General features: G+C 50.5%; 2 protein-coding genes across 7 annotated transcripts in view; one reads left to right on the forward strand and one right to left on the reverse strand.

Annotated features, from left to right (window-relative positions):
• Positions 1-29,107: 29,107 nt before the first annotated feature.
• Positions 29,108-99,655, reverse strand: PTPDC1 (protein tyrosine phosphatase domain containing 1). 6 transcript variants are annotated; one of them, XM_047829693.1, is made up of 10 exons: positions 99,551-99,655; positions 63,084-63,171; positions 49,228-49,399; positions 47,354-47,434; positions 47,013-47,131; positions 45,908-46,045; positions 42,145-43,379; positions 38,929-39,114; positions 37,280-37,390; positions 29,108-29,343 (listed from the first exon to the last, which is right to left on the reverse strand). In XM_047829693.1, exons 2-10 carry the CDS (start codon positions 63,163-63,165, stop codon positions 29,338-29,340), a joined length of 2,130 nt encoding a protein of 709 aa, XP_047685649.1. In that variant the 5' UTR covers positions 63,166-63,171; positions 99,551-99,655; the 3' UTR covers positions 29,108-29,337. The 6 variants fall into 6 exon arrangements, with proteins under 6 accessions (XP_047685649.1, XP_047685646.1, XP_047685648.1 ...); XM_047829690.1 differs by lacking the exon at positions 29,108-29,343 and adding an exon at positions 34,051-34,695 and having other exon boundaries at positions 99,551-99,648; XM_047829692.1 differs by lacking the exons at positions 29,108-29,343; positions 99,551-99,655 and adding exons at positions 34,051-34,695; positions 64,475-64,495.
• Positions 99,656-139,878: 40,223 nt separating this feature from the next.
• Positions 139,879-142,928, forward strand: part of BARX1 (BARX homeobox 1) — a 3,184-nt gene continuing 134 nt past the window's right edge. The window contains exons 1-4 of the mRNA XM_047829711.1: positions 139,879-140,104; positions 141,709-142,000; positions 142,082-142,166; positions 142,585-142,928. The exon at positions 142,585-142,928 is cut by the window's right edge and continues 134 nt beyond it. Coding sequence (XP_047685667.1) covers positions 139,879-140,104; positions 141,709-142,000; positions 142,082-142,166; positions 142,585-142,749 — 768 coding nt within the window. The 3' untranslated portion in view covers positions 142,750-142,928. The remainder of the gene's footprint in view (positions 140,105-141,708; positions 142,001-142,081; positions 142,167-142,584) is intronic.

Consider the following 142,928-nt stretch of genomic DNA (forward strand, 5'->3'; position numbering starts at 1 on the left):
GTTGGATGCTTAACGGACTGAGCCACCCAGTCGATACTGCCCCGCCCTGTAAGTCTTAAACTTAGCTCTGGAATTCCTAGTGGTTTTATGGTCTTTACCTATTTCTGGATTCTTAGCACTGAGTATGTACTGTTTTCATGATCAGACAAGAAAAATGAAGGTAAAAGTGATCCAGACACGGTTAGTTTTATTTTTGTGCAGTAAACAGGAACTTGGTTTGTAGGCAACAGAAGTAAAGTGTCCTGGGATGGAGCCGTGTGACTGTCCTCTGACTGAGGTGTGAGGAGAAGGACAGGTGAGATTTCTGGGTTCTGCCCTCCAGGGAAAGGGCTTGCCTCCTCTCTCCCTCTTCTGGTTCCCAGCGGCCCTGGGGGGAATGGGGTATAGTGGAGAGCCACCTGGTGTGAACCCCAGCCCCTGGGGTCATCAGAGGGCATCCTCCACAAAAACTTAGATGGTGACAGACATGACTTCCATCCAATCTGAGCCCCTGATGTGTGGACACTTGCACAGGAAGATGCCCACACTGTGCTCTCATTCTGCAGGTGGGGCCTTAGAAGGTGCAGAGGGCGTTTTGTGGAAACACCTTATAGCTTTTGGAATAGCGCAAACATGGGCCAAAGTCCCAGCTTCTGTTTCCCAGGACATACCCTTGGGGCACAGACGCCATGTTCAATTAGATGGCAACAGGGAAGTGCTTTGGAACGGCTGGGTGGCAAACAGAGGGGGAAGCAGCAGGAAGGACATGTATCCCTGGGCATGAGCGGAAGGACCTGCTGGCCACGCAGGCCAGCCTGCAGTGATGCTTGGGTTCAAGGTGGAGTTTGTGCCACAGCCTGGCCCCGGCCTCCCCGCCTGTCCCCCATGCTCATGGGGGCACGGCTGCCTGGAATGCCTGTCCCCTCTTTGTCTGGCAGGTCCTCATCGGTCAGATGGCACTTAGACCTGGCCTTCTCAGAGAGCCCTTTTCTCACCGTGCAGTCTGAGCCCCACGCTTTGATCACACCTAGGTGTCTCTGAGACTGGCCTGTGTGTCTGCATTTTCACCACAGTGTCCCCATCTCCTAGAACAGGGTCCCAGGCACACAGCAGGTGCCCAGTCTCTCAGTGTGGAATTAAAAGGGAAGAGACAGGGCTGTTCATGGTGCTGGAGCTGAAGGACACCGATGGTGGAGAGGTCACAGTGGAGTCCAGGTCGTGAGGACCATGACCAGTAGACAACGTGGAAAAGAAGAGTGAGCAGGGGACATTGAGTCCTCAGAAGACCTGCAAACTCCCACCAGACCCCAGAGGCCCAGTGTCCATGAGGCCCTGCTGTCCCAGATCCCACTGCTGGTCCACACCTCTCTGCAGGCAGCCTCAGGACAGAACCCACTCTCCACCCTCATTTCCTGGTGGCCTAGAGTCCAGATAAAAAGAACACACTCCTGGGCGCATCGCGTGACGCCGTCAGAGCCCAGCTTGCCCGTGGGCCTCCCTGCTTCTCAAAGCTCAGACTCCTCAACCTTCCTCCTGGGTCCCCGCCTTGGTGGGCCCAGGTCTTAGCCGAGTTCCAGGGTGTGGTGATCAGGATGAGCGAGAGGAAGATGTCTGCGCAGTGCCTCCAGGGGGCCCCCCACTCCCCACTCTGCCTGAGGCTCCAGGGGCCTCCCGCTTTCCTTGCATGCCTGCTGGAAAAGTGCCTGCCTGGGGAGTCACAGCGGGTGGGGGAGAGCCTGGGCTTGGTGGACGCCCCTCAGCGTCCCTGGGCTGGAGGGCCAGTCATATCGGTTATTATATGGTCCACCTCCACCAGAGGCTGCAAACTGGTGATAGCTGGGAGGTCCCATCTGGTTCACAGAAGGGCTTTGTTCCGCCCACGCGATGTTTTAAATCTATTTTTAATTAGCTGACAGCTTTCAAAAGAATCAAGACATTTAACATAAAAAATCTGGATTTCTTGCTTTTCTCAAAAAAACTGGGATCTCTGGCTACACTCAGCCTACATTCCAACAGGACAATCTTTTCTTTATGTGCAGCGTGGGCTCTGCTATTTGTCACAGTCCCCTCACCCCCACCCCCATCCCGCCTGCTTCACTTTCATTATGAGCCTGGCTCCATGGTCATCTATGTGCTCACCACCTCCTCTTTGGGGCACTGCGTCGGCCCCACTTGGGTCTAGGCCGAGCAGAATCCTTTCCTGGGAATGTATTAAAACAGGAAGAGAGTGAAGAGACCCCCCCCCCCGCCGCCCCAGCTTCATACCCCCAGCTATGATGAGGGGAGAAAACAAGCGAAACAGGCATTGAGAACAGAGAAGAGAGATAGGGCCGAGTCCCGGGTCCGTCATCCCCAAGGCCATGCCATCCTGCCCCTGTGTGTTTCCCTTCTGGTTCCCAACACCAGCCTGGGGGTGGTTTCTGTCCTTTGCAGCCAGTCCGGAGTAAAGAGGTAGCAGAAGGAGGGGGCTTGAGAAAGACACTCGGACCCCGCGTTGCTGTGATTTTGGACAAATGTCAGATCTCCCTCCCAGTTTCTTCATCTGCCCCATGGGGGCTCCACTGGTAACCCCCTGAGGTGGATGGGGCTCTGATAATGTCATGTGCAGGAAGCTTAAATGCGATGGATGCTTGTGCATAAAAGGATTCCACAAAGACTGAATTTTAGCTAAATGTTTTAGCTGAATGTTTAGCTAAAAACTGGTGGGCTAGAATGAAGAAGAGCCCCCTCCCTCCTGAAGAAGGTAGCAGTGTTCTTTAAAGAGACATTTCAACGTCAGTGCCGCCTTGGAAGACTCCACCCCAGGCCTCCGCCCAAAGGACTGGGATTTGCACCATGTCCTGTCTCTCTAAGGACTGTGTCATCTTGGGCTGCTTATCTAAATTCATGGGGCACCTGGGGGGCTCAGTGGGTTAAGCATTTGACTTCGGCTCAGGTCATGATCTCAGGGTTCATGGCTTCGAGTCCTGCGTCGGGCTGTATACTGAGAGCTCAGAGCCTGGAGCCTGCTTTGGATCCTGTGTCTCCCTCTCTCTGCCCCTCCCTTGCTTACACTCTGTGTCTCTCTCTCAAAAATAAATAAACAAAAAAATTTTTTTAAGTAAAATGAAATAAATTTTTGGACCCTGAGTTTGCTCCTATAAGGTGGAGATAACAATTCTCATCTCTTTCAGTTATTTTGAGAATGGGATTAACTCATTAGCAGAAAGTGTGCCTCATAGTTATGCAGAGCCTTCGACAAGCCGTAGTTATGTTGGTGGACGTGTAAAAGCCCCGGGCAAGCCCGCCAAAGGCTTCACTCGTGGGGAATCACTGCCACCGAGATTTCTAGTCTCCGAGCCCCAAGTGAGCAAGGAACGTCATCAGAGCACAAAGCCGTTCTGCTCAGCTGTGCCTAGAACCCCCTCGTGCAGCACTCACCCCACGGCCACGCCAGCGGCCCCCACAAGTCGAACCCTCCCGAGTCAGCTCCAGACGACAAGCTGTGAGGGCAGATTTCTATTTAAAAAAACAAGAAAAGGAAAAGTTTTGGATGGTCAGTTAGCAACATGAGGCCCCGAATCGAGAGAGAAACCACAATGTGGAAACAATCTTTTCTTTTTCTTCTTAAGAAATAAAGCCTAGCAACCTTCAAGTTGCAGCCAAAATGATAAAAGCCGACATTTTGCGGCCGAAGGACCACGTTATACAGTTGGCTCCTAGATGTGGCCTTGCTTCCCCGTGCCGAGGACATGCCGGTGGGGCGGTCTCTTTATCTGGTTCTGGCATCGTGCCTGACATGGCCTCGCACGGTGTCCTCACACCCTCGCTGAGATGAGTGGCGGGTCAGGAGCTGGCCAGCACTGGGTCAGTGTCAGGGGCGACAGAGGCAGCGAGGTCTGTTCCTTGGATGAGCTCTTGAGAATAACGCCCGATAGAAATAGCGTCCATGGGGGTGTGGGGGGTGGGGAGGAACCTGGGGGGACACAGAGCCCTCCACGAGCCTCTGCATCTCCACCTTGACCTTTTATGCTCATGGAGAAACCGCACCGGGTTCGAGTGCTGCCAGGGGAGCGTCTTCATCCGCCGGCCTAGCTGCCGGGGTGCGTCAAGTTCCCGGGCAACCGGCTGCCTTTCCGAGGTGGCTCTCCAGCACGTAAGCAGGCTGTCTCCAGCCGCATCGATCGTGGCCCGCGTGTGGGTGGCACTGGCCCGGAGCTCCCGGATGAGCCTCTCCATGGCCTGGGCACCTGCTTCGTGGCATCGCCTCAGCCTCTTGACCTCCCCGGAGCCAGGGACTCCCTCCCGGGTATGGCTGGCACGGATGGTCACCGGCCCAGCACCAACCTTTCACCCGTTTCCTACCTGAAGAACCCTGAGCCCTGCCTGCAATGTGTAGACAACTAAAAATACTATCTTGGCTTCCTGCTTCCCTGGCAGTTAGGGGTGACCAGGCGTGCAGCAGAAGCAGAAGTAGGAGTCATTGGGTGGGGCCTCTGGGAAAGGGCTTAAAGAGGGGCCGGTGCCTGCAGGGCCAGTCTTCACCCTTGTTTCCCATTCCTCATCCGTCCCGCTGGGCCGCGTCGGTGCCCACATGGGTGCCCACGTGGGTGCCCACGTGGGGCAGCACCTTGTGACCGTGTGTGACAGGGCACACCCAGCACTGAACAAGAGGGCAGAGCACCCAGGACCCTCTGGATGTCTCCGTAAGAAAACAGAACCCTTACTTTTCAAAAGCCACGGCTCATGGGTTTTTATTATAATCAAATGCAGATCCTTGTTGAAAGAGTGGCAAAAAATAGGAGAATGCGCCCAAATAATTTTGAGGGGAATGAACCTCAGCCCCACCCGTTGTGATAGTTCTGGAAACAGTCACAATCTCCTGCTCTGGGATGTCCGCGGCCACAGCGCCTCCCTGTCTGGTCCCCCTGTCAGTCACCCGCTGGTCCTGTGAACCTCAGCCCCGGGTCAGCTCTGGGACTAGTCTTCCCTTGCGGGAGGCGTGGTGACATCCTACAGACCCTGGCGTCATCTGGGATCTAATGTCTGCATAGTCCTGTGGCTGAGACTCCTGCTCGTGGAAAAGGGATCATGGGTTCTGGAGGCAACGGTGTCAGAGGACGGTTCCCTGGGCTGCGACCACACCGCACACAATGGGCGCCACACACGCTGAGCTCGCCCTACCCGCACCTCCCCCTGACTCCGGCAGTGGCGGGTTCTTGCACCTGACACGTTGCTACAGGTCTTGTGTGTCACCGTAGGTCACCCTGGTCACACATCCTAACATCATATGCCAACCTGGAAATGACGTGACTCTTCCCTGCTGAGAGCACACCAGGAGTCGCCGGTCCGAAGCCGTTTGCAGGTTGCCCGTCGAGCGGACAAACAGATATGCCTGCCATCCTTCATCGCCATTCGTCACCTGCCCCGCGGTGCCAAGGGGTCTTATTTGCCCCACTGGGCTGATCCTCCTGAGGGCAACCAACGTGGACAGACAGGACACGTACACACGTATACACGGGTCCCGGGTGCTGACGGACCTGGAGAAAGACGGAAGGATGCGCAGCCAGTGGGGGCAACAGCAGAAGGTCCGGGAGGAGGCGGCCCTGAGCTTGTGGTGCTCTGGAGGGCGTCTCGGAGATGCTGTCCACCAAGGACAGGACAGAACGGTGGTCGAGCAGTGGTCTCGTCTGAGGGAAGGCTGTCCAGGCAGAAAGGCCATGGGGACAAAGGGAGCCGTCAGGCCATGAGGCTGAGACGCGGCCCGGCTCAGAGGGCGGGTGTGGAGGGTGGAGGGCCAGGGGGGCCAGACTGTGGATTCATTCGCAGTATGTGGACCCCCCCACCCCACCAGAAGGTGGGGATTTTGAACGTGGGAATGGCAGAAGCCGGCTGTTAGTGGGAGCCACTGCAGTGTCCGGGCCAGAGAGGGCGGGCTGCCGGGGAGGGGACATGTCTGGTGAGGGAACGGGGCGCAGCGAGGCCGGGGCACTGCTGGGGCAGCGGCAGAGGTGAGCCACAGAAGCGGGGACAGCCGGGAGAGGCCAAGCGGCCGTGCCCACTCTCACCAGTCTGGAAAGTGCTAGGGCCATGGACAGGAGGGTTTCCTGGGTGGGGAGGGGGCTCTCTCAGGCCAGAGAGAAAGCAGTGGGCAAAGAGCAGGCCAATGATCTCATCTGTTTCCGTCACGCACTTGGGTCTTGTAAGATTTTAAATCCCTCTTTCTGTTTCTCTTGACTTTTTAGTATTAGTTTGGTAGTTCCTTCGCTTCCAGAAAACTTACAGTTCCATCCTACACAAGAAATATTAAATGCCACAAGTGGTGGGCTTTCTTACACTTGTCAAATGATCTATTTTGTGATAAATATAAAATGATGTATTTTCTAAGTAATTTAGGCTCCGTGTAGAGAACAGAGCCACAACTACAACAATAAAAAATGTAACACGGATTCCAACACTGAATGAGTCATCTGAATTTCTGTGTTTATGATAAGGAATAGGCGACACAGAAAGATTGTTTTGGAACCGGACCAAAACTCCCAAGGAGAAGCCCACGAAAGAACAGCCTTGCTTACTTATGTCCCCAACCCCTATCTCATTTAAAATACAACTGGATTTGGGGCACCTGGGCGGCTCAGTCAGTTGAGCGTCCGACTTCGGCTCAGGTCATGATCTCACAGTTCGTGAGTTCAAGCCCCATGTCGGACTCTGTGCTGACAGTTCGGAGCCTGGAGCCTGCTTCGGATTCTGTCTCTCTCTCTCTCTCTCTCTCTCTCTCTCTCTCTCTCTCTGTCCCTCCTCCACTCAGGCTCTGCTCTCTCTTTCAGAAATAAATAAACATTAAAAAAAAAAAAACAACTGGATTCTCCTGCCGGGAGTGAGCTGGGAGTGGGACCACTTGGCATGTGTACTGTGTGGCCAGCACCCAGACCTATTGGTGTTTGTCCATCACCAACGAACTTCAGCTTAAAACATCGCTATTCCTCCAACAGAAACGAGATGCTACTGGTTGACAAACACCCGGTGGTCAGCGCATGTGTCTGTGGCATGGCATCAGGGGCGTGAATTCACTGGGCGGGGCCTCCGTCTCACTCACTGTTGGATGCCCAGTGTCGAGCACCCAACGGGCACCCAACAGATACAAACACCCAGATGAACGAATGAGGGAGGTGATGCTTTCTTTACTGATAATGCCATAGGCTCAGAGGACTGCAGGAAACCCAGTTCTTTACTGAGTGTAACTGACATGCAGAAAGTATCCAGTTTGATAGGTTTCAAAACATATTTGATGAGTGGAAGCCATCACCACAACCACCGTCATGAACACATCTATGCTTGTGCCTTTGTAATTTCCTCCCGTCTGCCCGTCCGCCCGTCCTCCACCCGCCCTCCCCCAGCAGTCCCCGCCCTTCGGTCTCTAACTGCATGCTACTTTTCAGTTTCTAGGATTTTATATAAATGGGATCGTATTCTTTTTTGTCTGGCTTCTTTCACAGAGCAATTTTCAGGTGCATTTACAGGTGGCTGTGTCTTTCCATTTGTTTATGCATTTGTCTGGATGTTTGGGTGGCTTCCAGTTTTTGTCTCTTGTAAGAAAGCTGCTATGAACATTCGTGTGCAAGTCTTTGTATGCACGTAGGTTTCCTTGCCTCTTGGGTTTTGAAACCTGGGATCGGAATGACTGGATCACATGTTCAACTTTTTAAAAAAACTGCCAAACTCTTTTCCCAAAGTGTTCATACCGTTTCACGTTCCCAGCGACCAGGTATGAGAGCCCCCCTTCCTCCACATCCTCGCCAACACTTGGTGTCTTCCTAATGGTGCAAGTGGGATCTCACTGTGGCTTCTGTTTGCATTTCCCCCTATGACCAGTGACGCTGAGAAGCTTTTCATGTGCTATTTGCCGGTGAAGAGTCTGTGAAAACACTTAGATTGTTTTTATTGACTTGTTTCTTTTCTTATTGTTCAGTTTGAGAGTTCTATGTATATTATTTATCTTTTGCCAGACATGTGCTTTACAATTTTTTTCTCCTGTTTTCTTCTACAAGTGGTATAGTTTCCGGTGTTTTCTATATACAGGTCTACGACCTATGTAGGGTTGACTTTTGCATGTAGTATGCATGGGTACTGGTTCATTTCTTTTTCTCTTTCTTTCTTTCTTTCTTTCTTTTCTTTCTTGTGCTCTCTCCTTCTTTCTTTCCCTCCTCCCTCCCTCCCTCTTTCCCTTCCTTCCTTCCCTTCTTCCTTCCCTCTTTCTTTCCACCTCTGTGCATACGGATTGCCAATGGTGCCAGCACTATTTGTTAAAAAAGCCATCCTTTCTCCACTGCATAACCTTTGCGGCTGTGTCAAAATTCAGTTGTCCATATATGTGTGGGTCTCTTTCTGGAGGCCCACTTGTCTATCTTTATGCAATACAATGCTGTTTTGATTACCCTCACTTCATAATAATTCTTGAACCAGGCAATGTTAGCCCTTCAACTTGCTTTTCCAAAACATTTTTGGTTTTATTCTAGAATCCTTGCTTTTCCATTTGATCACTAGAATAACTCTGTCTTAGAAACACCCTGGGGTGTTAAATGGGACTGCATTAACTTTATAGAGCAGTCCGGGGAGAACTGAACTCAACAATACGGAGTCTCCCTGTGCACAAACCACATATGCTTCCATTCATTTTGGTCCTCTGTATTCCTATCAGCAATATTTAATAATGGCTAGGGTAAAGATGTCACCTATCTTTTATACGATTTTTCCACAAAGCATTTTATATTCATTTCTTTGATGCTATTATAAATATTTAAATTAAAAAAAATTTTAATGGTTTGTTGCTAATTTTTGTATATTGATCTCGTAACCTATTTGGTCTTTATCCTTGCTTCCTGGCATGAAGCTCCTAAAACTCTTTTTTTTTTTAAGTTTGTTTGTTTAGAGAGTGTGTGTGTTCGAGCGAGTGAAGGAGGAGCAGAGAGATAGAAAGAGAGGGAGAATCCCAAGCAGACTCTAGGCTGTCAGCACAGAGCCTGTCACAGGGCTTGAACTCATGAACCGTGAGACCATGACTGGAGCCAAAATCAAGAGTTGGACGCTCAATGTATGAGCCACCTGAGTGCTCCATGGAGCTCCTAAAACTCTTGAAATTCCCTGGGTGATAGGTGTGATAAGGTCATCTTCATTATTCACAAGCTCCCTTCTACCAGATCTGACTTTACGCTAATGAGGTGACTCTTGGTGGACCCCTAGATGGCTTTAGGATGGGACTGGCTGCCAGAAAGGCCAAGCCTTGCCTAGTGGGTTGGAACTTCCAGCCCCACCCCTCCACCTCTGGGGAAGGGAGTGGGACCAGAGACTGAGGTCCATCATCAGTGGCCAATGATTTGATCATTCATCCCCCATGTGATAGGAGATCCATAAAAACCTCTAAATGACAGGATTCAGGGAGTTTCCAGATTGGTGAACACATCAGTGGTGCACCCGGAGAAGGTGTGGAAGCTTTGCGCTGTCCCACCCCTCAGCCCCAGCCCTTACCTTGCCCCGTACCATTGTATGGAATGTTCCTGAATTGTATCCTTATAATAAACTCATGAATGCAAATCAAGTGTTTTCTTGAGGTCTGTGAGTTGTTCTAGTGAATTATTAAAACTGAGGGGGGTGCACCTGGGTGGCTCAGTCAGTCAAGCATCCAATTTGGCTCAGGTCATGATCTCACAGTTCATGAGTTCCAGCCCCGCATCCAGCTCTGTGCCGACAGCTTGGAGCCTGAAGCCTGCTTCAGATTCTGTGTCTCCCTCTCTCTCTGCCCCTCCCCTGCTCGTGCTCTGTCTCTCTCTTTCTCAAAAATAAATAAACATTAAAAAAAATTTTTTTAAAGACACCAGTTTCCTCATTAAAAAAAAAAAAAAATGAGGAGGGGGGGGTTATGGCAACTTCAGACTTTCAACTGGTGTCCAAAGTAGGGGTAGTCGTGGAGGACTGAGTGCTTAGCCTATGAGGCCTGAACTAACTCCGGGTAATTAGTGTCAGCATTTAGTTAGCGTTGGACACCTAGTTGGTGTCAGAGAGTCAGAGAATATGAGATTATTCCTAAACTGCTGAGTTTTTATCAAAATGGATGTTAAATTTTTCCAATTTTTTTGTTATGACCATATGATTTTTTTTCTTACCTTATTCTTATAGGGAACTATATATTTTTTTGTTATTGTTGTCGGTTTTACTTTCGGACATCGGATTCATTTGGGGTTTATTCTAATGTAACGTATAAGGCATAGATCTGATTTTCTCTTTTTCTAAATGTCCACCCAGTTGTTCTGCTGCCATTTATTGGAAAGTTTACCTTGGGCCCAGTGATGTGGGTGCCACCCTCACCATACACTGCACTGTCACATATTCTCAGGTCTGGTTTGGGACTTTCTGTTCTGTAAATTGGCCTGTCTGTTCCGGTACCAGTACCGCAATTATAGAGGCTTCATAGTCTGTTCCAATATCTGGTAGGTCTAATCCTCCCTCAGAGCCTTTCCATTTTAGTGTTTTCCTGGCTATTCTTGCATTTAAAAATTTTTTCCATATGAACTTTCCGTATCCGTGTGTTCACTTTTGAAAAAAATCCCACTCGGCCCTGGTATATTATTATATTAATGTGGTGTTACGGTTTCTCTGCTAGTATATTTACTGTAATTGCACTGGTTATAAGTACTAATTGTAAATTTTCCTTTTTCGATACTGTCTTTTCAGGATTATGTCTCATCATCTGACTTGCTTCATAAAAGGCACTTGAAAGTCCTCCCTGTTCTGCGCTCTGAAGCAAGTGGAAGATTTGGTAGAATTCTTTGGAAACAATAGGGCCAGGTGGTTTTGGGTGGGATGGTTTCTTGATAACTTTATTTTGTTGTACAGAAACTATTCTGCTTAAGCTTTCTCTCTCCAGTGGCATCAGTTATGTTAAGCTATTGTGTCTTAGGAAATTTTCCATGTCATCTAGATGTTACATTTCATTAAAAGTAGTCTTATATTAAAAAACATTCATTTGAGGGGCGCCTGGGTGGCTCAGTCAGTTAAGCGTCCGACTTTGGCTCGGGTCATGATCTTGCAGTTCGTGGGTTCGAGTCCTGCATCGGGCTCTGCGCTGACAGCTCAGAGCCTGGAGCCTACTTTGGATTCTGTGTCTCCCTCTCTGTCTGCCCCTCCCCCACTCATGCTCTATCTTTCTCTGTCTCTCACAAATAAATGTAAAAAAAAATTTTTTTTTAAATATTCATTTTATTCAATGGTTCTTTTTCCCTTCTCATTTCTTATTTCGTATGTTTTTATCTTTTCTCTCTTTCTTGATTAGTTTATTTAGTGGTTTATTTTGGTATCACTTTAATAAATCAAGATTTTATTTTGTTAATTATATCTATTATTTCTCTATTCTAGCCATTTCTGCTATTATATCTATTAATTCACTTGTTTTTCCTTTTAGTTTATTTAGTTTTTGAGGTGAGAATTTAATTCCTTTATTTTCTTTCCATGTTACTGGCATGTGTTTAAGACTGTGTAGCTTCCTTTGATTATTTTTTAAAATGTATTATATAGATTCTGATATGCAGTGTTTTTATTATCATTATGTTTTAGAGATTCTGTTAAGTTTGTTTTGTATGTGCCATTTCATTCAGTTGTTTAACTAAATTCTTAAAATTTCCAGGTAGAAGGCCTTCTTGCACTTTTGTTGTTAATTTCTTTTTTTTTTTATTTTTTTTAATGTTTATTTATTTTTGAGAGAGACAGAGACAGAATGCGAGTGGGTTGGGGCAGATAGAGAAGGAAGCACAAGATCCGAAGCAGGCTCCAGGCTCTGATCTGTCAGCCCAGAGCCTGATGCGGGGCTCGAACTCACGAGCTGTGAGATCATGACCTGAACCAAAGTTGGAAGCTCAACCGACTGAGCCACCCAGGTGCCCCTTTTGTTGTTAATTTCTATGTGAATTGCATTTTGATCAGAAAGTTTTATAACATTTTTTTCTCTTTTTTATGAAACTCAGTGATATAATTTTTGTGTCCTAAAATAAGACCAATTTGTGTGACTATTCAATGTGTACTTGAAAAGAATGTTTTCCATTACCGAGGTGTCATATAAATATTTCGATAAGCTCTACCGCGTTTATTACATTGTGTCGGTCTTCTGGAGCCTTAGTTTTTTGTACCGCAAATGGTATGTTAAGGTGTCCTATTAGTGTGATTCAAAAATTTGTCTTCGCATGTATATATATATATAAAAGCTATATATATAATATGATGTATTAGCTCCCTCATATAGTTTTTGATTTGACGTGTAAAATTTTGGGAAGAATTCTTTCATCAGAGATCCTAAGGGATACTGGTTGTGGCTTTCTTTGCCTGGTTTTGGTTTCAGGGCAATGCTGGTCTTACAGAATGAATGGACGCATATCCCCATTTCTTCGATTTTTGGGAAGTTTGTGTATATTTGCTATTGCTTCTTCCTTGAGTGTTGGGTAGAATTCCCCAGTGGACCTGTGTGGGCCTGGGACGGTGTTTACAAATTTAACTTTAATAACCAAATAGCTATTCTTGCAGCTGATTTCTTCTCGGGAGATCTTTTTTTTTTTTTTTTTTTTTTTATTTTGAGAGAGAGAGAGAGAGAGAGAGAGAAGGGGCGGGGCAGAGAGAGAGGGAGAGAAAGAATCCCAAGCAGGCTCCATGCTGTCAGTGCCCAGCCCTACTTGGGGTTTCATCCCACGACCTTGGGATCATGGCCTGAGCCGAAATCAAGAGATGGATGCTTAACTGACTGAGACACCCAGGCACCCCAGGAGATCTTTTTTTTTTTCTTTTTAAAAAAAAAATTTTTTTTTTCAACGTTTATTTATTTTTGGGACAGAGAAAGACAGAGCATGAACGGGGGAGGGGCAGAGAGAGAGGGAGACACAGAATCGGAAACAGGCTCCAGGCTCTGAGCCATCAGCCCGGAGCCCGACGCGGGGCTCGAACTCACGGACCGCGAGATCGTGACCTGGCTGAAGTCGGACGCTTAACCGACTGCGCCACCCAGGTGCCCCAAGGAGATCTTTGATAGTTGGTACCCTTCACAGAATTTAACCTGAGTTGTGGGCTTATCGACATACAGTTGTCTGCAACAGTCCCTCATTATCTGTTGCCTCCTCATTCAGGGCGGCCTTCTGGAGGAAGCAGGGAAATGGACTGGTCTGAAGGCTCCCACGCACAGGCCGGGCTGACTTGGGCTTGTCTACCAGCTGCCCAGATGTGAAGTGGGAGGGAGGGGGACCTGTAGCTTAGAGGTTCTCAGAAGTCAGACATCAAGCATGGAGTCTGCCCTTCCGTTATATTGTCTTTTCAGTGCCTGCAGAATGTGTAGTGATGCTGAGTTTCATTCCCGATGTGGGTAAAACTGTGTTCCTCCTGCCCTCTGTGCCCTTTCCCTCGGCAGCCTGCCCAAAGGTTTGATTCCATCCATCTTCTTGAAGACCTAGTTCTTGGTTCATTGATTTTCTCTGCTGTTTTGGTTTTCTGTCTCCTTGTTTTGTGCTTTGGTCTTTATTAAATTATTTTCTTCTGCTTACTTGGGTTTACTCTGCTCTTCTTTTTTTTTTTTTTTACATGTTTTTAAATGTTTATTTATTTTTGAGAGAAAGAGAGAGAGACAGACAGACAGAACATGAGCAGGGGAGGGGCAGAACCCGAACAGGCTCCAGGATCTGAGATGTCAGCACAGAGCCTGATGCGGGCCTTGAACCCACAAACTGTGAGATCATGACCTGAGCCCAAGTCAGACACCTGACCGACCGAGCCACCCAGGAGCCCCTTACTCTGCTCTTCTTTTTGTACTTTTTGACCGCGGAAGCTGAAGTGGTAGTTTCAAATCTTTACTCTTTTCTAATGTAAGTTTCGCACTAACGCTGCTTTAGTGGCATCCCTAACCCTGATCCGCTGTGTTTTCAGCCCATTCAGGATTCCTGGTAGTTTTTATTGTCTTCACGAATGCCAACGTCTGTCTCCATTCTGGTTTGATTTGGATCTCGTTTTCTTTTTTTTTTTTTTTTTTTAATTTTTTTTCAACGTTTATTTATTTTTGGGACAGAGAGAGACAGAGCATGAACGGGGGAGGGGCAGAGAGAGAGGGAGACACAGAATCGGAAGCAGGCTCCAGGCTCTGAGCCATCAGCCCAGAGCCCGACGCGGGGCTCGAACTCACGGACCGCGAGATCGTGACCTGGCTGAAGTCGGACGCTTAACCGACTGCGCCACCCAGGCGCCCCTGGATCTCGTTTTCAACGTGGGCCATATTTTCCTGCTTACTGCCTGCCTGATAATCTTTGATCGGAGGCCAGACAGGGTGAATGTTACCTTGTAGGATGTTGGATACTTTTGTACTTCTACAAGCCTTAAATTGTGTTCTGAATACAGTTGAGTGTGATCCTGTCAGTTCTTGCTCTCATCATCTGTTGGATGGGTCTGGAGCAGAGCTGGGCCTGGGGTTGAGACCTCCAGAGTGCTTGTCCTAAGGTCTCACGATGTGGGACCTTCTCCAGTCTCCTTTGTCGGAACAGGTGTCATTGTTGGGCCTGTTTGAGCTCTGGCACTGTCCCTCAATCCTTCCCTGTGGCTCCTTCCCCCACCTGAGGTGAGTTTCCCACAAACGAGTGTTTCCTGGGTGTCTGTCGGACCCTCACGGAACCCTCTGCAGGCCACTAGGTCTCCATCCCTTAGGAATTATCATCCTTCGTTGCCTGAGGTCCGGTGTCTTGAAAACCATCGTTTCACGTTTTTCTGTTTACTTTGTTGTTACCGTTTCAGGGAGAAGGATAAATTCGCCCCGTAGCTCCATCTTGGCCAGATGAGGAAGTAATAAAACCAATTTTAACAAACATTCGTTGGTATTGAGAAGATCTATGAAAATGTGGCAGACACAGAGATGTTCTCCCCAGATCCCCCTTCCCAGGGAGGACGTGTTGCCTGCTCTGGTGACGCCGGCTGGCAGCGGCCAGGTTCACACGCTTGCTCTCTGCTGTGCCTCTCATACAGCAGCCCCGACTCGGCCCTACATGGGGTACCGTGATGGGCAGCGCCGGCTCGAGTCCCCACCTGCGTCAGGGGCGTGTCAGGCCTGCCGCTCAGTCCGCCTTCCCCCTTCCATCTACTTTCCATTCCACGTCTCCTACCCCAAACCCCGTCTCAGCTTCTGCTTCCGCAGAACCCAGCCTGCCGCCAGCCCTCAGGCGGCCGGTGGGGCCCAGATATTGGTCCCCAGGGGCCTCCGTAGCGTCTCTCGTCTACATGAACTGAAAGCTCACCCCTGGAATTTGTCTCTGAAAGACCATCTGGTCTTCAGCGTGTGTCTGTGTATCTGTGTGACTTAGAGGATTTTGTTCTCTTGACAAAAACGTATACAGAGATTAGTTCCCAAGACCTATATTGCAGGGGGGGAAAGTCATGAAATAAGAGAAATAGGCTGTAGAAGCTAGGATGCGCTCTATTTGTGCATCTCGTAAGAGGGTAACCGATGTCACCATTAAGTGACTATTTTTGGAAGCCCTTCACGCAATAGGAATTCAGCCATGTCTCAAGACACGCCTTTCAGATCTTGACTAGTTTTGGACCCAGTCAAGCTCTGGGGAACGCATCGTGTAATTTCTGCATCATTGCTGTCAGCCTCGTGCCCCGAAGAGAAAACCATTTGAATTAAACCCAAACATGGCCCTGCCATTCACGCGGGGAAAGCACCCGACCCATGTGAGCCATACCTGTGCTGTGCACCACACTCTGGGATTTCGGCAGCACCGGGCGGGTGTCCTCAGCAAAGCTCCCTTCCTCTCTGCACAGACATCAGAAGTCCTGGCCACCTGGTCCCGGCGAGACGTGTGGTCCCCAGAGGGCTGGCGCATCCCACGAATCAGTTCTTCATCACTGAGGCACCTCTGATTGACAAAAGAAAAGTCAATGATGCTCGCCTCCCTTCATGTCCCTGCTCTACGCTCTCAGGACCCGCCAAGCCGCAGGCCAGTGGCACGTTCGGAATATGTCCTTGAGCAGGTATCAAGGACACCCTGGCGGGCGGAGGACAGAGGTCATGGCAGTGGCGGGTGACTGGCCGCTTAGCAAAAGCACAGCACACACGCTGGGTCCTTGTGGGACCCTCACCACGACCACTTCAGATGTTACTGTGCAAGGTGGCCGGGCAGCTGCCGAGACGCTGGGTGACGCCCGCAGGGACACGCTGCTGGAAAGGGGCGGCTCTGGGATTAGAAGAGGGCTTTATGACACCAACAGCAAGGTCCCTTCCACTCAGCCACGCCACGGCCGCCAGGGGCTCGTGAGCAGGACCGACTGTGGTGAGCGTGGCCTGGTGTGGTGCCCGCCACTCGGCAGACGTTACACACGGGGAGGCGACCAAGGATCTCACGGGGCCCCCACAGTGTCCAGCCCACTGCAGGCCCGCGACAAGCTGGGCACCGCATGAGTGGAAGCGATGGGGGGCACCCTTCTCCCTCCCTCCACTACTGGGGGGCCTTGGGATCAGCACTCACGCCTCGGGGCGAGATAACCACCAGCCACGACGCAGAACCACTGCGGATTTGTGGCAAATGAAACTGATTCTGGAAGGCAGGGTCCGACCACGGCGAACCGCACGGTCTCCTCTCGCGCCCTGTCGCCGGCCCGGCCGGCCTGCCCGGGAGCACCGTGAGTCCAGGAGGGGGGCAGCCGAAGGAACAGAGCGGAGGCCGCCGTGGCCTGGCGGCCCGGGAGGCCGGCTGAAGGCAGGGAGGCCCGGAGACACGCTGGCCCGCGAGGACGGGCCCCTGGCGCTCACACCAAGGGGCCGGAAGGCTCTCGGCCACGGCTGCGCGCCCGGAGTGACCGCAGAGCCTGGAGCCGGAGCCGGGTCCCGCCGACCGGGGAGCAGTCACCGGCTTAGCTCGAGCCCTCGGTTTGCAAAGCAGCCTGCGGCTGGCGGGCAGGGCCGCGTGACCTGTGAACCCGAGGGCCCGCCCCCCAGGCCAGGGGCGTCACATCCGACTCGCACCTGAGTTACACCCGACACGGGATCATCCTAAAGTCAGGGCCAAGGGGAGGCCTACCTGTCTCAGTTGGCCGTCGCGGGCCCGTTAGCTGGGGCGCGGGATGCAGAGGACGTGGTTTTGCGTGAAGCCCGCTGCAGACGTGCGTGTACGCAACAACGTACGCGTACGCAACAACGTACGCAGCGGGGGCTCCTGCGACGCGCCGTGTGGACGACTCCCCGACCTCAGCCGCAGAAGCAGGCTCGGCTGTCCAGACAGAGGAGCGGGAACCGGGGGAGGGACGGCCTCGGCTGGTCCCACCTCACCCACCCACCCTCTCTCTCTCTCTCCGGGGTCCGAATGCGCTGCCGTTTCACTGTGACCCGTCGGGCCCCTCTGTGCGGGGCCGCCGCGCACCCACTGTGGCCGCGTGGCCGACACCACACACCTCCCGTGGCCGGGCTCCGGCGTGAGGCGTGAAGGACGCGGTGGGCGTCGGCGCGGGGACGTCTTCCGAAAGCGCTCCTCTGCTCGCCTCCCGAGCGAACACCTGATCGCAACCAGGAGGTTCCCGAGTGATCTGGCAGCTTGGCTAGCTCGGCGAGACTCCGCCGAAACTCCTAATTGGATGCCGGATTCGCGGCCTCTCGGCGCTCCTCGCGCATCCGGGCGAGCTGACTGTGCGCTGCGGGGTGAAGGGCCTTGGGGGCCTCCTCAAACTTGTCCAGCACCTTTTCAGCCGGGATGTCTCTCCGCAACCCATTCCTTCCCCTCCCGCCCCCCCCCCCCCCCCCCCAGAGAGACGAACTCGAACACACAGAGGCGCGAGCCTGTGGCAGGTCCCTATCGCCAACCGTGACGTCGCCACGGGGAGGGGACAGGGCCCGCCAGCCTGCTTCCCGGGTGGCCTGCGTGCCTGCCTGTCCCCAGGGATGCCCACAGGTGACAATGACGCACAGGGGAGCGCAGGCAAGGAGGAACCAGGTCTCCGGGGTGACAGCGCAGACCAGGGCCGCAGCACCGAGAAGAGGGTGCCCGAACCAGGCACTGAGGACTCGAGTGTATTAACCACATCTTTCGTTTACTGTGTTTGGTGCTCTGGCATCTGGGGCCCTGCAGCCCCGTAGGGATGGGATAACGCGTGGAGACAGGGAAGGACTCACCTGGGGGCTGCCTTCACCTGCGAACCTCCCCGTCACCCAGCACCAGGTGCCAGACTCCCCGTGGGGGCCCTGTTCCCAGAGCCCGCTGAGCTCGTGCATACTGCTGATCCCAAACCTTTCTTACGGTGGGAATCAGGACAGCAATCCTGCCCGCAGCCCTCCCACACCGGCCGACCCCGTGCTTCCCCGTGTGGCCCCCCATGGCAGGTCCCCGCTTGGGGACTGTGGGTAACAAGCTGTGTTCCGATCTGCTGGCCGCCACCACACCTGGATAATAATAAAACCTGCATTTTCAACACTAGTAAATGGACACGACCAGGGGCCACTGTACGGTCCATCCCCAAATCCACATTTGACAAATTTTTATTTGTGTTTGTTTATTTATTAACTATTATTTTTTAACATTCACTTTTGTGAGAGAGAGAGAGAGAGAGAGCAAGCAAGCATGAGTGGGGGGTGGAGGGTCAAAGAGACAGAGAGAGAGAGAGAGAGAGAGAGAGAGAGACAGAATCTGAAACAGGCTCCAGGCTCTGAGCTGTCAGCACAGAGCCCAACGTGGGGCTTGAACTCACGAACCTTGAGATCATGACCTGAGCTGAAGTTGGATGCTTAACCAACTGAACCACCCAGGTGCCCCAATATTTATTTATTTTTGAGAGAGGGAGAGAGAGAATGAATGAGCAGCTTGGGGCAGAGAGAGAGAGGGAGAAAGAGAGAACCTCAAGCAGGCTCAGAGCTGTCAGCACAGAGCCCGATGAGGGGCCTAAACTCACGAACCATGAGATCATGACCTGAGCAGAAGTCAGATGCTTAACCGAGAGCCACCCAGGAGCCCCCATGTGTTTGACAGTTTTATTCAGCTCCTGCTATGCTGGGGATGTGAGGGTGAACGGGACAGACACGCTTGGTCCCTCTCGGGGATCTGAACGCTAGAGGGGGACACAGATGTCCCGTGGCCACCACTCTGGCTCCATCCTTGGATGTCCGGCCAGACCGTTAACCTAAACCTGTGTTTTCCGTGCCGCTCTGGGGTCAGCGAGAAAAGATAGCTGCATGTTACTCTGTGGGGGAAACACATGGTAATCGAGCCCAGGGTCTGAAGGGAAAGCTCCAAGTTTAAGTCCTACCTTCGTGACACTGGGAACTCCCCCAGGTAAGCGGAAGGACAATGGTAGATAGGTGGGTATGTGAGCACATACAGTGGAACAGCAAAGAAAACGTGAATGACGGGTACATACAGCATGAGTGAACCTCGAGAAATTATGTAGAGTGGAAGAAACTAGGTGGGAATAATATATACCGTATTGTTCCATCTCTATAATTTAGGCACAACCCTCTCCCGCCCCACGAAAGAAGTGGAGGGTCTCATGGGCGTTGGGGACCGCTGGCTGCATGGTCTTGGTCTGGGAGGGTCCTACGGAGACACACTGTGTGCGCTTCCTGTGCCTTGAGGGGAAGTCAGCTGTGTGAACTCAAACATCGTGACTTGAATTTTAAGCCTGTTTCCGTGTCTGGAACCCCTCGGTCTGCTGTTGGGGTTGCTCGTTAGCAGTAACATGCTTGCAGATTTAAAGGGGCTACTATTGCTGATATTCTGAAAGTGAATTTTCTGTCCCTTTCTTTGAAGAAAGTGCCTATTTAGGCTTTCGAGGAGGCCCTATGATGTGAGCCGGACTGGATTTAGAAATGTCTTGCTGGGAATCCCGATGTGGCAATTGTCCTCGCGTCTTCTTCTGGATTGTCCCTCTCTCTGAACGGAGGACGGGGCTGCTCAGTCTGTCCCAGCTGCTGATCCCGGCCTGCCGGGTGGTCTCGCTGGGGGGACCTGGGCTTGTACCCCCCAGCACTCACTGTGGGAGTCTCCTCCAAAATTCAGGGGTGTGACTGCTCCATGGGGAATAAACCAGCCAGGCCCCTCAATGCCAGCACCTGGGATGTGGGCCCTATCTCTATTCAAACAGAAGTGAGGGAGAGTTGGTGTGTCCCAGGTGGCCGGTCCTGCCTCTCCTGTGGCCCCTGCCATCGCTGGCCTCTCCGCTGGGCACTGCTGGGAGGGCCTGACCCACTGCGTCCTGTCTCGGCTGCACCTGCTGCACGCGCCCTTTCCTCTGGGAACACCCGTGAAGCCCAAGGCCGCCAGCACACTTCCCTGAGTGTGGGAGGAGGGATGTCACATGAGCCTCGTTTCACAGTGTAGTCAGAGAGTCTCTCATCCCTACGTTTAAGTGTGTGACTTACAACCACACTGGGGAGACCAGGGGTGGCGTGACGTGAACTCCAGCCATGTCCGTGGCTGGCAGTAAAGAAACAGGCAGCATGAGCCTCTTACTTAGCGCTGTGAGGCCACCACAGGAAGAACTCTCTAGAACAAGTTCTGAGGGCCTGTCCCTGGGGCCTGGGGCAGGGGAGATGGAGCAGAGGCCGCGGCTTTTCCTCTTGATCTTTCCTTTATTTATTTATTTTTAATTTAATTTAATTTTAATTTACATCCAAATTAGTTAGCATATGTGCAACAATGATTTCAGGAGTAGATTCCTTAGTGCCCCTGACCCATTTAGCCCATCCCCCTCCCACAACCCCTCCAGTAACCCTGTTTGTTCTCCATATTTAAGAATTTCTTCTGTTTTGTCCCCCTCCCTGTTTTTATATTATTTTTGTTTCCCTTCCCTTCTGTTCATCTGTTTTGTCTCTTAAAGTCCTCATATGAGTGAAGTCATATGATTTTTGTCTTTCTCTGAATGACTTTCACTTAGCTTAATACCCTCCAGTGCCATCCACGTAGTCGCAAATGGCAAGATTTCATTCTTTTTGACTGCCGAGTAATACTCCATTGTATAGATATACCACATCTTCTTTATCCATTCATCCATCCAAGAGCATTTGGGCTCTTTCCATATTTTGGCTATTGTCAGTAGTGCTGCCATAATCATGGGGGCCCACGTGTCCCTCTGAAACAGCACACCTGTATCCCGTGGATAAATGCCTAGTAGTGCAATTGCTGGGTCGTAGGGTAGTTCTATTTTTAGTTGTTTGAGGAACCTCCATCCTGTTTTCCAGAGTGGCTGCACCAGCGTGCATTCCCATCGACCTTTCCTAAGGTTGATCCTTTCAACCTGGTGTGTTCCTTTGACATGACTTTAAAACAAATAGACAAATACGTGAAAATTGCAAGTGGCAAAATGAAAAGCATAATAAATTCAAGCATCTGGTGCTTCTGAACTGCGGCCCCATCACTGGCCCCCCGTGTTGAACTGAGGACCATGGTGGGGGTGGGCCTGGCCCTTCTGCCGTCCACCACCCTGCTTCCCACTGGGCCCGAGTATTTCCCTCGTCCCGTGATCCGTCCAGTCTGCGTTCCTTCCTTCCTTCCCTCCACAGATAGCCAAGAGGCCTGGGTGAGCTCCAGTCGTGGCTCCTGCCCTCCAGCTCGGGGAGACACCACACAAGATTAGGTCCCACAGGATGTGTGGTGTGGAAACGGTTTCCAGGTCCACACTGCTGGCCCCCACTGCCCCTGGGACAAAAGGCAGAGCCCTCCCGGGGCCACATCCCCTCTGCTCCACTGGAGTCTCTCACCTGCATACACACCAGCCCCAACACCCCTCCCTCATCCCGGAATGCCCTCTCCACCCGTGTCGGCCCTGCTCTGAGGACCCTCCCAGCTCACCGCCTCTGCTGGGGGGCGCCCCGCGTGTGCGTCTCTGGGCCGGGGTGCAGGTGCCCACAGAGTGAAGCCCCAGGGCACGACCCCCGTGGCTCCTGGCCTGGGTCCCCCCTCCTCTGAGCCTGCCTCTGGCCGGCCCGTGTCCCCAGTCCCGACGTGGGGCAGGTTCCAACCCACGTGTGCTGAGGAGAGAAACCTGCCACCTCAGCAGAGGGCCCCGAACCTCTTCCACCGTCCGACACACGGCACAGAACCGCCCGCCGGCGGGGCTGCAGCGAGAGACACGGGGACGGGCCAGGACGCTGCTTGTGGGAGCGGGACAGCATGTTCCCAGGAGCCTCCACGGCCGCAGCAGCGCCTGCCCGCCCGCCCTGCTTCTAGAACAGGCGCGGACACAGCCCCGTGAGACCCATCACGATGCACACGCCAGGCTTTCCTCACGCCAGGAACAGGGGCATTTCCACAGACGCCCGGGGTGCCAGCCGCAGCTTCTCCGTGTACCGCTCACCAGACGCCAGTGGGTTTTACGTGAAGAGGCGGGAAGGAAGAAAACTGACAAACACAAACACACAGTAGTCACGGAGACCATGTGTTCTGTCCAGCTCTGTCCCGAAAGTCTGCTGGCCTCTCGAATGCAGCAGATGGACAGCTGGAGCCCAGCCCACCTCGTGGGCACGGTCAGCTCCTTCCGGCTGGAGGGGCTGTGGGTGCGGGGCGTGTCTGGGGTCCCGTGCAGCCCTGTCCTCCTGCATATGACAGCCTCGGCATGGCACCGTGTCTGCAGAGAGCAGGCAGGTGTATGCGTCCAGCTTTCTGCGGGTGGCTCGGGAGATCAGGCAGCCTCAAGCTGGGGCGCGGGCAGCACGAGGCCGGGCCAGGCAGCTGCCACATCCCCTCTCGGGTGTCTCCACACCCGGGGAGCGGCTCTCCCTACACTCCCGCTCCCGATGGGCTCACTAACGAGGTCCTGCAGACGTGAGCACTCCTGGCGAGACGCACGGCTTCCTCGCACTCCTAGACGTGCTTAGGAGACCACGGGCAGCAGGGAGAACGGAACCAGACCCACCGTGTGCCCTCAGCCTCCATCCGACAAGCACAGGCTGAGAACCGGACATGCTAGGGCCACGTGACGGCCGCGTGGGGCCTGCGGTGCTGCCTGTCCAAACGACGGTCACAGCCACCTTGCGGGCTCACGGCCTCTGCCTTCTCTACACGGGCCCCTTTCCTCTGTGTCCTCCTAGGACACCACTGCAGGGCCAGGTGCCCCTGGGTCTGGGAGTCTGGTTTCAATTGAAAGCCGCCCTGCCTTCCAAGCACCTGCAGTCTGGTGGGGGCACCAACACGCAGCCCCCAGACTCGGCTGTGGAGGTGAGTGCTGTCCCAGCAGAACTGGCCCAGGGAGGGCACCTGGCCTGGGGCCCAGGAGGCTGTGCAGAGAGGGGGTCCCTGGGATGGGTGGAGACAGAGCAGGAGGGGGCTCAGAGGTGGGGGGTCCTGGGCCCCCAAGAGCCCGTGGGACTTGGAGCGCAAAGACCACCACCCGGGAGCCGGAGCAGAACAGATGGTGGGTGTGGGCAGGGGCGAGGGGCGGGGGGCAGGGGGCGAGGCACAGTCTCTGGAGGGCAGCCTAGGCCTGTCCCTGGCTTCTCACCAACAGAAATCAGGGCTGAGCCCACGGGAGAGCCCACCGGCGCATCACGTCCTTATTCACAGCCTGAGCGTCCGTGGGAGAAGGGACCCACGTGCCGTGGCCAGGCCACATGGCGGGACCTCCGGAGCCACAGCCTGACACACAGGACAGTGAGGGCGCATCTGGGCCAACCAACAGAGGCCCGCTGAGGCGGCAAACCCAGAGGACAGAGCGGTGGCTGCGTGGGACAGCAGGGAACTTGCACTGTGGGGGCAGAATGTGGAAAGTGGAGCATCTGACTCCACTCTGTCAATAAACCCGGCTTTGAAATAAGCAGCCCCTATGGGGAGGCCTTCCCAAGGGGAGCGGGGTGGCGGCTGAGGAGAGGCTGGACCCTGGGGTGCTCTGGGGGACGGTGGGGAGGGGCCTTCCAGACAAGCGTGGTCCTGGGAGCCGGGGAGGGACCCGGCCCGGTGCTCCGTCTCTTCCGGGTCACCCTGTCCGCGCTCCGGGCCCGAACCGCCTCAGCAAGCCTCCTCCCTCTCCCGGGAGTGACCAGGGGCCCCGGCCCGGCCTCCTCCTCCTCCTCCTGGGGCGGCCTTGGGCTCAGGGTCAGATCCCTGATGGCAGACAGCCCCCGCCTGCTGGGAGACACTTCTGTATCTTCAGGAGAGACATGCGCACATTCCGGGCCTGCCGGGCCCACTGTGGCAGCCGGGAGGGGGCACCGAGGACCCGGGCTGGTCTGACATCTCAGACACAGCCTGGGGCAAACGGGGACCTGGAGTCTGCACCGAAGAAAGACAGTAAAGGTTGTGCCGTTTCTCGCCCACCTGTGTCTGTGGATTTAACACTGGGGGCTGGGGGGAGGCTCTTTGCAAAGTGGCACCAGAGCGACCCCGGGACAAAGAAGGGTTTGGTCTCAGAACAACGGGCCGGAAGCAGCCCGGCACACTGCTCCTTTGTCCGGAATTTTCGGACTTTCCGTAGGCTGAGCCCACGTCCTCCCTCCTCCCAGAGGAATTTGGTTGTGAGGGCCCTGAGGGGTGACAGCCTGTCCTGCCTCCTCGGAGGGACTTGCTGTGCGTCCTTGCCCCTAGGGCCAGGGCCACAAGGTGCCGCAGCGAGGCCAGAATGAGTGCCTCCAGGGGTGAAGAATGTACTGAGTCCCGTGTTTCATTCAGCTTCCTCTTTGTTGGTGCGGACACACACTCTCCAAAGAGCCATTTCTTGTTTGCCAAGGGTTTATTTTGCACACGGGGTTTCTTCATGACTCACAGGCCCGGGGTGGCGGCCAGGATCTGTCGGAATTGCCGGGGGATGACTTCCGGGCACAGCAGCGGCGCCCTCCCCAACCCTTTCTGAAACTCTGTGATTAACTCGAGGGTTCTGTGTCGTCGGGTTAGTTTGCGAATGCCAGTTGTCAAAGCTCTCAACTGCTGAAAAGACAGCCGTGTGCCTAGCGCGGCTACATCTCCTGAAGCAGGAAGACAGGCGTGTGGTGGGGGAGGCCCTGCTCCGAATGGGCGGTGGCCACAAAATCCCCGCGTGAGTCAGAGTCCAGCAAAACAGTGTTTCACTCTTCCCAAGTAATGTTTAGAGACAGAACTGAGCAGGGAATGTGGGACATCTGCTCACAAGCAGATTTTCCCAAATCATCCCTCAGAAATCCCCGGGGCGGGGAACATTTAAAATCAGAAATGCGTTTCAATTCATGTAAAGAGTTCAGATTGTGGAAACAAAGCTCTGGCTGCACAAACATTGCCACCCACGGAGGCTCCCGGAGCATTCGAGCTGCCTGTTTCCTTGTAACTCTGAAGAGCAGCACAGCCACGACGTGGGCACACGCGTGTTGTCCACGTTCAAATGCAGCTGCAGCCCCAGCGTGCCTGGAACAGAATGTCTCGGTCCCTCCCAGAGAACACTCACGTGGCCGCTCCAACGCTCCTCCCTCCTCTGACAAATACGGTCTATTTTCTGTATTTTCTGTAGGAGCCTCACTGAGGGGAGATCAGTGTAAACAGCGCACCTGGGGAACATGTGACACGAACGCACCCGTGAAACCACCACCACAGTCCCTGTTGTGAGTGCATCTCTTCCCCGGGGCAGCCGCATCCGTGCCCGGTCACCACAGGTTACTCTGTATCTCCTACTTTGATGTACACGGGATCGCACACGGTGCGAACTCCTGTTGTCAGGCTTCTTCCACTCGGCACCGTGAGTCATTCCCGCTGTGAGTCGCTGATAGTTCACGCCCTTTTCCTGCCGCGTGGCACTCCTCGTGTGGCTCCACCACCGTGGCGTTTTCCATTTACCTGCTCATGGACAAGTGTGCTGTTTCCAGGGTGTGGTGTCCCCAGCAGAGCTGCTGCACATCGTCTGCAGGGACACCTGTGCAGGTGTCTGCAGGGACGTGTACATTTTGTTCCCGGGGACAAATGCCTAGGAATGGCATGGCTGGATCACACGGTGGGTACCCGTTTCATTTCTGAAGCCACTCCCAAACTGCTTTCCAAAGTGTATGCCGTTTTGTGCCCCTGCTACAGTGTATGTGGGTTCCCCTTTCTCCCCATCTACCCACACTTGGTGTGGTCTTGCTCATTTCAGCATGTTACGGGGTGTGCTGGGACCCCTCACTGTGGCTGTCATTCACATTGCTATTATTTCACTCCAGTTACATAACATACGGTGTAAATTTACATTCAGGTGTACAGTGTGGTGAGATTCAGCACTTCCATAACAACACCCGGAGTTCATCACACACGCCCTCCTTAATCCCCATCACCCATCTAGCCCATTCCCTACCCATCTCCCCTCTGGTAACCACGTTTGTTCTCTATAGTTAAGAGCCTGTTTCTTGGTTTGCCTTTTCCCCACTTTCCCCATTTGTTTCTTAAATTTCACATGAAGGAAATCATAGGTCTTTCTCTATTTCACTAGGTGAATATAATAGAAATAATCCATTCTAGCCCCATCCATGTTATTGCAAATGAAAAGATTTCATTCTTTTTGACGGCTGAGTAATACTCCATTGTATATATAAACCACATCTTCTTTATCCATTCATCAGTCAATGGACATTTGGCTCTTTCCATAGTTCAGCTATTGTTGATAGTGCTGCTATAAACACTGGGGTGCATGTGTGCCTTCGAATCTGTACTTTTGTATCCTTTGGATAAATACCTAGAAGTGTTATGGCTAGGTCATAGGGTACTTCTATTTTTAGCTTCTTGAGGAACCTCCATACTGTTCTCCAGAGCGGCTGCACCAGTTTGCATTCCCACCAACAGTGCAAGAGGGTTCCCCCTTCTCCACGTCCTCACCAACACCTGTTATTTCTTGTGTTGTTAACTTTAGCCGTTCTGACGGTGTGAGGTGGTTATCTCACTGTGGTTTTGATTTGTATTTCCCTAATGATGAGTGATGTTGAGCGTCTTTTCACGTGTCTGTTGGCCATCTGGATGTCTTCTTTGGAAAATGTCTATTTATATCTTCTGTCCATTTCTTAAGTGGGTTATTTGGCTTTTGGGTGTTGAGTTTGACATGTTCTTTATAGATTTTGGATACTAACCTTTTATCCGATAGGTCGTTTGCAAATATTTCTCCCATTCCATTGGCTGCCTTTTAGTTTTTGTTGGTTGTTTCCTTTGCTGTACAGATTCATTTGCCTTTCTATGACTAATAATACTTAGCACCTTTTCATTGACTTATTTGCCAATTATGTATTTTTGGTGGCGTATTCAAATCTTTAGCACTTTTATAACTTTGGACTATTTTTTCTTTTACCTTGTTGCATTTTGAGAGGTTTCAGATAGTCCTTCATCAGATATATGCTTTGCAGAGTCTCTCCTAGTCTATAGGCTTGGTCTTTTCATTTTCTTAACAGTGCCTTTTGAAGAGAAGTTTTTAATTTGGTATAGTCTAATCTATCGACTTATTCTTTAATGGTTTGTACTTTAGCTGTTGTATTCACCAGATCTCTGATTAACCTAAGATCACAGATCTTCTCTTAGGAAGTTTATAGTTTTATTTATTTATTTTTAACGTTTATTTATTTTTGGGACAGAGAGAGACAGAGCATGAACGGGGTTGGGGCAGAGAGAGAGGGAGACACAGAATCAGAAACAGGCTCCAGGCTCCGAGCCATCAGCCCAGAGCCCGACGCGGGGCTCGAACTCACGGACTGCGAGATCGTGACCTGGCTGAAGTCAGACGCTTAACCGACTGCGCCACCCAGGCGCCCCAATATAGTTTTAGATTTTACACTTAAAAGTTGATTTTTCTAAGGGGTGCCTGGGTAGCTCAGTCAGTTAAGCATCTGACTCTTGATTTCAGCTCAGGTCATGATCTCATGGTTCATGGGATTGAGCCCCGCATTAGGCTCTGCGCTGACAGGGTGCAGCCTGCTTGAGATTTTCTCTCTCTCTCTGCCCCTCCCCTGTTCGTGCACATGCTCTCTAATAAACTTAAAAAAAAAAATGACAAAAGTTGATTTTTGTAGATAATGCAAAGTATGGATCCAATGTTAATTTTTTCTTTAATGTTTATGTTTGAGAGTTTATTTTATTTCGAGCATGAGTTGGGGAGGGGCAGAGAGAGGGAGACACAGAATCCGAAGCAGGTTCCAGGCTCTGAGCTGTCAGCACAGAGCAACGCAGGGCTTTAACCCATGAACAGTGAGATCATGACCTGAGCCGAAGTCCCGTGCTTAACTGACTCATCCACCCAGGTGCCCCCAAGGTTTTTTTTTTTTCCAAATTGTTGTTTTGCATATAAATACCCAATTGTTCTAGCACCCTTTGTTAAGAGCCTGTCCTTTCTCTGCACTGCCTTTTCACCTTTGTCAAAACTCAGGTGTCCATGTGCCTGTGGGTCTCAATCCAGACTACGTTATTCCATTGATGTAACTACCCATCTTTATATGAGCACCACACAGTTCTGGTTAGTGCAGCTTTATGATAATTCTTGAATCAGTTAGTGTTAGCCTGCTAACTTTGTTATTTTCCAAAGTTCTTTTGGCTGTTTAGGTCCTTTGCCTTCCCATGTGAATTTCAGAATCAGTTTGTCAATTTCTACAAGAAAACCTAGCTTGGGCTTTGATTAGGATTGTATGGAATCTAGAGATCAACCTGGATGGAATGGACATATTAACAACCTTGAGTCCTCCAACTCACAAACAGGTGTATCTCCATTGTTTTTGGTCTGTTGAAGTTTCTCTTGGAAATATTCTGTTGTTTTCAGTGTGCAGGTGTAGTGAGTTGAATCATGCCACTCACCCTGACCCCCCATTATGTCCATGTCCTAGTCCCCGGAGCCTGAGAACATGAGTTTATTTGGAAACAGTTGTACTCGAAGGTCTTGGAATGAGGAGATCATCCTAGGCTATCCTGATGGGCCTAAATCCATTGACGACAGTCCTTGTAAGAGCTCCACAGAGGACAGAGAAAAAGGAGAAGGCAGTGTGAAGATGGGGGCACAGATGGGCATGATGTGGCCACAAGCCACGAAACGCCATGGGACACCTGTGGCTGGCAGATACTGAAAGAGGCAGGAAGGACACTCCCCTGGAGCCTCTGGAAGGAGCATGCCCCATCAACACCTCGATTTCAGACGCCTGGCCTCCGGAGCTGTCGGAGCCGGAACAAGTTTCTGTTGCCGCGAGCTCCCGGCTTGTGATGATGTGCTGTTGTGGCGCTGGGAGACGGACACAACAGGTGGCTCACTTTTCTGTCCGATTCATCTGTCGGCATTTGACGCTCAGGTACCTGTCACCGTTCTAGATCAGGTGCTTCGCTGCCAGTGCACAGAGATGCAGTGGCTTTCGTGAACCAGTCTGGCACCCGTCTGCCTCACTGGACTCGCGGAACGTTCCCACAGCTGTTTCCACAGATTCCACCGTGTTGTTTACATGGATCACGTCTGAGAATAAAAACAGTTTTACTTTTCCCTCTGAATGCCTCGTATTTCTTTTCCCTGCCTGATCACAACAGCCAGATCTGCCAGCACAGCGTGGGCAAGGCTGGGGGCAGCCCTCCCTGGGTTGTTCCTGGTCTGAGGGGCACTGTGCTCCCCTCCTGTCCGCTACCCTATTCTGCCTTTTACCCACATATGCTGATCCCTTCTGTGTGCCAGGCACACAGGGTGTGGCAGGATCATGGAGGAGAAGAAAGAACACTGACAGGCAGAGCACCATGTGTTTAAATGCTGTAGGAGACACTCATATATGTGCACTAGCACTTGAGAGGAACTACAAACAGCCCAGAACACGTGATAATATAACTCACACCTGCCGAGTCTGGCAAAAACCAGGAACGCAGCCAGTACTAAGTGTCGACAAGGCCGCCGAGCAATGGGAACGTTCATAAGTGGACGCTATCGTTTTTAGAAACACTTTGTCACTGCGTAGGAAACCATGTGTGCCTTACAGCCCATAAATTCCACTCAAAACTCCACAGCCCAGAAAGACTTCCAACTGGGCCCCAAGTGCTTGTATTTGTGCACAAATATAAACCATCCAAGTGTCCACTCCAGGCCAGAGGAATGAAGCGTGGGGTGTCCACACAGCGGGTTGCCACGCAGCTGTAGCATCACACAATCAACACAGATAAACTTGAGGAGCATGTTGAACAAAATCAGCAAGTCACGGGACAATACACTGCATTCTTCAATCTATATAAAGTGGAGACACCAGCAAAACCAAGCCATGTGCTGCCTGAGGTAACGGGATGAAGAAACACACACGAGGTGCAGTGGGAGCATCGAGTATACTGGTCAGCTTGGGCTGTGTAACAAAGACCACAGAGACGGCAGCTTAAACAACAGAGACTATCCTGTCACAGTCCTGGAGGCTGGAATTCGGGATGCAGGCGTGGGCAATCTCCCTCACTCACTCAGTGGTCTCCCCTGAGGCCTCCCTCCTGCCGTGTAGACACCATCTTCCCTGTGTCCTCACATGGGTCATCTGTCTGTGTGCGTCTGGGTCCTCATTTCCTCTTCTTATAAGGACACCAGTCACACTGTCTTCGGGCCCACAAATATGACCTCATGTTACTTTAATCACTTCAGTAAAGGCTCCATCTCCAAATAAAGTCACATTCGGGAGTTTGGGGGGTCGGCACTTCAGCACATGAATCCAGCCTGTGATACCCCTCCATCTTCTTGGGCTGTGTAGTCAGGTAGCTGAATTTAACTACAGTTAACATATTCTGTTCCAAGGAATCAGAGCTGAGTTTTGAAGGACATTTAGAATTCAGTGAGTCACAGTGCTGAGAATTAGGCTTCCAGCATTAGTTAAGAACATGCGCTAATCGTGGCTCCTGATGGAGGGCGAGAGACTGAATGGCTCCTGTGTGTCCCTGGCAACAGCGGAGGCCAAGCACTGAGTGGGCACAGGCTCGCCGAGTTGCACACTGGTCTCTCCCACTTGTTTTGGAAGTCCACTGGGGGGAATATAGAATATTCCTAGAAAATAACTGATCATCTAATCTAAACTTTGTTAAAATAATTCAGGAAATATCACCTACTTGTCTCAGGAACATCACATTTAATATTAGGTTGAACTATATAAAATGGCCGTATTTGATCATTTTTGACCTGCAGGCTTTTCTACCTGGTTCAATCTAATTCAATGTCTAAGTTTTTTATTTTTATTTTTTATGAAAAGAATTTTTTAATATTTATTTTTGAAAGACAGAGAGAGAGAGAGAAAGACAGAGAGAGAGAGAGAAAGAGAGAGAGACACAGAGCATGAGTGGGGGAGGGACAGAGAGAGGAGGGAGATACAGAATCAGAAGCAGGCTCCAGGCTCTGAGCTGTTAGCACAGGGCCCGACACGGGGTTCGAGACCATCTGAGACCATGATCTGGGCTGAAATCAAGAGTTGGACACTTGACTGAGCCATCTAGGTGCCTCAGTGACTGGATTTTTTTTTTTTAAGTTTTATTTATTTATTTTGAGAGAAAGAGAGAGAGCCAACAGGGGAGGGGCAGAGAGAGAGGGGGACAGAGGATTTGAAATGGGCTCCGTGATGACAGCAGAGACCCCGATGTGGGGCTCAAACTCCCAAACCGTGAGATCATGACCGGAGCCGAAGTCGGACGCTCAACTGACGGAGCCACCCAGGCGCGTCTGGATGTTTTAAACGATGGCTGAGAATGAAGGATTCCCAAAGCTACGCTACTCAATGGTTCCACTGTGATTATTTACAAATCAGTCTTAGTGTCAGTGTTGGGCTAATCAGAGACCCGCTCATGCCTGAAAGCATACGTAAAACATAATGCACACCTGCATAACAGGATTTGTTGCATTTTTCTCTTGCCATGTTATCTGTAAACAATTTTCAGCCATCTGGTATCGAGTAGACTCTTTTAAATAAGGTGATACTCTTGAGCCACATTCATAAAAATAAAAAATCCAAAGGGAATATCATCTTTGATTTACTTGCCCTGAAAATATATCAATATTGTTCATTTGGAACAACAACAAGAACAAAGAGGTCTTGAGGAAACGATCACTTTTCATCAATTCCCAAAATTACTTGCGGGCCTTCAGACATCAAGAACATGGGGCAAGCACCTTGTCTGCTGCGTACTGGCTCTGGAGATTTCTTTGGACGTCTAGAGAACTGGTTGCAACAGGACACAAACACGTGCACGAGCAGGTGTCCCCCATTCAAGAGCAAACAGAAACTTCGCTGACGTATGACACGTGGTTTCTTGTGGACCCCGGTCTTCTTGAGGCTAAGACCGGGAAGCTGGCTGAAGACACGACTCGGCACATCACAGGGTGTCTCTGAGTTCTGCAAACAGATAGAGCGGTCTGGAAACCAGCAGCACCAGCGAGCTCTGGACAGGAAGTCCCGCGCTTCCTAAGTGTGATATGCTGAGATCACATGACAGCACCACGGCACCCCAGCCTGCTCCAGAGGATGGAGACCATCGCTAAGTCACAAACAACACGATGCTCTATGGTGCCATCACAGAGCCCAATGCCGAAAGGGCCCTGCGGTCCCTGCCGGGCACGCCACACACAGGCGGCTTTGGGGGGAAGAGCACGGGGTCTGGAGTCCGTCAGACCAGGACTCCTTCGTCAGGCAAGTGTGAACAATACTTCTCTCTGGCCTGAGGCAGTGCGCGTGCGTGGCCATGGCGGTCAGTTCTGGATGTGTGGGCTCTTGGCCCTGGAGCCGAATCCCCCACCCCGGAGGTCCTTCCTTTGGGCTCCAGAGAACTCCTCACCCACTCCAATACAGGAAAGGCAGGAGCCCCGCTGACCTCAAGACTCCCCTCACTCCTTCCTCCTGGAGCCCTGCTCCCCTCCCACCCCCACCTGCTCGTCTGGAACCAGCAAAGTCTGGGCTGACCACAGCCCACAGGGTCATCTCCTCCCAGGGCACCTCCGTATCGTCAGGGTCTCAAGAGCTCCAAGCTAAAGACGTACGAGCCTTATGGTTTGTTGTTTGCACTTTTATTCGAATAAATACAAAACCTGGAGACAGCCTGGTTTACCTGTCCCACCGGCCTCCTCAGGCTGGCGTGCGGCCGTGGTCACATTGTGGCTGCGCGGGATCCGTCCTCTAACCTGACCATCGCAGACACAGGCCAAGAGCCACTTGTCGAATGAACCCTGCTGGCCCTTGTCCATGTGACACTGACAGACATGTGGGTAAACATCTTTTTGGGTAAAAAACATATTTTTATAATGTACCTTTGGATAAAATGTAATCTTTTCTCCCCTTCTTTCCCAGATCAGGCACTTAAAAATGAGAAATCTCAGCAACAGGCAACCCGGTTCATTAAAATTCACTGGATCTGGTTTCCCAAGAAAATTCAAACAGTGTAGGAGGAAACGGCATTCAGCATCTGCCGCCAGAGTCGGTAAGACCCATAATGACTAAAACGTTTCTGATGTGCCAGTGCCGGAGTCAGAGGTGCAGGAGTTGGAGAATCTCATCCAAGGTTAGTCTCGTGTCCCCCAAGTTTCTGTCTCTAAAATAGCGTGACAGCTTTAGTGTGAAACTGGTTTGATTAGTATCACATCTGTTGGGAAAAACGATCACCCTGTGCGGCCTGGCCTCTGATAACTGCACACACTTGTTACAGCCTCAACTGCTGAATGACAGCTCGGTCCACAAAGAACCCGTTAGGCAGTTACTAGTCAGGCAACAAATAGTTTACTTACTTCTTAACTAAAGCCCATATGGTGAATGCAGGCTACGTGCTCACATTTCAGTTTAAGAATCTTAATTTTCCTAGTGAAAAGTGGCAGATGACAGGGCCCTAGGGCAGCGGGGTCTGCAGAAGGACGGAGGTGGGAGGTACGGGCTGCGTGGCCCTCACACCGTCAGCACAGTGCCTGCCTGGGCCTGACGCCTGATCCGTGCGGCCCTCACACCTCACACCGTCAGCACAGGGTCTGCCTGACCAGTTCCTGTGAAGACGCTGTTTGGAGAGAGTAAGGCTGGATGTGCGGAGAGATCAGCAAGGCCATCTGGAGGCCCGAGTCTACTTCCTACAGTAAAAAAATCCCAACCACCTCACGACCACCCTTAACACAAAACTAAATCACTCCAAAAAATAATATACTTTGAAACCCTTTGACACGTTTATAAAAAGAAAAAACGAAAAATTTCCAAATTAAAAAAATCCTTTAAAAATGTTATCAATCGCCTTCTTACTAACAAATACAAAATAGTTGAAGACACTTTGTGACTTCCTCAGGTCATGGATCAGGCTCACGGACCCACAGTGAAGTTTTACTGCTAAAATTACCTACTTGGTAAAAACTCCAGCAAGAGCTCCGTCAACAAAATAACTGTTTTGGAAAGAAGAATTACAACTTTTTCCAAAATGTCAAAAAGAATAAAGATGTAAACACCATGTACTTAACACATTAACACAATATGAATTCAGTTAAATAAATACAAGAAAGTGGCACCAACATTATGGCAATTTTTCAACACAAAAATGTAGCTCAAGGGTATTTTAAAACAAATAATCGCTCGCAACAGAAATGAGTGTTCTTTGCACAAACCAAGAGCGTCTGAGATAAAGTGCTGGGACCCGAAACGGCTCCACACCCCCCTTCCTGTTCATCTGTACGCAAGAATGCCGCCTGGGTCTCCGGGTCTGGAGTGTCCGCCGTGGGGAAGCGTCACTAAACGTCAGGCTGAGGGCCATCTTTTGTCATTTTCCCTTTCTCCTCCAGTGTGTGCTTAAATATTTTCTTTAGGGTGTCGTAAACTATCGGTCCATTTTCAGAGTCAAAATTAACCTGGTGACAAAGAATATATGGATTCAGGACACCGTAACAGAATTTTAATCAGCCTGTTTTGGGAGAAAAGAAAGGGGGTGGAGAAAACCTGACTTACAAACACAGTTATATTCAACTAAACACACACAACTCGCGTCCCACGTTAATTATAACCGAGAGACTGTATTAGAACTGTCGACTGTGCCAAAGGCAAACTTATGAACGAAAACAAAATATTCAATCCAGTGCCTGGACAGGTCCACTCACAGGCTGTCCTGAGGCAGGGCAGCCACGAGGGTGGAGTGGTGAATCTGACACTAATCGCTGGTGGCACAGGGAAGAGCACACCAGCCGCACGGCCGCACCACAGCCACCCGACTGGGAGCCCGGCTTTCCACCTGCCAGCCATGCTGCGTCAGCTCACAGCCGACCTCCGTGACATGGGACTGACCCCCTCCCCCCCACCGCCGCCTTAGCACTTCCGGGAGGAGTCAGCAGAGGCTCGCGGCTTCATCTGCCACACAGAAAATTGTCCCAGAAGCCAGCCAGCTCACCCCTTGGTGGGGAGGTACCACGTCCGTGCTCGTGGACTGTTTGCCCACGTTCACCGGGACACAGGGTCGAGTGATGGCAGGACACAGAACGGGACACCTCTACCCAAACCCACACCTACAGAAACGAGCCACCCAGTCAGTAACCCCTCCTCCGGAGGGGGTGCAGGAAGGCTGTGCCCGGCTAGCACATCTGTGGACACAAGACCACCGGCTCAGAGACAAACAAGTCTACGACTCCGGACAGCGTGTGAGTCCCAATCACGGGGTCCCCTTGCCCTCCACATCCCCATCCTCGACGAGGTGGGGGTGATGCGCAGCGGCACAGGCGGAGGCCGCGCACACAAGGGCTTTGCATCACAGCCGATGACTCCGGGCTTAGGTGACCCCAGTGTTTGATGAGGGGCCGCAGCGGGCCTGGAAAGCTCTGGCCAAAGGGTACCAGGACCTTCCTCATATGGCCGCAGCTGTTGCACAGCTCTCCTCAAAGAGCCAGCCCTGGACAAGAGCGGTCGGGGCCTCTGCTCACAAGACCATGCACCCGGGGAGACACCCAACATCTCCCAACCTCTTTACACTTGGGTTTGGAACAGCTGCTATGTTTAACTTTTCATTAGGATCCTCTAAAAGGCCAACAGAAATTGTACAGAATTCCCACCACTTTTAGAGAAACAAACACTAATAATTTTTTTCAGTTAAACTCAGAAATGAAATCATATTGTCTATCCTACCTGCAAAAACTTCTCATTAACCTTAGTAGTGGTTTGAATTGTTCACTTTGCTAAGCATCCAGCTAAGCCCTCCCCAAGGGCAGGTGGCCTCACGGTCCATGAAGACATAAATGCAGATGTGAAGGGCCATGCACCCTGGGTCTGAGCCACTGGCTCTGGAAACTGTCAACAAGAGACCAGGAGACCAGGGTGGTCAGTGCCACAAAGACCCCGCCGGTAACGAGGAAGCTGCAGGAAGGACAGCACCTTGGAGAGCAGAGGGGAAGACGCTGTGAACGCAGACAAACATAACTAGTGTCATCACTAACATTTACCACAGATGCTGTCACTGAAAAGCGGGGCTCTTTGTTTAAGGACGTTTCCACATGGCCTATGAGAGGCTGCAGGGTAAGGGGTGCCTTTTCCCCTGGCATGGACCTGGTTTTGCTTCAGCCAGGAAGCACTGCTGTAAGCCAAAAGGGCGTATATATGAAGGAACCTTTTCTTTCACTTTCTTTTTTTTTAAAGTTTTTTTTTTTTACATTTATTTTTGAGAAACAGAGTGAGACAAAGTGTGAACGGGGGAGGGGCAGAGAGAATAGGAGACACAGAATCTGAAGCAGGCTCCAGGCTCTGAGCAAGCGGTCAGCACAAAGCCCGACGCAGGGCTCGAACCCACGAACTGTGAGATCATGACCTGAGCCGAAGTTGGACGCTCAACCGACTGAGCCACCCAGGCGCCCCTAAAGTTTTTTTTTTAATGTTTATTCTTGAGAGAGAGAGCACGAGCAAGGGAGGGGCAGACCGAGAGGGACACAGAATCTGAAGTAGGCTCCAGGCTCTGAGCTGTCAGCACAGAGCCTGACGCGGGGCTCGAACTCACGAGCCGTGAGATCATAGCCTGAGCTGAAGTCGGTCGCTTAACCGACCGAGCCATCCAGGTGCCCGTACCCCTCTTTCACTTTCTGCTTAGATTTGCTAACAGGACAGGGGACCGGGCCATCAATGGCGGATGCTGGATTCTCAGGGGCCGGTTACTTGTTTATGCCCAAGGTAGAACTCCTCCACCAGAAAAGACTCTCTGACTCCTACCAGGCATGTGATTTAGAAGTATTTTCTCAATATCCAAGTGTTTCTCTATCAAAGCTCTCTGTTCCAACGTTCTTCAAAAAGTTCAGCTCTTTCTGATAGCACTGTTGGGAAATTAATATATTTTGGCTAAAGTCTACAACTACATTTGAGAAATGTCAAACACACTTCCATTAAGGAAAAACAGAGCTGAAAGTTTTATTTCAGAGCAGGTGAGTGACCTCTGGATTATGCCCCCTGCAGCGTGCGACCCACCTTGGTGAAGGCTTTAATGGCGCGGGCAAGGATGGCCTCCTCCACATCTGCAGGGATGGGCTGCAGGTTCACAATGCAGTGCAACACGCAGAGAATGGTCTGGTGCTGGCCCTGTGTTTGCAGAAATCAAAATCAAAATCAAAATCAAAATCAAACAAGCGGTTTGAAAAATGCCTCAAGAAATAAACTCAAAGCAACTGCAGAGCCAGGAACTGGTTGTGACCAAGTACTCATAACCTCTGATACTGAACGACCTACCAAGGGCTCTATTCACTGTTGGGTGTTAGTGTAATCTGAAAAGCTTTCAGGAGATAAAATCCAAGCTGCGGAGTTATTATGCAGAGTAAAACTGAATACGCACGCAAGTGTCATTGCAGATCAAATGTCTTCCTTGCCGTGGACAGAGACGATCCGCTTATTTCTGGACAAAACTGGTTCTGTGCAGCTAGCGAATGCTGACTTAGCACTGGGATAGACAGGAGGACCAGCATGGGGGACAGACAGACAGTGCTGTGGCCTCCAGCAGTGCGCCAGCTGGAACCTCAGGGGAAGGACAGGGGTGTCCGGCTTGACCCCCCCGGGGGCTGTTCACTTCAGAGAAGCAAAGGAGACACCTCAGCACTGGAAGAACTTGCGCCCAGTACAGGCGCCCCTGCTGTGGCCTCTGAAATCTACTGTAAGGACCTGATCTGAAACGCAGAGGACCCGCAAGCAGAACTCAACATTACAGGGCTGTGTGGAGGGGTAACAACTTGAAATAACATAAGTGCCCTGCATGCGGGGATGGCAGTGAAGGCCGTGGAACCCGGGGCGGGTGCCGTGTGACAGATGGGCGCGAGCTTTGTGCCAGATCAGAGTTCGAGTCCTGCTCTACACACGCTGCCCCTCTTCCCTGTAAGGTGGGGCTGCACTCTGTCTGGGCCGTGGAGGCGAGCAAAGCTGAAAACAGAAGTTATGACCCAGCGAGGGCCTGGCCGACGCCCCAGGGGTGACCTCCCCCCGTCTCCCCTCCAAGTTCATCTCTGTCAGGCAGCTGCTCAGAGGGCAGCCTGGCAAATGGACTCCAGACACGGGGCGTTCTCATCTATAAGGTCGCGTGCGAGTGTGTGTGTCTGAAACATGAAATATGAAGTTGTTTCTGAAAGGATTTGCAGCTTCTTAACAAATGTTTGAAAGAAAGGACTTGAAAATGTTCAAAGTGGTGTTCCCAGAATCATGGGTATTTTCCCGTTTTGGTTTTGCATCTTTTTTTTAATTTTTTTTTTTTTTTAACATTTATTTATTTTTGAGACAGAGAGAGACAGAGCATGAACAGGGAAGGGTCAGAGAGAGAGGGAGACACAGAATCCGAAACAGGCTCCAGGCTCTGAGCAGTCAGCACAGAGCCCGATGCGGGGCTCAAACTCACGGACTGCGAGATCATGACCTGAGCCGAAGTCGGACGCCTAACCGACTGAGCCACCCAGGCGCCCCTGGTTTTGCATCTTCTAAGTGTTAGGCTGGGTGTGCATCTCTTCCCGCCTTGGAAAAACCTAAATGAGCCCCAGATATGGGATTCGGCACGAGTTCCCTTTTCCGCGAGAGTTCTGAGCACGAAGCACTTTGTGGGCCTTGGTTAACTTATCAACTGGCCAACAACAGCCTCTTACCTTCTCTAACAAAAACAACGCTTCTGCGGCCTCGGTGTGGCTGCCAGCCAACATGTCCACGTCCTCCTTGGTTATCACAGGCTCCTTCAGCTGCTCCACCCAAGACCACATTAAACTGCACAGGATGGAAGGGTCCCTTTCGCCACATATTCTTTCCCAAGCTCCGTCTCGGGAATTCAGTTCTTTCTAAAAGGAAGAGAAGAAAGAGGAAGAGAAAGAGGGAGAGGAAGGAGAGAAAGAGAGGGAGAAGGAGAGGAAGAATGAGAGGGAGAGGGAGAGGGAGAGGGAGAGGGAGAGGGAGAGGGAGAAAGGGGAGGGGAGAGGGAGAAGGGGGAGGGGAGAGGGAGAAGGGGAGGGGAGAGGGAGAAGGGGAGGGGAAGGGGAGGGGAAGAGGAGGGGGAGGAGTAGAGAGGGGAAGAGAAGGAAGAGGGACAGAGGGGAGGGGAAAGGGGTAGGTAGGAGAGTGAGAGGAGGGGAGGGACAGGGGGAAGAGGAGAGGAGGGAGAAAAGGGGGAGTTGGAGCGGAGGGGTGAGGAAGAGGAGGAGGGAGGGGGTAAAGGGAGAGGGAGAGGTGAGGAGGGAGAGGTGAGGAGGAAAGGGAGGGGAGGGGATGGCGAGGGAGAAAAGGAATAGGGAGGGGTGAGAAGGGAGAGGGGGAGAGGGAGGGGAGGGGAGGGGAAGGAGAGGGAAATGAGGAGGAGCAGGGGTGAGAAGGGAAAGGGGAGGGGGAGAGGGAGGGACAGAGAGGCAGCACCACTGAGGTTTGAAGGCCCTCAGGCTGTCCACGAGTGACAGTCCCGGGCTCCAGGCTGTGGACCAGGACCTTCCCAGGGCCCCCACCAGCAGGTGGCACACTGGGCTGAGACACTGAGCCTCTCTGAGCCTCAGTTTCGGTCTGTGAAGCTGGGGGCCCTGCATGTTGGGCCGATTTAGCTTAAGGTCTGCTCAAGAACCACCCCCCCTCCCCAACCACAGAGGGAGGGTTGGCCTCAGCGCTAAGCTCTGCACCCCACCCTGAAACCACAGAAGCTGTTCAGGAAGAGGGAGAGGGAGCCTCCCTTTTCAGGGTGCTTGGAACAAAGCAGAAATACTCACCGCAATGAAGCGGAACGGCAGAGGAAAAAGCGTGACTGAGAGCACATCTGCGTTACCCTGGGTGAGAAGAGCTCCGACTAAACCCCCCAGGACGGCCCCCGCAAAGAGCTTAGAAGGCCACACGCGGGGCAAATGCACTTCTTTCCAATTCCCTTCCGGAGTCCCATGTGAGCACGGGACAAGCCCGCGTCCTGAGATCCGATGGGGGGAGTGACCCGAAGTCTTGCCCACACCCCAAACGCCTGCAGGCGGCTTTAAATGCTGACCCCACAGAGAGCAGGGAAAAGAAGAGTTTTAACTTCTGATGGGGTTCAGACCTAGGTTTCAGTCAATACGGTGCGGTGCGTGCGTGCTACAGTAATATGCATAATAATTGCCACATGCATTCATTCACCGTCCTTGGAGGCCCAAAGGGCACACGTGCAGCCCAGGGGAGGGGGCCCTCGCTCAGAGGCCCGAAGTGAGAAGGGGGCACACAGCATTCCCCGCGTTTGGCTGGACCCCAGACGTGAGGCTCCTGCCGCGCTGCTGCCGGGTCCCCCGGCTCCAGGTCCCTCTTCGTTATCTCATAAAGAGGCCATGAAGTTCGGCTGTGGGGGCCCCGTTCCCCACCGATCCCGCGCATGGCAGATCTGGTGTGCAGTGTGACCAGAGGCTGGGCGGGACGGCACGAACCAAAGGCTCGCCCAGTAAAATGCCGTCACGTTGTCACGTTCTCTGACACGACAGAATGCAGTTCTCTGAGCTGCACCCGCGCAGCTGTGTTCGGCCACATGACCCGACCCCTGTGACCCTTGATTTCCCGGTCTGTGATGCTTAACTCACGAGGACTGTTAAGTTAACAAAGAATCTGTGGGGTATCCCCTGCCTTACGGGTTCCTGCGAGAGCAGGTGACGTAACAGCAGATGAGAGGGAACAGGCAGCACTGTGGGGTCCAAATCACAGAATTCAACTAACTGGTCTTATTGCTCAAAGGCCCATGATGAAATCCAGAAAAGGAAACAGAGGGCAAGCCTATCTAAACCAAGGGGCTGTGTTCACCTCTAGGAAATGCTTTCACATGACAGTCCAGCCGCACAGGGCTGGCCCACGAGGGGTCCCGCCACGAGCTCTGTGGCCCACGGCCACGTAAAGGAGGGGCCCACAGACTGAGCGAAAGGCTTGTTCAGTTTGGAGCGGAAAGAAAAGACTTCATGTTGTGGGAAATCCGTGTGTGTTAGGTATTCACTCGGCAAACACCCGTGGCTCTGATGACAACGAGCACTTGCTCTGCGGTGACACGGCCGTAAGCGGGTGCGAGGTTCCTTGCCTCAGTTCCCACCTCTGCACCTGGAAGGTTCCGACCCTCCTGGAAAGTGCATGTGCCTTGCTTATTAACTTAGAATACACAGAAGCAGCTACGCGAATGATTTGTGGGACATTATGGGCTAAGGAGTCTAGATCCCACGGAGCCGGGCCTGTCAGCTCCACACGTGGGCGGTCTACTAGCTTCCGGTAACTACGTGGGAAGGCCTGCCTTTTGTCTACACTAGCTGCTCATGCCGGGTGAAGAGTACAGCTGATTTAAGACTGTGTTTCTAATGAAAGCGCACCACAGAAAGGGGTTAAAATTTCACACTCCAACTTAAAAGCCAGGAAATGGACCCCAAAGACCCAAGGTCAAGGAAAAGGGACAGCACAAAGGCACTCCACGGCTGCTCCCGTCTGCTCTGTGGAACTACCCCCCCCCCCCCCCCCCCCCCCCCCCCCCCACCTCACTCAGCACTTGGGCCCACGACTCGGGGAAAGAACCTCTCTCCGTGGTTTCCCAGGTGCAGCTCCCTGACCTGAGTTCAGGTTAGAGATGCTCAGAGCGGCCCCCAGGCCAGGTCTCACGGGCCCAGCCAGAAGGAAGCCCCCCGCCCGACCCGTCAACGAGCACCCACGCCCTGCTCACTCAAGCACCCTAAGTACTAGGCGCTGAGCCCGTTCTTTCACACAGACACCGAGAAACCTCGAGTTCCAAAGTTAAGCGTGACGCAAACAGGTCTTCAGATTCCTGTCGCACTTAAATTTGGTAAGACGCTGTTTCGGCCCCGACCGAAGTGCTTCCACACGTTAGTGAAGTGAAGTAGAAGTACCTGCCACATCTCTACCTTCCTCTTCACTCCCTCCTCTTCTGCAGGCTCACTGAGATCTGCCAGGGCTTTGGCCGCCAGCACTCTCCTGGCTTCGGCACTCGGTTCGGCCTGCGAAGCAGCGTGCGCAGCGACCTCAGGCAGGTCTTCGCCTTCCTGGGCTGTGGGTCCAACCGAGGAGGGTACTTTGCAGAGCGAGTCACGGTCCCCGGGGCTGCGGGGAGTCTCAGAGCAGTGAGCGGCGGGAGCTCCACACAGACGGGGCGCTTGCTGGGGACAACGGTCCGGTTCCCGAGGGACATCCGCAAAGCTGGGTCTCACTGGATCCCCAGGGTCGTAGGGACCTGAAACCCCCGAGGAGAAGGTTCTACTCCGCTGTACTTCCTTCGCAGCGGTCTCCCTATGGAAACCCGGTGACCCCTCATCCCCGAGTCCTTCCAGGCCTCCAAATTTAGCTTGACTCCAGAAAGAGAATGTATTTCGGACCAGCGTCTCCGTACTCAGATCAAGCTGTGGAGACTGGGGGGCGTGACAGTGGCTTATGGGCTTCTGCTGTCTGGGGTTATGGCCAAGCAAGGCTGCGGCAGGCCCCGCCCACGGAGCTGCCCCCTGCCCCAGAAGTGACTCAGCCCTCTTTAAGTCAGAGTCGCTGTAGCTGAATCGCCTCTTCAGAGGCGTCAGGGGCTGAAGGCACTCAACATTCCGCCTCTTCCAAAGAGGGTCAATCTGCTGTTCGCTGGAAAGAATCACATCCTGATTCTCAAAATCCACGGCCACGGCAGCGGGCGGCAAGGAGTCTGAGGCGTCACTGCCCTGCCTCAGTAACTCTTTGTCCAGCTGCATGCTGATCACCTCAGAAACAGTCTTTTCGATTTCCGCACACAGGCGGGGCCCCTCTGCCACCTCTTCTGTCGCCACTGGCCTGTTCTCAGCTAAATCCAGCAACAGTTTGCAAACGAGGTGGATGATTTTGGGCACGTGTTTCAGAAGGCGGGCCTCATAACCGTGAAGCAGATGCCGCTGGCGAATCAGATACTGTGCTAAAGTAACGGCGTGTGCCTTGGGGTCACAGCAAGAGAATATATTGCGGAGAGGGATGAGGAACTGGGTAAATTCCCTTACACAGAGGAGCTGTCCTCGAGTTTGTATGGAATTGGGTCGCTTCGCCCGAACAAATATAATCGCTTGGTCAGCAGTCATTCTCGTGGCGAAAACCAAGTAACATGCTATCAAGACGCCTAGAGGTAAAGAGAAGATCAGTATGAAGAAGGTGATCGTTCAGTTACCACTCTTGGAGACTTAAAATCTGAGTACGTGTTAGGAAAGCATACTAAGAATCCTTTTAAGGGCCACTCTAACTTACTGACTTCTTGTACGAGTGTTTATTCCCTGTCTGTGTGTCACGTCTTCCCCTGAGAATCCAGTCATCTCTCTGCCCAGAGAAGGACAGTGTGGGTGATGGGGGTGGACGCAGGAGTGAGAGGGGGTGAGGGGGACCAAGAGAGCGTGGCAAGGGATGGGGGGGGCGAGGGGGAGGTGGCGAGGGGATGGGGGACGAGGGGGAGAGTGGTGGGGGGATGGGGGAAGAGGGGGAGTGTGGTGGGGGGACGAGGGGGAGTGTGGTGGGGGGATGGGGGGACGAGGGGGAGTGTGGTGAGGGGATGGGGGGACGAGGGGGAGTGTGGTGGGGGGATGGGGGGGAGTGTGGCGAGGGGATGGGGGACGAGGGGGAGGTGGCGAGGGGATGGGGGACGAGGGGGAGAGTGGTGGGGGGATGGGGGGACGAGGGGGAGTGTGGTGGGGGGATGGGGGGGAGTGTGGCGAGGGGATGGGGGACGAGGGGGAGGTGGCGAGGGGATGGGGGACGAGGGGGAGTGTGGCGAGGGGATGGGGGACGAGGGGGAGTGTGGTGGGGGGACGAGGGGGAGGTGGCGAGGGGATGGGGGACGAGGGGGAGTGTGGCGAGGGGATGGGGGACGAGGGGGAGTGTGGTGGGGGGACGAGGGGGAGGTGGCGAGGGGATGGGGGACGAGGGGGAGTGTGGCGGGGGGATGGGGGAAGAGGGGGAGTGTGGTGGGGGGACGAGGGGGAGTGTGGTGGGGGGACGGGGGGGAGTGTGGCGAGGGGATGGGGGACGAGGGGGAGTGTGGTGGGGGGACGAGGGGGAGGTGGCGAGGGGATGGGGGACGAGGGGGAGTGTGGTGGGGGGACGGGGGGGAGTGTGGCGAGGGGATGGGGGACGAGGGGGAGTGTGGTGGGGGGATGGGGGAAGAGGGGGAGTGTGGTGGGGGGACGAGGGGGAGTGTGGTGGGGGGGATGGGGGGGAGTGTGGTGAGGGGATGGGGGTCGAGGGGGAGTGTGGTGAGGGGATGGGGGACGAGGGGGAGGTGGCGAGGGGATGGGGGGACGAGGGGGAGTGTGGTGGGGGGGCGGGGGGGAGTGTGGCGAGGGGATGGGGGACGAGGGGGAGTGTGGTGAGGGGATGAGGGAGATGTGAGGGGAAGGTCCACCAAGGTGTGTGCACTGACTGGATGGGATATTTTAAGGGTGTTCAGGGCAGAAAGCAGACCGTGGATTTGAGGTGGTCCCGGTGGGGCTGGGGAACAGGAGGATCAGGGGCTGGACCACAATCCCTCCGTTACCACCCCTCCCTGCACACTTCCTTCCCACCCCTGCCAGCTTTGCCATCAGTTGTTGCCACATCCCCAGCCTGGCATTTTTCCTTTCTGGGTATTTTTTGCCTGGGGATTATTATTCATATTCAGTCTATTTCTGGACTTTTCGTCTATACTAATAGTACTTTTCTCCAAACCAAGATATAACTTTATTCTGTAAGTACTTGTTATTAAAGAAAACAAACTTAACATTACAAAACATTATACATTTGCATTAATTAATATCAAATTAAAATGAATAACATACTGGTGATAATTGATCAATTAATCCAACAATAACAGTTGACTGATATCAAGATAAAAGGCAAATCAGAAGACATGCGTGTGGTTCGCCAAGTCTGTTAAGCAAGCAGGACAGAGCCCCTGCCCTCCCAACGCTCCCAGGCACGTGGAGACCCGGGGGCTGGCGCACAGCTCAGGTGTCTGCTTGGACCAGGCTACAATTAAAATTCTAACCTTACGGTATTTGCTTTTGTAATAGTATCAGCACTACACTGAGATTTGCTGCATTTTTAAGTAAAATCATTGATTTTTACATAGAATTTGAAGCACAGATAGACTCCCGTCACCACCCAAATCCTTCCAGCCCTGAATTTAAATCCTGGCTCTGCCACTTACTCAGCGTAGCAAACTACTTAACCTCCTTCAACGTGCCCAAGACTTAAAAAAACAAAAGTGTAAAATGCCTAGAGCACACCAAATAAAACAATGCTTTCTATTCTCATTACTTTGGTTAAGGAAAATGCCATTTTTAAAATACATTAACTATTAAAGTGTTGGGTTTTTTTTTTTTTTCCTTTGAAGAAGAAAAACCAGACGGATCATTTAGTGAGCCGTGGAAACCCATCTGTTTCCTAAATATGATGAGTTTTCAGTCCTAGGTCTTTCAAAAATACTCTCACAAATAAATGGTCACTGAAACTGTCTTTTCCAAAGATAGTTCAAATTTCTTTCAGTGGGTTCTTTCATTTGAATCCAAAACTCCGACAGGATTCTGAAAACTACTTCTCTTCTCTCCTCGTATTAGGAAGCATCGCTCTGTCCAGGTTTAGATATGCTCTAAGACAGTAAGTCCACTTCCTAGAATTTACCTGTTCGACCAAGCCCTGCGTGACAATGGATGGCTACTTTCCCTTCCTGTAAGGCAAATGTCGTCACCTTCACCATGTCTAAGACAGTGGTAAGCGATGCCACACCGTAATCCTTCCATCCGAAATTGTAGAAATAGACTGGACAATGAAACAGAGAACAGAGAAGAAAAATCAACATAAAGGACAGTACGTGAGCAGCCGTGTGAAGGAAGCGCGTGGATTCGTGAAAAGCGCACAGCTGTGAGGCAGGCTGGCTGCACCGCATGCGGAGGCTAAAATAATAGGTTCTTTATATTTCCGGTAAATTCACTGTTTGCATTTCTTACAAAGCACATTCTCTATTACTCGAGACATTTCCTGCTAAAACTCAGCCAGAAACAATTAAGGAGAAACAGGACTGCAGATTAATAAAGGCCACGACCTTCACCCAAATTACTCAGCCACAGAAGGACAGCACGCCATCTTGCTCAAGCGTGGAAATGCGTTTAAAGGACTGGCAAGTGGCACAAGCTGGGTGCATACAGATTTTCCACCTAGTGGAGACAAAAAAGCGAGGCACACGCTTCTTAGAAACAAGTCCCCAAAGTGGCCTGGGCTGGTCCTTTCCAGCCTGGGTGAGAATGGCACGTGTTGAGTGACCCCATCCCTAGGCTCCCGGACTTGGGCTCCTGGGACTGCCCAGTAAAGAACCCCTGAGTACCACCCAGGGGCAGAGTTGGGCTTCAGTAACAGCATGAGTGAGTGCTGTGTTCCAGTCCCGCTGCCATGAGTAAGCCGTGTGGTCTGAGTCCGAACTGAGAGCAGTACCACGGGATGGGACGGATGGGTAGGACAGGTCTGGCGCACTATGATGGCAATTCATGCACGCTTTGTTTCTACAGGGCTCCTCCCAAGATCGCTCGCATGGGACAAAAGAAATCCTGTACTTTCAATAGCAACGCCAGAGAAGAATGGTCGCATTATCTAGAATCAATCAGCTCATCTCCCCCCTTGGGAGCCTACAGTAAGCGTTCGTTCATTCCATCACCCTCTGACCCAAGAGCGGAGTGGGCGAAAGCCTGGGTGCTGTCCTTGGTAACTCACGGAGGGGAAGTGGGGGACTTACTGCCGGCCTCCATGAAAGCTTCAGGAAGATACGTGAAGCCACTTTCTTGTTCCAGGGGGTTCCCGCAGCTGGCATGCTCCCCAGGGCGCTGCAGGTTGATGATTGTTTTTATGCCATGGCTTACCGGAGAGAAGAAAGAAGTTACCATATTGAGAGCTAGAGTTTTAAAAAAAAATCAACCATCTTTTGGCATTAATAAACATTACTAATAACTCTCAAAACCTTAACTTCCTACTTGAAAGAAGCCCTTCACTGCCTACTCTTTGACTATTTGAAGTCAAAAGTGACAGACAAGAAGACGCGAGCTGGCTTATCGAAGTGTGTCAGCGTGCAGCATTTACCTTCGGAACTGCTCGATGATGCAGTACTTCTCGAGGAGCTCAGTGGACGGGCGAGCCATGGCCAAGATGTTGTCAGTGACCCTGAGGTGGGAGGACGGGGCTGGTGAGATGCACAAAACCTGGAACGTTCTAGCTCTAAGTACTGAGAGAACGAGTTATCAAGTCCCTGTTTTTTCTACGATTCCAACAGTTGTAGCACAATTTTCTCATACAGCTCTGGCTTCAATTTTGCATCACAATTAGGGCTCTAAGAGACCCTGAAAGCCTGGAAAAAATTCCAGGACGTAAAGTATTTGTGGACTGCAGCACAGTGTTTTCAAGGACTCTCATGAGATTCTAGCAGACGTGACAGAGCCACCTCATCGGGCATCAAAGGCAATTCTGCCCCCCAGTCACCCGTTGTGTGAGGCAGGGATAACGCCTGCCTCGTGGGGTTGGCACGGCAATTCGACAAGGTGTGGGTGTAAAGTCTTTAGCACAAATCCTGGCGAGTGGTTATGAATAAATGCCGACTTATTGTGATTTAGCGAAACATCTGGGCTTTGGGGTCAGCCGGGTCTGGTTTCAAACGCTGGCTTTTCTGCTTTCTAGCTAAGTAGTAGATTACTTAGTTGCTCCGGACTCAATCCTCTCATCACTAAAAGGACATTAACAATGTCTACTTTTCCAGCGCTTCATGAAGATGACATTATAATGTGACAGTGTCAAGCAGAGCGCCTGGCCTGTAGGCGAATGGATTTTTATGGAATGTACGAATGGACAGAGGCCCGACAGACAGCGGATCCTGCTTAGAGCTCTAGTGAGAAACACCGGGCAGTCCATCGGGGGCTGTGGGCCACGTGAACCTGAGCAGTAACAGAGACGTCGGCTGAGCTGATCAGGGTCCAGAAGGATACCGCCACTCTCCCCCAGGGCAAGTCCTGACATTTAACGGGGACCCCCCAAATTCAGCAGTAGTTAGACCAAGGCGAGGACAGAAGGACCATGAAAGCATCAGAGGTGAAAGACTCAGACGGCTTAGTCAACAGTGAAACAAAAATATTAATGTGGCCTCGAGCTGCATTATTAGAAATTTAGGGTCCGACCACATCTCAGGAACATTGTTTGCTTTCTCACAACACTCCTCAGGCTGGAATGCGATCTGTGGGGAACAGTGGGGACAGCCGACCCGACTCCACCACCACACGCATACCAGCAAGCCCAGGACGCAAGAGCGCGGGGTGCGGTCGGGTAAGCGGGTCGACAAACGTCTGACCTGGAAGCGGGATTCCCGCTGCAAGAAATGACTCACTGCTAGAGTTCTTTAAACGGTGAACTCTTAGTGGGTTTCAGACATGATGTGGCTCGATTACCGGACGTTTTCAGAGGTATCACTCCATCGAAACAGGCATCCCTGACAGTTTACTGCTAAGAACAGAAAGCGGTATGACCGAATGCTGAGCGAGCCGCATCCGTACTACGCACGAGGCGTGTGCCTTACGCCATCCTGGGCCTACGTGGCGCACGGCTCCCCACTGAGGCAGATGGGCAGCGTGTGCACCCACGCGCGCCCTTTCACGCGGCAGACAGGAGCAAACAGGAGGCCAACGGTACCTGCGTCAGACCAGGAAACCACACACGCACCTCGTAACTTCTCAAACTTCGAGCCGCATCCATTGTTTCCAGTAACTTCTGACATGTAAGACCTCCCCGGTCACCGCTTCTTTAAGATGCTTTACACACGTCATTTCACTTGCTTAAAAAAACCGCTGTGGGGCGGTTTTATTATTTCCATCTCACCGACGAGGAAACGAGGTTTCACACCGCTCCTGGAGCTGCCAGGCCCGCAGGCTGCTCAGCCCCACCGCCCAGCGCGGGTGCCCAGGACCACTCACCAGGACGAGTAGACCCCCTTAATGGCTTGCTCCTGCTCGCTCCAGCGCGCCGGGTTTTCGTACTTGCAAGCTCTGCCGCCACACGCCACGGAGCAGGCCACGTGTCCAGGAATCACATGTCGCAGCCGCTCTCCGACCTTTGTGTACTTTGGCGTTGGACGCCCTGGGTTTCCTAGAACGTACACGGAAGGGGAGATTCAAAACCCAGTCTCCAGATGGAAGGGTACCGTGAGAACGCCCTCCAGGATCGGAGACGACGGCCCTGCCGCACCCCCCCATTCTGCCACAGTGAAACCGCTGCCTTGTGCTCTAAGAGCAGGACCCCCCGACACAGAAGAGGCGCTCGCACATGATCACCTCCACGTGTCACACTGGTGGCGAAGAAGAAGAAACCGTAAAAGCAGATCTTTTACAAGGGCATGGGTTTTTTCAACAATTATGTTTTCGTGAAAAAGCACAAAACATCCGATCACTTTATCTCCTATTCCGTGTCCACTGAAGCCCTGAGTGCAACAGACGGTAAAAAGCGGAACGCAGAATTAACTGTCAAAACCTAGACGGTCTCAACACAGCATGCCACCTGCAGTCTCAGTTCATACTCAAAGCTGTGGCAATCTGAAAGAAGGAAAAGAGCTTTACTTTTTCTCTGGAGGCACGCGGAGTCCCTGTCGGCGCGGCGGACGGAGGCCACGGCCACCATCACCTGCAGAGAGGACGAGGACAGCGTCTGGGCGGCGGAGCCCCGGCGGCCCTGCTGCAGCTGCAGGACAGGGTCCGAGGCCGAGTGCCGGCGGCCCTGCAGGAAGGCGCTGAGGAAGGGCAGGGCAGAGCCCCGCCGGGGCAGGTCCTGCATGGCCGGGGATGGCAGCGCCAGCCTGCTCCGCCACCAACTCACTCACTGAGCCCAGAGCACCAGCCTGCGATCAGCCTGCGAGATCCACCAGCCGCTCAGGATAGGCGGGCTTGTTGCCATGGTGACGAACAAAGAAACTACTGATTCCCACTCAGAGCTGCATCCTCGAAATCCCACATGAATGGACTGCAGTTTGGAGGGATTGTTGGAGCAGGGGGAAGAGGAACGTGTATTTTCAGTAGATTATATACCCAAGTTGTAACGAGTCTCTTTTTTCTCCGACTCAGCTGGAAGTCCTGACAGATCAAAGAATTACATCTAACAACACATTGTGATGAATTCAGAAAAATGTGTTTATGACACAAACCCTGCCTTTTATATACACTTTAAAAGGTTTAAATTCTGCTGTTCTTCTCATATCTATTCTCTGAACGTTCTGAAAACCCTTCCGTTTCCACCCCTCTGTGCACAGGGCAGAGAAGTGAACCATAATGAAGGATTCGCAGTACAGCTCGTGACGTTATAAAAACACCATTCAGTTCTTCAAAACCAAAGCCCCCTGTAATTTTCTCGATCGAACTTTTTAAAAAATACTGGGACAGAACACATAAAGACGTGTGTAGCGCTGATGTCTTAATCAGAAGACCTTTACTTTCGTATTTTTATTTTCAGGACGTGACAATGCAATCCCTGGTCATGCCTTTATTGGGCTGAGACAACAGCCAGGCCTCTCAGAAACTCACAGATGCAATTCTGTGCCTTTTGTCACTGACTGCGGGGGGGCGGGGGGGGGGGGAGGACAATGCTTCAGGAATGTCCTGGTGGAGGCGTGCAGCAAAAATTCACTAAGTACCACATGCTTGTCAGGAGCTGGGTGAGGAGGAGGCTTCAAGCTGAGAACAGACAATCCAGCACTGATGTCCGCCTCCTCCCTCGGGGATGTGGGCTGCGCCTGCCCCGTCTCTCTGCGTCTCTCTGTCTCTCCAGGTGGTGTTTCAGCCGCGTGCACAGAGAAACGAGCTCTTGTGTGTTTGTTCTATTTCTATGATCAGCCATGCTGTCAGCAAGCTCCTTCTACAGTGCACGCCTAACTCCCCAACCCAACAGACTTTGTCCAGTAAGAGAGACAGAAAAGCTTAAGCTGGCACCCAAATTCCTACTCTGCGTATAGTGCCAGGACCTTGTCATTTCATATACAGTGATGGAAAAGAAATTTTTTTTTTTTTTTTTAAGTAGGCTTCACAACCAGCGCAGAGCCTGACGCAGGGTCTGAACTCACGAACCCAAGATCAAGACCCGAGCTGAGATCAAGAGTCAGGTGCTCAACCAACCGAGCCACCGAGGCCCCCAGAACGTCTTACTGTGAGTGACCAGAAAGCACAGTTCCACAGAGCTCTACAGGAGGGCTCAGAGTCCAAGGGGCTGCACCAGGGGTGAGCTGGAGTCTGAGGGCTTCTAACTCGGCTGGGCGGACAGCCTCTGCTCTTCGGGGCTGGGGGTCTGAGCCAGCCTCCAGGCGGTGGTTCACGGGGTGGGGAGCTGAGAACCAGGGGCCTACTGGGACAGCAGCGGTGCGAGTGGACAGGAGCGGACAGGCGGGAGCCAGGGTTCAGGTTCCCGCAGCTGGGGGTGGGGAGACCCAGCAGGCCAGTTCCACTGGACTGGAAAGGCACATGAGCAGCAGCTGGGAAGTCTCTAGCCTCAAGTAGGGGAGTAGGGGACGCCTCACGTCTACGGCGCTAAGGACATCCCCAGACGAGGGTGCAAGTGACGTTGCTCTCAACACTTCCAAAAATGAAAATGGCTTTGCTGAGGGCAGTACCTGTCTGGACGAAGCTGAGGAAGGAAGGGACGGCTCACGTGTTCTCTCAAGAACCATCTCTGCTGTGAAATCCACAGAAGTGGGCCGACCTCACCTGAACGAGTCAGCACCGAGCGGACGCCCGGGGAACCCTGAGTGCAGGCCCTCCTCCGAGCGCGTCCTCAGGCTCACCCAGGACACCTGAGGTGCTGGGGTCCACCCAGGGGCCTGCCTGGACACCCCCACTCCCCTAGCACAGCACCACTGCCTGGCAGGCTCAGCCTCCAAAACCACCCGCTGGCAAAATGCCCAAATCGCGACCAGATCCACGTTTGAAAACTTGGTTTTACCTGTGCCAAACGGCTTTCTGGTAGGGAGCGTGCCTCAGTCCTGCCTGAGACCACACAGCCCCCTCCCGCCCATCCACTGAGACTGCACGACCCCTCTCCTGCCTGTCCCCCGAGGCCCCAGGGCACCCCTCCCGCCTGCCCCCAAGACCACACTCTCACCTGCCCCCCAAGACCACATTGCCCCCCTCCCGCCCACCGAGACTACACGACCCCTCAGCCGCCTGTCCCCTGAGACCTCACAGCCCCCCTCCCGCTGTCTGCATGGGGCCTTGGGTGAGTCTGGAAGCACACCACGAGCCCTTTCCTGCCCTCCTACACACCCGCCCAGGCGCCCACTCAGGGATGCACACACAGGTGCATCGCCACTGACCCACTCGTGTCTTCACTGCCGGACATTCAGGCCACCACCCCCGACTTTATTTACAAACAAGACAGAAACACTTCAGGCCCAGGACCTTTTGATTTCCACGTTTCTCCTTCAGCAAACCCCCAGGGGTAAGGTGGCCGGTGAGCAGATTTCACCACCGAAGCTCAGACTTCCATTTGGTTGAGTCTTCACCCGTTTCAACAACCACGTGTGAAGACACTGGAAGGGGAGATATTTTTAAAAACTCAACACAGGTTTTTTTCTCAGGTCAGAGAGAAACACGACATTAAAATAGGATCGAGGAAAGCCATCTCAGAGATGCTTTGTTTCCGCCTCCCTGACCTCAGAAATCTCACATCTCCTTAATTTGTGGCCTGCGAAAACCACGTTTTTGTTCACAGAAAGTCACTGGAAATCAATCATGCAACAATTCAAAAGAAACTGTTTTCAAAGTCTTGGAAGAGAAGATACTATACTTGTACCAAACCGATCTCTTCTTTTGTGTTCATTAAGAAAGCATATTTGTACAACCTAAAAATCCACTAAAAAATTTAATTTATAATTTATATTTATGAATTTATTTCTATTAAATTATTATAACTTATAATTGGGATGAATTATAGATGGCTAGAAATAACATTTTAATATTTAAATCCCCAATAGGAAAAAAAAATAGAAGACTTCTCTTTAGATAAACAGAAGCAAAAAGACTTTTAATTCCTATTTTACGTTATATATAAAACAGAATTTTTTACAGTCAGAGTAATTTGTGAAGGGCCATGCTGTCAGCAGACACTTAAGAGGTAAAGAGCGTTTTTTCCTGGTGGCCACAGAGAAAACACCACTATCATAAGCTCCTTGTTGGCCCACAGTTCTAATTTATTTGCCACAAGGGCCTTCCCACTCACCTGCTAATAACTCATTTGTTTTCACTGCTCTGCCAACATATTTGTCTAAATACATAATAAAAAAATGTCAGTTTTCTACATTCCCTCAATATAAACTCATGGGGACCCTACCTTGCTACTATTCTTACCTTCTCCTCACTTCCAAATATGCTGTGTCTAAAAAGAAACCAGGCTCCAAGAAGTAGGAAAACAATAAAGGATAATCCCCACGACCAACCCTCTGTGCCCCAAGCTGCTGTCATCACCAACGCACAAACGGCCCCTCAAGGCACGAAGAATGGGGGTGCCGGGTGCCCATCTCCACACTGTAACAGGCCATCTCCCGGCCAATGGCCTGTGTGCAGGTGGGCAATCAGACCTTCCCCAGTTCAGAATAATGTTTATGGAACCGGGATATCCTGGTCACTGCAAATGTGAAACTGTCTAGCCCTGTGATGAGGGCAGGAAGCAACAGAGAATGCCACTGTCCTCTCCTCGATTCCCACACGTGGCGGTTAAAGCAGACGTGGAGCCCCAAGAACCGGTCACTTCTCTCACATCCAAGGTTTCAGAAAGGGCTGGGAACTTCCTACTTGAACAACATCACGTGACCGTGGGCCCAAGAGCGTGGTGAGAGCCGCAGATCCACGGGGCCCCAGCCCCCAGCCCCCAACCCCCAATCACCGGGGAAGTCACATCCAGGAGTCGGGCAGGACGCCGACCGCGCCGTATCTGCTTGCCAAGTTTCACCCCAGGGGGCTCGCTTCTCGCAGGAGTCACAAGCGTCCAGCTGCTGGATAGCTCAGCGTGTCTTCCAACGTCCGGTCAGAGCCGCCTGCTCTGTGAACTCTGGCTCTGCCTCTTTCCTCTAAAAGTTAACACGAAGCATCTCTTTGACTCTGCAAGATGTTCAAATATCTGAAGACAGAACTTCTCCAAAACTTGCCCTACCTGGGCTGCGGCTTCCCGATTTTCCAAGCACATGTCACTGTGTCCAGACCCTTCCCTGCAGCCCCCCCGCTTCCAAGGCCCTTTCGTCCCCCTTCACAGCCAACACTCTGAAAAGTGGACTGCGGTGGCCGCTGCGTGTCTCAGTTTCCACCCGTATCCCTCTGGCCTCCACTATCCATGGAAAGTTGTTCCAGCAAAGGTCTCCGATGGCCTCTTCGTGAGTTTTGTCTCGGACTGCTCAGCAGCATGCCACACAGTCGGGCAATTTAGTTTCAATTTAAAAATTTTTTTGGAAAAGACTTTATCTTTTATTTTGAAGCAATCTCAAACTTAAATAAAAATACAAAGAATATTTTTTTTTGAACCGTCTGAGAATATGCTGCATACACACCGCCCGATACGCCAAATAATTTAGCATATGTTTCGACAAGGACAACCTCTAGATTCCCCCAGATCAGATGACGACTGATACGTGACCAGTCGCCGCTATCCCTCAGACCTCACTGGAGCTTCCCTGGTGACCTCAGTGCTGCTCACGGCAAACCACGCCACAGCATCAGAACCACACGCTGTACCCACTGTCCTGTCTCTCACTCACTCTAGAGCAAGCTCCAAAGTCTTTGCTGGACTCTGACGCCCTTCATTTCTGCGGAGTACAGGCGCTTAGCTTGCAGAATGTGTCTGTTTCCTCACGATTAGACCCATGGAGCCTGGGGTTTTCATGGGTGAAGAACAGCATTTAGGAACCAAGTCTGGGTGCTGGGTGTGCTCGTGGCTATGGGCATGCTGCCGCCTGCGGGCCTGCTCAGCACACAGAGCTAAACAATATGAACATGTGGGACGCCTGGGGGGCTCTGTCAGTTAAGTGTCTGACTCTTGATTTTGGCTCAGGTCATGATCTCACAGTTTGTGAGTTTGAGCCCCAGGTTGGGCTCTGTGCTGATAGTGTGGAGCCTGCTTGGGATTCTCTCTCCCTCTCTCCCTGCCCCTCCCCTGATCATTCTCTCTCTCTGAAATCAACTTAAAAAAAAAAAATATGTACACGCATGCACACATTCCACGTTTCAGCCACACTATTTCTAAAATTTTAGTGTTTATTCATTTTTGACAGAGAGACCGAGCGCGAGTGGGGAAGGAGCAGAGAGAGAGGGAGACACAGAACCCGAAGCAGGCTCCAGGCTCCGAGTTGTCAGCACAGAGCCTGACGTGGGGCTCGAACCCACAAACCACAAGATCATGACCTGAGCCCAAGTCGGACGCTTCACCGACAGAGCCCCCCAGGCGCCCCAGCCACGTCTATTTCTACGTGCATGCATCATCAACTGGAAACTGAGTTCACCCTAGTACTATCAATTACAATCCAACACACAGGGCCCCTCTACTTTTCTGTCATCCTTAACCAGGACCCTCTGTGTGACCCTTCTCCCCTCACGGCTGTTGCCACCACCTTCAGGGAAGCCCGGGCCCTGTGTGTGTTCTGATGCTCCACACGGGGCCACCCGGCCACACACAGGAGCCCTGCTAACCCCAGGCAGGCTCTGACTCCCTGAGTCAGGTTAGCTTCTCACACACTCGCCATCCTGCCGTTGCCCTCACCCACATCTCGTGGCCCTGCCAGTGGCTTTTACACGGATTTGTTCCAGAAGGGAAGACAAAAGAAGAGGAAGAGAGAGTGCCTTCCTTTTTCCCTTTGTTAACTGTGGTAAAATATACAGAACATAAAATTGACCATCTTAGTCAATTTTCAGTATACAATGGCATTAAGTACATTCACATTGTGCAACCGTCCCCACCAACCATCTCCAGAACTTCATCTTCCTAAACCAAAACTCTGTCCCCATTACACTAACTCCGCGCCCCCCCTCCCCCCGGCCGACCCAGCGCCCTCCCTATGGAATTGACTCTTGCAGTTCCTGTGTAAGAGAAACCACACAGTATTTGTCCTTCTGTGTCTGGCTTATTCACTCAGCATAATGTCCTCAAGGTTCATCCATGCTGTAGCAGGTGTCAGAATCTGCTTCCTTTCTAAGGCTGCATTGTATTCCACTGTGTGTATGTGCCACACCATGTTTTCCCCGTGCACCTGCCGACGGATACACGGCTCGTCTCCAACTTCTGGCTACGGTGAACGCTGTATGAACGTGGGTGTACGAATATCTGCTCGAGTCCCTGCTTTCTATTCTTTTGGTATATACCCACACATGGAATTGCTGGATCATATATTTATTTATTTTTATTTGTTGAGACACTGCCATACTGTTTTCCATAGTAAAACCATTTACCACACCAGCAACATGCAAGGACTCCAGTCTCTCACTCACCCACACCTCTTACTTCTGGTTAGTTCATTTGTTTTGGTAACAGCCATCCAGGTGGATACGCAGTCTATCTCACTGTGGTTCTGATCTGCATTTCTGTAACAGTTAAAATAGGCTTTTCATATGCTTATCAGACATCTGTGTATCTTTTCCAGAGAAACATCTACTCAAGTCCCCTGTCCATTTCTGAGTCAGGTTGTTTGTTTCTGGTTGTTGAGCTTCAGGAGTTCTTTATGCATTCTGTATGTTAGTCCCTGATTAGACAGCTCTGTGATTTCCAGTCTCTCCCGTCTGTAGGCTGACTTTTCATTCTGCTGACAGCATCTTCTGAAGCACAGAAGTTTTAAATTCTGATGAAGTCTGACTGATTTACCTATTTTTTTCTCTTGTTGCTTGTGCTCTTGTGTCACGGCCAAGAAATCATTGCCAACTCCAGCATCATGAGGCGTTTCCTCTAAGTTTTCTTCTAAGAGTTTTATACTTTCACCTCGTACGTTTAGGATTTTTATCCATTTTGAGCTAATTTTTGCACAAGGCATAAGGTAAGGGCCCAATATCACTCTTTTGCACATGTACACCCGGTCTTTCCACCACCAACTGATGGAAACACTGTCTTTACACCAATGAACAGACTCGTTATCCTTGGCAAAAGTCATTTAACCACACATGCAAGGGGTTTTTTTCTGGGATCCCTACTCTATTCGCTGGTTTATGTCTGTCTTTATGCCAGTACCACACCATTCTGATGACTGATTGCCTGTCCCTGCCCCACGCCCCCCACCCCCCCAGCTTGGCAGCTGTCCAGATGGCGGCAGCCTGCGTCCCAGTATGGGACCCTGGTCTCTAATTCCAGGATGAGCAGAGAAAACCTTATTTGAAAATTATTGTATGTGCTTGTTCTAACCTGTCTGGGCACCTGAGCACCTTGAAGGCAGAAAAGTAATTTCAAGTATTACTCGAAAATACTGTGTGATAAAAAATCTGCAGGCTCCTGGGGCACAAGACTACTGCTGAGACACTGGAAAATGCCACCAAACATCTAAAGAATGAGCACCAGTTTTCAGTGTCTTCCAGAAAACAGGGGAGGAGGGAACATTTGCACCCCCTCTAGGAAGCTAGGATTACTCTTTCACCAAAGCAGACAACGATAGTACAAAAGAAGAGAACAATAGTCCGACGTCTCTCCAGAGCTTAAGCACAAAATCCTGAACAAAACAGCAGCAAACCAAATCCAGCGATGCACAGAAAGAATTATATGCCATTGCCAACGGGATTTACTGTAGGTATGGTAAGGATGGTTAAATATTGAAAAACAATAAAATCTACCATAGCAATAAGCTAAAGAAAAAATAATTCTATCAAATGACACAGAAAAAGCATTCTACAAATTCCAACAGCCATTCATGACCAAAAAAATCTCAGTGAGTTAACAACAGAGGGCAACTGGTTCAACTTGTTGTAGAGAACCTGCCAGAATCTGTAAGCATCACGTTGAAAGGTGAAACACGGTCTTCTCCCTGAGGGAGGAGGAAGGCAAGGCCAGTGGCCCTCCTAACTCTCTCTGCTCAGCACACGTGCTAGGCCACTACCGTAAGGCAAGAAGAGAAATACTGGCATACAGATTGCAAAGGAAAGAAATAAAACTGCTCTTATTTGCTGATGTGATTGTTTGCACACAAAATCACAAAGAATCTCCAAAAGCCTCCTAGACCTAGTGAGTGAGCTGAGCAACCACAGTAAGACACTAGCACGCACCTGCTGGGACAGTGAAACAGCAGAGAAATCTGATCACTCGTCCACTGCTGGGGGACACAAAATGGCACAGCTATTTTGGTTAACACTTTGGCAGTTTCCTGTAAAACTGAACATGCGACTACTGTGTGAACTAGGAAGTTCCTTCCTGACCCCTGACCCCAGAGCAAGGAAAACTCCCGCTCACACATAAAGCTGCTCATGTGTGTTCACAAGAGCCCCAAACGGAAACCACCTGGCCATCCTTTGGGGGAGTGAAAGGATAAACACCCCGTGGTGCACCCCTACCAGGCAAGGCCACTTGGCATTAAGAACAAGTACACCGTGGATACACAACACCAACAGAATGACACCAAGTGGAAAAAGCTGACTCAAATGGCTACATGCTGTGTGATTTCACTTATATACAATTCCTGAAATGACAAAATCATAGAAGTGGGAACAGATGAGTACTTGTCAGGGGCCAGGCTCATGGGAGGAAGTGGGTCTGGCTACAAAAGGCAATAGGGGGGATCCTTGCAGTGACAGTGCCATCCTGTATCTCGACCGCAACAATGTTGACATCCTGGCCAGGACACTGAACTACGGATGCGCAAGATGTTACTACGGATGGAAACGGAGTAAAGGGTATATGACTTACAACTGCATGTGACTGTATAATTATCTCAATATTTTAATTAAAAGTGTACACGTAATCAAGATAAAAACAGCCACAAAGCAGGCCTACTTAGCAAAGGTCAGGCCCCACACAAGGAAGGCAACCACAGGTGACCCTTGAACAACATGGGTTTCAACTCCATGTGTCTACACATAAGCAGATGTCTTTGGATAAATACCATATAGTACTGTAAATGTAGTTTCTCTTCCCCCAGGATTTTCTTAATAACGTCTTCTTTTCTCTAGCTACTTTATTGTAAAAATACAATATATAACACACAAGATCTGTGTTAATCTAAATGGTTGTTGGTGAGGCTCCCAGTCAACAGGAGGCTATTAGTGGTTAAGTTTTCAAGGAGTCTAAAGTTATATGTGGATTTTCATCTGTGCTGGTGGTCAGGGTCCAAACCCGCCTGCTCAAGGGTCAGCTGTAGCAGAGTCTGTGGCACTCGAGCCAGCAGGGCACAGGCCCTGTGTGGAAGAGCGAGCGGAGGCAAGTGATGGCAGGGCGGGGCTGGGAGACGGGTCATGAAAAGGAGGACTCACTAAATAAGAGCAAGGTTCCTCATTCTTGGAGAAGGGAATTATAAACTCAGTAAGGGGAAAAGCTAGAACGATGGTACAGTGATGGATGAGACAACAGCAAGTACCAATATGAACTCATAGTTTTCAATATATAAAAACAAATATGTGTATAAAAGCGGGTGGATATCTATGCACACTTATAACATACACTTCCTGGCTTTGTCTCGCAGGGAGCTTGGGGACACATTTTGGGTTTCCCAACACCACTCCGCACTGGAAGGAACCAGAGCTCCTGGCAGAAACGGGTGACTTCAGGGCTGGACCAGGAAAGGTACAAGAGGACACCAAAGACCTTGCTGGGCTAGGAGGCAGGAAGTAGGGAGCAGGGAGCAGGGACGTGCCCAGATGACACAGCTACAGGCTGGAGAGGCTCTTCTGGCCCAATGAGGGACAGCAGAGTGCGAAAACAAAGGACAGTGAAAGAGTACACTCCCTGCACAGATGAGGATCTACGCTGGAACGGAGAATAACTGAATGAACCAAGGGGAAGGGGAACTGCTCCTGGAGAATGCCAGCTAAGAAATGCAGAAGCAGTGATGGGGTCAGGAAGCCTCCCCTCCGTCATCTGTCATCACAATACTTAATTCAGGCAAGAGACGCCAGCGGATGCTGCGGGGCTGGGAGAGAGCTGGGTGAAGACCAGGTGCCCACAGCCTCCCAGCGCCTCTCCACCAAGTACGAAGTCGAAGGGAGAAGGAACGACTTACAGTGGATACAGCCCGCAGACACCACTGCACTGATGGGACCAAACTGAGCACCCCAGGGATGTGGCAAGATGGCGTTCTGGGTCACTTAATGGGATGCCGTGGGAAGAGAATGGAGTCATTTCTGTGATGTTCCTGCCAGAAACGCAAAACCTTAACGGTGTTATGATGAAACAGCAGACAAACCCCCAGTGAGGAATATGCTGCAAAGTACCTGGCCTGTAAGTTTCACAGACATCAAGGCAGGACTGTGGTCACAGAAAGAAACTGGAAAAACATGACAAGTATCCTTTTGCTGTTAAAGGATGTTACTGGCACAGCTGACCAAACTTGAGAGGGGGTCTCTGGGTGAACAGTATTTAGGGATTTTTTAATGCTTTTCTATGAGTCTGAAATTCTTGCAAAATGAAAGAACTAACATCACGAGAGACAACTAGACATCACAGGCATTCTGATGGAAGAATATAGTGCCATCCATGAAATATGGTTGTAAATTAAAAAAAAAAAACTTGATTAGGCTCTACATCCCTCCACTAATCCAGTTTACAGGAAATAATGTGGGAATAAAATCAGAAAAATACAGATTGTGGCAAACTCCATAGGGCAAAAAACCTGGTTTCTTCAAAAATAAATTGTAAGGAAAGAGAGAAATCCACATGTAAAACAGATGTAAGATACACATCAACCAATTATGCAATATGGATTCTGTTGGATCCCGATGCAAACAAACATACATATGTCTATGAGACAGCTAGAAATCTGAACAATGTTCAGGTATTGAGGATATTAGGTGACCGGTGTTAAATTTTTCTAGTTATGGTGATGGTGATATGGTTAAGGAATGAAATGAAGTAATATGGAAGCAGGGAAAGGAGTAGAGGAAGTGAGTGAGCCGAAATTGTTAAAGATGGGGGACGGTACCTCTCGGGGAAGGGGACCTCCCTGGGGGTGGGGTCTCCACTGGCACCCATACAGGCAGTGGTACCTCCACAGAGATCTTTGTAGTATTCTATATACTTTTGTGAATGTTTGAAATTTCCCCACAAATTTTTTTCCCAAAAAGTAGAATACTTAAATCTAGGTTTGTCTCATTCTAAAGCTAGTTCTTGTTGAGTTTTCTATTTTCCTTTAAAAATAATTTAAATACTTACTGACCCCCTAATTAAATTTCCTTATGGTTCATTAGCCAACATTAAAAAAAAAAAATGCTTCCTAGCCCAATGTTAACCCAATAGGTAGAACTACCTTTAGAGATGAGACTCACTCTAAAAAAGTTAGATATAAAGTAAGTTTCTTATTTCTCCAGACTTTTTCCTAATTAAAAATTAGCTACATTTTATACACAAGGAGATTTTCAATTAAAGAGATGGCTTCAGGAGAGGTAAAACCAGCTTCTCTAGAGGATCACAACATGGGTATGACGACCTCCTCCAGGGCATCTGAAAACACATCAGGTTTTCTGGTTGTCACCGCAGTCTGGGGACATCACGGGACTCGGTCAGGGATGCCGTCACCTGGCTCTCCTGTACGACGAAGACTTGCCCATCTCAGAAGCCAAGAAAATCCCTGATGGGAAACACCAGCTAAGAGGGGACATTTCGACAGAAGAAGGGAGAGGGAAAAAGGTCTGACTCAGGGTTGTTAGCTGGGGCGTCCTTTAGGCAAAAAACATGCCGTACAAAGGAAGCAGCAAGTAGGCACCGCTGCCGCCCTTGTATTAGATAGCGCTTCTTTCTCAAGCAGGGAAACTGACAGTGAGTTAGCTCTCAGACGCTGTCCACAAACGGTGGTTACCAATAGGCCGGTCCCTACTGAGTCAGACAGGAGCAGACAGATGCAGGAGGGACTACAAAGAGGGGAATTCTGACAAGTAAGAGGAGGGAGACACTGGTTTCCTGATGACAGAGGGCTCCCCCTGGTGGGGTGGTCAGAGTCCTACGAGAGAACAGTCAACAGAGCCCCATTATTCCCGGCAAGTGCGGGACTCCAATACCTTCAGACCCCTGCCTCTTTACTTTCTGTACGTTACCTCATCTGACGCAGGGGGAAGCCCTTCAAGGTTCCCGATACAGGAGCCCTAACGTGAACAGGGCAGGACCAAAACCATGCAAAGGTTTTGCCAAAAAAAAACGACCTGACATCTGGCTGATGGCTCATGGCAGGAAATCAGTCGCCAGCCTAGTAGCTGCGACAGCAGCAAGGGTCCCCGTCACAGCACCCTTCTTCCCAGGGCTACCATGGGAAAAATCAAATGTGTGGGATGGAATGGAGAAGAAACAAACTGGGAGGAGCAGGGGCACCTGCTTCGAAGTGACACTTGCGAGGGATGGAAGAGAAAGCTTGCCTCACAAGGAGGCTAGAAATGAGAGGAAGAGGTCATTTCAGTCTAAGGATAATGCAGGAGGCAAACTTTGTTTTCACCATTCCTTCTCAAAAGACCGCTTATTCAAGATTTTGAAAAGGAGTTTTAACAGGTCAAAACAGGGAGGCAGAGGTAAACAAGAGCCATAAGCAGTGACTGCACTTGGGATTCTAGTGTGAGGCCTCGAGCCTTTTCCATCATGTCTACTCATACTGTTTCATTAGACGCTACTCTGCACAAAGCGTCAAAAAGTGTATCAAAGAACTTACCCTTCATGTTGGCAGCATATGGACTGTCATTCACCAAAGCGGAGTATGGCTCTTCATTTTGAGGCAAGATTCCCGCAGGCATGGTAGTCTGTTGAGAAAAACACAGATTACTTTTTGAGAGTTTGCTTATGGGATGTGCATTTATGAATCACCTACAAAGTGCTGGACTTCTGCTGCTAACAGTCATTAGCTCTGTGTTTCCCCAGCATTGGAAATGTGGACAGCGTAGACGTGAGATGTGCTGTCAGTGTCAAATACGATTTTGAAGACCTAATACAAAAAAGACTAAAATAGTTCACTAATAATTTTTTTTAATTTTTTTTGATATTTATTTATTTTTGAGAGAGACAGAGACAGAATGCGAGTGGGTTGGGGCAGAGGGAGAGGGAGGCACAGAATCCGAAGCAGGCTGCAGGCTCCGAGCTGTCAGCACAGAACCTGATGCGGGGCTCGAACTCACGAGCTGTGAGATCATGACCTGAGCTGAAGTCGGACGTTCAACCGACTGAGCCACCCAGGCACCCCGATAATTTTTTACACTGATTTTACATTGAAATATTTTTGATATGCTGAGTTAAATAAAATACATTATTAAAATTAATGTTCTGATTCTTATTATTAATGTTGCTCTTAGAAAATCTAAAACTGAACCCAAGGCTCACATGATAGTCCAGTGAACAGTGCTATCTACAAGGCAAGGATATTACAGAGACAAACTGACAGCTAACAACACACACAATGGTGAAAGCCTAAAAGCCTTAATAATATTGTAATAACTTTGTATGATGACAGATGGTATCTAGACTTACTGTGATCATTTCATAACATATATAAATGTTGAATCATTATGTTATATACCTAAAACTAATATAACTATACTCAATTTGAAAAATAAATTTATCAGGGCACCTGGATGGCTCAGTCAGTTAAGTGTCCGATTTCGGCTCAGGTCATGATCTTGCAGTCTGTGAGTTTGAGCCCCACGTCGGGCTCTGTGCTGACAGCTCAGAGCCTGGAGCTTGCTTCAGATTCTGTGTCTCTTTCTCTCTCTGCCCCTCCCCCACTCATGTTCTGTCTCTCTCTCTCTCTCTCTCAAAAATGAATAAACGTTAAAAAAAATTTTTTTTTAATAAATGTATTAATACACTTCCTGCTTCAGGGCTTAGCTCTTCTCCTTATGGGGACATCTGCCCCTTTGTTATTGACTTACAAGATGTCTTTTTATATTAAGAATATCAAGGCTTCATTAAAAAAAAAATCACACACCAATGTGTCAACCAAGAAATCAAAGAAGAAAAAAAAATTATGAAAATGAAAACACAGTGGTCCAAAATCTTTGGGATGCAGCAAAAGTGGTTCTAAGAGGGAAGTTTATAGCAATACAGGCCTACCTCAAGAAGCAAGAAAAGTCTCAGGGTGCCTGGGTGGCTAAGTCAGTTGAGTGCCCAACTCTTGATTTAGGTTCAGGACATCATCCCAGGATCATGGGACTGAGTCCCACATCAGGCTCTGCGCTAAGCATGAAGCATGGAGCCTGCTTAAGATTCTCTCCCTTTTTCTCCTTCTGTCCCTCTCCCCTGTACTCTCTAAAAAAAAAAAAAAATGAATAAGAGAGGTGCCTGGGTAGTTCAGTTGGTTGAGCGTTCGACTTCAGCTCAGGTCATGATCTCCCGGTTTGTGGGTTCAAGCCCCGTGTCAGGCTCTGTGCTGACAGCTCAGAGCCTGGAGCCTGCTTTGGATCCTGTCTCCCTCTCTCTCTGCTCCTCCCCTGCTCACACTCTGTCTCTGTCTCAAAAATAAATAACATTTAAAAAATTTAAAAAATAAATGAAAAATAAAAATAAACAAAAATTTTTAAAAAAGAAGAAGAAAAATCTCAAATAAACAACCTAACCTTACACCTAAATGAGCTGGAAAAATAACAAACAAAACCCAAAAATAGTAGAAGGAAGAAAATCATAAACATTACAGCAGAAATAAATGATATAGAAACTAAAAAAAAAAAAAAAAAAAAAGACATATCTGATAAAGGATTAGTATCCAATACATGAGTAACTGATACAACTCAACACCCAAAAAGCAGATAATCCAATTTAAAAACGGGCAGCAGACATGAACAGACATTTTTCCAAAGAAGACATCCAGATGGCCCTCACATGAAAAGATGCTCAACATCACTCATCATCAGAGAAATAAAAATCAAAATGATGAAGATATATCACCTCATACCTGTCAGAATGGCTAAAATTTACAACACAAGACACAACAGGTGATGGTGAGGATGTAGAGAAAGGGGAACCATCCTGTGCTGCTGGTGGGAATGCAAACTGGTGCAGCCATTCTGGAGAACAGTATGGAAGTTCCTCAAAAATAGAAATACCCCACAATCCAGTAACTGCACTACTAGGTATTTACCCAAAGGATACAATAGAATACTGATTTGAAGTGGCACATGCACTCCAATGTTTATAGCAGCACTACTGACAAATAGCCAAACTCTGGAAGGAATGCAGTGTCCACTGATAGATGAAGGGGTAAAGAGGATGTGGTACAGGCACCACGGAATATTACTCAGCCATACAAAGGACTGAAATCTTATCATTTGCAATGACGTGGATGGAGCTAGAGAGTATCATGCTAAGTGAAATCAGTCAGAGAAAGACAAATACCATATGATTTCATTCACATGTGGAATTCAGGAAACAAAACAAAGAATAAACATAAGAAAGGAGAGACACAAGCCAAGAGACAGACTCTTAACTAAAGAGAACACACTGCTCGTTACTGGCGGGGAGGTGGGCGAAGGGATGGAGGAAATCGGAGATGCAGGTGAAGGAGTGCACTTGCAGCAATGAGCACAGGGCCATGCGTGTTAGTGCTGAGTCACTATTTTTGAATACCTGAAACTAATATAACGCTGAATGTCAACTACTTGGAATTAAAATTAAAAACTTAATTAAAATACCACTTTTTTTTTTTTTTTACAGTTTATCATGTCTTGCATATGTTTATGGTGTGTTTTGCCTAGCAGTCCTGTTTTATATAGTCCAACCTGTAAGATTTTTCCTACGACTTCAACTTTTCTGCCCCAATAAGAAAACCTTCTCCAATACAACATGTAAATCCTAATTTAATATCTTCCATTTTGGAGTGATAAATGCTGTCCCTATTGCAGCATGACAGTATTGCTAAAGCATAATAGTTAAACGACAAAATTAAAGATGGCCCATCTTCAAAGAATATCATATGTATCCTAACGTGACTTTATAAAAGTCACCTTGTTAAAATGTCAATAAAACCCAAAGCAAGTGACACATTCAGTGCAATCCCTACCAAAATACTACCAGCATTTTTCACAGAGCTAGAATAAACAATCCTAAAATCTGTATGGAATGACAAAAGACCCCGAATAGCCAAAGCAATCCTGAAAAAGAAAAACAAAACTGGAGACATCACAATGCCAGATTTGAAGTTATATTACAAAGCTGTACTCATCAAGACAGTATGGTACTGGCACAAAAACAGACACATAGATCAATGGAACAGAATAGAAAACCCAGAAATGGACTCAGAACTATATGGTCAACTCATCTTTAACAAAGCAGGAAAGAATGTCTAATGGGAAAAAGGGAGTCCCTTTAGCAAATGGTGATGGGAAAACTGAGCAGCGACATGCAGAAGAATGAACCTGGACCACTTGCTTACACCATACACAAAAATAAATTCAAAATGGATGAAAGACCTAATGTGAGACAGGAAACTACCAAAACCCTAGAGAATAAAGGCAGCAACCTCTTTGACTTAGGCCATAGCAACTTCTTACTAGGCACATCGCCGGAGGCAAGGGAAACAAAAGCAGACATGAATTATTGGGACCTCATCAAGATAAAAAGCTTCTGCACAGTGAAGGAAATAATCAACAAAACTAAAAGGCAGGCTGTGGAATGGGAGAAGATATTTGCAAATGACATATCAGATAAAGCGTTAGTATCCAAAATCTATAAAGAACTTACCAAACTTAACACCCCAAAACCAAATAATCCAATTCAAAAATGGGCAGAAGACATAAGCTTTTCCAAAGAAGATATCCAGATGTCTAACAGACACATGAAAAGATGCTCAACATCACTCACCATCAGGTAAATGCAAATCAAAACCACAATGAGATACCACCTCACAGCAGTCAGAATGGCTAAAATTAGCAACACAAGAAACAACAGGTGTTGGGGAGGATGCAAAGGAAGGGGGCCACTCTTGCACTGCTGGTGGGAATGCAAACTGGTGCAGCCGCTCTGGAGAACAGTATAGAGGTTCCTCAAGAAACTAAAAATAGAACTACCCTATGACCCAGCAATTGCACTATTAGGTATTTACCCAAGGGATACAAAAATACAGATTCAAAGGGGCATGTGAACTCCAATGCTTATAGCATTGCTATCAACAACAGCCAAACTACGGAAACAGCCCAAATGTCCACAGACTGAAGAATGGATAAAGAAGATGTGGTATACATATATGCAATGAAGTATTACTTGGTAATCAAAAAGAATGAAACCTTGCCATTTGCAACAGCGTGGATGGAGCTAGAGTGTATTATGCTAAGTGAAGTAAGTCAATCAGAGAAAGAAATATCATGACTTCACTCATATGTGGAACTTGAGGAATAAAAGAGATGAACATATGGGAGGGGGAGAAAAAGAGAAGAGAGGGAAACAAACCACAAGACACTCTTAACAATAGAGAACAAGCTGAGGGTTGATGGAGGGAGGTGGGTGGGTGGGGGATGGGCGATGGGTACTAAGGAGGGCACTTGTTGGGATGAGCACTGGGTATTATATGTAAGTGTTGAATCACTGAATTCTACTCCTGAAACAAATTATCACGCTGTATGCTAACTAACTAGAATATAAATTAAAAAGAACAGAACAGTAAAATAAAACTCTTTGTAAGTCACCTACATTTATATAGCTTAAACACTGTTATTTATTTATTTATTTATTTATTTATTTATTTATTTATTTAGAGACAAAGAGACAGCATGAGCAGGATAAGGGCAGACAGTGGGGGAGACAGAAAAAATCCTAAGCAGTCTCCATGCTGTCAGCATAGAGCCCGATGCGGGGCTTGATCCCACCAACTGTGAGATCATGACCTGAGCTGAAATCCAGAGTCAGGCCCTTAACCAACTGAGCCACCCAGGCAGTCCTTAAATACTGTGCTTTTGCCAACAACACGAATACGTGCCTTTTATTAAAAGTAATCCTTCTAACCAAGGAAAAATGGTGCAACAAATGGAGTGTTTTCTTTATTGGTCTAATTACCTGAGAGTTACTATACATACTTAGTGCTAAATTATAAATTTTCAGAGATCTGAGGTATATAATCAACATCCCTTTGGGAAAGAGTCTATTTCCAGCCCTTTCTGAGACTGAGAGTTAAGGAGAAAATGAAGGGCATCCACGCAGGCCCCTTTCCATGCATGCAGCTGCCCATCACTACCTTCATCCACAAAGTCCGGTGGCCCCCGGCTCCACGAACTCAGCGACCTTCCTCTCTGCCTGAACACCAGTCCTTCTTCTGTCCCGCCTCACCTTCCAGCCTCCTCCGGGGAATCCCACTGCTTATCCAGCAGGTCTCAGTTCCTAACCTCTTGTCCTCATCTCATTAGACGAATTCTATGGAATCAGGACGGCAGCTCTACAGCAGCCTTCGCTTTAGGCTGATTTAGTCCCATCGCTAAGCTGACACCTTCCCAGGCCTCCACCTGCTGCTCTGAGTATCGTGAGGCCCTTCTCGTCTGGCTGGTGGGAACGTGAACTCCTTCCAGCTGTCTGAGAGCCCCAGAAGATATTCTGCCCACTCCTTCTGTGTCCACCCCTGGCCTTGGGTAGCTCGCATGGTCAGTATTCAGTCAAACACAGGTCAGCGGAGCCCAGCAGGCCCTCTGCACACGTCCATGGCCCTCTCTGTGCCACTTCCTTCCCGCCAGGGCCCTTCACCGCAAATTCCAGCCACCTCAGCTCTCGGTGAATATCCAAGGTAGCTTTGTGTCTGTCCCCGTCCCACAAGGCAGCCTGGGAACTGCCTCCCGGGAGTCCAATCCTGGGCTCACACACGTCTTCTTCTTGTCTCTCACAGACATCATGGTCCCGAGCTGCCTGCTTTCCACTGTCCCAAACCCAGTTTTGTATATTTCATCTGGTTTTCTAGTTGTTTAAGGCAGAAGGTAACCCTGCTCTCCGCAATTTCACCATGGCTGGAAGCAGAAACCGCCTTGGCCCTGGCTAGGGGACTCTGCAGGAGTGTCCACTGTGGATTAACTCTGTGTGAAAACACTGATGTCCAGTCCAACTAGAGGAACTGCTGACCAATTACATACAGCTCAGCTAGGCCGGACCATCCTGTGCAGTCACAAGTTCTGTGTTTAAACCTGGACTCTTGGGTGGCACAGAGTGGAAAGTGGGTCATGGGCATTGAGGAAGGCACCTGTTGGGATGAACGCCGGGTGTATGGAAACCAATTTGACAATAAATTTCATATTTAAAACAAACAAACAAACAAACAAAAAACCTTGACTCTGTTCATTGCTGGCCACAGGAACCATTTTCAGCCTCAATTTTCCCCCGTAAAATGGGGTTATTATTAGACTACTTTCCTAGCTTATTGTGAGGATAAAGAACAACTATGCGTGTTTGTGTGTGTGTGTGTGTGTGTGTGTGTGTGTGTGTGTGTTTCTAACACAACGTCTGGCATATAGGTATCCGATATATTACTGTTGTTTTAATTTGCAAACCAGTATCGTAATATTTTACAAGAGTCTGTAAAGCACTGCCTTCATGACGTGCAAAACAGTCCTGCCAGCAGTTGGTAATGGCTGACCTTCTGAAGAAGATTTATGAACCATCAGCTGCATCCACAGCTGGACTGATTTTGTGTGCCTGGTTGGAGAGTCAGGAGAAAGAGGGTTTGAAGAGTGATCCTGTCATTTCACTGCACAATCCTCTTATTTAATTTCATTTCCTGCTGCTAATAGATATTTTGCTCACTCTATCCTGCAATTTGCTTTCATCTCGAGAAGTCCCTCGAAATGACTGAAAATTCAGAATTAATCACAGGCTCACTAATTAGTACCTAATACTTAAAACTCAGAGCAGCAATGGACGATTACTCATACTCTTAGGAAGAGTCGTCACCGAGTAAGAGTTTGACATAAAGAATGTTCTACTTCATAAAAAAGTCACTTGGCCCAAGAGCCAGGCTCCGTGACAGCCTGAGGGGTTCTGAGGTCACTGCCTTCCGTTCCGCCTTCCGCACAAAAAGCCTGCGTGTGTACTTCTGGGAGAGCTGACGGGGACAGCCCTGAGAAGTCAGGAGGTCGGGGGTGTGGTGTCACCCTTCCCACCTGCTCTGGGGCTCGGAGTCCTCTCGGGCGCCTGTGGGAAGTGCAAGTCCGCGGCCCACCCTCAGGATGTCTGAGGAACAGAACACGTTATCTGCCCACACTCCGTCCAGCTCCTCCTGACGTAAGAGGCCCTCTGCCCACATTAAAGAAATGTGTCAACGGATTATCTTCTACACAGCAATCATGGTAGAAGAATTTGAGGCTGGAAATTTAAGTCTGTGTGGGCAAAAATAGACATTTCCAAGTATATGAGTGAACACAGGACAGCTACATAAACACTTTCATGCTTGTGAATAATCTGTTAGTAATAATAAACACGTAGGCTGACTCCAGCCAGGCACCGTTCCAAGTGCCTTGTTTGTTGTAACTCGGAGCCCTTACCACTACACCATTTGGAAGTACTACCATTACTCCAATCAGAAACACAGTTTATTATTAGGGCAGTTTTAGGTTCACAGCAAAACTACGTGGAAGGCACAGAGAAGCCCTGCACACCCCTGTCCCACCCGCACGTGCACGGCCTCCACTGTCGACACCCCCAGCAGATAGCACCTTCGCTACAACCGATGAGCCCACACGGACACGTCATCGTCACCCAGATGTACGGCTTGCCTAAGGCACCACTCCAGGTGGTGGACATTCTTTGGATTTGGGCAAATGTATAAGGACACGTATCTGTCACTATGGGATCACACAGAGAATCTTCACTGCCCTGGAAATCCTCCATGCCCCATTCAGTCACCCCTACCCCCACCCCAGCAACTCCTGATCTGTTCACCGTGCCCACAGATTTACCTTTTCCAGAATGTCAAGTAATTGGAATCATACAGTATGTGGCCTTTTCAGATTGGCTTCTTTCACTTAGTGACACACATTTAAGGCTTCTCCACATGTTCTGTGGCCAGCAGTCCATTTCTTCTTAGTGCTGAGTAATAGTCTATTATCTGGACGGACCACGGTCTGCTTATCTAGCCGCCTGCTGAAGGATATTCTACTTGCTACCAAGGCTTGGCAATTATGAATACAGCTGTGTACACATCTGTGTACACATCTGTGTACACATCTGTGTACACATCTGTGTGCAGCCTATTTGTGCGGGCGTGGGTTTTTCAGCTCCCGTGGGCAAACACCAAGGACCACGACCACAGGACCATATGGTAAAAACATGTTTAGGTTCATATATTATTCCCATTTTGCAGATTACAGAACCAAGGCAAAGAGAAGTCAGATTACTTACCTGCAGTCACACAGCTATTAAATGGTGGAGCTGGGATCTGAATTCACAACGTTCATTCCACAGTCTGTTCTCTTCACCACCATACACACACAGCCTCTCAACAGTAAAGACCTCGCACTGAATAAAGGAAACTCCCCTGTTTGCATGCAAAGCAATGAATGCAATGTTGTATGCATTCTAACTTTGTGGCGCTGATAATTCCTTGGCTCCCAAGAAACTTTTCAGACCTCCCTATTCACACAGCAAGACTTTCACATTCGTTCTGCTCTGTGCAGACACTTGGCTGATCCTTCCTTCATCCAAATCTCAATGCACTGCTGTCCCAAAGGCAGGTGTCAACCACACACCTCCTTCACATGTTTGGGCTCCTCCACAATGGAGGGTTGTTGGCACTTACCAGCTCTGCGACCGTAAGCACATTCACTGCCACCTCTGAGCCTCACATCTGCCTGCGGTCACCGTAAAGATGCCCCACGATCTTGTATACAGACCTAATTCCGTGCCCGACTCATAATTCAGTCTATCCTCAACACAGCAGCCAGGGTCACCCGGGTCACACCACCCTTCTCTTCAAACCCACGTAGCCACCCTGTTTACGATTTAAACCAGCTCCCCTCTGTTTCCGTGTCCTCAGGACTTCTGAAGAAAACATGGAATATGGCACATAATTTACTGATTTATCCCTATTATTACATTATTATCTGCCTTCCCCACTAGGAGGTCAGCTCCACGAAGGCAGAGTTTTGTCTGCTTTGTCAACTACTGTATACAACAGGGCCCAGCACACAGTACATGCTCAATAGATTTAGTGAATGAATACACGAATAACCATTCAAAGGTCATGACCACCAGCACCACTGTCATTTGACATCGCTGTAAAGGGGAAATAGCAGCTATGCCTCACCTGTCTCAGGTTACAGCACCACATGCAAACACAAGGAACTGTTTCCTTATCTTAGTTTTCCTGATCACATCTACATCTCCAACCCCTTGCTGGTCTTCAACCTGACAGATCGGTGTCCCTTCTAATTCCCGACGGGGTGGGTCTGTTGAACTTCAACTTCCTCTCCTTCAGGATGTTTTCCCTAACACCAATTACATATTTTATTACATCCCTTCATCACGCAGGGCCGACTGCAGATTTACCTAGGGGCCTGGATGCTTCCTGACACCACACTTGTATTTTGTCCTTAAAGAATTATAGCACTTTTTATGAGTCCATATGCAGTAAAACAAATGAAAAACCCTATTTCTTTTAAATGGAAACATCCTCACTTCTGAATCTGCAAACTCAAACAAAATGAGGAAACTGAATGAAATTCTTTTTCTCCTCAAATCACCTGGGGGCAGGCAGGCAACATTTAAAAGGTGCCTTTTCCTTCTTGAAGCCCCTCCAGACCTTCTGGCAAGGTAGGTCCTCTGGGAAAGAGCTGGCAGTCTGCCTGAACCTCACGGGCTGCTGTGATCTCACACCTGCACTGCACCTTTGGGAAGGTCCCTGGGCTCTCAGGAGACTCATCACTGATCAGGAAAAACAACACACAGCAGGACCCTTGCCGCTGCATCATCTGAAGAAGTATGCTGTCTGGTTCAGATGCTCCAGAAAACACATTACGATAAGGCAATGGGTGCGACGTTAACAATAGGTGAAGCAGATCTTTGCAAGCAGGGTTCCCACGCTCCTAGCCTTTTCCCACAAACAGCCACACCAGGATGATCCCCACAGATGTGAACACACCTCACTCACATCAGTGTCACCACCACAGGTACTTCTAAACTCATCAAGATGTCAACCCTTCCTGACTCAACACCCATCCAGAGGGGTTCTCTTAAAAGCCCAGAGGCCGGGCCTCACTCCCAGAATTTCCACTTGGTAGGTGTGGGTGGGGCTGAGAATCTGCATTTCTGCCTAGTTTGCAGGGACGCTTTATTTTTTTTTTTTTATAAATTTTTTTTTTTAACATTTATTCATCTTTGAGAGACAGAGAGAGACAGAGCATGAATGGGGGAGGGGCAGAGAGAGAGAGAGAGAGAGAGAGAGAGAGAGAGACAGAATCCAAAGCAGGCTCCAGGCTCCTAGCTGTCAGCACAGAGCCCGATGCGGGGCTCGAACTCACGAACTGTGAGATCATGACCTGAGCTGAAGTCAGACGCCCAACCAACTAAGCCACCCAGGTGCCCCTCCAGTGATGCTTTGAGAATGCGGCATTAGACAAGCAGCTTGCATTCACATAACAGCAGGTATTCATGGAGGCTACTGTGAATGCAGGGCCCCCGGGTTCTGTTTAGCAGTCACATAATGAAGGCTTCCTTTTACGGTTCTTCCACCAACCTTCACAAAATCCCAAAATACATTAAGAAGCCCCACCGCATCAACCAGACCTAGAAAAAGCTTCACATACCTGGGTGAGCCCTGGGTACTAATGTTCCCACCAACATCCTAGTTTGGACCAAGCAATCACCTGGAATCAGGTCACTGCTATGCCGGTGGTATCCACAGGAAGAAACACTCCCCACAGCAGCCACCAGATACCACACCACTTTGCTCAGCCTAATTTGGATTCTTAACCAACAGATGTTCATTAACTAAATATTCCTTTTTAGTAAATATATAAGTAGCGTGGATATAAAATTATGTTCACATTTAAATACATTTATATGACATGCTGTTTACAACTTTTTCAATTTCAGGTAGTTCAACATGAAAAGCTTAAAATAATGAGGAAAACAGTTTGTTATTCACTTTTCTATCCTTATTTATAGACTAAGAAGATAACATGATTTTCTACCTCTTCACTTCCTGAACTATTTCTCTAAAAGAAACTATTCTTTTTAAAAAAATTTGTTAATGTTTATTTATTTTTGAGAGAGAGACAGAAAGAGAGAGAGAACGAACAAGCAGGGGAGGAACAGAGGGAGACATAGAATCCAAAGCAGGCTCCAGGCTCTGAGCTGTCAGCACAGAGCCTGATGCGGGGCTCGAACCCACAAACTGTGAGATCATGACCTGAGCCGAAGTTGGATGTTTTACCAATTAAGCCACCCAGGCGCCCCTAAGAAAAAACTATTCTGTGAAACATATTTCAGTACTTGGGTGACAAGTCTGGGTGACTTAAAACATAAGCGGGAGTGTGGCTCCTGGATCTTCAAAGGCTTAGATCAAACTTTCTACAGGAAGATACATAGAATTTCTGGTTTAAGTAGTGGACTAAGCTAGCTTTCTCTTACACTCTCATACTCTAGCTTTCTCTTCCTCCTAAGACCCCAATGCAAAGAAATTTTAAAAAGAATAACCCCACAGAGCAAGAAGCAGGAGGAGGTTATCAGTGAACTAGTTACCTTAGTAAGCTCCCAGAGGAAAGAAAGCAGGTAGAACTAAAGAGGACAATAAACCAGAGGTGAGGAAGCTGTAGCCCAGAATATGCCCATGCATATTCTGCAGAACACATAGCTGTGTCTCTTCAGAAAGATGGAGAACAGGGAGGTAGCCATCTTCCAAGTGTTGAAAGAAATAGACAGTCAACCAAGAATTCCACATGCAGCTAAACTCTTCCTGAAAAAAATGGAGAAATTAAGTCATCTCCAGATTTAAAAACAAACTTCAAAAAAACAAAACAGAATTTGTTGTTATTTGTTATCAGTCTTGCTTTACAAGAAATACTGTATTTCAGTCCAAAATAAAGGACACTAAAGGGTAACTTGAATCCAGACAAAGAAAGAGCAATAAAAAAGCTCACAAAATAAGCATTATAAAAATACATATAAATAAAACTCTTTTATCTGTTTTAAAAGATGCCTACATAAAGCACTAATTATGAAAATGACTTGAAGAGCTTATAATGTATAAAGATGTCATTTGAACTGAATGCCGGTAATAGTACAAAAGAGAGAGAAAGGAATGAAGGTATATTGGAGCAAAGGTTTTGTATGTTACTAAAATTAAACTAGTATTAATTTGAATTAGACTGTTTTAAGCTAAGATACTAATTGTAATTCCAGGGTAAACACATAGAAGATTACTCAAAATACATAGTCAAGAAACAAAAAGGGAACTGAAAATGTATATTAAAAAAAATATGTAACATGAAAGAAGGCAAGAATCAACGAATAAAGAAATGCAAAAGACCTCAGACATACAAAAAAATACAAAAACGGTAGGTATAAATTCTAATTTATCAGTAATTTATCAGTAATGTAATTACGTTACATTGAATGTAAATGGATCAGATATTCTACCAAGTAAAAGAATGGCAGAACGGATTTTTTAAAAGATCTATCTAACGAAATACAGGTAAGATCTACATGAGGAGAACTACAAATCATTCATAAACAAAATCAAAGATGAACTAAATAAATGGAAAGATATTTATGTTCATGGCTAGGAAGATTCAACATTGTCAAGATGCCAATTCTTCTCAACCTGGTCTATAGACTCAAGGCAGTCCCAGCCAAAATCCCAGTAAGTTATTTTATGGATATCATTAAAAATATTTCTAGGGGCGCCTGGGTGGCTCAGTCGGTTGAGCGTCCAACTTCAGCTCAGGTCACGATCTCGCGGTCCGTGAGTTCGAGCCCCGCGTCGGGCTCTGGGCTGATGGCTCAGAGCCTGGAGCCTGCTTCCATTCTGTGTCTCCCCCTCTCTCTGCCCCTCCCCCGTTCATGCTCTGTCTCTCTCTGTCTCAAAAATAAATAAAACGTTTAAAAAAAATTTAAAAAAAAAAAATATATTTCTAAAGTTTATAGGGAGAGGCAAAAGACCTAGAATAGCCAACACAATACTTAGGGAGAACAAAGCTGGAGAAATGACACTACATAACTTCCAAGACTTACTATAAAGCTACAGTAATGAAGACAGTGTGGAATTGGCAAAAGAACAAAACTATAGATCCATGGAACAGAATAGAGAGTCCAGAAACAAACCCACAGAAGTACAATCAACTGATCTTTGACAAAGGAGCAAAAGCAGAACAACGGAGCAAAGACAATCTCCTCAACAAATGGTGCTGGAACAACTGGACATCCACATAACGACAACAACAAAAATCTAGACACCAATCTTATACTCTTTTTTTTTTTTTTTTTTTTTTTATTTTTGGGACAGAGAGAGACAGAGCACGAATGGGGGAGGGGCAGAGAGAGAGGGAGACACAGAATCGGAAACAGGCTCCAGGCTCTGAGCCATCAGCCCAGAGCCTGATGCGGGGCTCGAACCCACGGACCGCGAGATCGTGACCTGGCTGAAGTCGGACGCTTAACCGACTGCGCCACCCAGGCGCCCCACCAATCTTATACTCTTTACAAAAATTAATTCACATGGACGGCAAACCGAACCATAAAATGTAAAACTATAAATCCATGATAAACCAGGAGAAAACCTAGATGACCCTGGGTGTGGTGATGCCTCTTTAGATACAACACCAAAGACATGACCCATGAAAAAGTAAATAAGCTGGACCCAACTTAAAAATTCTGCTTTGTGAAAGACAATGCCAAGAGAATAAGAAGACAAGCCACAGACTGGGGGAAAATATTTGCAAAAGACACATCTGATGATGAAATGTTATCCAAAATATACAAAAAACTTTTAAAATTCAACAATAAGAGAACAATCTGATTTAAGAAATGGGTCAAAGACCTTAACAGACACCTCACCAAAGAAGATATACAGATGGAAAATAAGCACATGAAAAGATGCTCCACATCATATGTCATCAAAATGCAAATGAAAACAGTGAGATACCCCTTGACACCTGGCTCACTTTAGATTCAAAGACACAGGCTGGCAGAAAAAAAGATGGAAAAATATATACCATGTAAGCAGTAACCAAAATATGGCTGAGATAGCTATACTAATACCTCACAGAACACTGTAAGACAATAATTGTTATCTGAGGCAAAATAAGGACATTTTACAATGATTAAGAAATCAATTCATCAGGGGCGCCTGAGTGGCTCAGTCGGTTGAGCGTCTGACTTCAGCTCAGGTCATGATCTCAAGGTCTGTGAGTTCGAGCCCCACGTCGGGCTCTGTGCTGACAGCTCAGAGCCTGGAGCCTGTTTCAGATTCTGTGTCTCCTCCTCTCTCTGCCCCTCCCCCACTCACGCTCTCTCTCTGTCTCAAAAATAAACAAAAACATTAAAAAAAAAAAAGAAATCAATTCATCAGGAAGATATAATGACTAAATATCCATGCACATAAGAACAGAATCCCAAAATACACAAAGTAAAACTGAAAACCTGAAGAGGTTGTGTTGAAATGGGACAATTCAACAAAAATAGCTGGGAGACTTCAATATTCCACTTTCAGTAACAGAGAGAAAATGAGGCAGAAGATCAACAGGGAAACAGAAGACTTAAAGAATACCACAACTACCTAGTTGTAGCAGACATTTACAAAACACTTCAAGTCCACAAAAGCAGAACACGCATTCTTCTCAAGTTCACATAGAACATTCTCCATAGTAGACCATATCCTAGGTCATAAAACAAATCACAGTAAATTAAAAATGAATTAAATCATAGAAAATATCTTCTTTGACTACAATGAAATTAAATTAGAAGTTAACAACAGAAGTCATAGATATATAAAAGCTAAATATATATTTAAACAACCAAAGAGTCAAAGAAGAAAATACAACAGAAAATATAAATTACTTTGAGATGAAATGAAAACATACAAAATATCAAAACTTGTGGGGTAACCAGTTATAGCAGTGCTTAAAAAGGAAATTTAGAGATATAACTGCATGTATGAAAAAAAGGGAAAGATTATGGTCTGCTGGGGGGGAAAAAAAGGAGAAAGAACTCAAATCAATAACCTACTATTTCACCTTAAGTAACTGGGGAAAAAAAAGAACAAAATGAATCCCAAGCAAGCAGAAAGTAGGAAATGAAAAAGAACACAGTGGAAATAAATGAAATAGAGAACAACAAAAATAAAAGAGTAAATCAATGAACCCAAAATATGGTTCTTTATAAAAATCAACAAAATTGACAAATTTTCAGCTAGACTAACCAAGACTCAAGTACTAAATCAAGAATAACATGGGGTGCCTGAGTGGCTCAGTTGGTTAAGCGTCTGGTTCTTCATTTCAGCTTGGGTCATGATCTCATGTTTTGTAAGTTTGAGCCCTCTGTCGGGCTCTGTGCTAACAGTGCAGAGCCTGCTTGGGATTCTCTCTCTCCCTTCTGTCTCTGCCCTACCCCACCTGCATGCGCGCTCTTTCTCTCTCTCTCAAAATAAACTTAAAGAATAACAAAAGGGACATTATAACTAACTTTACAGAAATAAGGATTATAAAAGAATACTAAGAAGAAAAATATTCCAACAAATAGTGAGATGAAACAAATTACTAGAGAAACACAAACTACCAAGAATACCTTCATGAAGAAATAAAAAATCTGAATAGACCTACAAGAAGTAAAGAAATTAAATTATTTCAAAAATTTCACACAAAGAAAAACCAAGCCCAAATGGTTTCACCGGTGAGTTCTACCAAACATTTAAAGAATTAACACTAACCTTTTCAAACTCTTTCAAAAACAGACGACTGTCATAATTGATTCGATAAGTACAGTATTACACTGATACTAAATGAGAAAGATATCACAAGAAACCACTGACCAACATCCCTTACAAATACAGAGACAAAAAGCCTTAAACAATGTTAGTAAACTGAACCCAACAACATAGAGAAAAGTATATACACCATGGTCAAGTGGAATTTATCTCAGGAATGTAAGGCTGGTTTAACATTAAAAAATCAATTAATGTAATACATCAACATAATAAAGGACAAAACCACATGATCATCTCAATAGACACAGAAAAAGCATTTCCAAGTCCAACATCCTCTCAAGGTAAAAGCACTCAATAAACTAGCAGAAGAGAATTTTCTCAACCTGATAAAGGGCATCTATGAAAACCCCACAACTAACATCATGATCTACAGAAAGATGGAGGGCTTTCTCCTAAGATCATGAATAAGACAAGGATATGTAATCTCACCATGTCTGCTCAACATTGTAATGAGGTTCCAATCAGTGCAATGATCCAAGAAAAAGAAATAAAAAGCTTACATATTGGAAAGGAAGAAGTAAAACTATTTCTATTTGCAGATAGGGTGTTATATTTAGAAAGTTGTAAGGAATCCACTAAAAAGACTAGAACTGATAAGCAAGTTCAGCAAGTTGGCAAGATACAAGAATGATACACAAAAACAATTTTATTTCTATAAGCTTGAATTATAGTTTTAGTTCTATAAATTCTGTTAAAAATGCTCTTTTTCAAGTCAAGGCAGTTCCCTTTTACTCCTAATTTTCTGGTAGGTGTTTTTTTTTGTTTTTGTTTTTTTTTTTAGAGACAGGGAGAGGGAGTGCATATGTGGGGAGGAGGGATAGGGGTACTGGAGGGGGAGAGAGAAAAAGAGAGACAGAGAGAGAGAGACAGAGAGAGAGACACAGAGACACACACACAGAGAGAGAGAGAGAGAGAGAGAGAGAGAGAGAGAGAGAGAGAGAATCTTAAGCAGGTTCCATGCTCAGTACAGAGCCCAATGAGGGGCTCGAACCCATGAGTCTGGGATCATGACCTGACGCGAAATCAAGAGTTGGATGCTTAACTGACTGAGCCACCCAGACAACACCTCATTCTGAGAATTTTAATAATGGTCACTGCTTAATTGTGTCAAATGCTTTTTCTGCATCAACTGATATAAATGTATAATTTCTGTCTCTTTAACCTGTTGATATAGTGGATTACCCTGACTGATTTTCAAATACTGAACCAGCCTTGCTCCCTCTCTCAGCACTGCTTTAGGTGTGGCCCACAAACTTTGGTACGTTGAGATTTCATTCAACTCAATGTATTTTCTTTTTAAAAAAATTTTTTTAAATGTTTATTCATTTTTGAGAGACAGAGCATGAGTAGGGAGGGGCAGAGAGAGAGGAGACACAGAATCTGAAGTAGGCTCCAGGCTCCAAGCTATCAGGACAGAGCCTGATGCAGGGCCCAACCTGCAAACCGTGAGATCATGATCTGAGTGGAAGGCGGACACTCAACCGACTGAGCCACCCAGGCACCCCTCAACTCAATGTATTTTCTACCAAGACAAGCACATCCACACTTGTCACTTTTATTTAACGCAGTATGGAGACCAGAGCAATAATTCAAGAAAAAAAAAAAAAGTGAAAGGTTTTCATACTGAAAAGGAAAAAGTATAATTATATTTGTTCAAGGATGACATATTATCTATGTAGAACATCTGATGCAATCTACAAAAAAATCTATTAGAAACAATAAGTCAATTTAGCAGGTATACATATCAGTATATAAAAACCAATCACATTTTACATTATAAGGATAAGTAATGAAGTTAAAATTGAAAACATAATAACATCAAAAAGTAAGAAATATTTAGGGCTACATCTGATAAAAGAGGTAAAAAGTTTGAATACTAAAAACTATAAAGCACTACTAAGAAAAATTAAAGAGGACCTAAAAGGAAGGGCAAGATCTACTGTGTTCATAGTTGAAAAGCCTAGTTAACATATCAATTCTCCCCATAATGACCAATAGAGCCATCACAATTTCAACCAAAATCCTATGGGGACTTTGTAGAAACTGAAAGCCAATTATGAAACATACGGAAATGCAAAGGATCCAGAGTAGCTAAAACACCATTGAAAAAGAAGAAAAAGTTGTCTATCTAACACTACTTACTTTCAAACAACAGTAATAAAAAGTGAGGTAGTAGCTTAAAGTCAGATAAATGGGACAAAAAAGAACACCCAAAAACATAGCCACACCCGCTGGACAACTCATTTTTGACAAAGATGCTAAGGCAATTAAGTAGAAAAAGTATGCTCTTTTCAACAAAGTGTGCCGGAACCACTGAAAATCCATGTGCAAAAAACGTGAACTTCAGATGACATCTCATACCTCATGTAAAAATTAACTCAAAATTATCATACACCCAAATGCAAGAACTAAAAACATAAACTTTACAAACATGAGAAAAAACTGACAGAACTGAAAGGAGAAATAGATAAATCCACCAAGTATAGTTGGAGGCTTCCACACTCTTCTCCAAAAAATTGACAGATCAAGCAGGCAGAAGATCAGTAAGAACACAGGTGACTTGAACAGCACTCCCAATCGGCTTGGTCTAATTGGTACGTATTCACCCACCAACAGAAGTGCACATGGAACAGCACCGGACAGACCACTGCTGCCACATAAAACACATCTTAACAACGTGAAAACATAGGAGTGTCACAAAGTCCTGCTTCGTGGCATATCAGAACCAAAGCAGAAATCGGTAATAGAAAGATGGCTCAACAATTAGAAATATTGGGAAGTTGAACAAATACTTCTAAACGACACATGGGTTAGGAAGTCTCAAGAGACATCTTTAAATATTTTAAACTAATAAAAATGAAAATACAACTTATCTTGCACAACAATGTGAATTTACATAATACTACTGGATTGCACACCTGCTTGCTAAAAGGAAGACCACAAAATTCTCAATTTTCAGCTCCAGCGAATGGAGGCCCCGAAACAAAACCCAAGTCTCATGGTTTCTGCTCTTACTGCAAAGGGCCAGGACACTGCGGAAAGACCGTTGCCAACTGGAGTGATCCAGGCACCTTCGACCCTCTAGCCAACCTATTCCAATATCCTCCTCATTCCCAGGGAGGGGGGGGGGGTCCACGGAATTCCTGGCGTTTCCCAATCCCCCCTCTTCATCGACCTGGAGGAACCACTCTCCAGACTGGGAGTGAATCTCTGCCCGTCTGGACTCTCGGTGCTCCACCCGCCACCACCAAGCAGCCCTCCCCTCGGAGCACTGGGACAGCTCACGGAGCGGGGTCTCCAATAAACCTCAGCAGGTTCCGTCCCTGAACCCACTCCCTCCGTCTGGGCCCTCTGAGGGACACACGCCCTTTTCTCCTTCCTTCCTCTGCCCATTCACTGATTGGGCTGAGGTGTCTTAGAAAAATTTCATGCTGCGACTCCTTCCTCCCCAAAGGGGGAAATAATCCTAGAATTTGACAGCAGCAATCAAAGTAGCCAAATTGGTAAGTCAAATGACCCTTCAACGTCTTCTAAACAGAAGCTCCTTCTCCGAGCTAACTAGAGCTAAGTCCAAAGACACTGATCTTTTGTCCCTGTTAGATCAGCTACCACTCTCCTCATGGGCAAAACCTTCAGCTGATATTAGCAGAATCCACAGTGCACCTCCCATCAAGATTCGAACAGATCCTCCAAACTCTCTCCCCAGAATTAACCAATACTCTCTAAATAAAGAAGCCCTTCAAGGCATCAAGCCCATAACACAAGGTTACAAGGCTCAGGGCCTCAGTGATCCTGCACTAGTTTCTGTAATACTTCTATTTTACCTGCGAGAAAACTCAATGGCTGAGGACGAAAAGTTTGTCCAGGATCTCCACACCATACGTCACACTATCACTAACCCCCATCCGTACCGACACCCAATCCCACTGAAAACAAAATTTTCACTGTGATTGATGCATACAGTGTATTTTTAGTATTCCAGTAGATAAGGACAGCCAATATATTTTTGCTTTCACTGGGGAAGACTTAAAATCCACCTGGACAGTCATGCCCCAGGGTTTCTCAGAGTCCTTACTTTTCACAAACTTAAAAGCCGATTCGGACGATAGAAAGTGTTCTGCAGGCTCTACTTCGTTCCAATACGCAGAGGATTCGCCCTTCTGCCCCTCTTCCCAGATCTCTTCACAGGAAGGCAACGTTCATCCGTTCAAAGCTTTGGCCTTAAATGGACATAAAGTCACCAAAGGAAAACTGCTGTTTGCTCAAACTCAGGCTCGATACTTAGGGCCCCTGACCTCAGAACCAGGGCTAGATTTGGACCCAGGCCGACTTCAGGGCACCCTGAACATCCCTAAACCTAAAACCAGCACCAATTACGAGGTTTTCTTGGCCTAGCTGACTGCATCAAAACTGGACTCCAAACTCTCTTACAGCTCAACCTCCACACGCTTTCCTGAAAATCAACCAACCTGACCCTGTTATTTGGAAAGATCAGGATGACACAGCTTTTGGGACTTTAGGGAAAAGCCTAAAGTTTGGCTTTTGGACATCCTTTCAATTCCCTGTCTTTGGACATCCTTTCAATTCCCCTTTTCCCTCTTGGTATGTGAGAGGGAAGGGAATGCCCTTGGAGCGCTCACCCCAAAATCACGGGCACCACTGCTGTCCCGTAGGGCATTATAGCCAACAACTTGAACCTGTGGCTCAGGGATGCCCCCCCCCCCCCGCCCCCTTGCCTCCCAGCCATTCCTGCCACTGCCCTCTTGGTTAGGCCACCGCGGAAATAGTCACGGGGTCCCCTCTAACCATCCTTGTGCCCCATGCAGTGGAAGCCCTCCTGAACTCTCCCCACACTCAATACTCTTCAGCCAGTCACCTCACTTACCATCCTCCTGCTAACCGCTCCTCATGTGACTCTTCCTTTTTGCAACAGCCTTCACCCCACTATTCCTCTCTCCTCCCTCATTGACAAGACCCTCACGACTGCTCGATGTTGACACATCACCTTTTGACGCCCTGTGACAAGTTACAGGAATTTCTCTGCAGATGAAATACGGACTTTTAATGGTTCACTGATGGTTCTTATTTAAAGGATGAAAATGGTAAATATCGTGCTGGGAGTGCTACTGGAACCCCTTTTGAAGTCACTAAGGGGGCACCTTTACCTCTGCCTACTTCAGCCAGACAGGCTGAGTTACATGCCCGGACTCGAGCTGGATACCCTGGCCAAGGGTAAAACCACAGGCATTTATATCGAGAGCTGGTAGCCCTTCCAGTAAGTAACTCAGGACTTTGAAATAGTATGGCAACAGCGAGGTTTACCTCCAATGGAGATAAAATTTTAAATGGCTGTATCTAAATATATTACGTGCCATATTTTTAAGGGCTGCTCTGGCCATTACCAAGGTTCCTGGGCATTCCAGACGTGAGTCCCTGGAGGCCAAAGGAAACCACCTCACTGACATTTCTGCCCCAAATGCTGTTCTCTCGGAGGCCAACAGCCAGACCTCTGCCCTGGTCCAAAGGGATGTTCTCTCAAATGATAATTTGGAAAAATTGACCAGAGACCCCAAAAATTGGCCCCAGAAAAGGAAAAACAGTATTAGAAATCTAGTCATTGTTGGTTTGATAGTAAGAGAGAACTCTGGTGTGGACCAAATAACAATCTGCCCACAGAAGTTCCAAAATCCCCGCTGCTCACCACTGTACGTGCTTTCAACCACTGGTCTCCTGACACGGTGATGGCATTCGTGGACCAATACAGGTGCGGAAAAGATAACAGGGTGCCTACTTCGCTCGTCCCACATCCAAGGTATAATCCAGGGAAAACCGCACTTCTCCCAGACTCTGAACCGCCCGACGGACCATTTGAGGTTTGGCAAATGGATCTCATACGGCTTCCCTACCTCAGGGAAAGAAACATGTTCTTGTCGTGGTCTGTATGTTTTGCCACCGGACCGAAGCTTCCCCTTGTAGACAGGCCAATGCTTCTTCTGTGGCTAAAATTCTGTTAAAGAAGATTACTCCTACCTGGGGGCCCCTCTCACACATCATGGTGGTCGGGAAACCCACTTCACCATTCAGGTGCTTTGTTAGTTAGGCGTGCACTGTTCGGCCGTGTGATGTTACCACACTTGCACTGTGCACACGCCACGCTCAGTCCTCAGACTTGTCACACTCACTCGCGGCATCGTGAAGTCTCAACGGGAAAACTTTGTAGACTATAATGTAATTTGTTATTGTCATATTACTTTTTTTGTTTTGTATAATTATTTTTAGGTTTTGCATTTTATTACCTGTCAAACTTTTGTAAAAACGATGTACCCAATAAGGTGATTCTAGCTCATGCTTCAAGGTGATTTCCAACACTTACAACATTAAGACAGAAACTTTAGTTGGAAACCACCCGAGAGTCTCTCCCTCCTAACCTTCCTCGTTACTCAAATGTGGCCTGAAGTGGTTTCCAACTGCTATGCATTTTCCCTCCGATGTAGGACATGACAACTAGCAAAGGTCCTCCCTGCCACTGAGGGACTAAACCACTAAATACAGAAAACCTGACTCGGGACAGGTGCTGCTTTTGGGGAAAGCTCTTGATTAAAAGGGGGAATGTGAAAATGAGTAAAGGAAACCTTAGAGTGGAGTTGGGGGTCCGACGAGGGAGCACTCATGCCCCCCTCCCCCACTGCTTGCAGCCTTTGCAGATGCAACAGGAAGAGCCCTACCTTGCATTCAGTCAGGACCAAGTTCACTTTACCACCCCTGCAAGATGAAGGAAGATTTTCTCCTGACCTGGCAACAGTCCAGCCAATGACAGAGAACACAGCCAGCCAATGAGAGGTGTCACAGCCCAGCCAATGAGACACTGTAATATCCAGCCAATGAGAGAGGGTCACAGCTCAGCTAATAAGAGATGAGAGATGGTAATACCCAGCCAATGAGAGATGATCACAGCCAAGCCAAAGAGACAGGTCACAACCCAGCCAATAAGAGACTATCACAGCCCAGCCAATGAGAGATGGGCACCACCCTGAAACTCCCATTTACCTCCACTGGACTTTTGTGCAGAACAGCCTTTGCAAATCCCCCTTTCATCCATAAAAGTGCATTCTTCTGCTTTGTTCTCTGAGTTTACCTATGGTTTGTAGTAACCTGAACGTCCTAGATTGCAATTCTTCTACTCCTGTACAGAGTAAAATAACTAGCAGTTTTACTTTTAAGATCAACAGAAAGGACGACAGGTCTAAAATCAATAACATAAGCTTCCAACTTCAAACATGAGATAAAGAAAAACAAAACCTAAAGCAAGTAGAAGGAAGGAAACAATAAACCAAACCAAGAGCTAAGAAAAAAAGAGAAGACGCACATTACCAATCAGGAGTAAAATAGGAGTCATCACTACTAATCTTTTTTTTTTTTTTTTTTTTTTAATTTTTTTTCAACGTTTATTCATTTTTGGGACAGAGAGAGACAGAGCATGAACGGGGGAGGGGCAGAGAGAGAGGGAGACACAGAATCGGAAACAGGCTCCAGACTCTGAGCCATCAGCCCAGAGCCCAACGCGGGGCTCGAACTCCCGGACCGCGAGATCGTGACCTGGCTGAAGTCGGACGCTCAACCGACTGCGCCACCCAGGCGCCCCTCATCACTACTAATCTTACAGACATCAAAAAGTTAGTTAAGCGAATAGCACAAACAATTCTATGCCCATAAGCTTGATAATTCATTTTTTTTACTGTTTATTTATTTTTAAGAGGGGGGAGGGGGAGAGAGAGGGAGACACAGAACTCGAAGCAGGCTCCAGGCTCCAAGCTGTCAGCACAGAGCCCGACGTGGGGCTCAAACTCATAAACTGTGAGATCATGACCCGAGCCGAAGTCAGACACATAATTGACTGAGCCACCCAGGCACCCCTAAATTTGATAATCTAGATAACATGGACTAATTCTTGAAGGGTGCAACCAACCAAAACTCACCCCAGGAAATACAGATAATATGAACAGCCCTACACCTGAAAAAGATTAAATCAGTGGTAAATCTTCCCCCAAAATGAAAACACCAAGCTCAGATGCTATTACTGGTGAATGTTACCAAACATTTAAGGAAGAAACAATACCACTTTTACAATTTCCTCCAGGAATCAGAAGGGAGATCATCTTTCAACTCATTTTGTAAGGCCAACATTACCTTTTATTCCCAAACTAGATAAATATATTACAAAAAAGAAAACTATAAACCAAGATCTTTCATGAATTTAGATATATTAGCAAAATGAATCCAGCAAACTGACTATATAAAAAGGGTAATACATGGTAACATGGGGTTCATTCCAACAATGCAAGGTTGATTCAACATCTGTAAATCAATGTAATTCGTCATATTGATGGAATGAATGAAAACAGATACGATTATATTAATATATGCAGGAGAAACAAAGTTCAACATCCATTCATGCTAAAAACCCAAAAAACTTAGAAGGGAACTCCCTTAATCTAATAAGACTATTTTTAAAAATCACAGCTAACATCACACTAAATAGTGAGATGTTAAGTTTCTCCCCAAGATCAGGAAGGAGGATGTTCCCTCTCACCACTTCTAATTCACCTTCATACTAAAAGTTTTAGCTAGTGTAATCACACAAGAAGAAGAGGTATACAAATTGGATAAAAAGAAATAAAAATAAATAAAAGAAAAAGAATAAAAGAAAAGAAAAAGAAATAAAGAAATAAAATAAAAAGAATAAAAAAATAAAATGAAAAGAAATAAAACTATCTTTATTCACAGACAACATACCTCTCTATCCAGAAACCCCAAAGAATCTACCAAATAACTCCTGTACATAATAAGTGAATTTAGCACAGCTGAAAGGGACATAATCAAGATAAAAAAGACAACTGCTTTCCTATATACCAGCAATGAACACTTGGAATTTGAATTTTAAAAAAGAATACACTTACAACAGCACCTCCCCACATGAAGTCCTGAGGTATAGATGTAACAAAATATGTACAGGATGTGGGTACAGAAAACCAGAAATCACTGATCAAAAGAAATCAAGGAAAATCTAAATAAAGGGAGAGATATTTCATGTTCTTGTATTTGGAAGACTCAATGTAGTGACGATGTCAGCAGATCGATGGTTTAATGCAATTCCTACTGAAATCCCAGCCAGCTTTTTGGAAACACACTCAAGTTTGTTCTAATGTTTATATGAACAAGTAAATATATTAGAATAGCCAATTTGATTCTGGAAAAGAGCAAAGTTGGAGGATTCACACTACCTGATTGCAAGACTGACTATAAACCGGTGAAAGAACCAACTCATGTTATGGAACGTAACAGAGCCTGGAAACAAACCCACAAAAACACAGGTTTTGACAAAGGTGCAAAGACCATTCAATAAAGAAAGAACAGCTTTTTCAACAAGTGATGCCAGGTACTGGAGTACATATGCAACACACTGAACCTCACACAGATATTAACTCAAAATGGATCACTGACCTACATGTAAAATGCAGACATTATAAAATCTCTAGAAGAAAGTACAGGGGGGCATCTGCATGACCTTGGTTTTGGTGATGAGTTTTTAAGTATACCAGCAAAAGCAAATCTATGAAAGAAAAACTTTTAAGTTGAAATTAATTAAAATGAAAACCTTGAACTCTGTAAAAGCCACAGAGGATGAAAAGACGGACTGGGAGAAAGTACCTGCAAATCCCATGTCTGATGAAGGACACGCATCAAACACATGCAAACAACTTTAAAGGTTGAAAAAGAGGACAACTCTTTTTCTTTTTTTTTAAATGAGAGAGAGCATGTGCGAGCACGGGGGAGAGGGGCTGAGAGAGGGAAAGAGAGAATCCTAAGCAGGCTTCATGCTGTGAGTGCAGAGCCTGATGTGGGGCTCAGTCCCACAACCCTGGGATCATGACCTGGGCTGAAATCAAGAGTGGGACGCTCAACCGACCGAGCCACCCAAGCACTCCTAAAAACGGGCAAAATGAGAAAGGGAGGAGAGAGGGCAGGGGTGGGAGGACAGGTTCCCAGGATGACTGATAACTACTCTTTCCTGCTCATATGTTGGTTAATTGGAGATATTATAGGTATTTACATATTGTATTTTTTTTTAATGTTTGTTTATTTTGGGGAGACAGAGAGACAGAGTGTAAGCAGGGGAGGGGCAGAGAGAGAGGGAGACACAGAATCTGAAGCAGGCTCCAGGCCCCGAGCTGTCAGCGCAGAGCCCGACGCCAAGCTCCAACCCACGAAGTGCAGGATCATGACCTGGGCTGAAGTCGGGTGCTTAACTGACTGAGCCACCCAGGCGCCCCACATATTGCATTTTTATTTAAGAAAAAAATGAAAAGGCCATCAGGGTGTGTAAATTGTGGTTGCTACAGAATTTTTCTTGTATAAAAGAAACTGGTATGAATTTGAATACTTCTGAGTAAGAAATGGTTGAGCAAATGCTAGCATACATTTCTCACGGAACACAAGCCAGTTACATTCTCACCAAGTTATGTTTACATGCACTGAGCTGGAACTTGACTGCAATACGGCAGTAAGTTAAAAAATAAAAGCAAGTTGCAGAGTAATAGTTTGGGTTGAGTTACATTTATGTGTTAAAAAAACTTCACCGCATCAGGCTCTGGGCTGATGGCTCAGAGCCTGGAGCCTGTTTCCGATTCTGTGTCTTCCTCTCTCTCTGCCCCTCCCCCGTTCATGCTCTGTCTCTCTCTGTCCCAAAAATAAAAATAAAAACGTTGAAAAAAAATTAAAAAAAAAAAAAAAAAAAAGGGGCGCCTGGGTGGCGTAGTCGGTTAAGCGTCCGACTTCAGCCAGGTCACCATCTCGCGGTCCGGGAGTTCGAGCCCCGCGTCAGGCTCTGGGCTGATGGCTCAGAGCCTGGAGCCTGTTTCCGATTCTGTGTCTCCCTCTCTCTCTGCCCCTCCCCCGTTCATGCTCTGTCTCTCTCTGTCCCAAAAATAAAAATAAAAACGTTGAAAAAAAAATTAAAAAAAAAACAAAAAAACTTCAAAATTATAGAAAAATGCATTTGTGAATTAGAAACATAAGGGAAAACTGGCGCCATATGTGTCAATCTGTTAATACCAGTTTTAAGAGATTTACATTTGGAGCAAAAAAGGGAGCATTTGTCCTATTTATTCCCTTTATACACTTCTGTATTGTTTGAGCTTTATTTTGAAGTTAAAAATAAAACCTTTATATTATACTTTTTAGTTTCTACCGAAAGAAAAAAAATGGGCAAAAGATGTGAACAGGCACCTCACCAAAGACAGACAGATGAAAATAAAGCGTATGAGAAGATGCTTCGTATAGGGAAGTGCAACTTAAAACCACAATGATATACCACTCTATGTCAGAACAGCAAAACACAGAAACACAAGAAAACCTAGCAATGCCAACTGCTGGCACAGATGGGGGGCAAGAGGAAGCCTCTTTCACCACTGGTGGGAGAGAGGGCAACGGTACAGCCATGTAGAAGGCAGTGTGGCGGTCTCTCAGCCAGCTCAACACAGCCCTAGAGTAAGACCCAGAAACTGTTCTCAGCTATTTACCCAACTAATTTGAAAACACATCCACTCAAAAACACATATGTGAATCTTCACGATGGCTTCACTTGTAATCACCAATATCTGGAAATGACCCACCTGTCACAAAACCTACTAGACCACTGTTCTGTGATTAAAGGGAAAGGATCATTATTCTATGCAACAACGTGGATAAATTTTACATGTAGCACGCTAAGCAAAAGAATCCAATGTAAGATTACACTGTAAGATTCCATTTATAGGACTCTCTGGAAAAGAGACAAAACAGCCTTTGCAAGACGTCTGAAAAGGGCAGAGGGGCGACCGAGTAAAGCACAAATTTTTAGGGCCATGAAACTATTCTGTCTAGTACTACAGTGATGGATACGTATGTTATCCATTTGTCAGCCCTCCCAGAACTATTTTATAGCACAAAGAATAAACTTTATGCAATATTTTAAAATGCAAACTAAAAAAAATCAACTAGGAGGGTGGAGAGTGGGGAACCCCAGCAGGGAATGCAGACAAAAGAATTTAATTGTATTACAAATGTGTGAATAACCTCACGGGGAGGAGGAGGGGGGATGGCAGAAAGGGACCTGAGTAACTCTGGAAATGACCGGAGGCTGAAAGTCAAAAGGAACCATACACTCCACTGTAGCTGGAAATGCGACTTCTCAGGGAGGGGCTGGTTAACAATCTTGATACCCCTGCACACGTATCCTGGAATGGAGAAGTTAAGTAGAAACATGGTGAATGGCAGAAGCCGGGTCTCTCGCTGTCGCAGATGGAGGGTACAGATAACAAGTAAGCACCGGGGAAAAGGCCAGAATGAACCGGGTGGGGGGGTTCTGAATTAGAGTCTGAGGCATCAGCCGGAACTCCTATTTAGCTTAATACAGAAACCGATGACTCAAAGTGGAAATATTACAGAGATGTGTGCACACACAGGTAAGTCAATACCCACATATTTATCTCCTAGCTCTGCTCACTCACGGGACCTAAAATCAAGGACACCCCAGTAGCGATGAGCACATCAGAGCAAATCCTGGCTTTTAACACCAGGATCCAGGGATCCTTGTTGAAATGGCTGATTTTAGGGCTGGAACAGGGAACACGCTAGATGAATCTGAAGCATCCTGTAGTGCCGGAAAGCAGGCAAGTGCTCCAAACACAAACAGAAACCACCGGAAAGAGCTCTCGATGGTGAAGTTGGAACAATTTGAGCAACAAATAAATACTGCACTTTTCAGTTGTATCTACCTGGGAACAGAAACCTCTGACATGCTCAATAATACAAAATTGTGTCACCGTGCAGGTATATTTTTCCCAAAGTCGGAAGGCAGGGGGACAAACCAGAGTATGCCTTAGAGGGGAAGACTCCAGAATGCTTAGGGAGTCACACGAACAACAGTCCAGTTCAATACAGTAAATATCTGAGCCCCTACGAGGTGCCAAGAGCTCTGAGAACATGGGGGAGTACAAAGACCAAATAGTTCCTGAGGTGCGTGGCCTGAGGGACGGCTCAGGACACCCTCACAGGCTGAGTTGGAGTCAACATCTGGCACCAAGGAAGCGATTAATATGTGTTACGATCTCTTCCCCAAATGCCCAATGCAACAGGACTCACTCTACTGAAACCAGTAAATTTCACCACTTATGTGACAAAAGGATATTACTTCCATTCTATGTTGTTATAATCAACTAGAGAAATTAGCGTTTTAGAAGTACAGAACTTAAAAGTCTAAAACTTAACATGCAGAAAAACTGTTCAGCTTTCTTTCTGTCTACATGAACGGGGGAGTCCTGTACTTTGACTCAAGGAGGCCACCACTGATCCAAGTAACAGGCAATTAGAAAATAAGACTTTGGACAGCACAAAATGAAAAGCAGAAATACTCCACGATCACTTTATAGAACTTTAGACCATTAAGGCCATGAACACTTTAAAATTCCACACATAATTAACATTCTGTTTCTCTGTTTTGAAATATGGAATGGCTGCATCAGAGGGAAGAGAAGAAAATTATCCAGACGAGAATGCTTTGCCACATGTACCAGGAAACACACACAACTGACCACCGAGAGGAGAAAGCCTCCCCAAAGCCCCTGCTTATCACCTCTGCTCCCAATGAGCTTTTGCTGAAAGAAAACAGTTGATTCTGTACAGCTTTATACTCACAAAATTAAACACAGGCTAAGCTGGATGCGTGCTAGGACCTTTGCAAAACAGGCTTATGGAGGGCGTGTGGACACGAGTCAGCTTGGGGCGGAGACCAGGAGCTCAACCACGGGGGCCAGCAGGAGAGGGCACAGCGTGATGCCAGTGTTCACAGGGCACGGTGACGGTGAGCGTGTTCAGGTGGGCCTATGACATGAAGCGAGAAGCCCGAGATGTGTTCAAGACACGACAGCACTGACGGCGGTGAGCACAAGGAGGCCCGCGGGTCGGGAGGGACCGTGGCAGGGGACGGGCTGGCCTGCAGGGACAGAACTGCAGGACAGCACTTCCGGGCCATACGGACATGCAGAGAGCTGGCTGGAAACGGAAAGGCATTCCCGCTAAGCAAAGTCAAACACAACAACTGTACACACAGTACGTCCACACAGGCGGAGAGAAAGCGCTTGAGAGACACCAGGTGGCTGACTTCCCCTGACCCGCTCCTACAGCTTCCGTTATTACTCGAAGTACATATTCGGCCACTCTTCAGTTCTTACTCAGGTGGCCACCACAGACTTGAAACGCTAGCTCACCGGGCCCTTCCCTAAAGATCCCCGAGGAGCCAGAGGTCTGAAGACGTCTGGAGAGGTCACAGTCTGGAAAAAAGAGTGGACAAAAGGTGTTGACCTTAGAATAAGTGCCTCCATTCACAGAACAGCCAGAGTAGAGAGCACACACTACGCGCGCTCGCAGGAGATGCAGCGTCCAGCGCTCACGGGGCAGCTGGCTTGTCTACCACCATCCCGAGTAAATCCACCGCAGATCAACAAAGGCGAGCTCAACTAATACGATACGCACGCTGCTGGAGCTGCAAGGTTTTTTTTTCGTTTTGGCTGATCAGTATTTTCTAAATTTTTATGCTCCGTGATGTTTTACTTTTATAGGAATACAATTCCACTTTCAAAAGATCCTATAGTTGTAATGGCTATTACATTACACACAGCCTCTCGTGCTACGTGTTACAATATATTCCTGCCATTGTTTCTAATATCTGCTGTAAATTTAACCTGTGGCCTGAGTCAATTTATACATAGTTTCTCATTGGGGGATAAAGACAAAACTATTGTATATTTCAAAACAGCCACAATGTAATAGTCAAATATATTTGCCCATCAGTGATAGACACAACAAAATTGCTACCAAGTTTGAGGTAATATACAAAAGGCCAGACAGAATTTTTAAATTGGGCCATTTTCTTTGGGACACAAAAATTTTAAACTGGAATATCTATTACTCAACTCTAAACATATTTTCAGTCAGCCATCTCCCCTTTCCCTACAATTCTGAGGAAAAGTTCCAGCATGTGATTTTACTTTTCCACACTGACCCTAATCCCCTCAAGTCTACTCTTCATGCTCTGCCTCTAGCAAATAAAGTAAAAAATAAACATTCTAAAGGATTGGCTGACAAAGTTTGAAAAGAAGAGAACTGAAGGTGCTACCTGTCACCAATAGGATAAATCTTCCTTCAGAGACCTCTTCCGACAGAGACCCCTCCGGTGGGCAGTAAGGCTGAGAGGCCAGGGTTAGGGAAGGAAAGGAGCGGATAATTGATTTTGTTCCTGGACAGGCAGTTTGGGTTTCCAAATTTATCCTGTAGAGCAATTCAATAAATGGATTCTTCTGGTCCTTATTCTAGCAATAAAACATCTGCTTAAAAAGAACTAGAATTGGGGCACCTGGGTGCCTCGCTCAGTTAAGTGTCCAACTTTTTGTTTCGGCTCAGGTCACGATCTCACGGTTTGTGAGTTCGAGCCCCGCATCCGGCTCTGCACTAACAGTGAAGAGCCTGCTTAGGATTCTCTCTCTCCCCGCCCCCCCCCCCATCTCTCTCTCTCTGCCCCTACCCTGCTTGCTCACTCTCATTCTCTCAAAATAAATAAATAAACTTAAAAGGATTTTTTTGATGAAATAAAGTCTTGAGTTCACATATAGGGCCAAACATCTTTCCTTCTGAAGGGTAGAACGCCACAAATTAACACACCGACCGTGCAGAAAAAAATGGTGTTGCTTGAACTATAGTGAAAAGAAATGACTCCCAGACCAAAAAGACTTTTATTTCCCTCAAGAAACTATTAGCGGGCTTTCTCCTAGCTGGTCTCCACCTACTCCACCTGGCCGGCTCCTATGCTCATAAGCGGGACAGCACTCAGACACAAAGATCTGATCCAGAGACTGACAGGTGTTAGTGCCCACAGAGAAAGAACAAAGGGCAGAAGTGCTCTTTCATAGCAACTACAAGGAGGCTAGCTGATGGGGGGGGGGGGGGGGGAACCTGCCAATCAAGAGGTTAAGGACTAGGCGCTAAGCATCCAACTCTTGATTTCAACTTGTTCATGATCCCAGGGTCATGGATGTCGGGCTCTGCGCTGAGCATGGAGCCTGCTTAAGGTTCTCTCGCTCTCCCTCTGCCCCTCTCCCTCTGTTCATTCTCTAAAATTAAAAAAAAAAAAAAAAAAAAAAAAGATCATGGACTAAAATCATAAGGTTTACCACCAAGAGGACAACTGTTAGGTTTTAAACCATGGCAAAAAAGTTATGTCCAAATACTTAACTAGACAGCCCAGGAAACATGACTAATAACGAACTGAGAAAATGATAAGCAGAATGCCTGTTAATATTTCTGTTAGTTTTTTTCATGCAAGTGTAAGTAGTTAGGGAGTTTCAGGTTTTCATCATCGTAACTGGTCAGTTGCAAAAGTCAGTTTCCTTAAAAATCCAATTTGTTCAATTTGCTGTCATCAGATCTATTGCTGTTTGATCAACTAGAAAAATAAAAACATGTACTTTATAAGCGGTGTCTAAGGTCATGGGTTAGTTGTTCTCTCAGACACCTGTTTAATGGTCAGTCCACACTCACTGTTCGTGTTAAAAGTCTCATGGGCTTGAGGATCAGTACATTTTCGAGATCATGCAGAAAGATTTATGGGGACACAATTTTCTACAAAACTAGGTGCCCATACTAATTGCCATTAAAGGGAATGATTTCCAAGAAAAAATACGATTATAACTTCTTGTAAGTTAAGCCAAAGAACTGTCAAAGCACTGACATTTTTATGGGAACAAATTTAAGTTACATCTCTTGGATCAACTGTGAAAAGTATTTCAGACCTGTGAAATCTTCAACTGTGCTCGTTTATTTTCTTGAAGTTTCCTATTTTCTAATGCACAATGTACTTTTAACTGAGACTTTAAGAGTTTAAGAGAATTTCCCAACCACTATTTTGTTACAAATCAAACTCAGTGAGAAACACATTTCCTCATCATGCTAACATTCAGAGACTTTGTAGTTGTGCTGTTCAAACATTTATCACAATCTGTACTTACCTCTGCTTTTATATTTGCTTGTATTTTTTTCCCATATAATTTCTGTAAGATCAGGGACCCTGTCTGCCTTCCTCACTGGTATATCCCCTCCACCTAACACAAAGCCTGGCACCAATAAATGTTCATAAATATTTACTGAATTAACAAATGGATGAGTTTAGTCATAGAAAGGAAAGCATGATTAGGAGCTAAATAAATAGCCCGTGCCCACAGATCTCTCAAAAATATTTAAAAGGTGGCTCACTGTTATTTTTTTAAATGTCTTCATTTCATTTTTGGGAGAGAAGGAGCACGAGTTGGAGAGGGGCAGAGAGAGAGGGGGAGACACAGAATCCGAAGCAGGCTCCAGGCTCCAAGCTGTCAGCCCAGAGCCCGACGCGGGGCTCGAACTCCCGGACCGCGAGATCGTGACCTGGCTGAAGTCGGACGCTCAACCGACTGCGCCACCCAGGCGCCCCTTATTATCATTTTTTTAAATGTTTTTATTTGTTTTTGAGCAGAGAGAGAGCATGAACGGGAGAGGGGCAGAGAGAGAGGGAGACACAGAATCCGAAGCAGGCTCCAGGCTCCGAGCCGTCAGCACAGAGCCCGACGCGGGGCTCGAAGCCACGGACCGTGAGACCGTGACCTGAGCCGAAGTCGGGTGCTTAACAGACTGAGCCACCCAGGCGCCCCACGGCTCGTTATTATTTTTATCGATTTTTTCTTTTTATGCCTTGCATGCAGTAGGTCCTCAAAAATGAATTGCATCTTTTTTGGAAATGGAAATGACCTGGAATGTTACAGCAGTATAGGAACGCACCGATCTCTGAAAACAGGGGAGGTGAAAGAGAACAGGACAAAACTGCTTGTGCTTAGTGCTCTGCCAGGCCTTTCCATATGCTGCCCCAAATAAAACCCTGGAGGCACTGTCCCCATCTTAAAGACGAGCAAAGTGAGACTCAGCCACGAAGTCACTGGCCCAAGGTCAGGAAAGTGGTAGAACTGGGGTTAAAATACGAGTTCTTGCTTAAACCAAAACCCACTTTATTTTCTCTATCCCAAGTTGCCTCCACGGGAACCAAAAAACAGCCCATTTCTTTCAGTAACAACACATTAAGTGTGTTAAATGACACAGTTAATATTTTGGAAAGTGGGGCGCCTGGGTGGCTCAGTCGGTTGAGCGTCCGACTTCGGCTCAGGTCGTGATCTCACAGCTCGTGAGTTCGAGCCCCGCGTAGGGCTCTGGGCTGACGGCTCAGAGCCTGGAGCCCGCTTCCGATTCTGTGTCTCCCTCTCTCTCTGCCCCTCCCCTGCTCATGCTCTCTCTCTGTCTCAAAAATAAATAAAAACTTAAAAAAATATATTTTGCAAGGAAATGTTTTGATTATTCAACTTACATATTTTAGAACAGGAAATGTATAAGTAAACTAAAAAAAAATCAAATGTATCTTTAGGTGAGGCCGAAGTGATGTGAGAAAGAACGGATAAAGTCACCAGCAAAGAAACATTCCAACGTACACGTTTTCACACCCACCGTGCTGCTTATTTTAAAGCTAGAGAAAATCTTCGGATGTTGAGGCAGTTTCAGTCGGAAAAAGGATGAGATGTGCCTTTAAGAGAACTGTGATTTAAGGTTTGTCCTCAGGATAATTTCCAGATTTCCAAGTGGAATTTTGAAGTGCAAGCCCCTTCTCTCCCAAGATTTTCCTAAATGCTGGGACCCTGAACAATCCATACAAGGAGCACCGAGGAGACTTCATCCTCAGTAGGGATTCGGCAGGGTGTGGAAGTGATTCTGCCACACTGGTTGCAGCGGGGGAAACTGTGCTTCTCAGACCCCTTTGCATAGTGTCCAATGTTACCTTTAAAACAACTGTCGTGGGCCTGAATTTGTTATGAGGGTCAGAGAAGCACAGGAGGAAGCGTTACACTGGAAAGGAGGAGAGAAGGGAGGACAAGGCACCTTCCCAGACCGCGCGGACCAGGCAGGGCGCCAGGCCCCATCAGCAGCTGGTCCCCGCCGAAGCCCGGGGTGCAGCCCCTGAAGATGGCTCGGGACGCGGGGCACCTGGGGCACCGCAAGTGGGGGACCCGCACCTGGAGGCACCTGCACCTGACGGGGAGCACCATACCAGGGAGCACCCGCACCAGGGGGCGTCCCAGACGCCGCGGGACACCTGCACCTGGGGGACACTGACCAGGGGGGCGCCCGCCCTTGGGGGCGTCCCAGACGCCGGCGGGACACCTGCACCTGGGGGACACTCACCAGGGGGGCACCCGCACCAGGGGGCGTCCTAGACCCCGGCGGGACACCTGCACCTGGGGGACGCTCACCAGGGGGGCGCCCGCACTGGGGGCGTCCCAGACACCGCGGGACACCTGCACCTGGGGGACGCTCACCAGGGGGGCACCCGCACTTGGGGGCGTCCCAGACCCCGGCGGGACACCTGCACCTGGGGGACACTCACCAGGGGAGAACCCTCACTTGGGGGCGTCCCAGACGCCGGCGGGACACCTGCACCTGGGGGACACTCACCAAGGGGGCACCCGCACCAGGGGGCGTCCTAGACCCCGGCGGGACACCTGCACCTGGGGGACACTCACCAGGGGGACACCCGCACTTGGGGGCGTCCCAGACCCCGGCGGGACACCTGCACCTGGGGGACACTCACCACGGGGCGCCCGCACTTGGGGGCGTCCCAGACGCCGCGGGACACCTGCACCTGGGGGACGCTCACCAGGGGGGCACCCGCACCAGGGGGCGTCCCAGACCCCGGCGGGACACCGGCACCTGGGGGACACTCACCTGGGGGGCGCCCGCACCAGGGGGCGTCCCAGACCCCGGCGGGACACCTGCACCTGGGAGGCATCCGCACCTGGGGGCACCCGCACCAGCAGGCGGGAGGCGGCGCGGTCCCAAGTCGCCGGCGGCGGGGTAGCGCCCAGGGGCCTCCGGGACCGCCGTGGCGGGCTCGGGCTTGCATCCCAGCCTCGGCCCCCCCGCGCGGACGGCGGAACGACCCCCGCCCCCCGCCCGGCCCCCACTCTCCTCACGCGCTTCCCACAAACGGCCGACGCGTCGGGGTCGGGGCGGCGGCAGCACAGCGCCGACCTCCGCCTCTGGAGGAGACGCGCCAGGCCGGCCGCACTCACCGCGCCCGCACTCACCGCGCCGCCCGCGCCCGCCAAGGACGCCGCCGCAGCCGCCCGGCAGCTTCCGCCCGGCGCCACACAACCGCCGGCGCCCACCTCGGCCGCGGCCGGCGCAGGCGCTCTGGGCCGCTCCCGGGCCGCGCGCGCCGCCTGGCCCCCGCCGCCGACGCACGTGACGCGCGCCGGCCAATGGCAGCCCGAGGCGGCCTGGGATGCGGCGGCGGGCCGCGGGAAGGCCGCAGGATCCCGCCTCCCGGCCCGACTCGGAGGTCGGCGGCAGCGGGGAGGGAAGGCAGGGCCCGGGTTCGGCCAGCCTGTGCCCGCGGGACGGGGAGCCGGAACCTGGGCCCCGCCCCCGAGCTACCCCGCCCCGACGGCCGCGACTGGCCCACGAGTGTCCCAAGGGGCCCGCACCTGCTCCGCCAGCGCGCGGCGGATGGGGTTCGCCTGCGTGTAGCAGAACCCCCAAATCCCAACACCCCGAGCCTTATCGCAAGGCTGCCTCCCCTCCAAGAGCAAGGGGAGCTCGGGACCCCAGGGGCCCAGGCTCTCTCCGCTCTGTCCTCAGGGCTTGGCTTCCGACCGCAAATCTGGGGGAGCTCCGGCAGTCACCTCCTTGATTTAGAACGGGCCTTCCAGAAGCCCCTTCCAACAGCCTCTACCCACATCTTACACACTTAACCTTAGCAGCTCACCCAGCTGGGAAATGGAGTCTGAGCACGTTTCTGCCCGCGGTGAAATCTCCTTCCAAAAAAGAGGGAAAGAATGCTACGTCCTGGTGGGTGGGTGGGTGTTGTGTGTGTTGTGTGTGTTTAAACCGGTGCGGGTGGTCCTGTATCACACAGTTCCTTAGAAATAAGTTCTCCTGGATGTGAACAACTTACTAGGCGAATACATGCTCTGTGGCTGACCTTGTGCTGGATGCTTGCATACATCTTCCCATTTAATTCTCAACAACCCTGCGAGGTGGGCATGATTACCTCCGCAACACCGCTGATCAGGGATGGCAAACTAGAACGCAGATGGCTTTTACGTACACCAGATGATCTGGTGTGGACGGCTCTACAGTGCTACAAACACATGGGCCCAAGTAATACAAGTGTGTGTTGTTAAATCAACAAGGCCACCCAGCTCTGACAAGATCACTCCTCTCTGCAGCTCAGGAAGCAGGCCTCACATAATACACCAATGTAAAGATATTACCGTGCCAAAACAATACAGTGAGATTGTAGAAGGAAACGTTTTTGATGAACAGTAGAGTCTAAAAGAGAGTTGAAAAACTTGAACTTGATTTTCCTCGAGTTTGTCAAAGGGAGAAGAGTGCCCACACTATGGTTTATTAATAAGTAACCAGACTGGTTTAAAGGCCTCTCCAGGAGCACCTGAGTGGCTCAGTGGGTTGAGTGTCTGACTCTTGATTTCATCTCAGGTATGATCCCAGGGTTGTGGGATTGAGCCCTGCATCAGGCTCCGCACTGAATGTGGAACCTGATTAAGATTTTCTCTCTCTCTTTCTCTTTCTCTAAAATAAACATACAAATAAATACCTCTCAAATATTGTTGCTGCATTAAACTTTGACAATTAGTGGGGAAAGTTAGACATTGATCTGCCTGTAGGGAGCCCACAGTCTATGGGGAGAAAGACCAGAACACAATCTGAACTCATCAGGACAACCCTGGGTGGTGTAGGAACATGTGAGAAGGGTATCCAATCTGGAGGGGAGGCAAGGAAGAAGTAGGGAGTCATCAGAGAAGGCCTCAAGAGATAATTGAATGGGGGTCTTGAAAATTGAACTGGAGAGGACCAAGCTAAGTGTAGGGAATAGCAGTACAAAAGTATGTAGGGCAAAAGGGTGTCGCTTATGTGACTGCTGGGTTTGAAGAGAGGACTAAAAGAACATAATAATTAGGTGGTGCCCTGCCGTGACAGGTCACGTATGCACGTAACTGGTCATGTATGCACATAAGGACTTCACATCCCTATGGCCACTTGCAGCCATTCCCTCCTCGATTTGGGGGTTTCTTTACTTTGTGTGTAGTCTTGGTGGTATTCCTCATTTAGATACCCTCTGGTATCCAAATATCCAAATCCATTCCTAATTTAGATACCCATTGGCATCCAGCCAACAGACGGGCAGTTGACTCAAGCTAAGCCAGGATCATCTACCAGCAGTGAGAGAGAAAGTCAGGGGTTCAAACATCCCCATCTGAGAGCAGGCAAGGGGGATGCCTTGTGGGTCCACGAAAAGCTTACAAAATTGCATGGAAACCACAACCGAGGGTAGAGGTTATGTGTGTGATGTTTTCCTCAGCCAACGCAATAAAGTCTCATTACTTCATTTTCACACCTCAGTACTAGATAGGAATAATTGTATTTTAGTCCCTGGAAAGATGTATTCTTTACTTACTTTGATCATACTTTCTAACCCCAAATTAAATACTCGGTATTTTAGGGGCGCCTGGGTGGTGCAGTCGGTTAAGCGTGCGACTTCAGCCAGGTCACGATCTCGCGGTCCGGGAGTTCGAGCCCCGCGTCAGGCTCTGGGCTGATGGCTCGGAGCCTGGAGCCTGTTTCCGATTCTGTGTCTCCCTCTCTCTCTGCCCCTCCCCCGTTCATGCTCTGTCTCTCTCTGTCCCAAAAATAAATAAACGTTGAAAAAAAAAATTAAAAATAAATAAATAAATACTCGGTATTTTAAATCAGCACTATTGGGGAAAGTCTGGACTATGTCAACATCATTTCTCTATGACAGTTTGGATGGGGTGTTCCACCAAAACAATTTTTTGAGTAAGATGTGCAAAGACTGCCATCCAATTTCACTCTAATGCCATGTTCAACTGACAACCTTCTTGGAGTTTTTTATTGTGCTGTAAGATTGATTGCTTTGATGGAGGCCATGACAAGGGTTTTGTGGGTTTTTTTTTTTTTTTTGCCCTTGAGTTATTCTAGATGACCAACTCTAGAGCTATTTTATTTTAAAGATGAGTCACTCGTTGCCACAGATTTGGGGGAAAGAGAGAACAAATTAGCACTGTGGAATGTCCTCATCATGTGGTTCTCTGAGTAATTTAATTTCCAGTGGTACCCACTTTTTCCTGAAATTGTATGGAAGTGTGCTATAACAACATGATGCAAGAGGACATACTTAGTGACAGAATTGACAACACAAATAAATCAACGTGATCAGAGGACCAGGGACAAGGACCAAACCATAACGGCCCGTAATAAGAGGGCAGGTGATCTCGCCACAACTCCATCGCTCTCAAAAACAGTACTACTGATGGGGCGCCTGGGTGGCTCAGTCGGTTGAGCGTCTGACTTCGGTTCAGGTCACGATCTCGCGGCCTGTGAGTTCGAGCCCCGCGTCAGGCTCTGGGCTGATGGCTCAGAGCCTGGAGCCCACTTCCGATTCTGTGTCTCCCTCTCTCTCTGCCCCTCCCCCGTTCATGCTCTGTCTTTCTCTGCCTCAAAAATAAACATAAACATTAAAAAATTAAAAAAAAAAACAAAACAGTACTACTGAGGCTGAGGGCAGGAGGCTCCTGTTGAGAAAGTGGCTAATCCTCACCGCAGCGGGGAAGTAAGTGGGGGCACAAGCCCGGCTGGCCTGTCTCCAAGAGCTCCTGTGAGCCTTGAAGTCTCTTGAATGAATGCGTGAGTGAAGAAGCAAAAGTGAGGACGACATCCAGATGCTGGGGCTCGTCTGCCAGCAATTCTCAGCTCTCAGCACAGAGCCCTGCTCGCTGTGGGGTCCCCACCCCATCCTCCTGCTTGTCTCAGCTCCCCCCAGTCCTGCCCCGCCCCGGCGGCAGCTTAGCCACAGGCATGTTCTCACGCACTTAGTGAATGTTTATGGGATGAGTGATTGATGGTTTGAAGAAACCAACGTAGAGGAATTGAAGAGGGAGCTCAGTTACAGTCCAACAATCAAAGCAGCCGGTCTGTGCTCCGTGCTCCACACACTTAGTTCAGTTCATCTTCACGATAGCCCCACAAGATAAACATGTTATCATTGCCTCATTTTACAGGAAGAGGAAGCTCAGAGATGCACCAGAGCTACCTAATTAAGTGGAGGAATCAAGGTCTAAAACCCTGAACGGTCTGATTACAAAGCCCATGCTGTTTTCTGACATTCCCTTATAGCCTCTGGAAAGTTCACAGGAAACTCTGGTCACCATATAGGCATGTGCACCCCTGACACATTTCTTGTGGGTGTTTATCTTCCAAGAGGACAAGGCCCACACCACAGATTGGGCAGGACCGCGGGGGCCAGCGGGAGCTCACTAACCTTCCACATTCCTTCAACTCGGCCCCTGGAGAAGGAAGACAACAGATGGTCAGCAGGCTGCTCACTTCCCCAGCCATGTGGCTTTAACTAAACAGGCTGCTCGGGATTCCTAGTGGCCACAGGGTCCGGCATGTTCAAGTTCAGCGAGAGCCTGATGCCTGCTTATTAAATCTGCTCAAAAGGCAGCCACCAGGCCACCATACCAATACAGTGGGAGACAGAAGGTACTAGAAAGAATGGTGGGTGGGCAGTAGGAAGTCAGTTGCAGTGCACCGTTTTTATTATTAATGTGCGTTATCGAGGGGAGGCTGGGAAGGGCTCCATGTGGGTACTCGTGCAAGTAAGCCAGTCCTGACTAAACAGAACAATCAAGACTGAATTTTTATTTTTTTATTAAAAAAAAATTTTTTTTTCTTAACGCTTATTTATTATTGAGAGACAGAGAGAGACTAAGCGTGAGCAGGAGAGGAGCAGAGAGAGAGGGAGACACAGAATCGGAAGCAGGCTCCAGGCTCTGAGCTGTCAGCACAGAGCCTGATGTGGGGCTCGAACTCACAAACCGCGAGATCATGACCTGAGCCGGAGTCAGACGCTCAACTGACTGAGCCACTCAGGCACCCCAAGACTGAATTTTTAAAAGAGAAAGGGTGTTCTAAGTGAGGGCAGCAGCGTGGGGCCTGCTCCTCCTGCTTTCTGACAAATGCACTCCCACCCATGGCAGCTAATTACTACCGCGCACGCCATGTGTCAGGTTTTCTTAGATCCTCGTCGGTTTTGAGGTACTTTATGAAGCAACTACTCCACTGGTTACCAACTTTATCAGAAGGCTGCGTACTGGGGCGCCTGGGTGGCTCAGTCGGTTAAGCGTCCGACTTCAGCTCAGGTCACCGCGGTGCGTGAGTTCGAGCCCTGCACCAGGCTCTGTGCTGACAGCTCAGAGCCTGGAGCCTGCTTCGGATTCTGTGTCTCCCTCTCTCTCTGCCCCTCCCACATTCATGCTCTGTCTCTCTCTGACTCAAAAAAAAATAAATAAACGTTAAAAAAAAAAAAAGAAGAAGTCTGCGTACTATTATCCCCCTCCCCGGGTGGGTCATGTTTTGAAAGGTATCTGAAAGCAAGAATACGCTTCTTCCCCTGCCCTGCCACCCAGCCTATTAACTGGACAGCACTGGTTACATTATTAAATTCATACAATTCCATTTAAAAGCAAAGAAACATGGTTTTGGTTTCGTTTTGCCTTCTAATCCCCAGGTCTGCTTTAAGGGTCCTATCTCAGTTCTCTGTGGACCATTTCCTTACCTGAAAATGGCGATGGTAAAGTAGGTCAACAGCACCTACCTCGTTAAGGAACTAGGGAAACGTGAGCCTGGTGAGTGAGAGCCTGGTGAAGATTTATTCCTGTTGTACCTTTGCATGGGCCAAAGGTTCTGTTCTCCTGGCTCACTGAGCCATGCAGGTCTCTGAGGCTCCCTGGGAATCATGGGATCCCATTCTTGGTGTCCAACCCGGTCCGGTTCACCCTTCTTATTTTACAGATGAAGGAACTTAAGACCCAAGTGGAAGATTGTGACCCCACTTCTGCCCTTGATCTTGAATTTTATGTCAATTTATGCACAGTCACAAAGAAGCAGTTAGTGAAAACAAGGCCTGGAGCATCCCAGAAATGCAGAGAAGCCCAGAATGGCAGGGGAGGAGTGGTGGCCGACTAGGGGAGATGGGAGCACGAGGCTGAAAAGGCAGGCAGGACCTGTATCACACAGGACCTGCTGGGCCAGTTTAACTTTGGTCTCTAGTTCAGAGGCACGGGGAAACCAATGAGAAATGATAATTGTTGGTTGAGATTTGGAAACATCTGGACAACCATATTTTAAATTTTTTATCCATGTGTTTGAAATAGTCCAACCATAGGTTTAAAGGCATAAACTGTTACTGTGTAAACTTATAGCAGGAAATTGATCTGATTCTAATAAGGACAAGAACCAAAAGCAATGGGCTTAACCAGACAAAAGAGATCGTAGGTTGGATGTGGACGGAGATCCCTGACCTCAAGCATTGTGAGCAGTGGACAGGTTGCAGAGAATGACCCGTCCTGGAAAGCAGCTGAATTCTTAGCAGAGATCATTGGGAATCAGACTTTTCAAACTGAACTGTGCAAGATGAAGATTTAAACTGAAGAGCCAGAGCGCCTGAGTGGCTCAGTTGGTTGAGCGTCCGACTTCAGCTCAGGTCATGATCTCTGTAGTTTGTGGGTTCAAGTCCCACGTCAGGCCCTGTGCTGACAGCTCAGAGCTTGGAACCTGATTCTGATTCTGTGTCTCCTCTCTCTGCCCCTCCCCCACTTGTGCTCTGTCTCTCTCTGTCCCTCAAAAATAAATGTAAACAAAAAATTTAAACTGTCTGAAGAGCCTTTAAAATGTACGGTTGAGCATCCAACTCTTGGTTTCAGCTCAGGTCATGATCCTGCGTTTTTGTGAGTTTGAGCCCCGTGTCGGGTTCTGTGCTGGCAGTGCACTGTGTCTCTCAAAATACATCAATAAACTTAAAAAATAAATAAAATGTGCTTTTAATATTGGGGTTCCCTGTTTGGTTTTCTTTTATAAAAAAATCCTGAGGAATGAGGGTGGGGAGTCTGAAAACCACTGGATGTACAGTGTGTTCCATATCAGCTGCAAGGCAGCGACCCCAGTAACACACTGGGACCATCTTCTCAGGGAGAGGGAGGGACGAAGGCAGGGAAAGAATGTGTCTACTCTGCAGAACAGGCAGCTACCCAGGTTGGAGCTGAGGGCCTGCACAGAAGCCCCCTGAGTTGCCCTAAAGTTACTTTAGCTCATTGTAAAACTAAGATCTCTTCCTATGGGCAGGGTTTTCAGCCACTTTTTAAAAATATTTATTTATTTTTGGGGAGAGTGCAAGCAGGGGAAGGGCAGAGAGAGGGGGGCAGAAGATCTGAAGCAGGCTCTGGACTGACAGGCTGACAGCAGCGAGCCCTATGTGGGGCTCGAACTCACAAACCACGAGACCGTGACCTGAGCCGAATTTGGACGCTCCACCTGACGTTCGGTCACAGTACAACAGCCCCCGGTTGGGTTCTTGACATGCCTGGCCCCGGCGGGGGGGGGATCTTCCAGCCTAGTCTGTGCCAGGTCCCTCCTCTGTGCCCCACTCCCAGGGAGCTCTCACACAACAGACCTGGTCTTGCCCTCTCCAAATGCCTTGATGGCTCCCCACATCCTCCAAGGCCACACTCCCTCGGGTGACACCAGAAGGGCTTCGTGACCTTGCCCTGCCTGCTCCAACACCTCCCCCCATCCCCCATTTCCCTCAGTCCTTAAACCTGGCTGTGCAAACTCGGAGCAGTTTTCTGGATCTGCCCCGCCCTCCCTCACCTTTGCCACCTTGTTCTTCTGGCCGAAAATACCGCTTTTCCTTTCCTCCTTCATGATTCAGCTTGGTTCTCCAACCTTCCTGCACTTCTCCATATGTTCCAGCCCCTGGAAAGGAATGTATCATTGTGATATGCTGCATTTTACAAGGAATTTTTTGCAAAGGCCAAACGGGGTAGATTTGTATGCACTTTACAGACCAGGCTCACGGCGTTGACTTGTCCAAGTTCCCACAACTCGTTAGTGACAGGACGCGGCGATAAGCCAGGTCCTCCAGGGCACGGCTCTTGCCCTGTCCCTGTGAACAGACCGCCACCAAGGAAGTGGGGGCCGCAAGAGAAATCTGTCTGCCCCGTTTCACTCTCATCTGGCCTAGGAGGAAACCTTCTTATGTAGCCCAGTGTTTCTGGCTGGGGAATCCATTTTAAGCTCTGAAAAATATCATTTCTCCTGACATTTCTGGAAGAAATGAAAGCCAATTAACCAGTGACTTGGTTGATTAATTTACAACCTAATTCATGTTAACAGCAGATGAAAGAGGCTGCAAACAGAGCTTTTTTCTGATGTTGCAAGGTGGGAGCTTGGGTCAAAGTGTATGTTCAGAACAGAAAATGGGGAGAAAACCTTTCTCTAAAAACAGATGCTAGAGTTTTGATGGAGTCGGTGGTGTGGAGGCCAACGCGAGGGGGTGGGGTGGGGTGGAGACCAGGAAGAACCCACATCTCCCTGGAGGTTTCCGGGACCACCTGGACCCCGGCTGGCTGACAGCGGATGGTACAGCCTGGGACTTGAGTGGACCAGATGGATCTCTTCCCCTCTGTACTTTACTGCCACATTAATGGGAGCAAAAAGGAGGATTTACGATCTTCTCTGCCGGTGGATGTCCTTCCGTTGACTTTTGTGTCCGGATTCTTACATTTCTTGTATTCCGTTAACAGTTACATGCATTGCTCACTGCCGTATCAGGACTGTTTGTAGGCGGTTTGATCAAGTATGCACGGCCTGGGAACCCCCCCACACCCTCCCCCCCCAGGACAGGGCATGTCTCTCCCCGCGTCCCTGCTCCCCGGTAGACTCCAGGGAACACTGATTTGTTTCCACTGTCCAGCACGATGCGGGGGCTCAAGGTAAGAGGCAGAGCCTACCGGGGTTGCTGGTACTCTCACTGTATTTCTCCCCCTTCCTTCCTGATCTTTCAAAATCTTTCCTTTGTCGCTTCAGTCTCGAGCTCTCTCAGAGTGGGTCTGCTGGTGACTCACTGAACTTCTCCTTTCTGAGCATGTCTCGCTCTTCTCTTTATTCCCAAGGGCTATCCCCACGGGGTGTAGGATTCTGGGTTCACAGTGGTCCTCTGTCCGCGCTTGGAGCGTGCCGCGTGGCTTCCTTCCGGCCGCCGCGGTTTCTGACTCCGACTCTGCTGTCCGAGGCTTGTTTGCTCTACAGGCAAGGGGTCACTCACCTGTCTTGGGGATTCAGATACCTTTTCAGTTTGACTGTGGTGTTTGGTGTGGGTTTCGCTGGGTGGATCCTGTTTATCCTCGACTTCTTTAATCTGCGGATTTATGTCTTTTGCTAAATTTGGGAAATTATCAGCAGTGATTTCCTTGAAAATCTTTCAGGCCACCTTCTTCCTCCTCTCCTTCTGAGCCTCTAAAGTCTCAGTGTGTGATTTTTGTTATTGTTCGACAGGATCTGCGAGCTCTGTTCGTTTATTCAAGTCTATTTGTTCTTGCTCAGGTTGGGTAGTTTCTTCTATCCTACCTCCAACTTCGCTGATTCTTTCCTCTCCTCTCCATTTTCCATTGTGTCCATCCATTGAGGTTTTCATTTGTATTTTTCACTTCTAAAATTTTCCTCTTATTCTTCTCTACATCTTCTATTTCTTTACTTAGACTTTCTATTTCTTCATTTGTTGCAAGCGTGTTCGTATTTGCTCTTTGGAGCATTTTTGTGATGGCTATATTAAAGTCCTTGCCAGATAAAGGGCGTCTGGGTGGCTCAGTCAGTTAAGCATCCAACTTCAGCTCAGGTCATGATCTCACGGTCCATGAGTTCAAGCCCCACGTCCGGCTCTGCGCTGAGGGCTCAGAGCCTGGAGCCTCCTTTGGATTCTGTGTCTTGCTCTCTCTGCTCCTCCCCCACTTGTGCTCTGTCTCTCAAAAATGAATAAACATTAAAAAAAAATTTTTTTTAATCCTTGCCAGATAATTCCGACATCTGCATCCTTTCAGTGTTGACTTCTGTTGATTGTCTTTTCTCGATGAAGTGGAGATGTTCCTGGATCTTGGCTTAACTGCTGATTTTCTATGATATTCTGGACATAATATGTTATGAGGCACTGTTTCTTATTTAAATCCTTTGTCTCTGCACCTTTCTAACTTCTGTGCACCTTCTATGTCATGGCCTAACTGACAGTTATGTTGGGGGCCCTGGGAAGCCAGGAGTGGGGCGGCAGGGGGGGGCGGGGAGGGGGGAGGCACACAGGAGCACCAGAGGGCTCAGGAAAGTTCCAGAGCACTTGGAAAGAAAGCACATTTCCTTTTAGCCAGGGAAGACCAGCCAATCTCACTGAAAGCAGCAGCAGGGTAGAGACAGCAATCTTTTCTGGATCTCCCCTCAGGGGAAATAGCAGGGCAGGGGTGGGGGAAGGAATCTTTGAATAGGGCCTAGAAGGAGAGGGTCCTGAGGAACTGAGCCAAAACATTGCCTTCTGAGACAGTGGTGCCCTTAACTGCAGGGCTTTGATTTGCTGAGGAGGGGATGCAGATTTGGGACTAGAAATGAATTCTCTGGAGGTGGGGAGACGCTGGGGGTGCTCCCTGAGCCGTTCCTCCTTCCGGGCCCTTCCTTCATTTATCTAGAGCGCTCACCCTTTCTGCTAAGCAAATGCTTTAAAACCGCCGTGTAAATGGTATCAGGTGGTTATCCTGTCTCCACCTACCCCCTGGGCAAGGCTGCTGTGCTTACTGTGCTAAGCCACACCAGTGTTTTTGATACTAGGATTATTGTATTTGTCACAGTCTGGGCAAGGAAACAGAAACTCTACTAGGTATTTAAACAGAAAAATGTATACAGAGACTTGGTTACAAACGACGAAGAAGGTACAGAAGAGCAAAAAGGAAGGAGTGATAACCAGGCCCCACCCCCCCTCCCTGCCCCCGCCCTTGCCTGGGTCCCCTGGGGCACAGCCACACCTCTCCCACCCGCAGAGCTACCTTGAGCTGTCAGAGCACGAGCGAGCGGTCTTCCCTCTGCAGCTTTGCGTCTCCTGCCAGTGCTCCCCATCCTCAGGACCAGAAGCCAGCTGTCAGGTGACCCTAGGAAACACAGACTTGAGACACTCGGCTCCAGCAGCCAAAGGCAAAGCGCAACAAGGCAGGTGTGGACCTCAATGACAACAGCCATAACCCCGTGCAGTCAAGCATCGTCGCAGCCCCTGTAGCGCCCAGCATCCCTACCTCCTACCACCTGCGTTTACCGTCACGCTCAGCAGAGGACAGAAGCCTCACGCTCTTCCAACAGGATGCAGTCATGCTTCGTGGGGGATCCTCTGACTCTCACCCCCGGGAGGGGACCGCAAAGTCCCATTACACCCCATAATAACGTCTGAATGGTCATTCCTGTTCTGGCTCAAAGTCCTACTGGAAATTCTGTGACCCCAAAGATAACGGAAATGAATCACCGCCAAAGCTGCTGACTAAACAACAGGTGGAGGAGGTGGGAAAACCGGGTTTCCACGCACACCCCAGAACAGCCAACAAGAAACCCGTTCGTGTGGACAACTGGTCCTGAAGCCACAGCCGACATCTGCATGGTCTCCCCATCGCGTGTGTGTACTCTGTTGTCAGCCAGCCCCTCAGCCGGTGGGGGTCCTCTCCCCAACATCTGACGGTTTGAATTCTTAATAATCCTGCTTTCGTTGAGAGGCCATAGTTTCCCACTAACTTTTGAAAAATAGCTTTATTGTGGCGTGACTTACATAAAAAATACGCACCCACTGTAGTATAGAGCTTTATGAGTTTTGAAAGATGGGTACATCCACTTACCCAGCACAACTGTAAAAACAGAACATCCCCATCATCCCAGAAAGTTGCGCGTGCGCCTTGGCAGCGACTTCTCCCGGGACCCCATCCAGCTGACGCTTTGCCGGTAGTCTTTCCTACAAACAGAGTCACGTGCCGTGGGCTCCTCTGTGTCTGCGGCTCTCAGAAAAATGTCCTTGCGACATATGCGTGTGGTGCGTGTGCCAGTGATAGGATACTTGTTATGGCTGAGTGGTGTTTCCCGCTGCATAGACGTGCCCCACTGTGTTCATCCATTCACCTGCTGATAAACACTGGTGTGGTGTCTACACTGCGGCATGGGCCAGATCTATATATGCCCCTGAGCTCCAGGGTTGCCCCAGGAGCACCTCCTCTGTGACAGCCTGGGATCCATCGGCATTTCACCTTTGCAGGGTGTGATGACCGGAATTGTCAGCAGCCGGCACTAGGGGCCAGTGCAGGGGCAAGGGGTCCCTCCCCTTGACAGCCACATGCTGTATCCGGCTTTTTCTGTCTTCTGCCACACCTCCTGGGAACCCCCAGTGGTGCTCTGCCCCAGCCACAAGCCCAGAGCCCTGGAGCATGTGTCCCTCACAACCTTACTGCCTCGGGGACTGGCCTGGTGGCCATGTGGCTGCAACTCTTCCAACACGAACCCCACGCACTGGAGACCGTGTGCTGTCTTGTCTGTGAGGAGGCAAATTCAGAGGGTCTTTTCCTGCTGCCAGAGACTGTGGACCAGCTCTGTCCAGGCAGCCAGCAAAATCACACACTGCACCTCCCCGACAATGTCTGAGCCCTAGGTTTGGGAAGCAGGCTCCTTCCAAGTCTGCTCTCCCCCTGTGTGTGCTGCGCACAAGAACGATGTGGCGTGCGTGTTCTTCCTGTGATGAACCCATTTGTTTATCCAGCTGACAGGTTCCCTTTAGAGATCTCTTTCCACCTTTGTATTATTCCCTAATCAAAGCTTCATAATTCCTTAGACTAAACTTTCCGTTGAAATCGCTGTGTGGTTTCTGACCCTTGCTTGGATCCAAACTGATACAGAACTGGTTCTGGGACTGGTCCCGGGAAGCAGACCTGTACAGATGGAATTTGGGGGTTGGTTTAGCGGTACCCTCAGGATCATGCACAGTGCTGAGCTCCTCGCCAAGGGAAAGCGGGAGCACCATGGACCGTGAGGCACCATGGACCACAGCGATGGGTTATGATCCCAGTGACCTTGTGCTTGACTGTTACAGCAGGGGTGGGGGCACCTGAGCTCTTGCAGAGAGAAAACAAGAAGCTCGGGTGTGTTAATAATCAGTTGAAGTCGGGGTGCCTGGGTGGCTCAGTCGATTAAGCGTCCGACTTCGGCTCGGGGCGTGATCTCGCGGTCGGCGAGTTCGAGCCCCGCATTGGGCTCTGTACTGACAGCTCGGAGCCTGGAGCCTGTTTCAGATTCTGTGTCTCCCTTCTCTGACCCTCCCCCGCTCATGCTCTGTCTCTCTCTGTCTCAAAAATAAATAAATGTTAGAAAAAAAAATTTAAAAATAATCAGTTGAAGCCTTTTCTGAAAACCAGAGAGGGTCCAAGACAGCCCCTGAAGCTGGAAATCAGGCACATTGTTTAGCTGTGCAGGGTGCTAGATTTCGGCAGCCAGATTCAGTTTTGCAGAGCTTCCCCTGTGAAAGTTAGGGTATTGATCGGGAAGGAACGGAATCTTGAAACTTGGAAATGGAGACACTGGGAATGGAGAAATCTGGTTGGACCCAGATGAAACTGACAACACTGGACCAGCAAATCATTCTGAGCCTCCACTGCCAGGGAAACAGCTTGTTTGCTGTCGAAGGAGACAGCTGCTTCTGCTTAACACCCTTGATATCGGGACGCCTGGGCAAGTGCCTCAAAAAGGTATACTCATCCTTTTCAAGGCTCACCCCAACTACTCCCTGTTGCCTCTAGACCCGTGGTTTAGGTCAGACCTGAGCATGATCCCAGGGAACATGGGGAGGTGACCCAGGAGGACGCAGTTTGAATGCTGGAAGATTTTCAAGATTTTGCTAATGCGGGTCAGACACCTAGGGAGCGGGGCGCCTGGGTGTCTCAGCCAGTTAAGCGTCCGACTTCGGCTCAGGTCATGATCTCACGGTTTGTTGAGTTTGAGCCCCGCGTCGGGCTTTGTGCTGACGGCTCAGAGCCTGGAGCCTGCTTCGGATTCTGTGTGTGTCTGTGTGTGTGTGTGTGTGTGTGTGTGTGTGTGTGTGTGTGTGTCTCTCTTTCTCTCTACCCCTCCCCTGTTCGCACTCTGTGTGTGTCTCTCTCTCAAAAATAAATATACATTAGAAAAAAAATTAAAACCAAAAAAACCCTCTAGGTCTGGTGGCTAAAAACCGGGCTTGAAGTGCCACAATGGAGAGTCGGTTCACTGGCCCCGAATCCCTCGAGAGAAGACCCCATGCGGATACTGCGGATTCACACACGTATTCTCACCCACGTCTCCCAAAGGGACCTCAGTCCGCTTGCTAAAGTGACCATGCACTAGAGGAAAAGAAGTGTCTTTTCAGTGTCTGCACTGATGCTGATTCCCAGGGACTGAACACGTCGGGGCAGCATGGGGGGTGATGGGTCGAGTCATGGCCTCCCAGAGGCCTGGAGGATGCACAGACCACCCCCCCCCCCGCAAGTGGTACCCCCCCACATCGGCTCCCCGACCCTTCTTCCCTGAGGGCTGATGGCAGCCCCTGGAGCATCCACTCTCCGCAGAACAGGGAACCAGTGCTCCGTCCCTGGGGACTAAAGAAATGAATGCCACCATCACAGCCCTGAATGAAGCCTCCCCACTTAACTCAGCGGTTGGGCCCGTGCAGAGGCTCTTGAAGGACTGTGGGCAGGTGGTGGCTCCGATGTCACCTGCTGCCCCAGATATGGTATCTATACTGGGCAGATCAACACAGCTTGTGGCATTTGGTTAATGCGTTTCCCTCCATGCCCACTTGCAGAGCATCAGATGCTGTTTGCATTACTGTAGGGGCACCTCGCATAGTTCGTTATGTGTTGTTTTCATTTTTCTCAGCTCAAAGTATTTCTGCGTCAAAGCCCTAACCCCTGGTACCTCAATGTGACTATCTGGAGGTAGGGTCTTTGAGATGTGATTGGTTCTAATGGGGTTGGGAGGGTGGGCCCTAGCCCAACATGACTGAGGAGAGGAGATCAGGACACAGACACACGCAGAGGGTTGGAGGGGCGACACGGGGAGAGGATGGCATCTACACACCAGGAGAGAGGCCTCAGGGGACACCAGCCCTGCCCACGCCTGCATCACAGGACTGAGAGTATCTGTTTCTGTTGTCAAAGCTGCTGATCCGTGGCACTTTGTCAGGGCAGCCTTCTCTGATGCCTGGGGTCCGACTGGAGCCTGGCTTTCCCAAACCAGCTAAAAAAGACATTTGGGGGCCACTGGACTTGACCTTGTAGTCTGCTTGCCCATCAGGCCCATGCTCTGTCCCTCGTCCCCGCCACCCCCAGACCTGGCCAGGCTCCCTGGTTGGGGCGGGTTGTATTTTTCCAAACGCTCATTTCTCCTTATGACCAGAGTTGGCATCTCCACTAGCTGAGCCCCTGACAGCCAGCTGGTCGTGTGAACTTTGGTTGATGGCACAGAATGAAACCATGGCCCCGGCTCACACCCCCCCCCCCCGAGTCTGGAGTCCCAGGCGGGGATGCACCTCCAGCCTGAGGCCAGCTGATGGAGTCCAGCCTCGACCACTCATAGCCAGTGTGGACCGGGCAGGAGGACACCGGTGCTCCTGGAAGCTGCTTGTAATGAAGAAATAATCGGGATCCGAATCTCATAGAGTGAGGTACAGCTTCCCACCAGGTCCTTCTCCTTCCTTTCTCCTCTGAATGTTGCCAGGCCTGTTCCCTGGGCCAGAAATGCCCTTCCTCACTCATCCTCTGAGGACACCCCCTCGGCACTTGTCACCGAATCCAGCGAACAGAGGGGCTCCCCAAACCTGACCTGGCTCGTGTCACTCCCAATGCTGCATGGCCCCCTCCCCCTCCAGGCCCTTCTGACCTCCATCTCTCACCACCTTGGCCCCTTTCTGCCACTCAGATCTGCAGCCTCTTTCCTTCCTGAACCCCCCTCCTGCACATCTCCTGCACTTAGGAGCCAGGGTGTGTGAACCTCCAGCAGCCGTAAGAGCCATGACGAGCCACGATGAGCCACGGAAGCAAAGACACAAAGACCGTCTGATGCTGGGAGAAAACAGCCTCAGCCTCAGCAGTGCTAGGACAGAATCGGGTAACTGACAGGCCTCCAGTGAGAACACAGCAAAGGACGGCCCAGGCAGGTTTGAGGGCACAGCTCTGGAGCCACTGGGACATGTCCACCTGAGCGAGAGCTGGCGAGGGGAAAGGTGGACATCCCAGGTGCCCTGTGTTCCACTTTGATCACTGCCCACTTCAGAGGAGGCACTGGAGTCTATAGGCAGCAAGGCAAGAAGTTCACACAGCACCCCTGCTTGGGGCCTCTGGCTGCCTGGGCAGAGCCCCCAGACCTGGAGCCATCCGGGGGCTCTGCCCTCTGGACGCACCAGTGGCCGGAGGAAGGACATCAGCAGAATACACTTATTTTCTAAGTGCCTCCCAGGGGCAGAATGGAGGCGGGTTCAGGACACAGCAACAGATTTTGACTCAATACAAGAAAGAGCTTTTGATGACCAAACCTAATTTAGGTAGTGAGCCCCTGGCTTTCGAGGTATGCAAGTGGGGCTACACGGAGCCTTATTGCTGCAGAAGCGTGTCCAGCAGGAGCAAGGCAGATCGGTATTCAGTCTGAGCGTGCATGTGATTCACTGAGGACTTGGTAAGACGTGACCGCTGGGCATTCAGGGACGTGCAGTGTCTCAGCCAGCATGGGCTGCTGTAACCAAGCACCGCAGACAGGGCGGCCTCAACAACACACATTCCTTCCTGATGGTTCTGGAGGCGGGGGCTCTGAGATCAGGGTGCCAGTGGGTCACGTGAGGACCCTCGTCTGGGTTGCAGACTTCCTGCTGTATCTTCACACGGTGGAGGGCATGAGGGGGCTCTCTGGGCCCTCTCTTACAAAGTCACCAGATCTCCTCCCAAAGTCCCACCTCCTAACATCATCACATCGGGGTTAGGAGTTCAACATATGAATTTTGAGGGGACTCAAACATTCAGTCCATAACACACGGTTCTAGGACGGGACCTGAGGATTTATGTTTCTGGTTTTTTTTAATTTTTTAAAGTTTATTTATTTACTTAGAGAGAGAGAGAGAGAGAGAGCAAGTGAAGGGTAAGGGGGAAGAGAGAATCCCAAACAGACTCCACACTGTCAGCACAGAGCCCGACGTGGGGCTCAAACTCACAAACTGTGAGATCATGCCCTGAGCCGAAATCTAGAGTCAGACGCCTAACCGACTGAGCTCCCCAGGCACCCCTGAGGATTTACATTTCTAACAAAGTCTACACTTTGAAAAACCCCTGGTTGGTAATGCTGGGATTTAATAAATTCTGCAATAGATAACCCCCAGGGACCACATGTCACTCACGAAATTCATTCCGAAATTAATGCATTCCGTGGCCATACTTGCAACTCTCTGCTTACAGAAAACGAACAGCCAGTCCGGGCCTCTCTGTTCTTTACCGGCAGACAAGTGTGAGGGAGTGGGAGCAGCAGACGAGGCCCCATGTGGAGGAGGTGGCCCGCCCCCTGCTGCCCGCATGGGGGCGGGCAGGTGTGGCTTTCACAGTGAGAAAAGATCCTTGCAGGTGTGGCGGGTGTGACGGACCCCAGGCCTGAGAGCAACCTCCGGGGTCAGGAGGAGGCGTGTGGCCATCATGCTAAGCCTGTGGGGTGTCGCTTGAGTCTTCAGACGTGCTGGCTGTTGACTGACTTCAGCAGCCCCCACCATGCCCTTCTCAAGGATGTCAAACATGCATCTAAGACCTAAGAAAAATGGGCCACTGCCCCCGTAGCAAACCGTAGGGAGACGGTGCCGGGTGCGGCTCTCACTCTTCCCGCACGAATTTCCTACTGCTGGTAACAAACTACCACAAACTTGGTGACTTAAATAGCCCAGATTTCATATCTTACCTTTCTGAGGCTCAGAAGGATGAAGTTGGTTTCATGGGCTCAAGTGTGGCTGGGGCTGGTTCCCTGTGGGGCCTGGGGGGAGGGGGGGGGCCCGTCTCCCACCCTCTTCAGCATCTGGGGGGTTGGAGAGTCTTCGGCTGCATCACTCTGATGGTGGCTTCCAGCATCTGCCTCTTTGTCCTGTCTCCGGATTATCGGGGCCCAGTGATGGCCTCGCCCCGCCCCCGATCATCCAGGACCATCCCTCATCTCAGGACCAGTCTACCACGTCTGCAGGGACCCTCTGGCCGAGGAAGGTCGCATGGTCGCAGGTCTGGGAGATCGGGACGAGGACAGCGTTGGGGGTCAGTTACTCTGCGGCCCATGCCCTGGAAGGATGCGGACCGGCCGGGCTGTGAGCCCACACGCAGGCGTCGGGCGCTGACGGCTGAGGCTGAGGCCGAGGCGTTGCGCCGAGAGGGCGCTGGGGCACGGGGACCCCGGAGGACAAGGGGCAGGCTGGCGTCTGTGGCAGAACTGCTGTGGCAGGAGCTGGGCTTGGGGCCTCGCCCTTTTCTTTCCTAGTCCTCCAACCTCCGGGAACCCCCTTTTCTGGAAGAGTGACCTGGGTCTCACAGTGGTAAGTCACCTTCCAGAATTCAGTCCAGGCCCACGACGTTCTAGACCTTGTGTTACTTTGATGCCATCGCCGGGAGAAGCAGCACCATGTTGGGAATCTGGATGGCCGGAGGCATCGGCGGGAGCACGGGCCACGAGCACGGGCCACACAGCCCAGAGAACAGCGAGGGAAAGACGAGGCAGGGAGCGGTGCTTGGGGCACCCTGCCCAGGACCCTGGCCCTCCGAGTCCCGCACGCAGGCCTGCCTGCAGCACTCGTGAACTTCCGACCCGCCAGGCCTCACAGTAGCCCAGCTGCCCGCCTGGACCGGAAGCCCCGCCCCGACCGGAAGCCCCCCTGCCGCAGAGAGAGAATCGAGCGGGGGAAGGCCTGGGTTCAGGTGGAGGGGAGTCTCTGCTCCGCGCCCAGGACTTGGGGCTTCACCGTAGGCACAGCCATGAGGACCCGCTGCTCTGACGAGCAGGCGTTTGAGTCAGTTAAACAGGAGCTGAGCACCAGAGGAGCTGGACTTGGGGGAGGGGGTGGGCCTCCTTCCGTGTTCCCACGTGATGGGGGGCGGGGAAGGGGGTCGGGGCGGAGTGAGCGGGGGTGGGTGGGGGCACGTGGGGGCGCTACCCTCGTGGGCATTGCAGGGAGCACGGGAGGGACAGGTGTGTTTTATTCTAAGGGCGATACCAATCCATGGTTTAAAATTGTTCTCAAGACTACAGAGGAGCGAAAGGTGGAAAGCGTAAGTTGCCGCCACTTCCGTTCTCCGATTCCGCAGGTGACCTCCTCCGATGTGGCCCCATTAAAACAGTTTCATCCAGGGGCGCCTGGGAGGCCCTGTTTTCAACAGGGGCGCCTGGGGGGCTCAGTCAGTTAAGCCTCCCAACTTCAGCTCAGGTCACCATCTCACGGATCATGGGTTCGAGCCCCTCGTCGGGCTCTGTGCTGACAGCTCAGAGCCTGGAGCCTGCTTCAGATTCCGTGTCTCCCCCTCTCTCTGTCCCTCGCTTGCTCACGCTCTCTCTCTCTCTCTCTCTCTCTCTCTCTCTCTCTCTCTCTCAAAAATAATTAAATGTTAAAAAAAATAGTTTAATCTGTGTCCTTTCAGAACTTTTTCTCTGAAAAAAAGGGATTTTGGGGGAAGACAGCAAGTTTAGCCCAGGCCCCTGCGTCCAAGGTGCTGTTGGACATCAGGGGGATGTTCTGGGGGCAACTGAGGAACGGGGTCCAGTCCAAGGAACTGGACTAGATTTTTATGTCATGCCCTCAGAAAATCCTACATTTTGCCTGCATTTGCCAGCAACTCGCACTTGAATGATTTTTCTGGGACCTTAATGTGATAACCGAGGCCCTCAGCTTTGGGCACCTAGCTGACCACACCCTGTTTAAGGAGGCACCTGCACGTGGCCCGGCTGTAAATCTCTTCCATGACTATTTGCCCTAATTCAAGGATCCCAAATCCTGGCTTCATCAAGGGAGAGGTGGAGGGTTCTGTTCACCCTGATCTGGCGTTCAGGAAGTTGGAGTCAGCCCTGACTACAGGGGAGTTCTTGGTGATGTGAGTTACACTGGCCACAGCCGCTGCCCTTTCAGGTTCAAAAAGTACTACTATGAAGAAATCCGTGCTGAGTTTTATTTCCTGTAACCATGAACCAGCATGTCTCAAACTAATCCTCGAACCAAGAGCGACTAGAAAAGATGGACACAGTCTCTAACTAAATGTCTTTCAACAGCACTGCAGAGAGACAGAAAGCCCAGGGAGGGGAGCCCGATTCTGGTACCTTTTCCCCCAAGGTATGTATCTGCTGCCGCACAGGCCCCAAGGCTCACTGGTGGTGGCTCCTTGCGCTTGGGGACAAGCGTTGTTCAGAGTTGTTCAGCGTTGTTCAAGCGTTGTTCAGAGTTGGCCGAGGAGGAGAGGACATCCCAGGCTTTCGGCAGGGTCCCTGGAGGGGTGCACCCCAGGAGAGAGGGCAGAGAGGAAGCAGATCACTGATTGCCAGGACAAAAGGCAGCTTCTCTGCTGGCTAGCAACAAAAGTAAATCCTCTCTGTCTGAGAAAGAATCCAAAGTCTCGAGCTGTCTTCATAGTTTGTAAACCACACATGTCTGGCCCTCAACCAAATTTAGGAAGGCATACAAAAAGATAATAATTGACCAAAAGTTCAGAGAAAAAAATAAGACTACAGACAGACTCACAGAATGCCCCCGATCCTGGGATTATCAGACATGAACTTTAAAATAATTAAGTTTCGTATTTCATGTCTTCGACATATCCAATAAGAAAATGGAAAATGATTCTCAGAGAACTGGAAACCATTAAAAACAATCAAACAGAAATTCTAGAATTGAAAACCATAATGACTGAAATTAAGAACTCAATGGATGCCTTCGACTTCTGCCCGTGAAGTATCGAGTACTAAGGGAGTTGCCCTCTGGCCATACAAAAATAGAACAGTGGAGAAAAATATCTGCAACACCAGGCACCAGAAAGTTCCAGGCACCGGAAAGTGGCAGCACAGGGCGGAGAAGCTGAAAAGCAGGTGAGCCCCACAGATGTCCCGGCTCACTGCCCGGAGCAGACATCTGGGTGGCAGAGCAGGGCAGGGCAGGGGAATCCAGCAGGACTCAGAGCTCTCGCTGAGCTCCAGACACAGACGTTGAGTTCTGGGGATGTCAAGAAGGTTAGAAATTTCAGAACAGAATGCAGAAGGGGATGGTGTTGTAGACAGAGTCCCAGGCATCTGCAGAGGGGCCCAACGAGTCTTTGGGAGAGAAGCTCCCAGACTGAGGAAAGAAATCCCGGAAAGCAGGAGACAACAATTCCTGGAGTTTAGATGAGGCTGGGGATAGTCTGTGTTCCCAGAGTCCTCATAATGCTTGGGGCATTAGGTAGTGTGTTCTCAAAGGCCATGCCTAGTCCCAGGGTTCAGTTACCTGTAGGACCAGAGCTGCTCAGAAATCCCTCTAGTAGATCTCAAAATCAAAACCCGAAAGGACTGGATTCATCTGCAAGTAACATAACTTCAATGTAACACTCTAAAAAAAAAAAAATGACAGCACTGGGGCGCCTGGGTGGCTCAGTCGGTAAAGCGTCCGACTTCAGCTCAGGTCATGATCTCGCGGTCCGTGAGTTCGAGCCCCGCATCGGGCTCTGTGCTGACAACTCAGAGCCTGGAGCCTATTTCGGATTCTGTCTCCCTCTCTCTCTGACCCTCCCCCGTTCATGCTCTGTCTCTCTCTGTCTCAAAAATTAATAAACGTTAAAAAAAATTAAAAAAAAAATAACAGCACTGAACAGCACTCTAAAGCTTACACTGTCCACAAATGAGCAGAGATGCAGAGAAGCAAGAAAAATGGCCCAAGGACAGCAGAAAAATCAGGCCATACAAGCAGACGGAGAAGTGACAGGTAACGGTGTTAATAGATGGAAATATTAAACGACTACATTAAAAATCTTATAACTGTGATCAGGGCCAGAAGGGAGAATGTGAACATCATGAGGAAAGAACTGGGAGGTGTAAAAAAGACACAAGTGGAAGATGGAGAGATGAGGACTGTGATGTTGAAGTGAACAATAAGCCGGGCAGGGCCGAGGGCACAGGAGATTCTGCAGAAGAGTGAATCAGACACCTCGTAGCCAGCAACTCTAAGTATCCAAAATAAAGCGCACAGAGGAAACAAGAGATACCGAAAACAAATCTCCCAGAGGTTTAGTGAGCTGTGGGGCAATATCTGGGGGTCTGGCAGACTAGTAATTGGAGTCCCAGAAGGAGAGGGAAAACATAAAAATATCTGAAGAAATTATACTTGAGATTTCCAAATTTGAGGAGAATTGCATGCCCAAATATCCATGACACTGAGCAAATGCTAAATAGCAGAAATATAAAGAAAACCCCACTAAGGTACATCGTACTTAAGACAGCTGGAGAAGGAAAGGGGTATTGCGAGATCAGAGGTAATAACAGTGATGGTGGCTTTCTTTCCAGAAACTGTGCAGGCCAGAAGACAATCAAACAACATTTTTTTTTCAACGTTTATTTATTTTTGGGACAGAGAGAGACAGAGCATGAACGGGGGAGGGGCAGAGAGAGAGGGAGACACAGAATCGGAAACAGGCTCCAGGCTCTGAGCCATCAGCCCAGAGCCTGACGCGGGGCTCGAACCCACGGACCGCGAGATCGTGACCTGGCTGAAGTTGGACGCTTAACCGACTGCGCCACCCAGGCACCCCTCAAACAACATTTTTAAGTGTTCAGAGAAAAAAAAAATGACAACCCAGAATTCTATATTGCATAAAAGCATCTTTCCAGAAAGATGAAAGAAGCACTGAGCTAGCAGCTCACCAGTGGACCCGAAGGACAGAAAATGTCATGGGAGGATTGCTTCAAGCAGAACGAGAATGGGGCCAGGACAACATTGTGCTTCTACAGGAAGGAGACGGACAGCATCCAGACTGGCGACTATGTGGATACATTTGATATATGTTTTGCCACTAAAAATTTTTTTTTAATGTTTATTTTCATTTTTGAGAGAGAGAGACAAAGAGAGACAGAGCATAAGCAGGCAAGGGGCAGAGAGGGAGGGAGACACAGAATCAAAAGCAGGATCCAGGCTCTGAGCTGTCAGCACAGACGCAGCACCCGACGCAGGGCTCGATCCCACAAATTGGGAGATCATGACCTGAGCTGAAGTTGGACGCTTAACCAACTGAGCCACTCCGCACCCCCCTCCCGAGTAATTTTTTTTTTAATGTTTACTTATTTTTGGGAGAGAGAGTGATTAGGGGTGGAACAGAGAGAGAGTGATTAGGGGTGGAGCAGAGAGAAAGGAGGTCAGAGGGTCCAAAGCAGGCTTCAGGCTCTGAGCTATCAGCACAAAGCCCAATGCAGGGCTCAAACCCATGAACCACAAGCTCATGACCTGAACCAAAGTGGGATTCTTAACTGACTGAGCCACCCAGGCACTCCACATTTTCCCATTTTTTAATCTTAAATGATGATTGACTGCTTACAGCAAAAACCAACAACGTATTTTGCAGTTTACAACATATGTAGGATTAAAGTGTATGATAACAACACACAAAGTGTGGGGGGAAAGGACATGTAAGTTGACTGTTGTAAAATTCATGTATTATATACGAGAAAATATGATATTATTTGAACATAGATCGTGATCAACAAAATCCCAGAGCAACTAATAATGCTAATGCATAAATAAAAGAAACCTACCTAATAAGACAAGCATGGAGACAAACTGAAATAATAAAAAAAAGGTATTTGCCTTAAAAGGAGGCAGGGATTAAAAGAAAAAAGCAATGAAGAGAAATAAAAAAGTATCAATACTGTAGACTTAAATCCAACCGTATGGATAACTACGTTAAATGTCAATGGTTTAAGGGCGCCTGGGTGGCTCAGTCGGTTAAGTGACCAACTTCAGCTCAGGTCTAGATCTCACAGTTTGTAGGTTTGAGCCCTGCCTTGGGCCCTATGCTGACAGCTCAGAGCCTGGAGCCTGCTTCGGATTCTGTGTCTCCCCGTCTCTCTCTCTCTCTGCCCTTCCCCCACATTCTCTCTCTCTCTCTCTCTCTCTCTTTCTCAAAAATAAACAAACAAAAATTAAATGTCAATGGCTTAAATGCTCACACTAAAAGGCAGAGATAGATAAAAAAAGAAAAACACAATTATGTGTTGTCTACAAAAAATTCATTTAAATGTAAAACCACAGTCTCCTAGTCAGAGTAATTAGGAAAAAACAAGAAATAGGAGGATCGAAATTGGAAAGGAAGAAGCTGTCACATTTGCAGACACGTGACGTTACACACACAGAACCCTCCAGACTCCACCCTGAGCCTTCTAGAACTCATAAATGAATTCAGTAATGTGGCAGGATACAAAATCAATATGCAAAGATCTGTTGTGTTTCTACATACTAATAATGAACTATCAGAATGAGAAATTAAGAAAACAATTCCATTTAAAATTGCACCAAAAAAGAATAAAATACTTAGGAATAAATTTAACCTGAAAATTATCAGGCATTGATGAAAAAAATTGAAAAAGACACAAATCAGTGGAGAGATATTCCATGTCCATGGATGGAAAGAATTAATCTTGTTAAAACGTCCATACTACCCATACTAATACAATGTTGTCACTGAAGCATGCAGGTCTTAAGGAATCCTCTCTCTGACCCTTTGTGGCTTCCCTGACAAATCGGCCTGTCTCTGCTTGCACACCTGCAGTGTTAGTGAACTCACTACCACACGAGGCTTTCAATTTCACCAGCGGCAGTTGGTGCTGGGAACTTGAGGTTTATTTCTGCCTGCAATGGAGGCAGTGTAGCCTAGTGGTTAGTGGGCTTTGTGAGAGCTGAGGTTCAAGCCCCAGCTCCACGCTCACTACAGAGTAAACAGGCAAGTTACCAACGTAGCTAGCCTCAGTCTCCTTATCTGTAAGGAGGAAAGACCATGCCTAACCCCTAGGACTGTTGTGGGTTAAGTGGCTGATGGACCCAGCAGCCACATGGAGGAATAAATAGGTCCCGGACAATGAGAGCTGGGACAAAAATGACATCAGCGCTGGCAGGTGCCTGGAGAGCCAGCCAATCACAGATGGGGAAACTGAGGCCCAGAGGGTGAAGTGGCCCTTGAGCTGTGTAGAGAGCAGTTGAGCAGAGTGACGTGTATGTGGTGGTGAGGATGGAGGGACACAGCACGCCCACATGTGACCGACTGGCTCCTTACAGCAGCATGTAGACAAGTGTCTGTGGATGGGCCGCTTTACACGGGAGGCCACGGGGGGAACACGGCTCCTCTAAGGACTCTGGCCCGCCGGCCTGACCCCCAGGGGTCCATGTGTGCCGGGTCCCAAATGACCAAGAGCACCCCTAACAGGGTGTGTTTATAATTACACCTGAACTGTGCAGCCTTCGCCTTTGGGGACAAAGCTTCCTGAAACTTGCTTCCCTCCTAAGAACCAAATGCAGAGTCAGCCTGTCCTCGACATTCAGGGACACAGGGGCACCTGTGTTTACCCTGTGCTGCCGAGCCACAGATGTGCAGACAGGTCAGAGGGTGGAAGGCGCCGGGCAGAGCTGGGTTCAGGCCCCAAGCAGTTAACCGGGTCAGTTTGGGCCCCGCAGTGCATACAGCATGCCTGGTGCTCCATTATTTAGCACCCTCTCCGGGACACAACAAAACTGTTTTCAGGAATAATCATGAAATGACATGAATCAACCACCATCATGGCGGTAAAGGGACTCAGACAGTAAACTTTTACCGAACTTCATGCCAGTAAAAAAAAAAAAAAAAAAAAAAAAAAAAAAAAAATCTATCTATCTATCTATCTATCTATATATATGGTACAAAATAGGAAGAAACCAATAGGTTAGTACCCTCGACTTACTTGAGTGTTTTTGAAAGGGGAAAACCTTAAACCTACACATTGGTCTATTGTGGTTTAATAACAATTTAATTTTTTAATGTTTATTTATTTTTGAGAGAGACAGAGACAGAGACAGAGTGTGAGCAGGGGAGGGGCAGAGAGAGAGGGAGACACAGAATCCAAAGCAGGCTCCAGGCTCTGAGCTGTCAGCACAGAGCCCGATGCGGGGCTCCAACACACGAGCTGTGAGATCACGACCTGAGCCGATGTTGGAGCTTAACTAATTGAGCCACCCAGACGCCCCAATAACAATTAAATAAAAATTAATTAAGTAGCATAATTTTAAAAGAATAATAAATTCTAATTTCAAAGATAACCAAATTCAGTAAAATATTTCAGGTACAAAATAAATTTGCACTCGTAAACAAAATGATTACACTCTACAATCTGCACCGTCATGGTGTTTTGGAGTTTTTTTGTTTTTTGTTTTTGAGATAATTCTTGTGTACCATTATATATATATACACACACACACACACACACACACACACATACACACATATATATATGTATATGTGTATATATATATTTTTTAAGCCTATACTTTTCTTAAGCATTTATTTATTTGTGGGGGGGGGGAGGGGCAGAGAGAGAAGGGAACAGAGGATCCAAAGCGGGCCCTGTGCTGAGGACAGAGATCCTGATGTGGGGCTCGAACTCATGAACCGTGAGATCACGACCTGAGCCAAAGTTGGACACTTAACCGACTGAGCCACCCTGGTGCCCCTCCGCCATTATATATATATATTTTTTAAGTTTTTATTTTGAACCATATCACAGATTCAAAGGTCGTAGAGAGAGGTCCCCGTGTACTCTCCATCCCACTCTGCAACCGGTGACATCCTAGGTTAATTACCTAGGGTTAACCAGCGTCAAAAGCAGGCAGTTGACGTTGGTATGTTTGTGCTGTTCTTGCCATTTTATCATTTGTGTGGTAACGACCACTGTGTTCCGGACCATGGCACTATTAGCTCTCACCTCCCACTGGATCTCCGTCTCACTGTCAGAGGGTTTAAAAACTAATCAAAACTTCCCGGGGTCTTGCGGAATGGCAGATTTGAAGACGCTGGGGGTCTGTCTGTCTTTGTCTTTGTGGTCGCTCTGCTTTCCCGAGGGACACTGACTACCCTGGGTCTCAGGGGTGTGCAGTCCCACAGGGCCATGACTGCCAGTGGTCCCGAGCCTTCCACACTCAAGATGGATGTGACTGTCTGGCCTGCCTGCAGAATTCCAGTTATCTGAGCAAGTTCTGTGCCGGCCACAGTGTTCGTGAAAAGACAAGTAATAAGCGGGCACTAATCTGAAAACTCTGTAGCGGTCACTTAGAACTAGGACCAACAGGAGATTTGAGTTACACTGTTTAGAGTTGTGGGTGCATGGGGACAATAAAAAGCAGGTCCACTTTTACCGAGCTTTTGCTATCGTTCTTAAATTCTCCGCAGACAACGTACCCCCTGGGGCCTTGCCTGCTGCAGACCCCGCCTTGGCCTCTCCCTTGGGCTTCATAGCACCTTCTGGCCCTGGTTGACATTGAAATTCCAGTCCGGACTTTTTATCTGGAATGGATGTTAAGCTTCTCAATGAGAGGTTCCAGAACAGAGCTGCTGCTTCCAGTTGTGCAGATTGTTCACTGCACAAGGGTACCTGACTTGAGGGCATGTGAGGGGCTCAAACCCAGCCTGTGCTCTGCTGCTGCTGCCATGCCTACCTGCACGAGGGGTGGTCTTTACGTAATTTGTACAAAGATGCTATGCGGGCAGTGTCAGGTGAATCGCGACTGCCAAAGAGACATACTGAAGTCCTAACTCCCCATCCCCTGTGAATGTAACGCTTTGGAAATAAGCGTTTTTGCAGATATAACTTGTTAAGATTTGGTCAGGCTGGATCAGGGTGGGCCCCCACCCAATGACTGCAGGCCTTGTGAGCAGGGAGATCTGGACACATGCATGGGAATGACCACAGTGGCAGACACGGAGGCCAGCAGGGGCTGGCTCCAGGAGCTTGAAGAGACAAGGAAGGGTCCTCCCCTGGTGTTGGGAGGGAACGAGGCTCTGCGACCCCTCGATCTGGGGGTCCTCCAGCACAGCTAGAAGATAGACTCTGTTGTTCTCTTCTTATTTAAAAAAAAAATTTTAATGTTTATTCATTTTTGAGAGACACAGAGCGTGAGTGGGGGTGAGGCAGAGAGAGGGAGACACAGAATCTGAAGCAGGTTCCAGGCTCTGAGCTGTCAGCATAGAGCCCGACGTGGGGCTCGAACTCACAAACCATGAGGTGGTGACCTGAGCTGAAGTCCGACGCTTACCCGATTGAGTCCCCAGGTGCCCCTGGACTCTGTTGTTCTAAGCTGCCCCGCGTGTGGGGCTGCTTTGGCAGGAGCCCCGGAAAGCCACACAGGCAGTGACGGCCCTGTTCTAGAACCCTCCTTGTCGGCATTTTTAAACATCAGACCTTCCCCGTCCCCCTGGAAACGTGAAGTCCTCGGCAGGGGTGGAGGTGGGGGTCGGTGAGTCTTGTTCTCAAGGACCTTAAAGGCCTGTGGCAAAGATGACACAATACACATAGACCGCGTCCGCAAACGTTCAGTCTGCAGCTGGAAGGGCTGGAGAGAAGATGGCTCGGGCCAAGTTGCTGTTCCCCGAGCAGCCAGCAGAGGGCGGTTGGGCCATGCGGTCAGTGCCAGCACCCTGCAGGGGGCACCAGCCTGGCGTCCTTGAGAACCTGCTGGGTGGATGGCAGGCTGTGCTCAGGGCTCCTCCTCCTCTTCCCACAGGAGGGGAAGCCCCCCACCCCTGTCCCGTAGGGTCCCTGGTTCTCCAGGGGATGGGGGTGGGGTGGGGAGGAAGCTGAGGCTCGAGAGAGGCAGGGAGGGTCCAGCCTGGGCACATGCATCTCCTCTGTCCCCCCCTGTCCTGGAAAGGCACCTGGCTTCACCCCAAGATCTGAAACCCAAGGCTGGGCCTGCACAAGAAGGGGGGCCAGGGCAAGACAGCAAGTGGCCAGGGGCTCTGGGCAGTGAGCACACAGCCATCTGTAGCCGGGGGCCTACGCGGACAGGGGCTCATGCGGGCGGGAGGAGGCCACGCCATCTTTGTGCCGAGAACCCCCTACAGCATCTCTGTGCACAGGCCTCTCCAGACGCATGCACAGCGCCCGCACCTCCCCCCTGCCCACTGCACTGGGCCCGTCGGGGCCTCTCTCCGTCTCTTATTCCCAGTACATACAGGCTTCCTCTCTGCTGCCGGACCACTCGGTTCCCCTCCCAGACCTGGGCACCTGCTGATCTCCTAGCACAGGGCTCGAATCTTGGCTGTGCCCTCACTCGCTGCCCTGGTCTATTTTGGGAACGCCTCCAGTCAGCTTCCTTGTCAGAAAGACGAAGACAATCGCACTAATTGCTCGGGCTTGTGCTTGCTCCCACAGTGACCACTGGCTCCTGAACCCACCTCCTCGCTCCAGTCTTGTGAGCACTTACTCTGAACCTGACCTTTTGCTAAGCACCTTGAAAACAGCACCTCATTTTATCCACAGTAACCCCTGAAGGTGCGACTGTTACCGTCCCCACCAGGCAGATAGGGAAACTGAGGCTCAGAGAAGTCCTACTGTTTGCCCACAATCCCAGGCTGGTGCTGGGGAGCCAGAGCTGTTGCGGAGCTGTGATCCACCATGGAAACGCAGCATGGACTGGTTTTGTCTCAGAATGTCAGACTAGGAGGGCCCTGGAAGAGCCTCAGTTTCCCTGGGGGAGTGCGGGGGTGATACCAGCCGCCCATCCAGTGATGAGGCTGGAGATCGGGGTCTGGAAGAGATTGAGGATGGGGGACTTGGGGGCAGCAGGAAGGAAAAGCAGAAGGCAGGGCCAGCGGAGTGGGGATCCAGGGCAGCGGGAGCCCCGAGCGGAAGGAGACTAGGGGGTCGCCCCGGTGGACAGGCTCTGGCAGGGGTCTCGGGCGCAGGGCAAGAGCTGTGCTCACTCAGCACCTGCTACGGGCCAGGCCGGGAGAGCCGGCCATGCCTTTCCACCCCCACCCCCACCCTTTGAGGAAGGCTCTCCCGGGACAAGGTGGCTATTAACACAGCCGATGCCCCACCCTCGTGACGCCTGCCACTGCTTACAAGGGATGAAGGGACTTGAGGAACCACAGCAGCCTGCGACAGTCAGGCCCTTGCAGCCTCATGGTTAGGGAGGTAGGAGCCTTGCAGGGCTGCAGGACTCCAGGGAGGATCTGGGCCCCACCCTGGGAGAGTCAGTGGTGTCAGGGGGCCAGGACAGAATTGGCCTGCCCAGCTGGTCACAGGCTCAGGGTTCTCCCCACGGCATCCAGATAGTGGTATGGCCCCGGTGCACTCAGACCCTTCCCAACGCCCCATTTGTTCACACTCACAGAGCAGGCAAACCCCCCACCAGGCACGGCTGTACCAGTCACCTACTCCTGCCAGGACCTAAGGGTCCTGGCAGGGAACAGGAGAAGCGAGGGCACGGTGCCGGGCTCACGCAGACACTGGCATCCGCAACTGGGGTCTGTCACCACGAGGGAGGGGAGGACTCCTGTGGGCAGTGCGTTTGCAGGGCAGTGGGGAGGGGAGTGTTTTGACCTGACCCAGACCCAGCTCCAGATGGCAGGTGGGGCAGTGCAGACACCAGACCCGGGTCTCAGAAGAGGGTTAAATTCTACTTGCTACCTTGTCTTGCCTCCCAGAGCCCAGAAGAGCCACGCAGGGATGGAGACAGAGGAACTGGACACCCTCGCCCCTGCCCGTGTGCACCACCAGCCAGCTCAGCAGCCTCCCTCTCTGGGCAGGGTTTTTCCTGCACTCAACTCTTTTTAAAATTTTTTTTTTCAACGTTTATTTATTTTTGGGACAGAGAGAGAGACAGAGCATGAACGGGGGAGGGGCAGAGAGAGAGGGAGACACAGAATCGGAAACAGGCTCCAGGCTCTGAGCCATCAGCCCAGAGCCTGACGTGGGGCTCGAACTCACGGACCACAAGATCGTGACCTGGCTGAAGTCGGACGCTTAACCGACTGCGCCACCCAGGCGCCCCTGCACTCAACTCTTAATTGCAGCAGGATGGTATCTGGATACCGGGTGACCAGAATGATCTTTGTTCTCTGCCCCAGGCCAGCAAGCGGCACAGAGGTCCTGCCCACTGTGGCCAGCTCCCTGCCAAAGGGCCTCCCTGGGTGTCAGCAGGCGTGTGGGGACCGGCATGCTGTGATCTCTCGGCAGGGCAGACCCCCCGCTTTGCCCCTGGGGCGTGGAGGAGTGTCCTGTCCTCTTGTGTTCTTTTTACTCCAGAGCAGAAGTCACATTTGACAGCACAGGTCTCCGTACCGAATTGGTTTCTACTGCTGCCTAACGAATCACCACAAACAGCACGCACTCGTTATCTCGGGGTGTCTGCGGGCCAGGGGTGCAGTCAGGGTTCTCTGCTGGAGGTCCCACAAAGGCGCCCAGGCCGTTGGTAGGGCTGCCCTCATCTGCAGGTCCAGCTGACCATGGACCCACTTTGAAGCTCATTCGGGCTGTTGGCATCACTCACCTCCTTGCTCTCTGCTCCCGGAGGCCCCCCCTGGGGTCCTGGTCCCCTGGCCCCTCCGTAGGGCCCTCACCACGTAGCAGCCGATTTCCAGGCCTACAGAACCACCTCCTGACCTCAGGGAGGCCCCTGTCCCCCGGTTGGGTCAAGTCCGGGATAATTTCCCTTTTGATCAATTCAACACAACCAGTTAGGGACCTCAATTACGTTAGCAAATCCTGTCTGTCAGATAAGGTACCAACCAGCAGGTACGCCCACGGTCTGGGGGTTACACAGGGCACGTCACCAGGGGGCGCGCTCAGAATTCAACCGGCCTCGATTCCCTGCTCTGCACTTAGAGAAATTTTATTCTCATCTGTAGTAGAAACCTAAAACAGCAGGGCATTTAAAACCTGGATTTCTAAACTAAGGTAGGTCTCTCACATGACGTGTACTGACTGAAGGATCTGCTTCCTCTTGTTCCGACACGTGGCTCATCGTCTGGGAAAGAGGCCCACAGAGCAGGATGAGCTGAACGACAACGGTCTCTTCAACCCCCTTTTGTTCCATGAGAACAGAAGGTAATGAATAATTGGCAGGCGTCCTGGACAATTGTATGGGTTGTGCACTGAAGTGCCCTTCACAGCACAGTCAGTGATACCCCTGAGAGCTGTGTAGTCTGTACATGGTGGTTCTGGCTATGTGCTTACAACAGGGGTCTCCAGACCTTCCCTGGTCCCCAACAGCTGTCCCCAGCCTGTCCTCAGGTGCCAGGAGGGTCTACAACCGTAACTCCCTGGCTGAGGATGCTGCCGGGTGTACCACTAAATGCAAAACCATTCGGGAACCACCGTGTTTCTGGAACAAGGCGTTTAGCCTCGAAGCAGGTGACTACCCAGACCTCCCAGAAGGTTTTGGACCCCCACCCCAAGCTTACATTCCAGAGGGCTTTCCAGCCCCAGAAAATGGTGTTCCTCCACCTCCCTGCCCCTGCCTGCCACACCCCGACACCGAGTCAGCTGCCTCCTCCCCTGACCTCTCCTGGGGTTCCCAGAGCGGACCGTTCTTCCCAAAGCCACCACGTTTGGTCACCCCCTGTCTTCAACGCCCATCTGCTCTCCTAGACAGCCAGGATGGGCCCGGGGCAAGGCTGGCACAGGGGCCCAGAACCCTGAATGGGGCCTGCCTCCCAGGGCTGCCTGCAGTCAGCAGCCAGCGAGGCCTGTGTGCACTGACGGCTGCTGGGCCGGGCCTCCCCACCCACCCCCTATGTGGGAGCAGGAGCGGCTGCCTGGGGAGGTGCAGGGAGGAGGAGGCCAGATTTAAACACAGTGAGCAAGGTGTGCTTCTGGACACCTGGCTGGAGGTGACATCTGGCAGTGGGAGCCACTGGCTCAGTAGCCCTTGTCCTAGTGACGGATTAAATGAGACGGCATGAGGGCGGGACTCCGAGGACATGCCCCTCAAACCGTTCCCAGGGTGATTCCACTTGGGGAGTGCACACTGAAGCCCTTCTCAGCAGTAGGGCCCAGAAAACATCCGCAGATGTCAGGAGAGGGCGTGGGGCATGGAGCTCCAGCCTGCTAGGTTTCCAAAGGCTGGCCGTGTCCAAAATATCCAAACACTGAAAAGCCGACACACCGCCAGCACACTGATTGGAACATTAACACCCCCCAGAAGCCGTGAGCTCATCGCATCTGCATCTGGAAGCTCCTCACCCCTGGCTGGGTGCGACAGCATGTCACCTGCTCTAGAAAGCTGTCCACCTCTCCCCACCTGTCCCCACCCGTGTCACCCTCGCTATCAGTTGTGAGCACATCTCTACCTCTCTCCGTGGCTAAACTGTGCTCCTCGAGGGCAGATAAATTGCCCTTTCCTTTGTCTCCTTAGCATCCAACAGACGTCTGGTACGTAAAGGGGAGAGAAATTTCTGGCTCGTTTTTCCTTTTGATGAGGAAAAGAGCCTCCTGGGGAGCCTGGTTATGACTCAATCCGACCAGCAGATGGCGCGAGAGCCATTGAAGATGCAGATGGGGGAGCCGTGAGGCCTCTGCACGAACGAGATTTCCTGGAAATATTTCTAGCAAGTAACACATTTATAATAGCTGTTTTTCTGTCATATTCTTTCCCGTTGCATATTCCTTGCAGGATTTGTCACTTGGCAGCTGCAAAGGCCTGCAAAGGCTCAGGACTTGGGAAACTTCCAGAAAATCAAGGATGTGGCTCCCTTGTCCATCCACATTTCAACAGCTGGAGAGGATTTAGATGGAATTGAGTAGAGATGGGAAAGAATGGGCCCTGGACGGAGCACTCATACCCACGGTAGCCTTTGCCTTTCCGGGGCCAGCAAGCAGGTCACTGGGTTCTCAATAGCCAGGACTCTCCAGAGGACCCAGCCCTAGGAGTCTCTTAGTGCTGCCACTGAAGGGAGTGAGTTCCCTGTCACCAGGAGTGTGCAAAGCACTGGAAAGGGGGGGGGTAAATAAACAATCCTTAAAGGACTATTGTGAGTCCCATCTATTCGATGAGCTGACAACTGTAAACCATGCGTGTATAACACAGTATGAGCATCGAGAAGATTTTAAATTGTTAAGAAGTCAAACACGGTCATAGGAATGAACTACATAATTTATGTGTCCAAGGCTCCAGCCCTAAACTAAAGAGTGCTTATGTGGGGAAAACACTAAAAGAAATTTTTTTTTGCTTAGGTAACACCTCTGATGTAGAAGTGCATATGTGTGTGCATGAGAATCAGAAATAGACTACAAATAGCAGACCAGAAAACCAGACTGCCTGGCTGTGCACGGCCCCTGCACCCACGACGGCTGTGACATTTTTAAATGGTCAGAACAAATACAAATAAGAATAATATTTTGCCACATGTGAAAATTAAATGAAATCCAAGTGTCAATGTGCATAAATCACGTGTGGTCGGCACACAGCCAGGACACGTTCTCTCTGGCTGCTTTCTCACTGCCGAGCAGAGGGGGTTACTGCAACAGACCGTGTGGACGCAAAGCCTAAAATCTTGATGTATCCGGCCCTTTACAGAGAAAGTCTGGGGCCCCTGATCTAGGCTATTAAAACTGGCAAGGAGGAGAATTCACCCAGTTCACTCCTTTCATTGTCTCATTTGGGGAAACCGAGGCAATAGACAGGAAGTGGACTTGCTCAAGGGCAGGAGAAGGAAAGGACCAGAAACCAGGGTCCTGGGCTCATCGTGGGGTCCTTTGTGCTCTGGATGGCATTTGGACACTTGCGAGTTGGGCCTCGGGGCCCCTCCTTAGCACCCAAAGACAGGTACAAGATGCTGCAGGAAGCCCAGGTCAGGCGGGGGCAAGGGGCACCAGAGTCCTGACCCCATCCCCACTCAGACCAGCAGGAGGGAGGGGAGTCTGGGGACCAGAGGCTGTACTGTCCTGCTGTCTGAGGGGTGAGGCAGCTGTGGCTTCTCTGTCCCCTGTAGCCCCGCCCACATCCCCAGTCCCAGGAGAAGGGATGGAGGAAGAGGAGAGGCACAGGTGTGAGTCCCTACTTGAACTCCGACAACCTGATCTGTCCTCCCAGCTGCTGGCGGACCCAACCTGAGGAGCCGGTGCGGCCCTCCCAACCTGCCTGGGGGGAGGGGCGGCGGGGCCAGACAGTGGCTTGGTCTCCGCCTGGGCCCCCAGGTACCCCGCTGGCTGGCTAGGAAGGAGACGTGGTCCAGGTACGCAGGCCACGGGCCCCTCCACGGGTTCTGCATCGGGCACCCTGGAGCCACCCATGAGTGCAACCCTCGCCTTATCATCGGGAAGACTGACTGGCTTAGCCCTCCTTCTGACTGAAGGCACTGGGGAAGGCGCAGTGTCTGCGAGAGGGGAGCAGAAGGGCGGAAGGGAGCCCTAGCGCAAGGTGACCCAGGTGAAGGAAGAGCTAGAAAGTAAAAGAAGAAAGAGGGTGAGTGAATGCAGGGAGGGACGAGAAACAGGAGAGCCAACAAGGATGGAAAAGGAAAGCAGACGCAGTTTCCAGGCGCACCTGGGGAGGGGGGTCCCGCTGGAGAGACCCTGCCTCCGCTGTGGGGCCTCTCCTCCTCTGCTGCCTTCGAGGCCAGTGACGCGGAGGGGGGGCGGCCAGGGGGCGACCTGGCACCTGCTGTGATGGCGGAGATGGCCGTGGGGGCGTCCTGCACGGACCCTCCCTCTCCCCGAGGCGGAGCAGCTCCCAGTCCCAATGCGGTCTGGAATGCACGCCCAGGCAGGAGTCTGACCAGTCTGGGGGCCTGGCACCGTGTCCCCAGTCACAGGGCCCAGAGCGCGGGGCACATCTCCAGGCCGCCCACACCCGTCCTCGCTGTTCCTGCGCACGCTGCGGGTCCGCATCGAACACCGGCCCCAGCGGCCACCGCTTCCGGCCCCGGGTGTGGACTGGGATCCAAGGTCCCCGCGGAGCCTCCTGGGGCCAGGTGGAGGGGTCGGCGTGAAAGGAGGCGGGACATACAGGGGGCTGACGCGGCTGGGTGGTCTGGGGTCTGCGCTGCCTCGAGCCGGTTACTACCTGCCTACAGATTTATCTTTTAAAATTCACACTTCTAAAGAAAACCACACGTTTAAGAAAAATAACTACAAAACAAAAATAAAATAGCACATTCCAAAGGAGCAAGTTTGTAAAATACCAGAAAAGGAATAATTTGAAGAGAAGAAGGAGGGATGTGTCTTAAGGCGCTGTCCCGAAACCCGATTTGAGCCCCAAGCTCACAGGGGTTTGAAATGATCCAAAACGAAAAGTCTACACTTGACATCGAAACTTTCCTAAAGGAAGGCGTCTCCAACGAGAAAGTCACTCGGCGATCCCTGAGAGATGTGACCTGCGAGCGTGAGGACCCCGAGATCTTCTGCTTTGAAGGCAGGACAGAGGTGGCCAGTCTCGAACCCGCGCACCGGGAGCGCGAGCAGGGCGCGAGCCGAAGGCGCACGGTGCGTTCGGGGCGCTGCGCACTTGAGGTCCGGGGGGTGCGGGTGCCACCTCCGCCTGCCGGGCCGGGCCGGGGACAACCAGAACCGTAGGCTTCCGGGAGGGGAGCGAGGATGAGCACCTGCGCGCGGGGCTGCGCCGGGACCCGGGAACCGCTGGCCCGTCGGGGCTCGCGGAGGAAGCGTGGGAGTCCCCGCAGGCAGCTGCTGAGCCGTCGCATTGGGAGGTGAGCCCACAGGTCTGGAAGCAACGTACCCTCCGTTCCCGCCCTGACTCCGTTTTGCGGCGTAAGATCCAAGCCCACGGCCAACCGGGGAGGAGACGCAAAGAAACCCGCCGGGGCCGGGGTCGGGTGGGGGCTGGTCCCAGGCCCCTCCCGGCCCCTCTGGGCCCCTCCCGGCCGTGCAGAAGCAGCGCCGCCGGCCGCCGGCCTCGCCCAGGTCCGGGCACTTCCGACTCAGCCTCCCCGTCTGCGTCGGGGCTCGGGACGCCCGCGGCGAAAGGCTCCCTCGAGGAGGCGCCGGGGGAGGAGGGGGAGTCTGGAACCCGGGCACCCCTGCTGAGGGGTTGCTTAGGGAGGGAGTTACCCCCTCCCCGCGTCTCGCTTCCAGCTCGGCCGCGGGGTCCGGAAGGGCAGCGCAGTGGGGGAAAGCGGCCCCAGCCGGCGCCGGGACCCCCCAGCCACCTGAAGCCCCTCGCCGCCCGCCGCTGGGAGAGGGTGGCTGGCCTCGGGCGCTGAGGTCACCTTTTCCACTGCGCCCGCCGAGAGCGGACGGTTTCCGGGATTTTCGCGGCGGCGGCGGCGGCGGGAGGCCCCAGTCGGGTCCCAGGCGTTGGCTCGGCTGCTGCGCCCCTGGGGTGGGGGCTCGGAGGCTCGGAGGCTCCTCCGCCCCGGGGGCCCCCTCCTATAGGACGGGGACGAGGGACCCACGGTGAACCTTTGCCGGCCCACGACGCGGCAATTCCCGAGCAGAAGAGGCCCTGCTACCGTTCGTGCGCATTTTTTCGCCTAAGAGGGGTTTATCTGCGGGTCTGCTTGGGATCGCGCCCGCGGGGAGGCCTCCTCCGGCCGGGAGGTCAGAGGCCTTCCCACCGGGTATGGGAGATCTGAGGGAGGGTGGTGGGCGGGCCGGCTTCTCTTGGGACCGAGGCCCGGACCTAGGCCTCCGACTGGTCCCCTGGAGGCATTCTGCGAAGAGCCCGGGGCCTCATTCCCTGCGCGCAGACCTCGCCAGCCACGGAGAAAGCGCCCTGGCGGTGTCCAAAGAGCTGGGGGAGGCACTCTGGGCCTCCGCACCTGCGAAATGGGGTGTGGGCTGGGCTGCGCAGTGTTCTGACTCCCCCAAATCTAGAGGTGAGGTCTCACCCTGACAATGACTTCCTTCTCTCAAGCCTGACCTAGGAGGCCAACTGGGGGGGGGGGGGAGGGGGGCAGATGGGTCTGTTGACCGCTGCTGGAAACCCAGTGTTATCTGGGAACTGGTCTTCCATCTAAGGACCTGAGACCGCCTGGAGCAGCAATGGCATCGGGAAGAGACGGCTCAGACCTGAGAAACTTCTGTCAGGGGTCCAAAAGGGGGGGGTGAAGGGATAGAGTGGAGGTGGCTGGGCCTAACCCTCCAAAGGAAACACCCCCATCTATGCCCTTGTAAAGACGCTGCGAAGAGGGGGAGGGGGAGGGCTAGTGAGGATGGGTGGAGGCTGGTGGGCCCAACTGGGGTGGGGGGCGGTGAGAGGAAAATGGTGTGATGCTGACATGTGCAGGGAGCACATGGTGCATGAGCCCTGCTCCTCCTGGCCCGGGGTGGGGGTGGGGGTGGGGGTGGGGGGTGGGGACGGGCAGTGCCGTCCAGGAGCCGCTGGGTTCTCCCTGGGACAGCTGGCATGGTGGCCCCACCCCCCATCATGCCACCTCTCATGGGGAGGGTGGCCGGCTCAGTGTGGGACACTGTCATTCTCAGTGGGTCCCACACTGTCCCCTTTCCAACAACAACCGTGTGACTCACAAGACCACCCACAGGTGGAGCACCTGGAAGCCCCCTTTCAGGCCTGATGCTGGCTGTTACGTCCAGGAAGGGGCAGCTCCAGCCAGTCACCCGACCACTGCAGGGGGAAGCAGCTGGGATCTCAGAGCCTCTGGCAAGACATTGTCTTTGTCCCTACGGACAAGAAGTCTCGGCCATCTCCTAGTTCACGAAGGGGCTAGGGCGGGTGCAGGGAGTGGGGCTGTCCTAGAGGTCTCACTGCCTGCCCTGGGGCCAGAGAGCCTGCATCCACCGGCAGAATGCAGGCCGTGGGTCTGTAGGCCATTTCCCAGAAGCAAACACTGAGGCCTGGGGCAGAGCTCATATAGGGGGAGAAGTGGACCAGGACCTCGGCCGAGGGACGGCCGAGGGACTGCCGAGCGGCTCTCCTCAGCCTCCCAGAGACACCCGTCCACCCCCATTGATACCCTCCTTGCCCAGACAAACGGTGTGCTCCTCCCCAACAGACCTGTGGGGCACATGGGTGCAGGACCCCCCCTACTGAGTTGTCATAGCCTCCCTGGAGCCAAGAGTCGGCATCCCCTCAGGACAGGTCTGGAAGGTGAGGCCCAGATGGGGCAATGGCTTGTGGGGAGTGGTGGGAGCCAGAGATGGGAGAAACTCGGCTGAGAGGGTGTGGTGGTGGTGGGGGGGGGCTGTTCACCCGACGGCTCAGGTTGATATTCCTGCAGTGATGAAGAGAAGCAGCCAGGGAAGGCTGGACTGCCTCCAGTCACGTGGGGGTACTCTAAGGCTCAGAGACCCGTAGGGCAACGCCAGTTGCCCCCAGGCTCTCAGCGCGCCCTGTGGCCCCTCGGCCGGCCCAGCCCTGGGGGCAGTTTTCTCTCTTACTGTAAAGCTGGGGAAAGGGGAGGTTGCAGCCTGTCCTTCCCGGACATCCGTGTCTTCCTCCAGGGGGGCAGAACCCACCCCACAGCCAGCGGGGTTGCCAAGGAGGACGTGTCCATGCATCACTTGGCGATGTAATGAATCCCGCTGAAGCACCCCTCAGGGCAGCCAGCTCGGGACAAATGAGGCCATGCCTGGTAAACTGAGGCGGGGGTGCACAGGTGCGGCCGCCGCTCTTCGAGTTTCGGCTGCCTCCCGCTGCACCCCGGCCTGGCGGGCGGCTCTGAGCGCCGGCCAGGAGGCTTGCGCGCAGCTACCCCTTTCCCAGCGAGCTTCGCGGCCTTTGCCTCTCCTCCCCCGACCTCTCCAGGGCTGTCTACCCACCCCCCGCCCCCCCCACCTCCTCCGGCCAGGCCGCTGCCTTCCTAGCGGCCCCGGCTCTCTCTTTACCGCCCCTTGCCCAGCCCTGCCTGCCTCTGTGCCCTGCGGCACGTCGCGGCCCGCGGCTCCCGCTTCTGCCGGCCGCTCTCCGCGCACGTCTCGGCGTCCGTGGCACCCCCACCCCTGTCTCGCATCTTGTGTGGCCTCGCCGTTTCGCGCTGGCCCCTCTCACCTCGGTCTCGAGCCCTCCGCTCCCACCTCTGGGGTCCGGTCCCCGAGCTCTCCGGCTCTCTCCTTCCTGGGAGTGCGCCTCGCCGGGTCCCCTCGGTCTGGTCGGCCCGCCCCTCGAGCGGCCCCCTCTCTCCCGCCTCCCTCCCGTCTCCGGCCTCCCTGGGGCTCTCGCCCTGGGGGTGGGGGTGGGGATGGGGGCGGCGGCGGCGGCGGCGGCGGCGGCGGCGCGGGGCGGGGCGGGGCGGCCGGGCGGGGCGGGGCGGGGCGGTGACGCGGGGCCGGCCGGGCAAGAGGCGCGGTGGCGCGGGGCGGGGGCGCAGTCCCGGGTCCGACCGGCCGAGCCCCGCGCGCCCCGCCCGCGCCCTGCGCCTCCGCCCCGGCCGGCCGGCGGGGGAGGGGGACATGAGCCGGCGCCCGCGCGCCGCCCGGAGCTGCGGGCCGGCCTAGAGCCCCGCGCGGGGCCCCCGCGCCCAGCCGCCACCGCCACCGAGCCGCGGGCGCCGCGATGCAGCGGCCTGGGGAGCCCGGCGCCGCGCGCTTCGGGCCGCCCGAGGGCTGCGCCGACCACCCGCCGCACCGCTACCGCAGCTTCATGATCGAGGAGATCCTCACCGAGCCGCCGGGGCCCAAGGGCGCCGCGCCCGCCGCCGCCGCCGCCGCCGCCGCGGGCGAGCTGCTCAAGTTCGGCGTGCAGGCGCTGCTGGCGGCGCGGCCCTTCCACAGCCACCTGGGTACGTGCGGGGCCGCGCGGGGTGGGGGTGGGGGAGGGAGAGGGACAGGCGCCTCGAGGTCGCCGCTCGGGGCAGGCGCCGGGCCGCGCACAGACCTGGCCGGCTGGAGGGGGGCGTCCGCTCTCCCCTTCGCCGCCGACCTGCGGCCTCCGGGCGCGGGCGCAGGACCGGACTGCTAATGTCTGACTGCGGGTCCGAGCGACCTCAGGCTTCGGGCTCCCGGGCCTCAGCCGCAGAGGGCTGGTCGGGAGTGGCCGCGGCTGCCCACGGCGGGGAAGCCGGACCTTTGGGGAAGAAGCCCGTGTCTCCGGGGGGCTGTGCTGGGGGCTGACGCCGGTGCCGGCGCCTCAGGTGGGAGCCCCGCGGCCTCTGCTGCAGCGCCCACGCCCCTGGGCCTGGCCTGGGGACCAGAGGCCTGGCTGTGAGCCGCTGCCCGCCTGGCCCTCCCCCTCCAGGTCGGCTGGGCCTCCTTGGGTCTGGAGCTGCCTGCTCCGGCCTTTTCTGACGCCGCGGGTCCTTCCTCTTCCTTGCTTGGCCGATCCTGCCTTTCCCTGCCGGTCCCTCTCCGAGGCACCCCTTCTTCTTCTGGCCCTCCCCCCCTGCCCCCGCCCCGTGGGCTTCTCCCTAAGGGGTCTGTCTGCCCATACCGCTCTCCCCTCCCCCCCATGGGCTTCTCTCTAAGGGGTCTGTCTGCCCTCCCTCTCCCACGGTCTCCCAGGGATCCTTTCTCCCCTCCCCACATTTGCCTCCACGCTGCCCGGCCCTCGCCTCCTCCAGCAGGGCGAGCCTGGGCCTCAGTGAGATGCCCACCCAGGCAGGACCCCCGCCCTGCAGACTGCCTTGCCCTGCACCCTTGACTCTGCAGCCGCTGCTCGGCCAGTGCACGGGGCAGCAGGGCCCGTTCGTTCATTCGTTCGTTCCAAGTCCAGCTCTGAGGCAGCCTCCCCGCTGCTCTTTGCAGTGCTGTTAACAATTCGTTTGAAGCGGGCAAAAAAGAAAAACCAATCATCACAGGACTAATGAAAAATGGAAAGGTCTTCACAGGAAGAGTCTAAACAGAGAAAACAGGAAGGGTACTTTCCTGACTCGCGGGGTGCTCGGAGTTTCCCGGAAGCGCCCAGCCCCACCCCCGCTAAAGACCAGCCGCCTGCCCGCCGCGTGGCTGTTGTGCCCGGCCCAGGACGCCAGATGCGCTCACTCATTTGACAAACATCTTGTTTCGGCGGGGCCGCAGCGATGCCGACTCGGTTGGGGCAAACGCTCGCCCTTCTCTTTGCCACTTCTTGCTTTCCTTTTCTGTGAAAGACACACACTGTGCTTCTCCCTGCCGAAACCTTGTGTGCATTGAGAATCCCAAAATCCCGGAGGCGGTTGGGGCCTGGGGAACGGCAACCAAAGGCGGGGGTGCGGGAGGTCCCCCCTCGCAGACTCCAGGGACGCTGGCTTTGAAAAGTGTCACCCTAGGCACGCGGCACAAATCGCGCTCTTTGTGACCGGGCAGGAAGGGTTTGTGCTGGGTGGCGCTGGCCAAGCGCACAGTGCTGGGGATCTTTAGGAGGGAGCAGGGCCCAAGCTGACCGGCTCCCCACTCTCTCTCCCTCCAGCCGTGCTGAAGGCGGAGCAGGCAGCGGTGTTTAAGTTCCCACTGGCGCCGCTCGGGTGCTCGGGGCTGGGTTCAGCGTTACTGGCCGCAGGGCCTGGACTGCCCGGCGCCCCCGGCACACCGCACCTGCCGCTTGAGCTGCAGCTCCGTGGGAAGCTGGAGACGCCCGGCACTGGGGAGCCGGGCACCAAGACCAAGAAGGGGCGTCGGAGCCGCACAGTGTTCACCGAGCTGCAGCTGATGGGCCTAGAGAAACGCTTCGAGAAGCAGAAGTACCTCTCCACGCCCGACAGGTAGCCTGGGTCCCGGCTGAGCCCGGCGGATGGTGGGAGGAGTCTACTTGCCCAGCTGAGGGTGCACCCTGCTCTTTCCAGAATAGATCTCGCGGAATCCCTGGGCCTGAGTCAGTTGCAGGTGAAGACGTGGTACCAGAACCGGAGGATGAAGTGGAAGAAAATAGTGAGTGTGCCTGTGGCTCTTCGCCCCTGGTTGGCGCCAGGCCCCTGTGCCCTCCAGGAGCCGCCCTCCTCTCTCCCCTCCCCACCTCCCCACCGCCTCCTAGACGTGGCACCAACCCTTCCGATTCCCTCCGCGGCTGGTGCTCGCAGGGACCCTCCCTGCTCTCTCCGCACCTCTGGGTGCCCAGCACAGCCCACAGTCCTTCGTGCTCCGCTGCGCCCCCAGGCTTCCTGGCAGCCTGAACCCCCAGGCCCAACCCTTCGGCTCAAATGGCCGCCATTTCCTGGGGCCAGGCGCGGCCTCAGATGGCCTGGTGGTGCCCGTGGGAAAGTGCCGGGCAGGCCCTGCCTGGGCACAGGGGAAGGAGTCCCGCTGCCTGGTCCCAGCTCACCGCAGTGCCGGCCCTTCCTCTGCACAGGTGCTGCAGGGCGGCGGCCTGGAGTCTCCCACCAAGCCCAAGGGGAGGCCCAAGAAGAACTCCATTCCCACGAGTGAGCAACTCACGGAGCAGGAGCGCGCCAAGGAGGCGGAGAGGCCGGCGGAGGCGCCAGGCGAGATCGTCGACAGGAGCCGCGAGGACTGAGCGTGCGAAGCAGCGAGCCGGGACCCCCGCGCTGCCGAGGCCCCCTCCGCGCGCGGGAAGCCGCGAGTAGGCCCTTCTGCGGCCCCGCCATTTGCTTTCTAAACGTTTCATTATTACCTTGAACGCGGACAGTTAGGGGCCAAGAAAGGACACAGAACCTGCAACTAAGCCCGGCCCCA

This window comes from Prionailurus viverrinus, chromosome D4, assembly GCF_022837055.1.
Source record: "Prionailurus viverrinus isolate Anna chromosome D4, UM_Priviv_1.0, whole genome shotgun sequence".
Lineage (NCBI taxonomy): Eukaryota > Metazoa > Chordata > Mammalia > Carnivora > Felidae > Prionailurus > Prionailurus viverrinus.

What these genes read in the sequence shown, in the direction of transcription:
- PTPDC1 (XM_047829690.1), bottom strand. Translation starts at nt 63,165, where the DNA reads ATGCCTGCGGGAATCTTGCCTCAAAATGAAGAGCCATACTCCGCTTTG. An exon ending in AAGGGGGTCTACTCGTCCTG is followed by an intron (nt 47,435 to 49,227) that starts GTGAGTGGTCCT and finishes CTCCCACCTCAG; the next exon opens with GGTCACTGACAACATCTTGG. An exon ending in ATCATCGAGCAGTTCCGAAG is followed by an intron (nt 47,132 to 47,353) that starts GTAAATGCTGCA and finishes CTCTCCGGTAAG; the next exon opens with CCATGGCATAAAAACAATCA.